The following is a 144,179-nucleotide window of genomic DNA, read 5'->3' on the forward strand; positions in this document are numbered from 1 at the left end:
TTACAGTAGGTGGCCCAGAAGGTGGGAAAATGCAGGAAGTCTGCTTGTCTGTGTCCACATGTATCAGACGCAGCATGTTTTTCCCTTTCAGAGGCGAGGTATCCTGTGTGTGTGTGTGTGTGTTTGTGTGTGTGTGTGTGTGTGTGTGTGTGTGTGTGTGTGTGTGTGTGTGTGTTTGTGTGCGTGTGCATGTGCGTGTGTGTGTGTCTGTGTGTGTTTGTCGCTGATCACACTGGGCGGCTGACTTCCAGGAACCCCTGCAGCAAAAACAGGCACTGTGTGTTTCCTGCTCTCACACACCGTTATCACAGGACATACACATACACACACACACACACACACACACACACACACACACACACACACACACACACACACACACACACACACACACACACACACACACACACACACACACACACACACACACACACACTCACACACACGGATCATTGCCCTATTCTCTTTTCCTTTGCAGGTTTCCTCAACGCCTATCCTTGTGCCTCCGGCCGTCAAGATGTTTCGCTGTGATTGTCATGAGAGAACTTGCTCTCCGGGAACAAACCAGAGGACGTAAATAGGCAAGGAGTGACGGCATCCTCACGGCCCTGCTGCTTTCTACGGGTGTGTGTGTGTGTGTGTGTGTGTGTGTGTGTGTGTGTGTGTGTGTGTGTGTGTGTGTGTGTGTGTGTGTGTGTGTGTGTGTGTGTGTGTGTGCTTTCACGTTAGCTCGCTCACTTTGAGTCTGCACCCACACACTGACCTCCCTCAAATCCAAGTCAGAGGCCATATCTTTTCTCAGAAATGTATTCAACACAAACTTCCATTATGCCTCTTTTTCTTTCCCTCCCTTTCCCTTATTTTCCTTATCTTGTCCTCCCCTTTCAACTTTCTCCCTGTATTTATTCCCAAATCCATTCGTATCCCATTGCTTTTGTCCGAGATTGACAAAAACAGCTAGACTGGGAAGAAGTGTGGATAGAGTCATTGCTATATACCTGTGAGAGTGCCAGACACTGAATCTATCCATATTCCCTTTGAGAACAGAATGAAACCCATCACCACTGAAATACTCCAGATAGTGAGAGACAAGGGAGAGGAGAGAGAAAGAAAGAAAGAAAGAAAGAAAGAAAGAAAGAAAGAAAGAAAGAAAGAAAGAAAGAAAGAAAGAAAGAAAGAAAGAAAGAAAGAAAGAAAGAAAGAAAGAAAGAAAGAAAGAAAGAAAGAGAGGTGAAGTGAGGCAGACAGAATTGCACAATGGCACTGTTGCAAACAATTGCCATTAATGGCATCATCTTTTCCACACAGAGATTGCATTGAGGGAACAATGAGCTCCACACTGATGGTGCGCTAAGAATTAGACACAGAACATCACAGAAAAAAGCCGAAGATGTTAGTTCAGTTTATCCACACACAAAAAAGCTTTAGTTTTACATGTGTGTCCTTTGTATTGCCTGGTATTTAGAGACCTTTAAGTGCACAGCTGTTCCCATGCAAATGCTATAAATGAAAACATTGAAGCAGAATCTGACATCAGACAACAATGAATTGAATTTTCATAAAGGTCATCTTGCCATTAAGTTAAGTCGTTGGTGCTTACACCATCATAATGTGAAGTAGTTCTATTCTAGACAAAAGGCCCGACAATATATGAACATGGCAGAATAGAGAAGAAAGGAATGTTTTAATTAATGAGATGTTATGAGCAGGCTATGGTGCATGACTTGTTCAACCATGCAGTTCAAGTGGACTGGTTGTTATCACCGAGTTGTAAACGTAGCTTCTGCTCAGTGCTTCCACGGGCTCTGTGGGCGAGATGACTTCCAGATGGTCTGGGGAAAGTGTTTGCCTTAGGTTACTGCAGGCCAGCCTGCCTGTGCCTTTTTCAGCTGAGCGAAAGATAGAGATACAGTGCAGTGTGTGTGTGTGTGTGTGTGTGTGGGTGTGTGTGTGTGTGTGTGTGTGTGTGTGTGTGTGTGTGTGTGTGTGTGTGTGTGTGTGTGTGTGTGTGTGTGTGTGAGAGAGAGAGAGAGAGAGAGAGAGAGAGAGAGAGAGAGAGAGAGAGAGAGAGAGAGAGAGAGAGAGAGAGAGAGTGCAGACATGCATCACACAGTCCTACTTTTTTTTTTACAGACACACAAACACATACAAAACCAGCTCCTCAAGCACACAGCTCAGCTGGCTGGTTCTTGTCCATGACACCCCACTGCTGTCTTTGCAAATGGGTCTGAATGCTGGATCCAAGACGCAATAGTGCTCGCTAAGGACACTCCAGTGGGTCCAAAGCAAAAAATAAATCAATAAACTGGTCCGGTACCTGAATGGATACACATTAGTCTGTAGTCAGGTTTCAATCCAAATGTTTAATTCTAGATTTTTTTTAATTTCCAGAATTTTTTTAATAAATACATAATTTTGAGCAAATATTAAGAGTTGAGCTCATCAACTTCAGCAGGTTATTCTCCAGTCAGGTGCCATAGCAGAAGAAGAGGACGCAAACGAGATGACGTAATTAAAAGAGCGCATGTAAAGGTACCAAAAATAAAAACATGGGAGCATGATGACATTGTGTCCCTTTATGTTGGTTTCATGTTCGTATTAATCTGATTAAGGTTACAGTATCCCCATCGCTCCTCACAAATCAACGTTCAGTCAAGTGAAACAGCTTCTAATATGCATTGTAGGCCTACAATTGTTTTAAGACAGATTTTATCCTCTAGCCTAATTCTGTTCATCTAAAAAAAAATCCCTTGACGTGGGGGGAAAAATGTCAATTGCTCTGTAGAAAACACTACGACTTGACCTGACCCTGCGTACTTTTCCCCAACCTGTTTAGGACGCACTACAGATGCTGCTGCTGCCCAGTCGCCGCCTCCTCCTCGCCCCGCCCACCGCCACCTGGCTCTGCTGCGCACCGCCGACTGGAGGCAGAGCGCCGCTACTCCTCTACTCTTCCCCACGCCAACGGAGAAGCTGAAAAAAAAAACAAGGAGCCCCGTAGGACGAACGATTGTTGAATACGTGTATGCATTTGTATCACCATTTTAGAAGACGATTTGTACCATTCTAGACCGACTCGACGTTGGAAGGATTTTGGAGGAAAAAGTGCAACAGACGGACAGAGGAACCAGACGGGTGCCCAGCGCACTTTATAGTGCATCCTTTCCTTTCCTCTCCATCTCTGTCTCTCATCTCTCCTCCTTCTCTTCTCTGCCTCTCTGCGCTTTTTTAACAAGACTCCGGCGGCTCTCCCATCCTCAACACTAGAGCTTATACCCGAAGTGACTGATCACTTATTGCAGCAGCTCGTGAGCTGTGTAAGCTTCTTATTTTTGTCGGAGTTTTGAACCGCCGTTTGGGAGCTGCTGGAAGTATATAGAGCCGCTAACGCCAGAGCCCCGAGAGCTGGCTGGACTCTGTAGCCTTCGTCTCCCCGACACAAGCGGACCATCGAGGGAGGGAGTCCTTGCGTGGAGTCAAAAGGACTGGAAATTATTTTGCCCTCTCACATCATCGTACCGCATGGTGGGAATTTCTGCCTCGTTTCAGTGTAAGTGGCCTCTCTCTCTTTCTATTGTTTATTTTTTCTTAAAATACGCCTTGTCTTGGAGTGGTAGTTGTGCCCTCATATAGACGTGTGTGCGCCAAATTAAGAAATTAAATAAGCTTGAAATATCTGCCTTAGAATCAGGATCTGTGCTTCGTGTGTTGCGTATAGGCTAGATTTTTTAAATGTGGATTAAGCAGTGTTGGTGCTCCAACACTAAAGGCCTGGAGTGATGTTTGTAAAAACACACTGCCAACAATTACATTAGTCTATCTCTTGAAATATTAATTGTTATAGTCTGAAATGACCTATGGCAAATCTATAGCAGGGGGCGAACAATGCGCTGCGCGTAATTTTATGGTTCCAAACGTGTTTCGTTGTAATGGGAAACATATAGGCTGAGCAATTAATTTTTTTTGTTTTGTTTTAATGTTATGTCATGCCACTAAAGCAATTGGAGTTAAATATCAGCTGTAACAACTGACAAACATTCTCAAAATGAAAAATATTAACACATCAAAAAACATTATGTTATTCTACCAAACCTAATATTGTGTCTTTAGAACTGCATTTTAGAGGAACAACAACGTCATTGATTCACTTTTGTGTTACAGAATAACAATTCGCTTTAATCAAATTACTGCAAATTACTGGTTTATTTAGTGACAAGAAGGTGCAACAGTACCTGCCCATTAAAACAAGCAGATATCAATTCATGAGCTCAGGCAACAGGCGACATAAGTTTGGTTACTCCCCTTCGATCTGTCAGAAGTGCGTGGCGTCGCCTTCACGTCAGCTGATTGTCTCCAGAAAACATGGACACTCGGACTTACTGGCTTATCAGTTTTGGAGCGACGCGAGAATCTCCACTCCTTTTATTAATCAAAAATCTAATAACAGTAGTAGGCTAAGTCACTAATAACAAGTCCATGCTCACTGAAAGTCCAGAGCCTTAATGTCTCCATCGCCATTTCCGAAATGTGCCTATTGTGTAGGCTATATATTTTAATTTCATACTGTAATTTTACAAGATTTTGCAGCGACTTTTTCCATCCCAGAATGTGAGCCCAGAATGTTGTACAGAGCCTCCTCTGCCTCTCCTCTCGTCTTATCCACTTTGGAGAGACTTTGCATTTCGGCGTTTGCTTTTGAAAACATTCTCCGGAGCTCAGTCACAACTGTCAAACGCATCTTCCCAAGTCCATGTGAAGTTCCCATCTCCACCCGCTGCGATTTTGTCATCATCGTATGACTGAAAGAGAGAGAAAAAAAATGCAGCGGCATGAGGTTGAAATTAAAGGGCTCGGGCTATATTTTACTCCAGTGGGAATATTTTTTCTCCCGCCTGGGAAAAGAGCAAAACATGCGGGTAGAGGAGGGAGACTGCTGGGGCACAACCTGCTGTCTGTGCCGGACTGTTCTCACGGCCCGGATTAGCGGACGGAGCAAAATATCTGGCAACCCACAGGGCTTCGGATATTTTTTACGCATGCCCAAAAGTCCCATGCAAAGCTTTGTAGGCAGCCTAAAGCGTGATCCTTTACATATGTATTATTTGCCGAGTTAAGGAGGATTTGTTTTTGAGGATTTTTGCATTGCCATCAACAAAACCAATTTAACTCTATCAGTATTTTAAAATGGGAAAACCAATAACCTTTAAAACATTTATTTGTAGGCCTTTTTTATTATATACTGCAGTGGTCAGGTCCTAGCCTACTATTTGAATTGGTTACCCTGGCCGTCATGTATTGTGGCATCTATTGTTTTTCTTTCTATTCTTTAACCATTGGGGCTTCCATTAAAGAAGTGACTTGACTGAAAAGACCATTACCTGGAGTGTGTGTGTGTGTGTGTGTGTGTGTGTGTGTGTGTGTGTGTGTTTACAGAGAGAGAGCGAGAGAGAAAGAGAGAGAGAGCAAGAGAGAGAGCAGGAGTAAATGAAAAGTAAACAAAGCTGGTGATGAGGGGAGAGTAAATGATAAGTGCTGTTTGCAGGTTATCGCTGTGTTTGTGTGTGCATGTGGTTACGTGTGTGTATGTGTGTGTGTGTGTGTGTGTGTGTGTGTGTTTGTGTTAAGGTAGTATTCACTATTCACATGTCGGCCAGGCACACATTAACGTTAGCTGCTAACTCTCTGTGGTCCAGGCTCTGCAGCATCAGCCAGCACTTCCAGGGGCCATCTGCCCAGCCACCAGCCTGCCTCACACCTGTTCACCCCCCCCTCCCCCCCCACAGCTCTCAGGCTATTGGGTCAAATGCATGAGACCGCTGCTCACAGACAAGGATGTGGCCTTGCAAAAAATGATGGAAAACCATTTTATTCTCGCCTTCACACACACACACACACACACACACACACACAAACAAGCAGAAGCGCACACCATTAGGCTGAATGAAACTGCACAGTGACACAATGTGGTGTACATATGACACACATACACACACACTATAACTTTGGTTTCATTATTTGCATTTCTTCTTTGGCACTTTTTGATCCTAAACCACAGATGATAGCTTTCAAGAGTTTTTTGTCGCAGCCTCAAACAATGAATTACTATTGTTTTGGATGGAAAAAACACTGATTATCCCTTTAGTTTGGAGCGACACAGAGGCTCCAATGCTGTGAAGTAATCACAAAACACTTCGTTTGCATGACACACACAGACATTTGTACACCATCCAGGTTTTGCTATAAGAGTTTTGCGAATAAGAGATGATGACTCATTATTCTTAGAGAACTAATATGCGCCATACATCATAAATAAATGCTGAAAATGCCTTGTCTTCTCAAGTGTGAGACAGTTTGGTTTGCTTGTTTGATGTTTTATTGGTTCCTTGGAATAAGTGGGCTTTCCTGCTACTCAAGTTGGCCAATGGCAATTTAACATTGAGCAGTCTCGCTCAAGGAAAAATATGAATAAACGTACAACATTCATCAATCTTCCTTTTGATTTTGTTGTAAAACGCACCAATCCCGCATGTCATCTTAACCCCTGACTGTTATTGCATAAATGGGCATACAGATAAGGCTTGCTTCTGGAGTGTTTTGAAATAGGCACAGGTTGCATCTGAAGCCATGCAGTCAGGGGGCAAATGTCAGCAGTAGAATTGGATACTAAAACCACTGTTCCGTGCACTCCTTCAAGACGTATAGATCTGTTCTGATTATTCAGAGCTGTCTCTTACCAACTCCCAGAGTGAATTATAGATTGAATCTAAGGGTGCGTGTGTCTGTGTATGTGTGTGTGTGTGTGTGTGTGTGTGTACATGCACTTCCAAACACACATATGCCCTTGTAGATCGATAGGCCCATTGATGGTTATCAGCGAGAGGGCAGTTCTCTTCACTGCTTATTGAATTTCATCACCCATGAAGGAGCAGCAGTGGTACAAAAGGAGTTGCATGTATGAGTGTGTTTCTGCATCTGTTTGCAATGGTTTGTGTGTGTGTGTGTGTGTGTGTGTGTGTGTGTGTGTGTGTGTGTGTGTGTGTGTGTGTGTGTGTGTGTGTGTGTGTGTGTGTGTGTGTGTGTGTATGTGTGTGCGGGCGTGTGTGTGTGTGTGCTCCCAAAAGCAAGAGGTCTTTGTTTTATTGTATTTGTGAGTTGGCCTTTACAGGGGCTTTTTTAATGTCAAAGTCAACTGTGAGCACTACAAACTGATTTTATTGGCCTTGTTCGTGTTTTTACTCCAGATAAAATGAGACTTATAGGGCAAGTGAAGAAGAGGCCAATAGGGCAGGGTCTGACAATTCATCATGTTTCATGGACGCAGTTAATTCTTCAAAGTGTTTTCACAGCAGCTTTCAAGCCATTTAGAAAACAAATGGGAATTCATATTTAAAATAGCTTGGTTCGTCAATACGACCAAATCCAACTTTTTCTTCTTCTCCTCCCTTTTTGTAACTGTTTCAAAAGCAATAGCATAAAGACAGCTGTACTAGCTGGGTCGTTAAAGACAGACAGTTGGTAAATGAAGTTTTTCAGCTACACGGCTAACTGTATCTGCACCACAGTTCAGAGTTCTTGTACTAAAACACACTGATAGACGTGTGCGGGACAACAGAGACACACACACACACACACACACACACAGGCAGCCCTCTGTCCTCGGTTTATAGACTGGGATTGAGTTGCTAATTAACTGCACTTTCTCAAACTGTATCGCACACAGGCAGACTGCCACACACACACACACACACACACACACACACACACACACACACACACACACACACACACACACACACACACACACACACACACACAGAATATCTCTCTTAGGCTCCTTCTCATGATGTCTTTCCCCTCGCTCTGTCTGTCTCTCTCTCTTTCTCTCCCACTGTTTATTTTCCTGCCTCCATCTGGTGTCGGCTGATATTGTAATCGCCCTAATGCACATTGCCTTCCCCTCACACACACACACACACACACACACACACACACACACACACACACACACACACACACACACACACACACACACACACACACACACACACACACACACACACACACACACACACACACACACACACACACACACACACACACACACACACACACACACACACACACACACACACACACACACACACACACAATGTGCCATCCTGACAAACCCCTTTTCTTATTCCAAAAGATAAGCCACTGGATGTGATTCTGTGAGTCTGTGTGTGTTCATTCTGTGAGTATACGTGCACACGCAGGTGTGTACCCAGTGTGTCTAATGAATACAAAAGGACACACACATAATAGCGTATCTCCCTGCACTGTGCGAAAGGGAACGATATTGAAAAGGCACTTCTTAGTGATGTGGAGGGATGATAATGTGGCAGAGTGAAGATGTTACCTGTAAATCGCTCACCTCCACGATACTCACCTCACCTGCCATTTACATTTGAAAATTGGACAGTGGAAGGGGAAAGGAATTGAGGACTGGTAAAGGAAGTCTGTGTTTTGTGTTGGTTATATAGGTTTAAATGTGTGTTTGTTTTTTTACATGTCTCCTTGTAAAGGTTTTTTTTTTGGGGAAAGGAAAAGTGTTAAGTGGGCACACGTGGAGAAAGATTAGCGCACTATCGTCTCTAATAGGCTTTTGTTCCATGAGTCAGGAGCGGGTTTGGGATGCTTGAAGATGGGAGCAGTGTGCACATGCAGGCTCACACGAATGCAGAGAGGACACACAGACAGGTTTGATGGATGGCGAGTATGAGCGGTGAAACTGTGCGATTAGGAGTCCCCCCCCCCCCCCCCCCGTTCAATTGTTGAAGAATGGACCCGCTCGCCTCGCCACCAGTCCATAAAAGCCGACCATAAAAGTTGTTTTTTGTCTTTGTGTGTGTGTGCACGCGTGTGTCTGTGTGTGAGACAGAGAGAGAGAGAGAAAGAGGTGGAGGGGTGGGCACAGACAGACAGCTCTTAAAGCAAACAAACAGACAGGCAGAAAATCGGACAAATCGACAAAGAAAGAGACAAAGGAAGAGGAAATAGATGAGAGAGAGAGAGAGAGAGAGAGAGAGAGAGAGAGAGAGAGAGAGAGAGGGAGGGAGAGTGAGGGAGGGTGGGGAGAAACCTCACCTCGGCCCTGTCATGCTTTGGCAGTTTTTATCACCTAAAACCGAGGTTCCTTCCTCCATAAAAATGTGAGGTTGTTAACATTGACCTGCACCAGCATATGAAACTAATTCTCTTCTATCCTTCCGCAGCATTTTGTTGTTGTTGTTGTTGTTGTTGTTGTTTGTAATTTACGATTGCCGTCCCTGCTTATCAGCGTGGATACCCCCACATGTTTGATTTACAGCTCGGTTCTCTCTCATTAATTTTGATATATGGATTTGGACGGTACACTTTATGGAAAGGGCAGCCGCTGGAGTTGAGCCCCGGCTACAGCCTGGTAAAAAGAAGTGTAATTAAGATCAGCAGACAGGGAGAGAGAGAGAGAGAGAGAGAGAGAGAGAGAGAGTAAGAGAGAAGCGGCAATCAATAGATGCAGACAGTGGGCCCTCTGTTTTTTTCCCTCCCGAGTATTGACGTGTTCAGTCAATTACAGCGAGAGAGAGAAGAGACAGAAGAGAGATGGGGATGTAGGATGCAGCTTTTCAAATGTGTGTTAGGATATTCACATATTGTGAATGTGTGCCCCCATTTGTGTGTACGGTACGTGTGAGTGGGGGCAAACAGACAAATACACATCTGCTTTTAAGATGTGCATGCTTTAAAAATAAAAAAAAATCGTAATAAAGCAAAGTAGACAACTGCAGCAGAGCAGACACATCCACTGTTGTTTTAGGGGCTTCCAGTTTGCTCCGGGCCCTTTTTATCTTCCATCAGCAGCAGACACAACTAAATCATTGTTTCCTTCTCTTCGCCGGGTTTTAAAATCACACCACTGCAGCCAAATAATGAGGCCCCTTTTTTTCCCCTTTTGTGGTAGCATTTGACTTGCATGATGATGGGTATCGTAGGAAGAGAGAGGGGCTTCCAGCTGTTGTCAGTTAGTGTCACAGACCAGCACAGAGAAGGGACAATGGGACGACGGTCGGTGGCTCCGTTCTGATTGTCTTGTTGTCAAACGGACAGCAGGTGCCTCGCATGATGAACGCAGAAGTGTCAATTATTTCCAGGAGGAAGGGCCATTTTGGAAAATTGCTTCAAAGAGAGAGGGAGAGTGGCAGAGGAGACAGTGGGGGGGTTACATAAAGAAATGGAAGGAGCTGTGGTCCATTTTCCTCCCAAAATTGGGCCAAGTAAAAGGCCCATTTTGTTTAACTTCCAGTGTATCCTGCATGTCCACACAATTGGAAGAGACGGATTGCAGTATCAACAATAAAAAGAGAGAAGATTGTATCCATCAAAACATATCTATGTGTGTCTGTAGCGTCATCTGATATACATTCATGACCCCAGCTGCTCTTATGGATTTGCGATTGACAGGCCTTTTTTCGTCAAAGCATCTGTTCTTCCCCTCTGTCATCCTCTCGCCATATGGACATGTCATCCTCAGCTGCGCGTTTCATAGTGGCGTGGATGATGTGTCACCATGGTAACCCAACTCCACTTTAGGAAATATGATACGAATCATGTTTTTTTGGCCCCCACATTGTGCAGGTTGTCTGCACACACACTGGCTGTGTCTGCATTGCAATGTACCTTGACATTTATAGTGTTTCATATCGAGTGAGTGTGTCCCTGATAGTGGACTGGGTTGCCGACTGGATACTGCTGCGCTCTGTGAAGTTTTTATAGCTCCTACAGTGTACGGACGTGTTTGTTCTTCTCTACACGATAAAGCCATTTGTGGAAGAATCTGAGCCACGTCCAGGTTTTTTAAGCAGCTCCAGATTGCGGCGGCGAAACTCTTTTACTCCTGGTAACACTGAGAGAGGAGGCACGGAGCGGAGGAGGGAGTAGTAGGGGTCTCACGGAGCAATAAAAATCCAGGAGAGAGCATAAATCCATCTCCCCTTGTAAGGTCCGAAAGTTTTTTGCAGATGTTTCAAGATGTTTTGGCCCAAGTGACGGTAATTTCTTGCCCATCTGTCTTCTCTCCTCCCCCCTATGTCTCTTTATCAACATCTGGTTTTCGGCGCGGCGGGGAAACAAGTATCCTTTATAAGCCAAGGGTTCCCAGTTCCCCCTCTGCTTGTGCTATTAACTTAGCCTCAACTACTGCTCTCTCTCTCTCTCTCTCTCTCTCTCTCTCTCTCTCTCTGCGTACACATAGTCACATATGCTAACCATTAGAAAGTCATACCATTCAGAAAATGTAATAACTTTCAGTAAGAGGGGGAGATAAAGTATTTTTGGCTTATTTTTTGGGTCTCTCTTCACTTTTTCCACAACTGCAAAGAATTTGGGGTTCTGGTTTTTATGCTTCCCCTGCGAGAGGACAAATTACTGCCCAGTTGTTACTTTGAGGATGCTTTAGTGAGAGGAAAGCCCCTTCCCCTTAAGCGTTTGAGTAGGACCCTTGGGCCCATGTCTGCACCTCTTACTACCCATTTAGGAGTGAAGAGCATAAAGCTGCTACTCGGGGTGATAGAATCAGAGACGCGTTGCATCAATTCACTTGTAGGGAGAACACATGTTTATTTGGGAATGAATGTGCTCAAACATTTTGCTGCGCACTTTAGCAGGGCAGCAAAACTAAGATCTTAATTTGCTATTTCCTCTTTGGCAATATTAAATTGTCCACATAATAATTCACAGCTGCGCAGGGATCCCGTATTGTGGCGCAGCTGCAACTTTATGGTTGCAAATTTAACCATCACACACACACACACACACACACACACACACACACACACACACACACGCACACACACACACACACACACACACACAAGCACGCACGCACACACACACACACACACATACACACACACACACACACTACAACACAACTACAAACAGATTTACAGGTGTGCACTCCCTAAATGGTCACATGCACCAAGACAGTAAGAAGTTGAATATGCAGACGATGCACCATATGGTAGAGTTGTCAATCACACATCGATAATGTGTTTTGAGGATTTTATGCATGTCATATTAACAGAAAGATATATATATATATATACACACACAGACACACACACACACACACACACACACACACACACACACACACACACACACACACACACACACACACACACACACTGACAAATACTCATTCTGTTTCCTGTATGCATGAACACAGCATACACATACACTCATTCCTCCAAATACTCGTGTACTTTATGTCAGTTTGACAGAAGCGTGCTGTGCTTATTGTTACTGCCAATTATGTTCAGTTAAATCAGTGTTGTTACAGTAACACACAACACATTCAGTGAAATGAACATGAATACTAAAATGCAGCAGTAAATTACATCTTGAGAGCACAGCATGTACCATTTTTAGTAGTTTGGATGAAAGGTTTCCCTCAAATTTAAAGTCAATTGAAGCTTTGGTTAAGGCCAGCTATGTGCAACAGAATTTCAGTAAAACGATTAAGCAATCAAAAACAATGTGCTTACTGTTCAATTTAGCTTTTCGTTGTGGTTAAGTAGAAGAAAAAAAAACTGTGCACAAAATGTTTCGAGGCAATCCTACATCAGCTCTTAAGTTATACCAAACGCACAGGCTTTGCATTCGGATGTAGTAGCACGTCTTTGGTTTTGCCACTTAGCCTAAGGCAAGATACAATCAAACAAAACATGTGCCCACACAGGACAGATGCTCCTTACTGCCAAGCACACTAATGCATTAGTCCTGCACTGCCCCAGGCCTTTGCCTGATAGGACAATAACAAGACCAAGTCACCAGCCGATCAAAACTGAAGGAAACACACACACACGCACACGCACACGCACACACACACACACACACACACACACACACACACACACACACACACACACACACACACACACTGGCTCAACCACGTGTGTGTTTATCCCGAGCCCATGTTTATTTACCATTACCATTTAAAAGGGATTACGCTTGTAGCCAAATAAACTCAGTTGGTTTTAATAATTCAGTGCCACTCCGTACCTCACATTTACATGTTGTCTCTTTTCATTGAAGTCCATAATTTAAACCTGGATTGTTTGAATATGTCATTATTCCAAGTGGTTAACTGCAAGTGAAATAGCGTGCTCAATCTGTGTGAGTAGGGATGCAACCACTTTACCAGAAATCATCTCTCTGAAGGTAATGAGATGAGGATTGTGCTGGTGTATTGGTGTTGGCTGCATGCTTTTGTGCCTTGAAGACCTCTGTTTGCTCACTGGGTTGTGTGTGTGTGTGTGTGTGTGTGTGTGTGTGTGTGTGTGTGTGTGTGTGTGTGTGTGTGTGTGTGTGTGTGTGTGTGTGTGTGTGTGTGTGTGTGTGTGTGTGTGTGTGTGTGTGTGTGTGTGTGTGTGTGTGTGTGTGTGTGTATCTGAGCATATGTGTGTATGAAAGGGGGGTGGGTGGCATCTTGATGGGGAATCGATTGCAAAGGATTAGATTTTGATTACAAAAGGGGAGGGGGTGTGGGGGAGACAGTTATTGGAGATTATCAGGTTGGGACAAAGGTGCAGCAAGGTGGCATGGGAAGACGAGTTGGGAAAGAGATGAAGATTTTGTTCAAAATAAGATACTATCACGTAAATGTTGCCAAAGTCCTATTTCCTCTAATGATAAAATGAATGTTTGAAATATTGAATCAGGATATTCAAGTAGTAATCAGGTAATCGGTTCAGTTCATTTGATGTAATTCTTGATGACTGAACAACCCCATCCCTCTAGACTTTAGGTACCATTGCATTTGTCAGACCTGTGGGAAAATCCGAAATGTGGATTCTTGTGTTTTGAAAAAATAAAAGCCAGGTTATTAGGCAGCGTGAGTGAGGTCTGTGTGTGTTTGTGGCTCTGATGTAAGCCTGTTTGCCTGCACCAGTTGGGGAACAAGACCCCTGCGAAATAGCGAAAAGTGGTAAACAGAGAGAAACAGCGCCTGGGACGCACTTTGTGAGTGACTGTAAACCACTGGGAGACTGATGCCAGAAGCCACACTGAGCTGGAGATAGCGACAGACAACAGAAAGAGGAAGAGAGAGAGAGAGAGAGAGAGAGAGATTCCCCGAACAAGATGTTAAACAACATTTATGAGTTTCCAAATTGCTGATCTCAGATGCAAGCTTCAGCTTTCAGACCTCTAATGTGTTTTCTTTTAGAGATTCTCTGTCTCCATTTTAGACAGCCACTCATTTTAAACTGCCGCCACTGCGCTGGAAGAATTTGGGCATTTGGGGAAAATAACACATGAAATCAGTCAACCTATATTTAACTAGTCCATGTCAAGGGGTTCACGCAAGTCTCAACCGCAGCTACATGCTAGCCCACAGTATGTACGCTATATATAGCTGCTCTTCTGTAATAGAAAATTATAGTGCAACCAGGGAATTAAGAGGTTGCGGGAAAACACTGTATTCATGATATGTGGAAGAAAGCTTGTATAAAATGTGACACAGCCTGCAGCTAAAATATCTCCTTGCTTGTCAGATGATTGCCATGAGGCTGCATTATTTCATGAGGCAGATAGAGTGGCTTAAAGACGCGTTTTATATGTTAACATAATGTAAGTGAGCAAAGACAAAACTGCTACGACAAATGTATGCCTTCTTCTCTTATGCAAGTGAAATCAGAATCAGGACAATCACTGTGACATAAGAAGAAAGCATAAAAAAATTATATTCATCCGATTACATACAGTATTATTAAAGCTGGGGTATGTGATTTGTGATTGGTCAAAGTTAACATGAGCTGACACTTTGACCAATCAGCGCGAGGCTCCGATTCTCTGTTCTTATTGGCTGTTGGGAATGTCCATTCACTTTGGCACGACTTTGTTGGTGTAGAGCGTGTCAGGGAGGGATAGGGGAGGGACCAAAGAGAACAAGTGGAGCGGTTGAGGTATTTGGATTCGAATCTCTATCCCAACTGCCATTTTCTCCCCAAATCCTCCACCCCAGCTTTAATACAGAAGTTATCTTTAGTTCTGATCTTAATACAATTGTAATGTACTGTATGTATGTTGAACAGTTTTAGTCCTTGCCCTGTGGAAACATATGTTTCTAAGTTTCTGAAATCTTAGTTAGCCCATCAAATTCCTGCTTCCTTTACTTTCTCTCTCTCTCTCCCTCTCCTTTCTTGTCTGCCATGGTGTCCTTTTCTCTCTGTGTCATTTTAGCAATGACAGCCACCTAAAAATTGCAAAGAAATACAGCACTTTAGCAGCACTCACCTATCTTTGCATGTGTGCATACGAATGTGCACATACACATGTGTGCATGTGTCCTTTGACAGTTGGCTCTGCTCGAAATGTTGCCATAGAAACAGTGGGTGCCATGCGTGTGTGTTTGTGTGTTTCACTGGAGACCCCCAAAAGACAGAGGGTAAATCTCGTTGGGAGGACCAGAGCCACATTCAGCTCTCACTTCCTCGCTTTAATGTTTGTCTCAGTTGTTTGTAGTTTAGAGACCACAGTCATTCTGCTTTTACTCAACGTGTATGGGGCCCCTGGGAGTGTGTGAAGCCAGATAGGACAGTCAACTCTCCTCAGTCCGACTTCCATTCAAAAACTGCTGTTCTAACTGTAATAACCTGAAAATGAGCAAACACATCCTGACTGAATATTGTGTGTGTGTGTGTGTGTGTGTGTGTGTGTGTGTGTGTGTGTGTGTGTGTGTGTGTGTGTGTGTGTGTGTGTGTGTGTGTGTGTGTGTGTGTGTGTGTGTGTGTGTGTGTGTGTGTGTGTGTGCGTGTGCTATGCTGCGTGTGCGTGTGTGCAAGTTTGTGCATGTTATTGTTTTGTTTTTTGCATGAGAACAAGCGATTTGTCTGAACAGTGCAAAATACTGTCTGTCTCACACACACACACACACACACTCACTCACGCACTGTCCTCCTCACACACAAACACACACACACACACACACACACACACACACACACACACACACACACACACACACACACACACACATCCTGACCCTGACCAGCCAACCATCCCCACCCTTCTCCTCTGCCTTGCTCCCTGGGTTCCCATCCCCCCCCCCCCCCCCCTCAGATTCCTTCTGGTTCCTGAGCAGTGGGGCTATCTCTGGATGGCCGGCGGTTCCTCTCATTCTGCCGGCCCCATTGTGTGGCGCGTTGGGCTGGGCCGTGGGCCTCCGGGGGCCGGGAGGGGAGCCAGGAATGGCCTGGTTCCTGTTGCTGTGCTGGCTAAAGGAACTGTGGCACCATTTCCATTAGTCCATCACACAACTGCTGTGAAACTGATGTTACGGGCTATTTCTGTGTGAACAGCCACATCCATGTTAAAAAATGTCCTGCCTCATTTTTTTAAGGTTGTTGACTTAACAATGCCACTGTCAAAATACCTTCTATCAAGCATTTTATGAAAAAGAAGGCACTGCTGTAATCATGCTTTGTACCTCTCTTTTTGTACACTTAGACATTTGTACAACAGCATTTTTAGGATCATTTGGTACCTCATAACCCCACTGTATCCCTCACTTTATCAGCAGCCAAGCCGCAATACTCATCCTCAAAGAGTCTTTTTCTTTCCCCCAGCCTTAATAATAACTTCAAGTAAAGACCACTGACCCGTTGTTATCTTTGTCAATGAGCTGATGAGCTGATGAAAACACAAATAAGTACAAACACGGCTGCTATACACAGAGTGTCTTGCTGTGGATTAAAGGAACGCACACGCATAATTCATCACTATGGGCTCAGTCCACTCCGTGCCTTGTGACTTTCTCTCAATTTGAGACCAGCCTCGCTCACTGCTGCGTGTGTCATGAGGCGCTACACTAGCCAGCGCACTCGGTTAATTATGACTGCCAAGCCGGGACTGTCACAGTGATTCACTATGGAGAGAGAGAGAGAGGGAGTGAGAGAGAGAGAAGGGAAGAGGGGAGGAGGGGAAGGAGAGAGAGTTGGCAGGTGTACAGACGTGTCGTTAGCGCCACCCAGTGATGCAGGGAGAAGAGAATAGCCGCCGCACCCACTCTCAAAAAAGACTTGAAGGGGATTTCTTATTTTGACAAACTGTATGTCATCCTGTCTGTATTGCTAGGCATTTTTTCTCTCCGCCTCCTCCCTTATTTTTTTCAGTCCTCAACAACTACCTCAATCTATTCTTCTCAACTGTCTCATTTCTGCTTCCCTCTCTCCTCTCTCCATCTCCTATCTCACACCTCAATTTTTCAGCCGACTGGCACTGTATTTCCCCCCCCCCCCCCCCCCCCCCCGTCACCACTTCACTCGGCCCGTGTCAGTCGCGCCGTCTCGTGTATACTGTTGCGACAAATCAAGCGCTCCATTCATCTGGTGTCATCTGTGTTACAGAGGACTGGGAATGTGCGCTCCTCTCCTTCTCCTCTGTCTCTCCTCTGACAGCCACCGAGAGGTCACTTTATCACTGCCGAGCAGATCAGATTGGAACTGGGCCAAGTAACTCAGTGCTGCTGGATAAATGGAAGGTGGTCGTGATGGGAGGATTTATGTTGGAGGAATACTTCTTTAAGGGTGCCCAGGAGCTGAAATAAGGTGGGCTGGACACAGTGCCCTATTGTGGTCATATGGTTTATTTTGCCATAGACCCTTTGAGCCACAACCGAGAAGTGCTTTCAAATGACAGTGCCTTAGACTGTGTATCAAGGGTCATTGGATTTATTGGAGGGTTTACAGTCTTCAGTTCTCTAGAAAATCCAGCATATGTAGGCCTGCACCGTCAGACATCAGATCATTGTGTTAGTAATCTGTGGCTTTTTTGTGCACTCATTTGTGAGAAAACAAATATGGCCTCTGCATAACCACTTTAGCGACACTTCCGGGCAGTTAAATGAATAGGTTTGGCGGTGAGGCGAGCAGCTGCGATTGTAAGAATCCAGCAAACCCCATCCACCCACCCACACGCACACACACACACACACACACACACACACACACACACACACACACACACAAGCAGGGCCCGCACACATGCATACACCAGCAGCAACAAAAAAATACATTTGTTCTACCTCATTAGCATGTATTGTGGCGAGCGGGCGTAACACGCTGAAAGGTGAAATGGGTCCGCCATGAATAGCACACCAGTCGGCAGAGGAGTGGAGAGGAAAAGGAGGGGGTGAGGAGGGAGGGGGAGAGAGAGAGAGGGGGGAGAGAGAGAGTGTGTCCAGATGGCTGGGGACCTGCCGAACACACAGGGAGTCTCTCGCTCGCTTTTTTACTCTTCTGATTGCACCGTTTCGACTACACTGGCTCTCACTTGCTCGCCTTATGCAGCTCCCCCCTTTTTTTCCTCACTTTCATCAACACACAGACACAAAGGCCAAGCCCACATGTAACCTTCCTTCCTCCAGAGTCGGTGTTCACATGCAGCCCCACACACACACACACACACACACACACACACACACACACACACACACACACACACACACACACACACACACACACACACACACACAGCTAGACTTTATATTCATTCATTTCCACACAGACTGGATTCCATCTTCCCTCCTCTCCTCCTCCGTGTCTCTTTCATCCACCTCACCCTCTCTCTTAATCCATCCTTTAACCTTGTTGTTTTCTGGATGCACCAACTCTCCACCTTTAAAATTTTGGACAGATATATCACTTTCACTTTGCGTCCTTTAATTTGCCGACTTGGGGTATGATGACTGTGTTTGATATGCAGTATTGAGGCTCTGTTTCTGGCGACTTACATCAGATTGCACAAAAGATGAGGCCATGGATGGTCGATCCTTTGACTGCAAAGGAGGGGAGAGAGAGAGGAAGAGTACTGAGGTTTTGCCCTGATGTTCCCTTTTCCCTTTTTTTCCTCTGTATTGTTTGGCACTGCCATGGATATCTGTTCATTTATCTTCCCATCTGTTTTCTGTTCATCAGTCTGCCAGTCTGTCAGACTCTCTCTCTTTCTCTCATCCTCCTTTCTTGATTCTGCCTCCCTCCATCCTCTCCCTCTCTCTCCACTACACTTTTGCCTATGTTCTTCTCCTGTGTCTCTCTCAGACTAAGTCTTCCCTGTGAATGTGTGTGGTAGAGAATCACTAATGGTCTCCGCTGGGGTGTAAACTGTGTGTGGTTTTGTCCATTATGTAGGCTCTGCAAACACACACACACACACACACACACACACACACACACACACACACACACACACACACACACACACACACACACACACAGGGGTCAGTGGGCAAAGGAGACAGGAAATGGAATAGAGGGAAGGAGGCAGACTTGTTCTGGGTGTGTGGTGTTGTGGTGTATACTGCTGTGTCAGTCCAAAGACTCTGTATTTGCATCTCTGCGTTTTGCATACAGGTAGCTTTGGCGCTTCCCCTTCCTATTTTTCATATCGCTGTGTTCCAATAAACCTACACATGCCGAGCGGGCCAGAAGCTGTCTCATGGGACTTCAGTGTGTGTGTGTGTGTGTGTGTGTGTGTGTGTGTGTGTGTGTGTGTGTGTGTGTGTGTGTGTGTGTGTGTGTGTGTGTGTGTGTGTGTGTGTGTGTGTGTGTGTGTGTGTGTGTGTGTGTGTGTGTGTGTGAAAGAGGGTAGAAAAAGAGTGCATTTGGTTTGTGTCTGTGTTTGTCTCACTCCATCACCCCCCCCCAACCACACACTATTCAAGTCCACCTCATTGACTCATCATTGAGTGGGCCCTCCAAAGCTCCATTGAGTTTATCAAGTCTTCCACACAAAAAAGTCACTCCCCCACCCCTACACACACACACACACACACACACACACACACACACACACACACACACACACACACACACACACACACACACACACACACACACATTGGCTGACACACACAGGATGGCTCCGTCCCACACAAAACAGCCTTGACGCTCCATTGAAATCCCCTTAGCAGAACGTTTTCTCCTCATCAGCATTGTGTGACTATTCAGTTTGTTAATGCGCCTGTATGAAGAAAGCCTTTTATTTGCCTGTTTTGAATGTAAGCACATATATTAACCCACATATTGAGATTGACTCTTTAATAGCCTGAAAAGGAGGTGAAGGAAGGAGGAGGGGGGGTTGGCGGGGGGGGGGGGGGGGGGCTTAGGAGGCAGCAGAGGAAACAAGAAAGAGGGGGAAATCTATGTTTTTGGATGCGGCAGCCAAGCCTCCATAAAAGCCATAGTGTTTGCTGCAGCAGCTCGACAAGTTGACTTGTTTAAGACTTGAATAAAGTAAGCCCTTGATGCTCATACGGAGGCACACTCACACACACACACACACAGAGAGAGCAATTTAACAAAGCACAACTCTTATCCCGTATGATTGTTAATGTGGTATATTTGCAAATGCGTGTGCCTGGAATGTATTTGTCCCTTTTTCTTTTAACAAAAGTGGCGCGGCGTATGCCATTATGACAAACAGGTGAAATTATAGGCATTACAAAAACCGAGGCCGACGTAAACAATCATCACTATTTGAGTGATCTGAGAGTTTTTGCTTAAGCTTCTGTTGCTGTCAGTCGGATTACAGAAAGTGTTTTTTTCTTTGTCAAGTCTCTCCAGTCTTCGCAAGTATTTGTTTGGCTGTCAACGTCTGTCGTTGTTATTACATGTTTTTGTTGCCGGTGAGATGGCAAGAGTGCGATGGATTTCCAGGCAATTCTGGGACAGAGGAGTGAGGATAAATGACTTGATAGGAGGCCTCAGTGTCCGGCAACACAGCGCTTTCACACACACACAAAATTACTTCAGCGTTGCCGTGTTGAAAATGATCTATAGTAGATCTCTGATTACAAAAAAACTGGAAGGTGGGATGTGTGAAGTTGAGCCTCCAATGGGTGATTATTGAATAAACTTAAATCCATTGTATCAGTGTCTGCTTGTGAAGGGAAATATGAGCTTTAAAGAGAGAGGCTACGAATGTGAGTCATTTTCATGGGTCACAAGTCTCAAGGGGAGCTGCTGGAGATATTGCTGCTGTTTATCACACACACAAACACACACACACACACACACACACACACATACAGAGTCATTTTCACTCATCTCTCTCTGTGTCTTATTATATTTCGTATTATTCTCTCTCTCTCCTCCATTACTGGCATTTTAAGCAACTCACCAGGGAACATGAGGCTTGTTGGATTGCAATAACATTACGATGCTTTGTCTCTCATCCTCGCTGTTGTTGGCACACGCGCTGACACACACAAACACAAACACACACAAACACACACACAAAGGAAGGTAAATGCGGTTAAAAGGAGGATCAGGCAGAATTTTTGTGTTTTTCTTTTGTCTCTTTCTACCTTCTTGAACATGAGACATGGTGCATGAGAATGTGTGAATGCATGCGTTTGTGCGGTGGGCGTGCATGTGTGTGTGATGCCTGCGAGCTGACAGGGAGCGAAAGCCCCGACATATGTTAATCAGATGTTGTGATGATGGCGGAGCAGAAGGAAAGAGAGAGAGGGAGCACTGGAGGAAGAAAACGGAGAGCTTTTAAAAGACAGAGTGGGAGAGGAAAGGGGGGGAAAGGAGCCGAGTGCGAGGGTTATGTGGAGGGGAAGAGAGAATAAAAGAAAATGACAGGAAGTGGTGCAGTGATTCATTTTCTAACTGCAAGAACCACTGCTGCTGAGAATCGATCCAATCCATTAGTTTAACTGAATGGACCCACACTGTAAGTTTGAGGTCACTAAACAAAAATGATAAATGTTTCCTCTTGGCCTTGGATACATTATCCAGACACACAGTGGTCTTTTTATTTTCTCTTCAGATTTGAGTACGACATTGGTCCCCCGCTTTTACCCTGGTAGCAACATCTCATACCTGTATATGAAACTAGTGTGAGACTGGATGATTATCCCTAATTAAAACTGCTATAATATTTTTTTTGTTTACAGTTTATAAACGTACAATTTGAACCGAATGGCTTGCAATGATGAACTCAGAGAAAATGATCACCAACTCTCCCTTTGGTCTTTATTAGCATCTTCAGCTACATTGTTGTGGTTAGTGGCTCATAGCTTTAGCTTGTTTGTAGTTAAAACGCTCTGATAAATTGTACGCTATCAGCACAGCCCCACACATCATACAAGCAGCTTGCGAACATAAACATATAACCATAACACCTTTTTATAAGGTCACAATATGTCACTGTTGTGTTTAAAGCTTGTTTCCGCTGCCCCATAGTGGCAAAAAAATATTTATTCACTTTCAGTTTTAATGGTTTTGTGATGACATGATCATGTTGTGTTAAATGATGTTGTCAAAATGAATGATCTCAAGCAACGCGATTAAAACTACAAACTTAAGATATTTTGTTTTGGTTAAATATGTGTGAGGAGTTGCTGTCTAATTTCATAAAAAATCAACAGTATTACCTTGTAAGAATCATTTTACACAATGACACGGGACTATTTTGTATATATTTACTGTTTCGTAGGAAAAATGTGTGATTCTGAATGGAAAGCAGAGTGCAGGCAGGGAGGAAGGTGGCTCAACAAACAGAAAAGACAGGGAAATAATTAGAAAGAAGGGGAATGTAAGCAGGAGAGAGAGGAGGAGGAGGAGGAGGAGGAGGAGGAGGAGGAGGAGGAGGAGGAGAGGGCTGGGGAAGAGGAGAGAGAGAGAGATGTGGGGCAATTCTTTCTCAGGAGAGTTTGAAAGGAGCGGCAGACGGCTGCTCCAAATGGATTTTCCTTGTTTGTAATGAGGCTACTTCTCTTCTGCTAGCTGCCAGAGCATGTGCTGTTTTTCCTGGGCAATCTGAACAAGAAAGGTGGAGTATTTGCGGAGCGGTTGTAGGGTGGGGTATGCAGTAGCCAGAGGGAGAGGGGGGATGAGCCAGGGACAGGATAGATGGTGGGAGAAATAATGGGTTATTGCAGGTAGTGGTGGTCAGGAAAGAGGATAAGGAAAATTAAATAAATGGAGCGAGGGATAGGAAGAGAGGAGAGATGTGTGATTGAAAATGTTACAGCTGTTGTGTTGTGTAGAAGGGGAGAAGTAATAGCTTGGTGGTATTCCAAAAGTCAAGCTGTTCAACGGTGGCGTATAGCGATACACATATCAGTATAATTGGAAAGTCTGGAGAATTGACAATTTTTTTCTCCATATATGTTGCTGTATGTTCTGCAAATGAACTAAACCACATGTGAACAAGAGAAACAGACTAGGTATGTGTAGTCTCTCCTTGGCTTTCATTTTCAAACGGTTTTTCAGAGGGTTTTTTTTTTTTAAATGAGAAACATATGAGAGAGAGCTTCACCCAAGGCAAAACTCTGGTAAAGACAGTGACCTGTTTTAGCTTTTCTTTGATGTGAATTCCACAGTTCTGAACTCATATTACCTTCTCCCACTTCTCTCCTCCTCCTCCTTGTTACATCTCCCTCCTCCTCTCCTCTTTTTACTGTTATTCATTTGTCCCTTACTCCACCAGTCTCTGAAGAGGAACACTGAGCAACTTCTCTTCTCACTATCCTACATTCCCACCCTTTGTTCCATGTTTTCATCTCTCTCTCTCTCTCTCTCTCTCTCTCTCTCTCTCTCTCTCTCTCTCTGTCTCTCTCTCTCTCTCTCTCTCTCTCTCTCTCTCTCTTTCTCTGGTTTTCACAGGCCTTGTGTGTTGTATTCGGGGTGTAATCTAGCAAGCCCCAGCTCATATTAACCGCATGCACACATGTATTTCATTTGAAGCAAACCACATATGGACACCTGTTATGGTTGTATCAACTCCTCCGTGCTATATGATAGTGAGAAACAGAGCAAAGGAGATTTAGAGGAGAGCCTCTGTGGACTCTTGTCTGTCTTGTTCAATTCCAGGTAACCCGTGAAAGACCTGTCAAGTAATGACACATCTTAATCTCATATGCCACGACATAAAAAAATACATGCTAAGTGTCAATACACAGGTGGTCATGATGACATAACACAGGGATCTGTGGCTTGGAAATCACACTGATAAGATGAGACGTGTTGAGAGAGAGAGAGAATGTGAGGAAGGGAGGAGAGGGACCGGGAGTTTATGAAAGCAAAAAAAACAAGGGCAAGGAATGAAGCAGAGGGAGAAGTCAGAGGCAGCGCACAGATGGTGAGCTGTCAGCGGCCGGCTGTGCGTGTGCGCGCCTTTCTGTGTGTGTGTGTGTGTGTGTGTGTGTGTGTGTGTGTGTGTGTGTGTGTGTGTGTGTGCACCGTTTATACCGTGCAGGCCGCTTGGATGTGGAGTGCATCTCTCTGCCCTTGCTTCCTTGTGTGCATCGATGCATGCGTGTGTGTGTGTATGTGTGTGTGTGTGTGTGTGTGTGTGTGTGTGTGTGTGTGTGTGTGCCTGTGCCCTCCGAGCTGAGGAGAGGTACTGTAGAGCAGAGCTGTTCTTCCCAGATGGCACTGGCAAGCAGACACACTGCAAGGCTGGCGGAGTTGGCACGACTACCCAGTGCACAGTTGGCACTGAGAGTCACCATGCTCTCCCCTATGTACCGGGGCGAAGGTACCTGCTGCCAGCCGCCTGAGCTCATTGACTGACTGACTGACTGACTGGCAGGCTGTCTACCACCTGACTCATTCTGCTGGTAAAGTTGTTTCTGTCTTCCGTTTGATCGTAGAGAGCAACCCTTTCTCCCTGTATGAACAAGAAACCTCCTGTCTTCAAGGATGCATTGTTCAGCAGAGGCACTTTGTGAATCTGTTAGCGTACAGCTGCATCTAAAGAAAAAAAAGCACGTAGTCAAAGGATGAAGCAACATCAGATCGCCCGTCACCAGGATTCACATCACACCTTCAGCATTAAAACGGTTCCAACTGTACACAGCTGCATTGTAATTACATTCTGTTGATTTCTATTGTTCCAGCCAGAGCTTTCATGTCCCAGTTTCACTGTCAAATCATTAAGCAGTGATGTGTCTTAACACACTCCTATGATCATGCTGATCTATAGGCCTCTGCTGGCAGGCTGCCAGCACTGGAGGCTTTCCAATTGAATGCCTTGATGGTTTTCCTCTCTGTGTGTTGAGAAAACAAGCAGATACAAGCCAGGCTGAATAGCTATACTGAGGATAAAGCACTGTATTAGTGTGTGTCTGTGTTGGGATGTGCGTGTGCAAGATGTACAGGAATCTACGCTATATGACTCTGTGTGGGCTTTGGTGTTTGTGTGTGTGTGTGTGTGTGTGTGTGTGTGTGTGTGTGTGTGTGTGTGTGTGTGTGTGTGTGTGTGTGTGTGTGTGTGTGTGTGTGTGTGTGTGTGTGTGTGTGTGTGTGTGTGTGTGTGTGTGTGTGTGTGTGTGTGTGTGTGTGTGTGTGTGTGGATGTGTGTGTGAAGGTGGGACGTGTGGACTTTATACTTCCTATGCCTTAAACAGGAAGTGTAAACTGCAATCCTCTGCTGTGTCTACACTGTTTGTGTGTGTGTGTGTGTGTGTGTGTGTGTGTGTGTGTGTGTGTGTGTGTGTGCTTCTGAGGAAGCAGCTGTGCAAGCGGCAGCGTGTGCCAGGTCGGGAACGCTTAAGGAGAACCGAGTGTGTGTAGTCTCGTCTGCATGTGTGTGTTTCCATCCTGTAGCATATGTGTGTGCATGTGTGTGTGTCTGTGTTCTTGTGTGCAGGAGTATGGGTGGGGGGGTATTTTGGCCACCCATCTGCGCTAGGCTATTTTGCTACTGTTTCTGCGGACACACACACATACATACACACACACACACATAGACACATACACACTCGCAGAGCACTGTGCCAGGCAAGCTGTTCACTAGCTGGCGCTGGCAACGCTCCAGAGAGAGTGGTGGCATCCATCTGTAGCACTGGAGAGCAGTTAGGCTGTGTGTGTGTGTGTGTGTGTGTGTGTGTGTGTGTGTCTGTGTGTGTGTGTGTGTGTGTGTGTGTGTGTGTGTGTGTGTGTGTGTGTGTGTGTGTGTGTGCGTGTGTGCATGTATGCATGTGTGTGTGTGTGTGTGTGTGTGTGTGTGTGTGTGTGTGTGTGTGTGTGTGTGTGTGTGTTTGTTTATGCTTCACAAAAACAAAACAATGGGACTGTCAGGATGGTGCTATTAGCAGTATTGGTGGTGGGTGGGGAGACAGAGTTCAGAGTTGTGCTGGTTAAAAAGCTGCTGTTGTTTGATGCACAGTGGGAGGTGGACGTGGGGAGGACAGCGATCTAAAGCGCCTCCTGCAGAACAAAGCCTGTAACATGTGTCCCACAGTCAGGAGTTAACTTTCATGAAGTCTGAGCAAAGTTTTACTTGGTAAGTAGTACTGAGAATTGTTGTCTACTTAGGGCTAACAGCAGACAAGAAAAAGGACTGATGCTACCCACCCATTTCAGATAAATAATTACATGCTCACTGATATTGAGTTTTTATTGATTATTAAATTATAGGTCAAAACTATTTTTAGAGTTCGGACGTTTATTTTATGCTTAAAGGTAATCAAAATTGCACTTCACAGTCGTGGCATTGATCAATGGTGGCTCAAAAAGGCTGGTTAGATTGTTAGATGAAGAGAGATAAATGTGTGTGTGTGTGTGTGTGTGTGTGTGTGTGTGTGTGTGTGTGTGTGTGTGTGTGTGTGTGTGTGTGTGTGTGTTTAAGAGGTCATCTCACTGCCGCCTTCGCCTCAAGCCATACTCCGCTCTCAGAGCCATTAGTGAACTACGGTCACCAATTCACAAACACACACACACACGCACGCATACATGTAAGCCTGGAAATGCCCTTGTGCGAGGTCATGCCAGCCTCCGCTCTCTGGCTCTTTGCTCACCAGATGTGACTAAGGCCTGGTTTTTTAAACATCTTCTCCTGCAGTGGGAGAAAGGAAGGAGCGCTGGAGGAGAGAGGGAGCATAAAAAAAGAAAAGAGAGTAGCGGTTTTCAGGGAAGGGGCGGTTAGAGGTAAAGGTTTTTTTTTTTTAGGTTTTGCACAAATCTGGTTCTACTTAGCGAAGCCCTGGAACACATTTCAGAAATTGCAGACATATTTTTTCAGAGCGGTTTTGGGGAAGATAGTTAACCGGCAGTAATTTCCAACACATGGCGGCCGTCATCCGATATTCTGAAAACACCAGGCAGGCAGACAGGCTGGATCCCTGGAACTCTCCCTCCCTTACTGTTATCCTATATGCACTTTTTTCTCGTTCTCGTCCTCTGCCACAGCGTTTGACTATCTCTTGTTTCCTTAGCATCCTAACCTCCCTTTTTATACGTCTCCCTTCTTTCTCGACCTTTTCTCGAAATGGCCACTTGGGCATTTGTGTGTATCAGTGTGTATCAATGTGTTTTGCGTTTAGAGATGGAGTGGATGCATCAGTGATTTTAAATTGTGCTTGTGCAACAAGGGGACCAGCAGTACATAGAGGTGTGTGTGTGTGTGTGTGTGTGTGTGTGTGTGTGTGTGTGTGTGTGTGTGTGTGTGTGTGTGTGTGTGTGTGTGTGTGTGTGTGTGTGTGTGTGTGTGTGTGTGTGTGTGTGTGTGTGTGTGTGGCTTGTGCACGTGTGTTCTTGTGCAAGCATCAAAGTGCTTGTGTTTATGGACCCATAAATGCAAACAAGTACACAGTTTCACAATGAGATTCCCACAGTGAGGAGGTTGATGTTGTGTATTAAATACCAACAGCGTTATTTTATATGCTGCCACAATAGTAATCCTCGGCTGCCCAACAGATGTATTTACTCTATCACAATGCATGGCAACAAAAATAAGGCAACCCACTGGCTGTGTGTAAAAAGCTTATGAAAATAAAGCCATGTGTTGTCGGCATTAAGATGTGTGTTGAGTGTTTTGTGTGTGAGTCCTTTTCTTGCTGGCGGAGAGTCTTGCCTGGGAAAACACCCAGATCCATTCACTGGGTTCACTTGGCTCTGAGTCAGCATGGCATCCAAAATGGGAGACCAAACTGTATACAGAAAGCAATTTTCAATAAGGCTGGCTTCCATCAAATGGCCGAAAACAGAGCTCACAGAGGCTTACATCTGATTTATATCGCCCTGTTTTTCCCCCAAAAAAATTTGGTATCATTATTTTGACATCATGTTGTTAATGGCAATGACAGGCCATGCTTTATATAAATAAACAATGCGTTTGATAGGGTTTTCTAAATATGTTGGGCGCCGCTTCTCCCTGCCTTGGGAAAATATGTGACGATGGCAATTTGTTTCTAGTTGAGCTATTCCTAAAATAATGGTAAGCTCTCTCCCTCTCCCTCACTCTGTATGTGTTTTCTTTACCTTTACCTCTCCCTGACCCGCCACTCTCCCTCCTCCACCCTCTTTCTCTATTTCTTTTTTTCCGCCCACCCATTCCCATTCTATACTTTACAAGACCCTGCGGTTCAATTTTGCCTGGCAACAAGATGTGACAGAAATCGGTTGGATTTGAGAGGACGCATAACGGGCACTGGGAATCATTTTTATTGTTCCTTAACACTTGCTTCCCCTCACTCTCTCTCTTTCTCTCTGCAAGAGTGACTTTATTTCAACAGATGGGCAAAGCAGATATTACTGTGAATCTAGTTTTTTGAAAAAGAGTGAAGGACTTCTAATGTGATACACCACATACGTTTTAGTGTGTGTGTGTGTGTGTGTGTGTGTGTGTGTGTGTGTGTGTGTGTGTGTGTGTGTGTGTGTGGAGTCGGAGGTGTTTTGCAGGATTTGTTTGTTTAGTTGGTGTATTTTTTGCATTTGTGTGCATATACGTGCACGCGTGTGCATGGTAATGTTTGTGTGATGGAACAGATGGTGTTCAGACCTTTGTGTGCGACTGAGAAATCTCCTTATGTCTTTGCTGGCTTGACAAAGTGTAAACACACGATGTTACTCCGAGAAAAGAATAATACAGATATGGTGGTGGGAGATGCAACATGCTGTCATGCAGCATTGTACCGTTACTCTTTAACTCAGTCTCCTGCTGATGATATCAGGGCAAGATAGTGTCAGGCTTATTTGAAATGAAGACAAAGTGCATTTGAAACTGAACACATAAACCGAATGATTATGAAAAAATGTGTGGAGGAGCAGAAATGAGAGGGTGAGAAGGAGAATGAGGGAAAAAAGGAATACAGTGAGATATCCAAAGGGACTCACTGATGGGGGTGCTGCTCTCCTCTGCATCCTGCATCTGCTGCAGAGGGAAATAAATAAGATGGTGGAAATCAGATCCATTTGTATGTTTGTCTGTGTGTGTGTGTGTGTGTGTGTGTGTGTGTGTGTGTGTGTGCGTGTGCGTGTGCGTGTGTGTGTAGAGAGAGAAAGTTGTGTTGTTTTGTTTGCAATTTGTGCATGCATCCTTGCAGCTGTGTGTCTGTGTAGGTGTGTGTGTGTATGTGTGTGTGTGTGTGTGTGTGTGTGTGTGTGTGTGTGTGTGTGTGTGTGTGTGTGTGTGTGTGTGTGTGTGTGTGTGTGTGTGTGTGTGTGTGTGTGTGTAGGTTGGGTGTTGCATCCATACATCTTCTTGACAAGCGGGTGGAGTTTGATGGGACATGCTCTGCATACTGCTCCATCTGGCTGCCGATGACTCTGTACGTGTGTACGTTTGTGTGTGTGCGTGTGCACATGGGTGTGTGTGTATGTGTGTGTGGGGGGGGGGGGTGCATGTGTGTGCATGTTTGTGTGTGTGCATGGTCTAGAGAAGAGGGATGATGGGAAGGTAAGAGGGGCTACTGCACTTGCATACCGATAGGTTTCTCTTGTTTCTCCGTGTACTCCGCCTGAATCTCAATCGTCCCACCTGTCTCTCAGCCGTGCGCTTTAACACATCCGTCCTCCTCCCATTCTCTCCATTTTTATCTCTCTCTTGTGTCTGTCCCCTGCTCCTCATCTCCACATCTGTACCGAGCGCACAGAGCAATCACCACAAGCCACTATCACACTATCACTGTATCGCTTCATCTATTCCATTACCTATCTGTCCCGCTCCTGCTCTCTTCACGCACTATTTTGTACCGTGTGTGTGTGTATGGGGGGATATAATACACCCAGAGGCACCATTTTGCACAGACATTGGCATGTCGTGGACATTAGTGCTCCATTCACAGGCTTCCCGCTGCTTCAGTGCCACACGTTTTTTTTCTTCACTTCAACACCTACATATCAATGTGCGCCGCTGAGGGTATCTCTAGATTATACGTGTGTTTGTTTGTCTCTCTCTCTCTGTGTGTGTGTGTGTGTGTGTGTGTGTGTGTGTGTGTGTGTGTGTGTGTGTGTGTGTGTGTGTGTGTGTGTGTGCGCGCGCGCGCGCGTGCAGGCCATAAGTGGGCCAGTCTATATGCATTTTTCCATTTAACTCCATTATGATGCTATCTTATGTCTGACTAATACAATCTGGCGCTCACACAGGCGCCGGCGAAACCGTCAAATTGTTTATGTCACGGCCACCAACTCTCGAAAATTCACCCAGCGTGATTGAAATCCATTGTCGTTTTGAAGAATGGGATTTGCCTGTGTGAAGTACTCTCGAGTGGCATATTACTGCTGCCGTTATCGCATCATTTTCTGGGTCTCCAACTGTACGACCGCGGCGCACACACACATGCACACACTGAGGCAATTCTAGCTTATGAAGTGTGTAATTGAGATTGTTTGACTCTATCATCTACTGATGGACTTTGAAGTCATTCTCGAACATGAATAATCTAAAATATCAAGCTTTGGCGATGTTGTGCCTGTTTCGCAAGGTGATTTGAATACAAAATGACCTCATAGCTTTTGTGTGAGATGATGAAATGCATAAGATTTTGATATAAACTAGTTTTTTTGCCTTGAGTTATGGGTTAGCAAAGTCCTCTCTAACATATTGAACTGTTTCTCTGGGATTTGCGTTCCTTCTAGATATCGCTCATTGCAACAACCTAGTTTTAGGCGAGTGATGTAACTTGCATGAAACCTTAGAAAAAGGCGTGTATCACAAGTCAGCGGGGGGATAAAAATCTCCTTTCTTTGAGCTTGGCTGAGAGAGGGTGCGAGCGAGCGAGAGGGAGAGAATGACGAAGAAAGAAAGGGTGATATTTTGCAAAAACATGGAGGATCACGTAATCACAGAGACGATGCAAACGGGTGATGTAAGTGTGAAGAAATCCTTTTGAGTGGCAGGTAGTTGTCCAGGGTCCTGCCTCATTTCTAGGAGCCGTCTGTGAGTCTGAGGGAGAGATCGCAAAGGGATTAAAGAAGTAACAAACAAGAGCAGATCAACTTTTGCTTGTTATTTTAACATGAAGCCTAGGCCTTTGAGAGCGTGTGTGAAGATGTGAGTGCGGTCAGTGTATTCAAATTGTAATATTTTACTCTCAAATGATAACAAAGAGAAAAAGCACTGTGGTTTATCCTAGTGGTTTCCCAACGTGGGGCTCGGGGAACTTTCAGTGGTGCGAAAGATAAATCGGTGTGGTCATGTTATAATATAAAGATATTAAGAAAAATGTCAGTTGCTAAATAAAAGATTATTTTTTGACTCTCAAATCTTTGCTTTTTCCTCATGAAATATGGAGAAGGATCACCCATTTGTAAATAATTTGCTATAGCCTACTGAAACAAGTGCACATTTCTCTTCAGTTGAAAGACGTGCAATGTGTGACAAACAGCAGGCATTAAAAGATCACAAAAGTGCTAGTAATCAGTGGTCAATACCATCGCTACACAGCGTTGTAACAGCCACTGCTGCTAATGGAGTAATTCCGACTTTATGTGTATACCAAGCAAATGCAACCTCATCCCCTCCTGGGAGCTCATAATTCAGTCAGATATCAGTGTAATTACCTTTGACGCGTCTGATAGCTGGGTAACAATATACCAAATACATTTAATGAGGCATCAGTACATCCACGGTATTCTCATGGGTTTGAGTCTCATTCAGGCCACACTCACTGCAAATATTTGCGCTAAGAGCTCCTTTTATGATGCGCTAGATAAAACCACACACCAAGTGGCTACTGTAGGACATTAATCACAGTCTTCCATAGGCGTGATCGTCAATAGGTTTGGCACCCCGGCGTGCAGAGAGAGAGAGAGTGCCTGAGTGAATCAACGCACATCTGAGAGGCTCTCTCATGTTCCTTTATGGCTAATTGCTGCCTCTTCAACAAGCGTCCTCATCCGCTCCCACCCATTAATTCCTGGACAACAGCACTTCTGAGAAGTCGTAAAGTGAGTTAGGCAAAGTCAAAGCACTCATCACCCCTTTCCATTAAAAATCTCCGCACATCAATACCTGTCCAGTCCTGGAGTATACCAGCCATCCGCCCAGCCACAGATCTGCTGCCTTCACTGCCATATGCAACTGGCGGGGCAGTAACGGGGCCAATAAATGGACAATAGATGTGCATTAAGTTCAGCCATTAACTTTTTAACAGATGTATTAGACTGGGGGAAGATCCCGGACTTTGTTTTCAAGGTTGTTTAAGGTTTGCTTGTTCAGGTGGTGCTTTTTGAACTCAATTATGCATGAGGTAGCGAGCACTTGCTATTGTTCAGGCTTGCCCCTATTTGCTGTTATAAAATGAGGCCTTGTTGGGCTGTCTTCTGCACATTATATGTATTTTATCTTAATTTTACATGCAATATTGCTCATGAAAATGGATGGCACACCTGTACGCCGTGAGCTGTTTTCAACAACGTGCTTCAGGTGAAAGATGTATTTTTTATTTTCCCCTGAGACTGGGTAAATCATCTTGTGGAGGGAGTATTGCTATTGATTCAAGTGGCGTAGTGACAGCTTAGTGAATGGTTGGGTGCAGCCCTTGTTGGTTAGTATGAAGCCATTGATTGTTATTCTGCTTATATGCGTTGCAGGGCTCTCAATCAATTCATAAAACAAAGAAGCTATATATCACAAAAGTGTGTGTGTGTGTGTGTGTGTGTGTGTGTGTGTGTGTGTGTGTGTGTGTGTGTGTGTGTGTGTGTGTGTGTGTGTGTGTGTGTGTGTGTGTTTGTGTGTGTGTGTGTGTGTGTGTGTGTGTGTGTGAGAGAGAGAGAGAGAGAGAGAGAGAGAGAGAGAGAGAGAGAGAGGACATGTTATGGCCTGCATTTACAGTATGTGCTGTGAACTTGGATTTCACACTAATTCATTCTTGATCTTTCGTCTTCTTCCCCTGAGTGTCTGCTGAGAGTTTTCAGGGTCTGTGTCTCTCTCATCTCCGACCGATGACTGCCTTCCAATCATAACACTGACCCAGGTGTTAATCCCCAATTACAAGCCTGTAACCAAACTCATCTAGTCATACTGCTGCAGGCCCCACAGTGCAGTGCAGGACTGGAGGCGGATCTTGATTCCATAGTTTTGGGATTTCTTTTTGCCCCCTCACTTTATTGTGAGCAATTGAACAATGTGTAGAAAAGGCTATTGCTGTTACTTTAACATGCATACTAGCCCAAGGAATAACGCGCCAGTCCTCCTTTTTAGAACACCCCACTTTTCTATAAACTGATCTAAATAAAACAATTATGCACTCTACTGCATGGAGGTCAGTGTCTGATTGTATGTTGCATTGTGGTGGAGTGAGTCATATCCATTACCCTATCTAGTCACAAACCATTAAGTTAATTAAAAGATGATTTGGAACCCTAATTTGATGTCCTGCAATCCAACGATAGATTGGGTGAACTGGGCCAAAAAACAAAAAAAGACCACACAATTAGAAAAGCCAATATACAGAACTATTGAAAAGCATGAGCTGAAAGACCCCGGTGAAACGGGCCTATGTAAGTGGAACCATGTGCGATACGGTAACTTCTCTCTATTTAACTTGGGCTCGTTAAGTATATACGTTTAGGGCTCTTTGTGTTTGACTGGAAAATGATGAATTACCTTGGGTCCTGTCACCCGGCCGTCTTTTTTAATGACCTCGTATTTTCATAGATCATATTTTAGGCAGGCGTACAGGATATGATAGCTGGCAGCCAGAGGTAAGACTATATGTTTCCACTGGCTATTCTGCTATATCCTGAGTTTATAAAATAAATAGTCAGGTCCAGACTTTTTTTACTTTTTTTTTTTTTTTTTTTTTTACTGCGGCTTGGAAATTAGAGTAGTAAACCTTTTCTCAGTCTGGCCAGGTCGGGAGGATAGAGGGAAAGGTTGTGTGTGTGTGTGTGTGTGTGTGTGTGTGTGTGTGTGTGTGTGTGTGTGTGTGTGTGTGTGTGTGTGTGTGTGTGTGTGTGTGTGTGTGTGTGTGTGTGTGTGTGTGTGTGTGTGTGTGTGTGATGAAGAGAGGCGGGGAGTCATTTAGCAGAAACTCAGCACAGTGAATGGCAGTTAAAGGTTTTGGACGGTCGCTCTGTTCTCTCCGACGTCTCTTGACATTGACTCTTCTCTCGCCCTCCATTCCTCTATTGTCTGCTTTCCTAATCACTCGGCTTTTTGCCACAAATCTCTCCTGTGTATCCATTCATGCTGCTCTCTGCAATTGAGCCTCGTTTTTTCCCCTTGCACATGCTGAGCTAAAGCACTCGTATTATAGCATACGTTGATGATTAGTTGTCACTTTGTTTTTACCAGTATAATTCAATAACATTTTGAGGCAAACCTTCAAATTGTGGGTTGAGATCTCATTGCCTTGATAATCTGTGGACATCGTAGGATACTTTGACAAGGAGTTCACTTTGAACTTGAACTTCCTAGTATACTTCTCAGTAAACCTTTTTTTTTAAGCTTCAACAAGCTAATCATCACAATTCCTGAACATAATGCTTTTTTGGGTGTAACAACTATATGTTATAAATCTTGTTTATTTCTCTGTGATCTTTTCATTCATGTCTTTTATCACATTATGTCTATCAATTTGTCAAAGGGTCAACAATATGTAGAATAAACAAAACTGACATAAACGTCTTGAATCCATAAATTGAGCTGGAATTTCGGTGACATCTCCATATCTCACTTCCCTCTCCCAGCTGAAGCCGAGCTATGGCTGTGACTAAATTACTTAGTCACAGTGCAGCCAAAGTGCCACTGAGGCTCAGGGCCTATAGCTAACAGGCTTATAAGCTATATACCCTGTCCCTCTCACATCACTGCTTTCCATGGTTCCAAACAGTCGGCGCGGAGAAACACTAACATTTATACAGTTTGACGTGTGTACACTTGAACAAACCAACACTAAGGGGAAAATATACAAACATAGCAACATGTAAAATATGAGATTGCATTACAGTGTGCATTCTCATCAGCCAAAAAAACACGCACACACATACACACTGGGTGTTGAGGAAAATGTGTGGCAGGAACCACCCTTTTTTCTGGAGCCTGAACCCCTCACCACTCTGATTACAGAGTATATGTGTGTGTTGGTGTGTGTTTGTGCTTTTACCGTGCATGCGTTTTTGAGTCAAAGCACATGCCCAAACCATGATTAAGGCTACAATGTCACAGATAGCACTTTTGTTTCTCTTGCAGCTCCTCCCTTCCTTTCCCTCCTCTGTCTCTCTCCCTCTCCTTTCTCTTTTCTCCCTCCACCTTCCTTCCTCTCTTCTCCTTTTTTCATTTGACCTCCCTTTCACAGTGTGCCACGGAGACAGTTGATAACAGTCCTGTTAACCCTGGGATAGGCTTGTCTTTGCTGCTATTGCTGAGGGAAGTTGTGTGTATCTCATCCTGCTCAATATGGGCACGGCCCTTTACGCCGGTGTAGACTCTGATAACGTCATTGCTGTTGTTCTCATGCATCCGACACAACGGTCAGTTTATCAGCTGAGCAAAGAGCAGATGCAATAGATGAAAAAAGGCATGATGTAATCAAAATAAATGTTTAATCTTTAAATGTTCTTAAAGGTATTAGAATGTACAAGTATAAAAAGTGAGAGAAAAGTTGAGACCAGTTACTTTGTGTGTTTTTTCCCCATCTTAAATGAGTACATTGTGGGTTTTTCTGCCGTGTTCCACTCCTGAACAGCTGTGAATATAGTATCCAGAGATAAAAGGCATTAGGATAGTGTGTGTGTGTGTGTGTTTGTGTGTTTGTGTGTGTGTGTGTGTGTTTGTGTAATGAGCACTGCGGTGGTTATATCGAGGGGAGGAGGAGGGGGTGGGTGTGTGTTGTGTCGCCGCACTTTACAGCGGGCATGCAAGGATGGCACAGATGGTGGCGGAATGAGACCCGTGCTCGCAGCAGATTTACGCTCCTCTCTCGGGTGTGTGTTGGTGTGTGTGTGTGTGTGTGTGTTGTGCACGTTGTGTGAGTCTCTCTCCTCACCCTTCCCTCTCATTTCTCATTTGACAGCCCGAGCATATGCATCAGTGTCGTTGTGGCAAGACATGCAGATATATGATGTGGTGGTGAGCGAGCCCTCTCCGCTTCTACAGACTATAGTCTGTCTATTGGTGCAGCACCTCACAGGCGCTTGCTTTGTTTATCAAATGAAATCCTGCTGCTGCTGCTGTTTTCGGCTGCAAATTATGATACAGTTTCTCTCTAGACACACAGATGTGGAATGTGCTGCTGCCCTGAGCTGTTGTTTTATTTCCCCCACCGTTAAGCTACCGTATTGTTTTCTTGGTGTGCCGTTACAATCTTTTTCTTTATGCTTCTTTTCTCCTTCCCTTTAGACCGCACTGGGAAGCCCTCCAACATGCCCGACTCACCTGCGGACGTCAAGACACAGTCCAGGTTGACCCCCCCTACCATGCCCCCCCCACCCAGCACACAAGGAGCGCCCCGCAACACCTCCTACACCCCCACCACATGTGAGTAAAAGCCTTATAGTTCTGAGTGTGGTATACACATTTTTGTATATACAGTATGTGAAAATTAGGCACATACTGGAGTGTTTTTGAGCATCCGCAGACACACAGCCACAAAATGTGTATTGGTATCAGCAGAAGTATAATTCCATGGAAAATAAAATGGGTATACATGCGCTTGTACTGTATATGCATAGGTAAAACTCATAACAAATAAAAAATAAAAAATAAAACCCCATCAACATCACAAGACCATCTTAACAAGTTGTATTGAGCCTCTTCCAAATTGCAGTCATTCCAAACAACTCACCAAACAAGTTCATTAACGCCCCCCGCTTACAAACCGCTGGAGCTAGGCCATGACGTGCACATAGGCCCTGTGACAAGCAAATTACACCCTAGTATTCACTTAGAAGTGCATACTTAACCACTTGCATGAAGAGCACTAGAATCAAAGAATTGAGGGCCCCGTGGTTCAGAAATGCTCACAGCACTCAAGTCTGCATTAGTGCTGCTGGTTCTCTGCAACACAGGCATTTTTCATTTTTCCCCCCTCTTTCAATCACTTGCTCTGCCTTTTTTCTCCATCTCTCTGGTATTTACTTTCTCCGTCTCTCTTTGTATCTTTCTGTCCGTCTCTCTTTTCCTGCTGCAAACGCTCACACTCCACAATTAACATGGTGGCTTCCGTGCGATGAGGGAGGAGAGAGGCCCCAGCTCTCTCATTACGCAAGCCGAAAGGTTTTAACAAAGCAGTCTCCTTTGATTTCCAGCCGACGTAATTGTAAGCAGATGCAGTTTGAGTATCTCGTCTCTCTCTCTCCTCGCTTTAACAGCGGCGGCTTTGGACGGCGGCCAGAGGGGGAGTGAGTGGATCACTAGTCAAAACCTAATCTCATTAGAGGGGAAAGCTTTATGCCACGTTGTATCTCTTTGTTCACCAACTCCCCCAACACAAACACACACACACACAGACTCAGACACACGCGTTGCTGCCGTGCTCTGGCGCGACGGGGGGTCACACTGTCCCCTGCTTGTTTAGACTGAACGGGAGGAGGGAAACGGAGAAGTACTATGTACTAGGGAAGGAAACATGTCTCAGGAATATGCTTTTTTATGAGAGGATGCCGCAGAGGATCAAAAGGCAGCCTCTGTGATTGGAAACAAATGTTAAAGATCGTGAATGTTTTTTGAGGAGGAATGTGAATCCTTTTCAAATCAGTGCTTTGGTCAAAATGAAGCCGAGGAATGTTGTTAACTTTGTCAGGGTTTGTTTGAAAGCACAGTCATGGATTTTTTGTGACTCAATCACAAAAAAATCACATAATGTGTTGCTCATTTTGTCTCTCCTTTTCCCTTAACACTGTTCTTTATGTCCTTGTCTCACGCAGTAACCAATGGCAGTAGCCACTCTCCCACGGCACTCAACGGCGCCCCGTCTCCTCCCAACGGCTACAGCAATGGCCCTAGCTCCTCCTCCTCATCCTCGCTGGCCAATCAGCAGCTGCCGCCGGCCTGCGGCGCCCGACAGCTCAGCAAGCTCAAGCGCTTCCTCACAACGCTGCAGCAGTTTGGCAACGACATCTCACCTGAAATCGGCGAGAGGGTCCGCTCATTAGTGCTGGGGCTGGTGGTGAGTGGCTACTGTGTGTGTGTGTGTGTGTGTGTGTGTGTGTGTGTGTGTGTGTGTGTGTGTGTGTGTGTGTGTGTGTGTGTGTGTGTGTGTGTGTGTGTGTGTGTGTGTGTGTGTGTGTGTGTGTGTGTGTGTGTGTGTGTGAAGCTTATGTTCAAAGGCCCCATTGAGTGAAAGTCGACACGGGCCCTTGAGTTAGCAGGCCTAAGTGAATCCATTAGAAGGCTATTTGACAGTAACTCTGTCTACACACTTGTTCAGCATACCTGAAGAACCAGATGGAAGGGCTTTATGGAATCAAGTTAAAAGAGTCAGGTTAGTTTTCAGAAATACTTTGAAATACTTATCGCTGATTATGAAAAGCTCAGGGGTGTTTGTCTAAGGCTTTTTTATCGTCTTGTGTCAGAAACCTCCACCCATCTGGCCCTTCAGGCATAAGTGGTAAAATAAACACTTTTGCAGATCTCTGCCTCCAGGACTGACACCCTTCACTACTTTGCAGCCCATTATTCAGTGTAAGAAGATGCCTGACAAAACAATGGCCCTATGATACCCTCTGGAACCAAGAATAACATCAAACCAGGATACTACCGTCTTTATGCACCTGATACACTTTGGATTTAATTGCATTGGATTTACTAAAATTTGAAATACCACAGCCGACAACATGGAACACCATAGGCACAGCACGATAAAGATTAGACTTGTTATTTTAACATCAAACTGGCAGAATCACAACAATTCAACTATGTGTTTTGATCACAAGAGATTTTTCTGAATTTCTAACAAAACAAAATACAAATCAAGCCTGCCAACATCAAGAATACATTCATCCAACAGAGATTTGAATCAGACAGATGTGTTTCTCCAGCTTAGCCTGACACGGTAATATGTAGGCTATATAAAATACATGTGCAAATCCAAAGATTTACCACACATCTATGTGATCTGAGTAAATTTGAGCATAACGAGCGGGGGGAATACAGAAATAGTGACTGAATGTTGTGCAGAAAGGAGGGAGGGGGGGGGGGGGGGGCGGAGGAGATGGCGGGAGGAATTTTTTTAATTAGCCACACAGAGCATAGCCTCCTTTTGGCTTCACTATGTTTATTTTCCTTCACTGTGTGCATATACATCAGCCTCTCCTGTGTCATTTTGGCTTGCATACCCCCCTCCCTTCCCCCCAACCCACCCCACTACCCCCATTTCTCTATTTCTCTCTCTCTCTCTCTCTCTCTCTCTCTCTCTCTCTCTCTCTCTCTCTCTCTCTCTCTATTTCTCTTTCTCTCTCTCTCTCTCTCTCTATTTCTCTTCCTCTCTCTGTCCCTCCCCCTGCCTTATTGAAAAGAGTGACACCGTTAATTAGCTAGTTGTGTGCTGGAGAGAGGGAGACTCGGGAGGTTTCACTAGCTGTCAAGAACAGCCCCTACGCAATCTGGGCGAACAGATGTAAGGCTGAATGTAACAAAATTCAGGTCTGGGACATAACGCCGAGTGTGTGGGGAGGGGGAAAAAATATCTGCTGTTTTCTGTTTTATTTTTGTGTTATGTTCTCCGTCTCGCTTGATTTTTTTCCACTTGTTTATATTTTTGCTTGTTATAGAGCAGATTTTTCTCCCATGTGTGTGCTCACCACTCTTTCTCTCTGCTCTGCATCTTGGGAACAGTTCATGTTAAAAAAAAAATCTAAAATAGTGTCACTGCTGTCTTGTCAGCCATTACAGCGAGCAAAGTAGGGGACGACAGAAACTAGACTTGCTTGGGTGTGGAAGGTTTACATGTATAATGTATAATGTAGTGTATAACTTACTTTGGACCCCCCACACACACTCATGTCCTGTGCAAAACTGTAACTGCAAGAAATGTATTGTTTTATTTGACATAGATTCATTCAGATTCATTAATGTCACAGTTGTCTTTAAAATATACAATATGTACATGTTTTTCTGCTTTCACTTTAACGACATAGAAAAGCAAGCCGATCTCAACTCATTTATAAATAGACTGAACAGTAAGAAACAGTGAGCCTTCTAATAATTAAACCGCACCAAGATGTTTAAACAAATATGTACGTGAGTGATGGGTTTTTAAATGAGCCAACGGTCAAAAGCGTATCATAAAGTCCGTCAGCGCTCATATTCCATAGCCCGTGTTCAAAAGGAGCCTATATTGGATGATTGCTTGACTCCTGCATGCGTATTTGTTTTGTTAATTGAAGGAGATGTGTGTCTTTGTTTTCCGTGGCTCTATCCTCGCTGCGGCTTGCCCATGTGCTCCCAATTACAAAAAACCCGAAACATTCACATGCGGGCCAGGATACAGCTTAGCCCTCCAATAAGTAATATCATCTCTCAATGCTTTCCATATGGACTTATGTGTTCTCTCTCACTCTCTTTCTCTCTCTTTCTCTCTCTCTCCCCCCTCAGAATTCCACGCTAACCATCGAAGAATTTCACTCCAAGCTCCAAGAAGCCACCAACTTCCCTCTGCGACCTTTTGTCATACCCTTTCTGAAGGTAAACATTTAAATATACAATTACTGCAGAGGGTTCTGCCTGCCTGCCTGCCTTGTCTGCCTGATCGAGCAAATCTGGAAAGCATTTAAGCCAGCCCCAGATCCAGATGTGCGTACTTATGTTTGGTGAAATTTCCCCCCCATTTTCTCCCTATTTTGGGAGCCGCTCTCTCTCTCCGCTTTTGAATCTTTATCGCTCTCACATAACTAGCCCGTCTCTTTCCTCGTTCTCACTCTCCGCAATTTCACAACAAGGCTGTCGTTCTCGCTCTCTCTCTGATGTCATCAACAGTGTGTGAGTCCTTACAATACCGAGGCTGATGATGTTCTCCGTCTGTTTTAACCCAAAGCTAGCAACTTTGTTTAGACTATAGTTTTTTTTCTGTACAATATTCAAACGGGAAAGAAATTGGTTTGCCTTTTTAATTTCTACTTTTGTAAAGAAACTTGCTTAACGTGTGCTGAGACAGAGCACACAGTGACTGTGGTTTTGACCTGAGGACAACCTTCCCCTTTTAATGTCCTCCGCCTCGTTCGCTACAGGCTTGTTATCGATTCTTCATACCACTAAGCTACATTCCTAGTGAGAATTCCCTATTTTCAGCCATTAGCAATGGAATGCTACCACAAAAAGCAGCACTCTTCTAAGCATCCAGGCTGACCCAGTGCTTCAGTCCATTTCGCCAGCATCTTACATCTTTTTATTCTGGTCTGTGAGATGAAAATGAGTAGGGATGGTGTTTTTTGTTTTGTTTTTGTGTTGTTTGTTGTTCATCAACATGTTAAAAATGGTGGCCATTTCTTTGCATTAAGGCTGTTTTTCAGATATGTGCATAATATTCTAAATGTCTTCTGTATTTGATAAACTCACAAACAATCTGGAGGTGAGACTTGTGGCGGCGGCTGTGTTATTTGTTTTGCCAGTCAAAGATGACAAATGGGCCTGGGGTGTGTATTGAGGGATGCACTGTGCAGCAGCAGTTCAAAATGGTGTTATCGGGTTGGAGGTGAGGCTGAGATCAATATCAGTGTGGTACTGAGAGATGGAGAGCAGAAACATTTAACACAGAGCTCATTTATTTCTATTACACAAAAAGGTTCTGTTTAGTTTTCTCACTTTCTTTTTCACTCGTTTTTCTTTTTCTCTTCGCTTTTTGCCTCCCTCTTGAGTTAACTGAACCTCTTCCTCCTTTTCTCCATTCTTCATCCATCCATCCCTCCCTCACTCCCTCCCTCCCTCCCCTAACTCTATCAAGCAGGCATGAGGTAAATGTTATTTATGAAAACAAGACAAGTCTGTTCTCCCCAAGCACGACATCATCTCACTTTACTCTTTTTTACAGTGCGTGTGTGTCGTGTGCATTTGCAGAATTGTCCGTGTGTGTGTGTGTGTGTGAACTAACATTTACTATTGCTGATATTATCCACTGAGGTCCTGCGCAGAGATTGTTCCCATCTGCATCGCCCTATAGCAGGCTGTTAATGACACAAACGGGGACTCTGCGTCCTCCTTCTCTCCTTTCTTGCATCACTCTCTTCTTCTTGAGTTTCTTCTTCATCTCTTCCTTCTTTTGACTCACCTTCCAGTTGGTTCTCCCTCCTCATCTTTCTGTATTCATCCCTCTTTTTCCCTTTCTCTGTTTACTGTTCCCCCATCTCTCCATCCTACGGTCCCTCCTTCCCCTTCTCCCCATCCTCGCCAGATGGTGAGTGTATCACGGGGAATGGCTGCGGAATCAAAGATGCAACTCTTTTTTTCTTCCCTCCCCCCACCCTCAATCGCTCCTTCTCTACCTCTCTCTCTCTCTCTCTCTCCCCAGTCTAATTTTAGTGTCTTCCCACTGCGGGGCCTTTAATGCCATGCTACCATATGGTATCGGAGTGCAGTCGGAGGTGTTGGGGAGCTTTTATAGGTGCGCAGAAGCACAGCTGCAACAATGCACGTCAGGGTAACTCTGAGTTTTTCATTACGCTAATGTTAGACCGAGCCAACCCCGCCCCCACCCACCCACCCAAACCCACTCAACTCCTCTCTCTTTCTCTTAATACTAAACCGCAAATTGGTTGGGACTCTTTACTGGAAGGAGGCAATCATAAACCACACAGCGCCAGTGACGTGATGTGTTGGCAGAGCGCCTGCCACACGAGACAACAAGCTCACAAAGTAACAATGTTTCTCTGTTCTCGAGTTCTAACGTTTGGGCTTCTTTTTGACTTTGCTCTCGTCTTAGCTGTCAAGAGCTTGTTTTGGAATAAACAGCGATAGGAAATAACTGAAATACATAGAACATTATATAGCCATGTGCCAAAACAAAGTCACCTAGATTTCTCCTCCAAACGGTAAATTACACAGAAACAGAAAGTTGATGAAGTGCAGCGTGTCCTGGACGTGGCATATTCTGAATTGTTTCTTGGCACCGTTTGACAAAATGGCAGATCCAGTGTTTTCACAATAAATCATCCTGGGCAGATTTTTTAGCTGTGGCTTGCTGAGTGCTACTTGAAAATGTCCCTCCCTTATGCAAGTGCAGATGTTGGTTACCGTAACAGCACAGAAGCAAATCGCTGTGCTTCATCATATGAAAAATGATCCCCGTCTATTGAGTGGTCCGCATTTCTTGACTCACTCTTTTTTGTTAATGCATCCCACATCTCTGGCAATTAGGATGACCTCTAATTAATGAACGATGAGTTCGCCGGGGTCAAAGCAATCTATTTGATGCTCTTTTTTTCAGAGGGTAATTACGATCATAAACTATTAACGGACCATTAACTCGGGCAGGTAAAGCGAAGGCCAGCGCTTGGCATTTCTTTTTCTTTTTTTTTACTACAGTCAATTACTGCAGACGGATTTCCGTGTGTTATTAGAATTATAAAACATAAATACCACTAAACAAATCTGGCTTGTGTTTTGCAAGTATAATTTCTGTATGCGGTTGGCGAGGACAAGATGGCATAGTTACAGAAATGTAAGCTCATTTGCCAGCTATTGTATGACAGGAGAAAATAAGTAAGTAAGTAAGTAAAATTAAACCCCAAAGAATTTAAAAATATAAAAAATATAAGGAAAGGAAAAAACTAAAATGAGAGACTAAGAGAGAGATTACGTTTTAGAGGACAAAACAAAGATTAACAGACTCAAACTTTTCAAAGATGGCCCCTCCAATGGCTCTTGTGATGTGCACCTTCGCCAAAATGTCCCCCACTCTTCCTTCATAACCCATCTGACGCAAGACTTTCATCTTCTTACTTCAAAATGCAGCCCATCACATGTCTTTGAAGTCAACGCGCCCATACCTGTGTGACCCTGTAACTCCACACAAGAAAGCAGACCCCCCCCCCCTTGTTATGTGGAAGAGATTGAAAATAGCTGCTGTTTCTTCAGAAGAAGAAAAAATATCTATATGCCATAGAGAAACTCCTTGGGTGTTAATGCACTCTGGGTCACAGGACGTGGTGGTGGTTCTGTGGTAATGAGCAAACAGGGGTTAGACGGCAGGGGGGGAAATGGATCTCTTGTTACCTCAAATGGGTGTTTTTGGAATGAAAAACATAACATGGTATTTTTATGTTTAAGTTCGGGGCTTTTTGTAAGATAATGCATTTATATGTGGGATTTTCCTTCAAAGAAAGCTTTTATGTTGCGTAGAGGCTTTACATGTTGTTTTTCGATCCGAGTGATGCATCAATCTCGTCTGTTTTAAGATAAATCCTCTGAAACATAAAATGTTTTTGCAAGACCATGACGTCAGCTTTTCCAAGAGAACAACTTTTCAACAGTTTTCTCTTTTATGAGATCCTTTAAGCAACGCAGACACAATTATATCTGCATTTTACAGTTTTGTGCCGTTTGACATTTACATTATTCTATTTCACTTAGAATAAACAGCACAACTCTGAATCTGACAGATTACTTTGTTTCCAAATGGAACACAAAGCAAACAGTAACTTTTTTTTTTTACATGAAGAGGCAAGATGGCAGATGTGATATTTATATTCTTGCTTTTCTGCAACATATATATGTTTGTGAGAGTTGTGTAGAACTTTCCTCTGTGTTCTTGTGTATAGGCCAACCTGCCGCTCCTTCAGAGAGAGCTGCTGCACTGTGCCAGACTGGCCAAACAGAATCCTGCTCAGTACCTGGCCCAGCACGAACAGCTGCTCCTGGACACAAGCACCACCTCTCCAGTAGACTCCTCTGAACTCCTGCTGGACGTCAACGAGAACGGCAAGAGGAGGACGCCGGACAGGTGGGTCAGAGTTAAAGAAAGACATAGATTGACAAGATTTGGAGTTCATAACTTTAGCAGCTCCAGGCATTAAAGCAGCTGCTGCCTTCTACTCCCTCTATTATTTGATCTCATGCATAAATCCCTTTGAGTCTGCCTGCATTTCCCAAACGTTAGCGCGCAGACACAAGCTGAGCCAACGTGAGGCAATCGTGTGATGTGTTAATGTATGTATGGGGAAGTGTCTGTCAGTGTGCCACCGCCGGGCCTCATGACGTGCTCCGTTGGACATCTCAGCTCCCGGGCTCCTGCTATTAATGGGCCAGAACTGAGGAGAGGAAGAGAGAGTGGAGAAGTAGTCCTGGCTACACCCAAACACACACACACACACAAGCACACACACACACACACACACACACATACAGACGAACACACACGTGTACACACAAGCGCACACACACAAATCGAAACACATGGAGAGAAGGAAGACTTGATGAAAAGTGTGAATGTGTCAATGAATGTGTATGTAATATGTGTGGTGTGTAAATTATTTACTTCCATGTTTGATTGGGTGTGTAAGTACGCTTTTGCCTGTGTGTGTGTGTGTGTGTGTGTGTGTGTGTGTGTGTGTGTGTGTGTGTGTGTGTGTGTGTGTGTGTGCGTGCTTGTGTGTATGTGTGTGTGTGTGTGTGTGTGCGTGCGTGTGTGTGTGTGCGTGTGTGCATCTTTCTCTGCATCAGTCCCAGCCAAATCATTACATCCATTTGTTGTCACGGACTTGGGTAATGACTCAATGTTCTCTGCTCTAATGGACTAGCACTGAGACGTGACGTCCAGGAACACACAGCACTGTAAAAAGCTTGATTCCTCTCTCCAACAGTCGACTTCTCCCAAAGCAGCAGGAGCAGGAAAACAAACACAAAAATCTGTCCAGACCCAAATCCAGCCAGCATGTGTGCATGTTAAAGGCTATGGGGCATTCCCAGCACAATAAAGTGCATTTATTGAGGTAAAGCTGCAATACAACCAAAATATATCACACTCTTTGTATACATTTAGCAAGAGGGCTTTACAAAGGTATTGTTCCCAATTACCCATATCAATTGAGGCTAACAAGGCTTTAATAAATGCAGTGATATATGCGCTGACCCATCCAAACATTATTGAGCATTTTTCACTTCTTGGACAAAAGTTTGTGAATATTTGTGTTTTTTTTGTGTGTGACTTTGCGCTATGAGAACAATGTGTGCACAGAGTTTTGACATAAAGAGTCATTCCCAGGGCTGTACAACATCTTAATACAGGCAGGGGAGATGAAAATGTACTTTTTGTATTTGCTGAGGGACAAAAAATGCCAAACGCGATATTAATAATTCTCACCTCTGGTGTTCCCCCAACAGTCAGATAGACCGACTTTTTCTGTAATACCTGCATATTTGCAGGCCGTCTGGTGCATAGGGGAGTGAGCTTAGGGGAAAAGGTGTGCGTGTGAATGTGTGCGAGGCAGAGACAATATAAGGAGAGAGAGAACAAGTAAGTAGGCATCTGTATTCAGTAAAAAAAGCAGGAAAAAAGCGGTCTGTCTGTGTGAATGCACATGATTCTCTATCGCGCACGCATGTGTGTGTGTGTGTGTGTTTGTGTGTGTGTGTGTGTGTTTGTATGTGTGTGTGTGTGTGTGTTTGTATGTGTGTGTGTGTGTGTGTGTGTGTGTGTGTGTGTGTGTGTGTGTGTGTGTGTGTGTGTGTGTGTGTGTGTGTGTGTTTTTGCCTGCCTATAGGGAGATGGGCTGATAACACATACAGATGAGGCTCCAGCACCAATATGGCTGGCTAAGCACCTCTGGTTTCTGCTTACCTCTGCTCTGCATCCCCACTTATTGGAACCCTGTGTCGTCATATTGGACTTTAAATGGGAATCCTTAATTACAGACAACAATGCACTATGAGAACAGGAATAGTGCCCTACAATTTTTCATATACCGTAAGATAAAAAAAAAAAACAATAGCACGACATACACAGGGTGTATGCTGTAAATTCTTAAACAAAAGCCTATATTTGAATAACAGCTGGCAGGGCAAAATTACCGGTAGCTGTGCTTGCATGGTAAATTCAGTATAATTCAGCATATTTTCACATAATTAATTCCATCAGTGGTGTAATTAAACCATACTCATACTTTTATTGCTCCTAGTTTCTCTCTTAAGAAGAAATATTGTTTCCACTCACCGATTTATTATTTATGATCCATCCTGCTTTTGTTTATGGAAGTCAACACTTATTGCAGATGTTTCACAATAGGCCTTTGACTCAAATATAATCAGATGTACTTATTGAACAAGGACAAAACAAATGTTATCTATAAATACACATTTTATATGTACAAAATGAATAGACAAAAGTATACAAATGTGGCATATGCATGTAAATTGGTCATGCATGTATCCATCCATAATAGGTCAATTATGTGTGCACACCTCAGTGCAAGGTGACTGTGAAAGTGTGTGCATGTGTCTTGCTGTGCCTGTAGATATAAACATTGTTGCAGCAGGAAGGCTGGGGAGATAAGAGTGTTGTTGGGGGGGGGAGTGAGTCGAGGGAGGCAGCGAGAGACGGACGGATGGAGGGAAAGAGCATATGGAGAGCTGTGGATGAGCATTAGGAGCCCATAAAAACAGCTCATTAAGAAGTTCAATCTGTTCATCCAAGAGAGAGATGGGAGGAAGAGGAGAGAAAAGAGAGAGAGAGAGAGAGAGAGAGAGAGAGAGAGAGGTAGTAAATAGGAAAGTGGGGGGAGGTTGGCAAGAATTAACTGTGAACTGACAAAGCTGAGAACACACACACAGACACACATGTGCAAGCATGCGCACACACAAGCACACCTGGCCACATTAATCTTTCGAAGCAGGCAGACAGATATCCACCTGATCCCCTAGAAGCTACTTGAGTGACTGCGTGTGTGTGTGTGTGTGTGTGTGTGTGTGTGTGTGTGTGTGTGTGTGTGTGTGTGTGTGTGTGTGTGTGTGTGTGTGTGTGTGTGTGTGTGTGTGTGTGTGTGTGTGTGTGTGTAATCTGTCTGAGCAAACAAGTTACATTGTGTGCGTTGTGTATGTGTATGAATGTTTTCATTCAAAGAATTCCAGCATGACAGGACCTTGAATGACCTTTACTCGACAAGAAGGTGGATCCGTTGTTGCAATGATACATTTCATGTTTGGCTTTTGTATGTAATACTGTAACAAACTAATTTTGGAGCCGACATTTTTGAAAGGGTTTGTGTGTCTCTTATTTTATTAAATTTTTCCTTTTTTTCTGATCCATTGTGCCCCGAGAGGTGTATTGTTATTTCAGTGGTTTTCACTGAGAAAAGAGTAAGAAAAAGAGTTACAAGAATCTGTTCAAGTCTGGTAACAACAGCAACAATTTCAGCCATATTCTGTCTCATTTTGCTAGTAAGTTGAAATAATTATCCATGTTCCTGATGCAGTTTCACTTCAAAATATAATAAAATTGTCTCACCCACAAGAAAACCCTGCAGAGTTCTATAGGCTAGCCATTAATAATGAAATACAAAATCAAGATTTCCTCCTCTCTTTCTTCCTGCACCCAGAACCAAAGAGAATGGCTTCGAGCGAGATGGTGCCCTGCACCCCGATGTTCACCCTAGCAAGCGGCCCTGCAACATTAGCCCCGCCCAGCGCTTTAGCCCGTCCAATGGGCTCTCATACCAACCCAACGGCCTGCCCCACCCGGGCCCACTGCCTCCTCAGCACTACAGGCTGGATGACATGGCCATCGCCCACCACTACCGGGACAGCTACAGACACCCCCCCTCTAATCACCGGGAGATCCGAGAGAGACCAAGGCCTATTGGTGAGGACAGAAGGGAGGATGGTGTTTGTGTGTGTGTGTGTGTGTGTGTGTGTGTGTGTGTGTGTGTGTGTGTGTGTGTGTGTGTGTGTGTGTGTGTGTGTGTGTGTGTGTGTGTGTGTGTGTGTGTGTGTGTGTGTGTGTGTGTGTGTGTGTGTGTGTGTGTGTGTGTGTGTGTGTGTGTGTGTGTGTGTGTGTGTGTGTGTGTGTGTGTGTGTGTGTGTGTGTGTGTGTGTGTGTTTGTGTGTCCATACATTTGGATTGTGGATTGGATTGGATTTGGATTTCTGCATAGTTTCTCAGGCTTTTCAAATCCTTATATGCCACATTGTTACCTTATGTAACAATACTGATCATCAACCAGTGTCCACTTTAGCCAGGTGGATGCTTGTTGCTTGACAGCAGACTGACAAACTGTCTCTCTGATCACACAAACCAAAGCTTAGGCCACCCTAATGTTATGGCTGACTAAAGAAATGTACTGATATAATGATGTGAGAGTGCACAACATGGCACATAAAGACCCAGCGCTTTCTTACTGGAGATATTTTTCTGCGTGTAGGCCAAGCCTTGATAAAGCTGTAATGATGATTTTGGCTCTATTCTAAAAATAGGAGAGACATTTACCATGTCTCGCCTGGTGATGGATGTTTATTGGACTAGAAGCTCAGTCATTTGAGTTCTGCCCTCGGGGTGGGAGAGAGAGATGAAGCCAGCAAAAAAAGGGGGGGAGGGAGGAGAAAGAAATGGATGGAGAGAACTCTTCAACCAGGGACTAAAGGAAAGATAGATCTTAAGGGAGAGTATGGGAGTGATGGATTAATGGTACATTGATCCTCTGTGTCATCCTGACTTGCTCCTTGTTTATCTTTCTCTCCATCTGTCTCGTATATCATTCTTTCTTTCTTTCTAACAGGTATGCATGCAGGGACCAGACAGGAGGAAGTGATTGACCACAGGCTGACAGACAGGGAGTGGGCAGAGGAGTGGAAGCACCTTGACCATGTAAGAAAAGTAATAACATTTTTTTATTACTATATAAGAAACAAAGATTATCTGAGATTAGAAAACAAATGTGTGAGATTAATCTAAAAATGTGGACATTACATGCATATCAAAACTAAGTCAGAGATTGTATAATATGGAATGTAGATGTGTATGTGTATGAGTAAACTTGCAAATTTGACACTAGATGTTGCATTGCAACAAACATTATAAATATTTTGAGTTTTGTTGTCGAATTGTTCAACTTCAGCGTTGTTAATGTAGTCCATTGTAAATTGCAGTCCATAACTTTTTTGCACTTTCAAACCAGGTGAAATATGACACAACATCTAGTGGCACATTCGCAATGCTGTTTAACATCACTGTTGTTGCTATGCAGACAGTAACATATGAAATGTGAACACAGATATATCATTGATTGAGTTGATTTAGATGTTAAATGTCAACCGGCGCGGTGTGAACCGACAAACATTTCAGAATGTACACCTAGCGTTTCCTTAGCAAACTCCATGATGCTGATGAACATAATAATGATGAGCTGCCGTCACGACAACACGACAGACTTTAATGTAGAACCCCACCCTTTGCTACTGCACATTTGCTGAACTTAAATCAATCCATTTCTATCTATGTGTAAACTCAGCGCCTTGCCCACTCCCTGTCCCCCCCTCCCCCAGCTGCTCAACTGTATCATGGACATGGTGGAGAAGACCAGGCGTTCACTGACAGTACTGCGGCGGTGCCAGGAGGCCGACCGTGAGGAGCTCAACTACTGGATCAGACGATACAGCGACACAGAGGAGCTGAAGAAGGGCGCCGCCAGCGGGCAGTCAAGGCAACAGAGCCCCGCAGCACAGGAAAACGCAACACCTGGTAGGAGATCACACATATTTGACCTTTATTAGAGCTATTAAAGGACATAGTGGCAAAGCAATAAGTATTACTGTTCCAATAAGTTACATCAATGCTTGCATTCAAAGTCCTCTTAAGGATGTTCTTGTTGTATGACAATAGGTCTCCACTTCCAGCTCCACTAACATTAGTCTATCTTTGTGTCGACATGTCATAATTCACATAGAAATGATTAATTCCACCAGATTTCTCATTCCTCTTCCCACCATATTTTTAGAGTTTATCTAATTACCCTTCTTTTAGCTTCCTCAAATCAGCTGTACTGAAACCACTATTAAAGAAGCCCCAATTTGAAAACCCTATCATTTATTATGTTTATCTAATCTAAAATATTGCATTGTTAATTTACTAGTTTGCATCCTACATGTAAGTGATGGGACTTCTTATTTTTATCTTCTCCTGCAGTTTAGCAGAAAAGCTGATAGTGAATGTGGAGTTCCCCAAGGTTCACTTCTAGGTTCTCTACCATAGTATCCATGTTATGCTACATATTCTATTAGCATTCATATTATCATGATTAAACAGATTAAATTTAGTTGCAAATTTTTCCCCATGGAAACCTTAGAGATTCATTAAACCTTTTGGCAGGAACATCAGGGTAACAACGCGGTTCTGCGATATAATGATTTGTTCTACAATTTTTTGCATGCAAAAAATGGGTTGATCTACAGTATGATAACTGTTTTTTGTTCTTTGCCAGAAATTCACAGGGAGCTGCTGCATCGGCCTGTGTCTGGCTACGTCCCTGAAGAGATCTGGAAGAAAGCTGGTGAGCCTGCCGTCATCACATACTCACACACGTTCTCTGTCTTTCTCTTTATCACAGTTTTTAAGGACATTTCGCTTTGTAGAAATCAAGGCCATATTTCTACCCAGATGAACACATCCAACCTTCTCATCATCCCAGTGTTGTCTGCAACATCCTCCCCCAGTAGTCTCAAATGAATGTGTCAGGTCGCTCATAGAGAAATCATTTATATTTCATACACTAGGAAGTTCAAAAGTAAGAGTTTCACCACCAGGCTCTGCACACTCCAAATATGATGTCAGATCGTAAAACCATTTTATTGCACCAGTCAAATAAGGGACATAAGTAGCTTTCACAGCTGTTCCAGTGGTTTTCCTGTTAAAAGAACAGTAGCAATACTCGGTATCTGTTTGCTTTTGGCACTTTTTAATCCCCTTAGCAACAGACATTGCAGCTTTTCTATTGAACAAAAGTCTTGTAAAATTGTAAAGCGACATTTTTGGAGCCTTTTACAGACATGTATTGAAACAAAGTTGTCGCTTTAACAGCTTTCAGTAGTTAACCATTCAAAATGTTATGTAACAAACAAGCATTCAGCATTATGTCTGTCCTGAAAATCAAAATTAATTTTATGCTGAGGGTTTAAAGCATGCAGAATTCCACTTTGTATTCACTGTCAGTGATACAGTAAATCTGCTTTTTAAAGCCCTTGGAGAAAAGAAATTGTCCCTTTGCTTGACCAAGCATGATGGGTGAGATACTCCGAACAAGTAATATGCATTTAAATTGAATTGAGTATCACCACCGGGACTCTGCCTGCTCTCCAGCACTCTCCTCCCCTACACCAGTTTTGATCGATCTTCCATCTAAGGCGTTCGGTGTGTAATCACAATTCCATGCACAAGGCATATATCACACGGCAGCAGGGCAATTTCCATGACTTCAGGCAGCACAGTAGGCTAAAGACAAAACTACCCTGGTTTCTCAATCATGATGGAGAGAACACATCTCTGTCTTTATAAAAGCACATTTTCTGTCTGATATTGAAAACAGATTGCTTTAGTTGTAATACAAGTGTATCGTGTACAAAGCAAATCAAGTAAAGCAATGCATATTTATCAGACACAAAGCTGTATCTGTCTTTTGTCTGAATAGGATAAATGCTGCCCACAATTTTTTTATTCTCTCTGCATTCTTCTTCTCAGTATTCCTGGCATCCATTTCACTTCAATCGCATATATTCCGGCTGAGGGGAAACTAATCTCAATGTGACCCAGGGAGGATTGCAAAATAGGATTTTTAACACAATAGTGAATACATCTGTTTGAAATGGGCAAAATGTTTACAGTTGGTGATAAATATTCAAGCACCTTGCACAGTGTCCTACCGGTTTCCCACTTCCCCTCACCACATGGGCCTCTGGGATCACAATGGAAATGCATAATTTAAATATAAATTGCCTGATTTGCATACACAATTAGTCAAGTTACAGGCTTGATGGGAGCAAACAAAAAGCCCTCCTTTTGCTTTGACGTTCGGTTGGAATTCCACCGCTTAACACCCGCGCGGCGAGGTTATTCATTCCACAAAACAGGTATAAAATAACACATTGCTCCTGCTCCAAAGCACGTTTTACAGAGGGATTACCTTAGATTTCTTGGCTCATGCCATTGTCTCAAGGATATTTTTTTCCACATTAAAATAATTTAATTGCTCATTTTCAAATAAGATAATTTCAAACCTTTTAAATTAAATTATTAAACATGCTATTCTAACTGATTGAACATGCAAAACTCAAGGTCATAAGAAAAAAAGTGATTGGTTGTTTTATATTACTTCCTGAATGCCTTAACACCACTGCTGTCGACTAAAACTTTTCAGAAAGGTCAGTCAGAAAATGTACTGGTTTTAAAAAATGACACTGTAGTTTTGAATGATCTGATTTAGACACACTCGTTCTCATGAAAGTACAAAAAACGAGGCACCAGGAGACAAAAGTAAAAAACATCAGTACCTGCTTTTAAATGTAGGAGTGTACTAATTGAAAATCATTTTCCAAACGACAAGATGACATAATGCACACTTTATTGCAGGTACGGGAGGCTTGACTTCCTCTGTGTCCACACTCTTTCCAGAGGAGGCGGTGAATGAGGTGAAGCGGCAGGCTGTGTCGGAGCTGCAGAAGGCTGTGACGGAGGCAGAGAGGAAGGCTCACGAGATGATCAGCAGCGAGCGCGCCAAGATGGAGCGCACGGTGGCCGAGGCCAAGCGGCAGGCGGCAGAGGACGCCATCACCATAATCAATCAGCAGGAGGACTCCAGCGAGGTATAGGAACATACACACAGACATTTGAAAAATAAATTCAAAAGGTGTACCCTCAATCTTGCATCACGAAAAACTGTCATTGCCATCTTGTTTGGTATTTAAAGGTGGAGTCAGCGATTCTGGAGAGTGATTGTTGTCAAAATCCTGTTTCGTCAGAATCAGTGAATATCTCCTCACCATCCCCTACAAAAACTATTCAGTGTTACTAATTAACTTAATCTCTGTAAACTAGCATGATGCTATTTACAACTGGCTCATTGTTTTCATATCCTTTTGCTACATACCAGTTTCCAGAGCCTATGCTGTGTATTAACGCTAGATTTTTTTCTCAGCATACCCTATTGTGAGTACGGAAAGGTAGAGGATAGTAAGGACCAAAAAGTGATTTTGACAAAAAGCGTTCTCCAGAATTGCTGACTCCACCTTTAATGTTGTATTTGTCTTTCTTTGTTGTCACTTAGAGTCCATAGTTTTTCTTGCCAGCTGTTCTTTTGTTTCCCCAAATGATGGCAGATGAGAGGATCTTCTTTTGCAAAGAGGTTTTTTTTCTGTAGTTTATGTCAACACATTAGTAAGAAGAACAAATCATTGTACATTATCTTTCAAATATCACGGAGATAGAGGGTTGCTGATTATTCTCAGCTTTCAAAGTGTTTCTACAAATAGAAGTGATTTTACAGCCCGGAGATTGACGGGTGCGAGGGAGAACGAATATGAAGCAAAAACAAGGTCAACCATGCATCTATTATCCTTCGCTTTCCTCCTTCCGCTTTAGTTTTCCGGCAGAGTAACTAGCATGTTTAGAAAGGTGCTACCAATTCAGGTCAGAGGAAATAAAGGAAGGGGCTTTCATTTGCTAATCACCATTGGAGACCTTGATGTTTAATCAGTTAAGTGAGAGGGAAATATGGCGCACATCTGTCATTAATTGCAGGAGTGATGTTTATGAGAGGGAAGCGCCCCAGAGGAGAACTTTCAGAAGCTGTTTGTAACCTTGTTCTCCTGTTTCCTGTGGATATGCAGCGCCCTTGCATGCTTTCCCTGTGGTTTCCAATATATATAAGAGGTCCTGAGTGAAATCAGAGATGGGTTTTTGATCTGTCTGTGGTTTGTTTTAAACTTAAGTGTTGCAGAAGCAGAGACTATATAGTTATGGTAATGTGCAAATGGTGCACTGGTTTCTGCTGCTAATCTTTATATCATGTTCACTTGTGCTTGGTTTGATGAGGCGTTTTTGCTGCTTGTTTGCTTCACACACATATGATCATGTTTTTGTATGAACAGTGAATAGTGTAATATTTAGATATCATCTTGAAACTTTGCCAGTTGAATACACAGTTGTATTAAAACATTTTCAGAAATCTTTGAAAATGTGGCAATATCTTACTAATTATGTGAAAATGTGTATCTATTTAAAAAAACAAAAATTCAGATGTTCAATAAAGCCAGAGTAAAAAAAATATTTATTCGATTTGTACATTCTAAGAGTCCAAAGTTTTTACCGAACATATTTTGGATACAGCCTTTTTTAATTGAAATTAATAATGATTTAAGAAAATATATCATATATCCGACAATTAGCAACATATGAAACTCTCTGTAATAACCTTCAGAATAGTGTTAAGAATGATTATGGAAAGTTTAGTTGGTGTAAGTGCTTGAGATATATGTATAGGGAAAAAACCTTTTTTTTAGATGATGGCTGTTAAAGATGGTTGTATAGGAAACATACACAGATGCAAACAGACAAGGTTAAGTAAAAAAAACACATTAATGTACAGTTTGGGCCTTTTATTTATACTAGTAGAAAAGCAAATGTTATGGAAGCAAAATAGACAAAAATCTCAAAATGTACCAGAGCTTGAAAAAATTATGTGTTTGCCTTGCCGTGCCTGTCTTTCAACAAACGAGGTGTCAAAATCACAGTTTTAGCATTAACCAGGAGGTCACCAGCTGAACTGTCTTAATTGTCTTCCAAATTGTTATCCCTCTTGCCCTAATTTTCTAGTTAGATAACTTTGTGTCTCTGTCTGTCCCCGTCAGAGCTGCTGGAACTGCGGGCGCAAAGCCAGTGAGACGTGCAGCGGCTGCAACACGGCGCGCTACTGCGGCTCCTTCTGTCAGCATAAGGACTGGGAGAAGCACCACCATGTCTGTGGCCAGACCCTTGCGGCCCAGCAGCAGCAGCAGCAGCAGCAGGCCAGCCAACAACAGCAGGCCAGTGTCCCTGGTTCAGAGACCCTCGCTCCGGTCAGCTCCTCTGCCTGCACCCCCAGCAGCGGCACTGGGAGTCCAGCCGCCACCCCGCCTGCTGCTACCCCTCGCTCCTCCACCCCCAGCACCCCCTCCTCCACTGCCATGGACGGAACACCACGCTAAAAAAACAAAACGTCTCTGAGGTTGAAACAGCCCAGCCTTCAACCCCCACAAACAGCATGACTGTCTACATTGCCTTTGGATACTAAGCTAACGTGGCTAACATGAAAGAGATGGCAATGCTTGTGTCTATCTTGCAGCGTATAGTCATAGAAGGAGGAGGAAGAGGAGAAGAAGGAGGAGAAGGTCCATTAATCAGGTCATATTGACTTGCAGTGACTTTTAAAGAAACACAAAGATATTCTTTGTTTTTGAATTAATGATGAATTTAAATATTGACATCCTTTTATCTCGTTACACTTGCTATTCTCGTTGTCCTTTTGTCGTTGTGCCCGTTGTTGTTGACGTTGTTGGTCATTGTAGCTAATCTTATTTTTTTTCCTGTAAATATTAAAGAGACTGAACAGAGATAAGCCGTGAACTTGAGACAAGTATATATCTGACCTCCCCCCTTTTTTATGTTTTTTTTTCCCATCCTGGAATCAATGCCTATTTCCTTCCAGCACCTGGGACATGAGACTATAGTCAACCTCACTTTACCAAACACTAACAACAGCATACCAAGGGAACATATTTAGCTAGCAGAACGAAATCTTCAAAACTCTTTGCGTAGAGATATTTTACTAGATTTGAATACCCTGAAAGACACACCAGTAGATGGATGGATGAACAAGTTTGCCGCCTGGTGAGAGGGAGAGGGGTGGACTGAAATCTCTGGCCCACAGACCGCCGTGAAATGGGGCAGATGTGCAGCAGATTGCGAGCGGAGCCAGCTGTTCAACCAATGTTATTTCCCTCTCACTTGTAATAATATCCAGGTCAGTGGGCTGGGAAATACAAACCGTCTCCATGAAGGATGTTAAAAGAAAGAATTCTTGGACAAGATGCAAAACTTTTGCCCACACTGCACATGTTAGGAGGAGGATGTACTGACTGCAATTGCGCACGTGCTGCATAATGCCTGGTGGGGTCACGAAAAGCTCAGAAACAGGAAGTGATGTCATCGTCCCAACCGGTTGAGACTGTCAAGTTACCGCGTGACAGCAGACTCAAGAGCTGAAAGATCATGCTGGACTAGAAAGCTGTTTTATGCCCCCACCCCAGACGCTCTCCTATACTCTCTCTCAACTCTGAAGAACATTTTCATCTTTCTTCATTTTCTTATTCTTTTCCTGTAGATGTCATGGTGTTAAATACTTCTGTCCTGTGGTGTCACCAATGGTTATTTATTGTATATGTGTTGGACAATTGTGACAATGCATAGTACACACCAGTCACAACTCTAGTCTCTCTCTCTCTCTCTCTCTCTCTCTCTCTCTCTCTCTCTCTCTCTCTCTCTCTCTCTCTCGCAAAAAGAGACAAAAAAAGTGTTGTCTTTTTTTTCCCAAGCTGCTTTTTTATTCTGTGTAAGTGGTAGATCCCTCGTAGTTCTATAAGTTTTATTTCCCCTTCGTCCTCAAGAAAAGAGACAAGCTACATCTCAGAGCTGCTACTTGAGTCCGACCCAGATCTTTTCTGAGAAACTAGCATGTTGCGCGGAATGCTAACCTAAATGTTTTGTACAAGGGACATACATAAATGTATTTGCACTGTCACAGAGGTTATTTCGGCATGCTTCTTTTCAGCATATTTGTGTTGTCGGTTTGGAGCCATAATTCATCAACCATTTTGTATGTAGTGATAGCATTATCGGGTTGACATTATTTTCGATGGGGTGGGGGGAGTTGAAAAAATGTAAAATCACCAAACCCACTTTTAATTTTTTTTCCCTTGTCAACGTGCTAACAAAAGCGGCCATACCCTCTCTTTTTTTTTAAATAGTTACAGACAGTGCATGCACATTACTGAACGTTTGTTAAATATTTGTTATTTTGTAGAAAAAACTTAAAAAACAAACCAAAAAAAGTTTTAAAAAATACAAAAAATATTCTAACAAACTAACTTTCCAAATGCAGAGATGTAGACTCCGATTGACAGCTTTAACACTGCAAAGCACCAGGTAACACACAGTATTAACACAAGTGATAGACAAAAAAAACATAAAAACAACAACAACAACAAAAAATCAACACTAAAAACAGCCAAAGACTGACACCAAGGACCAAAATCCTGATAACACAAAAAGAGGTTTATTCACACCGATATTGGGCCATTTATTTCTGCAGGTTTTGTTCGCACTCACCGAATAAAATGTAGTTTATTTTAAACCTGTCTGGAAGCCCACAGCACTAATCTTACATGGTGAAATGAGAAGTTGTGAATGGACCATACTGAACATTTCATGGCAGTGTCACATTTTAACTGGAGCAATAATAACTAATGTGACACAAACACTGATAGCTTCTGTAACTTTTTTTTTTTTAAATATGTTTTAATCTTGTCTGTACATTTCCTCATTGCACAAATGTCAGATAAAGTGCCCATTTGAGCTTTAAGCAGTTACAAATGATTCACTCTTAAAAAAGAGGTGAATGTGAGACTGGGCTTTCACAGCAATGCTATTTGCAGTTGTTTTCTATTTATTTTTATCAAAGTTATTTAAAAAAAAATTCGTTTGTTTTTGCTGTCGGGATAGATAATCAGTCGCAGCTTTGTTGTAAACCTTCAATGTAAATCAAACAAAACCTCTCATTCGCAGTAAGAGAGCACTTACCCTGACGCACACAAAAGCTCTTCTCCCCCAAAAACACCTTGGTGCTACACAGAAGCGCGTTACAAATTCTGACCTCAAGGAACAAGTGGAGGCCCACAAAGGTTTTGGGCTGTTTTGCTCCCCCATGTACTTCCTCATCTCTCCCTTTCTTCTTGTCTAAATCAAAACACACACACACACAAACAACTTCATTCTTGACTCTAAAGGGTTAAACAATCCAAAAAGGTGTCTGACACCCTACTAGCGACTCCTCAGAAGCTGTGAAGAAACAGCCAAGCTTGTTTCAACACTTTGAAAGTATACAACAAACATGTGTGTTCTTCATTATCAGGGCAAAACACCTGGGTTTAAAAAGAACGGAGAAAAAGAAAACCAAGACAAACATTATCACTCGATTCTTTGAGAAGCTCTATTTTTTTCTTTCTTCCCTCCTCTATGTGTGTTTTGCCACAAATTCCTCGGTGGCAAACAAGTCTCACTCTACCTCTTACAGCACGCTAAGAGCATCAGTGGCGGCGCTGATACTGGTCTAGTCTAAACCAAATGGGCACAAGAGAACAGGAAAAATAAGAAACCCAAAGTCGAAGCTCATACAGCTGCAAAACCATATCACTACTTGGTAACAATGCAGACCTCATAAATAGATGAAACATGAAAAGAAAAGAAACGAGAAAAATAAAACTGAAAAAAAAACTGTTGTTATGTTCCTTTCTGCCTGTGGCGTTTTCGATTTGTTTGAAAAGATTTTCAAAAATTGTGCTAATTTGAAAGAAAAAGGGATTCCTATGTCGATGACACGAGCTACAGTCACAGATAAGACACTTTTCTCTCTCGCTCTATTTCTTCTGCCCTGTTTCCCCTCCACCTTTTCCTCCTCTTTTCTGTTGTGAAGACACGCTAAAGTGCTTGTAGACTTGTCGGCGGGGTCATTTAGAAAGCGGGGGGGGGGGGGGGGGGCGTACAGAAGGCAAAGCTTGTCAAATGTAAAACCTTAAAAAGTGAAGGCTATGGATTATAGCATGCCAGTTTTTCACAATGGGGGGGGGAGGGGGGTATGTGGGGCCAACAAGTGAACAGCAAAGGCCGTAGCATTAATCTATGAGTTGGACTTTAGTGGTGGGGAGGGCTTCTTTTTTTCTTTTTCTTTTCTATGCGTTCTCTTGAGAAAATGTATTGTGGGAAAAAATATGAGCTCAAATGATTTGAAGTTGTTGTGCAATACTTAATTGAGACATGAAAACCACAGGTTAGTGGTAGGCTGACACTGGGCGGTCTTTCCAATCGCCTGGGGTCAGTGTCCTTCTAGAGAGCTTTCCAGTCTACTATGTCAGAACTGTGGTTTCTTGTTGATTTTTATTCTGTTTTTTTTTAACTCTTTTATTTGGGCTGTAAACTATGGTCTGTCAGTCTGTGAAACTTTGCAGTATAATTCTGGTATTGTTGTTCTCTTAACGGTGTAATAAATATGTTAATACCTGCCTCAGCGACTTGGGCTTGTGTTCTTTTTATTATAGGAATTATCCGAAGATAACACAAGTATATATCCAACATAACAGGGACTATCCAATGATTTTTACGGTTGAAGTTCAGTTTACATGTATGAGGGGAACTATACTCAGCATGTGAAAACAGTTGTATGTCTTCTGTGGCCTTGGAAGGAGCTTTTTTTAAGTTCAAACCCTGGTGATTTCATGACCCCAATTATCTCAGCTCGAAAATCTTTTAAGCCTGCGCTACAAACTGAAGGATTGGGATTTGAAAGAAGTGGGGATGGATGGTCTAATTAGAGACAATGTTGCATTATAGGAAATTTAGGATCAAACAGCTAACATTTTTGTAACTTGATCCATAATAGAAACTAAAAGTCCAGGTACCTCTGCTGCCTTGTTATAGACTATAGATAGGCATCCCTTTAACATTAACATCTTAATGTCCAAATGGCTCAAACTAGATACAAAACTCAAAAAGGCTCCAGTTCAGATGAAAATCAACCTGCAAGCTATATAATTTTAAGCAAAATAGTGGAAGTGATCACTGCACACACACACACACACACACACACACACACAAACATGTAATGTTTCTAGTGTTTGTGTCTGTTTTATGGAGTGTAATTGCAGATGAGGTAAATATGAACAGATCCAAGTATGATTACATAACAGTCGATAACCTGTCAGACTCGTGCCCACATGCAGTAAGTCAGTGTCATGAGAATGCATGATCAATTTCAATGTAGCTATCTTTTACTACTTGGAATGTATTCCTCTGTTAGGGAATCCAGACAATAAAAAGCAGAACATTTGTGTATGGCCATGAAGGCTGTATAGCTGTATGACCCAAAGTATGACTGCTAAGTACAAACGCAGCTACTTCATTTCTTTTCCACATTGCTGGCTATTTTTCCCTGTTTCCAGACCTTGGACCTGGCTGTCTTTATTAAGGGGCACTTCTTTTTTTACTATTACTGTTTCTGGAGTTTGGAATCTGCACACGTGATCTTTTATTTTGATTGGGCAGGAATAAGGATTTAAAGTGACACTCAAATATTTGGAATATATGGATGGAAAATACTTTATATAAGACGTGATACATCACCATTCCATTCCAAGCTCAAAATTGACGGGGATTTAGCCGCCATCGCACATGCAGTTCATTCTGAAGATATCCAAACCTTAATGGAAAACTTTTACAGTAATCACTAATACAGTGACAGTACAATTGTAGAGTGGAAATTGCACATCTTCTTTTCTCTCTTTTTCCTATGACTATGCAATTTCACGTGTCTGTTTCTCCCATCCTCTCACATTGACCACAGTTTGTGTCCTAACAATAGTTTGAAACGAAAACACACAAACAGACAACACCATTTTCTATCTATAGAATAAGGTTTGGCTGTTAGATTTAAGTTATCTTGAAAAACAGATGTAAAAATACTAAAAGAAATTAGGGAAACATTTGCAAATTTTATTATATTTTTCCATATTTCCTTTTTTTATAAATACATCAGCCAAATGCAATTCATGTGGGATGGAAGGTAGTAATGGAAAAAGATTTCTATGTTTCCAAACAGAGTGAGTCCAGGCCATCAGAAAACTCAATTTGATAGCCGAATGATTTCAGCTTTGGTCGAGTGAGGATAAAAATATCTTGCACTGACGACACAGCACTATATCTATGAAATTTGGGTTTATTTGCCTTCCAAAGGACTTCATTAACTGACACAAGGGACCATATTTGTTTGCATTTCAGCAAACACAGAATATCAATATGCTTTTCAGCATATCCGTGTGGTTGAGCTACAAAGAGCTGTCAGAAAAAAATCCGATTTCCCCTGTTTACTTGAACTGGTCAAAATTGAATGCGCAATACGACCAAACAATGATGTGCGGATCTTTTTAGAATTCCATTGCCCTGTCTCTCAATGGCAATAAACTATTTTACAAACCATTTTAAGTCATATTAGTATCAAACATATCACCACTATCTGCAGGTGGGCTTTTGAGAGAACTAAGATCGAAGAAGGGAAAACATAACGACTGATCATTATGGTGCACGCATGGAAAAGGCCAAGTGTTAGGTCTTGCCATGCTCAGGTTATTTGTCAGAAGAAAGGCACCATAACAATGAGCTATAGAGCCTATGTGTGGCCTTTTAAGTAGCCATTATCTGTTATTGATATGTTTTCTAATTGCTTACTAATATTATAACCAATTTATCCTACTGACTGTCTGACTTCATTAGATATATCAAATGGCATCTCAGACACTTGAGAGTCGGATAAGACAACCAGCGCAGCCACCTCACCCTATGTGCCTTAAAATGTTAACAAGCATAGTAACAGGGCTAAAGGAACTGTTAAAATTAAGGAGGGGGATATACATTACAACAAAGCTGTTAAGATAGGAGCCTTTGATGGAGCTATTTATTCCTGGCTCTGTCACCAGTACAATTAACCCCTTAACTAACCTCAGGTTTTTTTTGCGCCTGACAAGATTGTGTTGGAGCTCACAGAGCCGGGATCAGCCGCTCCCTTTCAACCAAAAAAAAACGAAGGACATTGAATCCATAAAGCCATGCTGCATTTTTATCACCCCGCCCCCACCATCTTCATCTGTGTGTTGAACCACTTTTGGAGCTGATAAGGCTTGGGGATGAGTTGGATGCTGTGATATTATTCCTGCCACATTCTTCCACATAAAGTTCATTGTGGGCCTGGGCTCTTCTTACTTCTCCCCCCTCCTCCAACCCTCCTGTCTTCTCTCACTCTCTCTTTCTTTCTTATCAAGCCAGGCAGAAGCAGACAGCGACTTGAATTAAGCGCTGGTCGGGGGTGGTGGGGGGCTGCTTGGAGCCGATAACAATACAAAATGGATTTTCTCAAACAGAGAAAAACAGCTGTCTCCATTATTTGAATGCTTCACCTTTCCCCGCTCCATTAATTGGCTCTTTGATCACAGGCAGAGGTGCACGGCGACTGATAAGGAATAGGTTATTAGTAAAGTAGCCTGGAGGACCAAGAGGCGGCCGGCTGTGCCTGGGCTGCAGCAGATGAGATAGTGCCGTGGTGCGAGAGAGAGAGAAAGAGAGAGAGAGAGAGAGAGAGTGAGAAAGAGAGAGAGAGAGAGTGCCAGTGAGTGATAGGGCCGCGCCGTCTGGCCCTCTCGATCCGGCTTTTTGGCTCACGGGCCATGAGGAAAAAGAGCAGCGGCAAGACCAAGTGTGATATAGCAGCTAATGCAGGATTGTGATTCAATGTGTGGGGGGATTGAGCGTGGGATTTAATTCCTTTAAAGGAATACTTCAAAATTTTGAATTTTGAGCCTTTTTGCCTCACTCTCCGGCTGAAGAAATGGTGACAGATACCGTTCCAGCAACTGTACGTGCATTTTTCTTATATATAAATGGGCAAATGTCGCTCGTCGAAAGTTAGCTTAGCACAAACACTGGTGGTCAAGGGGAGCAGGTCAAAAGATAAACTTTACAACATCACTAAACGGTCCTGGGTGCATGTTGGGACTAGTTTATTATATCAAATAAATACTTGACCGTCAGGGGCACAGTACTTCATGGTTTCCTTCCAGTATGTATTTAGTTTTTAATTGACATAATGCTAAACATTTTAAATGTTGAACTATTCCTTTAAGTGGTCATTCTCTCTCTCTCTCTCTCTCTCTCTCTCTCTCTCTCTCTCAGCCACTCTTACAGAATCAAACTGTGTGACAGGAAATTTCCTCTGCGCCTTTCATATTGGGCTGAGATGTGGTAAATGTTAGACCCTACATGATAGCCCGCGAGGAGAAAACCCAGAAGCAAGGGGGGGAGAATAACATTATCCCATCTTTATTAAAAGATGGGCGTCTCCTTTGATGTTGCGCTGCAGCTAAATTCACTGCATTAAATCTGATGGAATTTTCACTATAAGCCTGTTTATGTATTTTCTCACAGCCACGGACAAGGGGCGATTTGCCACACTTCTCAGCGGAGGAAAGGAATCTTCAAGAAGTCACTATCTTGTAATCCTCTCTCTCTCTCTCTCTCTCTATCTCTCCCTCTCCCTCTCTCTCCAAGAAATAAGACCGGAGGGGACAAGCAGGGTATTTGTGTGTTGTAAAGCGTAGTAAGAAAAGAGGGGAAGTGTTGATATTAAATTACCGAACACAAGGTTATCTAGTTCCTGCACATGGCTAGGCTGCCCTGGGCCAAGGGTAATCTGCTAATAGCGTTCACACCGAATGACATTATTAAGGAACTGGGCCTATGTGTCAGGCCTCTCTCTCTCTCTCTCTCTCTCTCTATCTCTCTGTCTCTCTCTCTCTCTCTCTCTCTCTCTCTCTCTCTCTCTCTCTCTCTCTCTCTCTCTCTCTTTCAGACCTACACTGGGAACAGAAGAGAGGAAAAGAAAAATAGCAAAAGAGACAGGGGGGTGCTGAGACGGATGGGGAGAGCTGGAGGAAGAGATAGGAACGGAGGAACCGGACTGAGAGAGAGGCCCAGAGAATGAGGGGAAGAGCGAGGAAGTCAGTGGTAAAGGATATATGGCTGAAATGTTTTTCTTTTTTATCAGTGGCATTTGTTAAAAATGCCCCCGCAAATATCAAAGTTCAAAATGATTTATGAGTCGGTGAAAGCATATGACAAAACACTTGTATACGCCGTAATGGGAGGGTATTAGGAGTAGAACAGTGGACACTTGGGAAAACAGCCTATGAACACCTTATGTGTTATTAAAGGCTAATAAGGGGAGAACAGGTCCCACATATCAAATATTACAATGTCATTAGAGGATGAAAAGGAAAGGACAGTCAACACTTAGTAATAAAGCCTACACTCAATATATGTTATTACGAGGTACTAAGAGGAAAACAGTAGACACTTGGTAATACAGCCCTGATACCTTTTATAGTGTGTAGGGTAGTTAGGGGAGATGAGGTAATTTCATAATTTAGTTTTCATATAATGTGTGAAATTATAGGGTTAGATTGGGAGAAAAGGGGACACTGCAGCAAAGCTTGTTCACCCACTATCAGGTCATTGACACCCACTGAACCACTTTGACTCCCTCCTGATCTGAGGAAAAGCTTGCATCACAGTTGCTGTTTTTTATTTAGTTATTCCAACAGAATGGGATGATCCAACACCACACAGTAACAAAAAAAAAATGTTCAACTGCACCACAGACACACCGCAGCTTGCTGTGTGAGGAACGCCCTATAGCCTTACATCTTCTCAGCAGTACAGTGCAATGTAGTCAGCTGTGGCATATACAGGCCAAGGACAAAAACCCTGTGCAGCTATCAATGTCACGTAATGGCCTCCATACACTGCCCAGCAGGCGAGTGGAGAGAAAAATACAGTACACTATGCTTCCTCACTCCCCTGGGGGAAGCTGTAATGTCACCGCAAGGTTTCAACCACTAAAAAAAATGATATACAGAAGAAAATACTGTATTATATATTTACACATATAAAGGTATATATATATATATATTTCTCCTTTTCTTTACACTTTCTCCCTCCCACCTCATCCAATATCACCTTTAGTCATGAGAGCATCCTGTAATCCACCTGTAATCCTGTAATGCAAGTTGTTCTCGTTGAAACAGCCACAGTTGTTTCAAACGAATGGAAATGCGCATTCAAAAACAGAGTCTCAGACACACACATACTGTGCACAGTGCATGTGACGTAGAGAGAAAAAGTCCACATTCAAAGCAGTGTGCACATGTTGGTGTGGCAGTTAAACATGATGGTAAATTTTGTTTTATAAAAGTCTGTTTTTCTTCTAATATTTTAACAAGAAAACTTGCAGTAAAACTAGATCTGAAATTATTTTAAAGCTGAAAACGCTGCCCTTTTGCAGTGGTGATGGCAGTGACTAAGGGATCCCTGACCATTTCAAATTCTCATCAAACTGTAAAAAAAAAAAAATCTCCTAACCTCCATATTTGACATTGACTCAATGGGGGGGAGAATTCGTACAAGTATGTGTTTTCACGTGTGTGTGTGTGTGTGTGTGTGTGTGTGTGTGTGTGTGTGTGTGTGTGTGTGTGTGTGTGTGTGTGTGTGTGTGTGTGTGTGTGTGCGTGCGTGTGTGCGTGCGTGCGTGCGTGAGTATACATGTGTAGTGGAGTGTTTAAGTGCCAAAGTGAACATCTTGGTGGGATATGTAGTCAGGAGGTCTCTTCCCATGCAGGCAGCCAGTAGAGAGGTGATTGATAGCTAATGAGGGCTGAATGAGGAGCCGAGGCCAAACACACTGTTTGCTGCCTACTGTGGATTTACCACATGATGGATGGCACGCTGAGATACAGTATAGCCACACATTCACACAATGCTGATCAAAGTGGATGTGGATGTGTGAATGTTAGACTTGAAGAAGAAGAAAAAAAAGTTATTTACTGTTTTGGTTATTTTTTTGTAATTGTTTCTTATGTGTTTCAGTGAGAGTCCTTCATTTACCAGGAAGCACACTTTATTCTCAGCAAAACGACTGACATTATCTGATCTCAATTTATCCCCCACCCTCCCCTATAGAAGCTTTGGAGCAGTTGTCTCACGCTGCATCTTCTCTGGCAAGCAATTCTGTTCCGCTCTCAACCAACCTAACAGTATATACTGAGCCAAATCACAATCACAAGAAACAGTTTACCATGACACACAGTGGGACATCACACTCCATCAGTCATCTGGAAGCCCTACTGTTTCCTGCTCAGTGGATGCTTCCCATACCATTCAACTATCATCCTATAGACGCTGCATGGAGCCTCATATAAACCCTGCAACATATGGCTACTTGGGAAAAATCCTATTATATCTTCGAGGTTAGTTTGATCAATGATAAATCGCTCCGTATACGTCGAAGACTAACCTTGACTGTGATGTTTGTGTGCGCAAGTAAAACATACATGGCTTAAAGCATACAGGTGATTAGGGCTGCAACTGATGATCACTTTCATTATCGCCTTCAATGTTTTTGGGGTTGCTTAGGGCGATACAATGATATAGCTGACGAGGACAATGAATAGAAACCTCTACATTATCCAAGTCAAATACACTTTTTCTTAAGGGATAGCAAAAACATGCTCAAAAAGGTAATGTCTTAAATATAAAAGACCTGTCCATTAACGTGATACACAAACAATAAAAGTGAATTCCCCTACAAGGTCCCCACCACTGCACATGGGTTGATGGTGCTAATAACTCATTCCGGATGCACATCGAGTTCACTATTAAACATTGGTTGCATACTTTTGGCCAAAAACATGCACTTGAACAATGTATCAACAAAGATACCAGTGACAGACGGTTGGCCACAGTGAACATTTAGAGAATGTGGGGCATATCAGATGCCTGTGATGTATGTTTCACAATCCTAAATGAAGCACCGAAGCACTGTCGTAGATCTGCAGCAGCAACCTCTTTTCTTTACTCAACGCTCTTCGCTCAATCGAAGAGGCCCCTCAATTCTTTCACCTGTTTAAAACTTAAACTAATAGGATAGAACTACTCCTGTCTAGGGGACTGTGGAGAGCACATGCTTATGCTGATAAAAAAGGGAAAAAAGAGAAAATCTGTGACCAAGTTTTGCCTGATGAAACTTGGCTCACCACCACAGCAACACCATAGATTAGCACTGCTGTCCGGGCAGACAAGGAGACGCCAGGAGCACCCCAAGCGTTCCTGAGGAAATTTATAGCTTATTCCTGAGCATCCTTTACAACCCCCGAGCACCACTTCCATCCAGCCATCCAACCAGGTTCTCTGTCTCCCCCCATCCCTTCTTATCCCAGCACCTATACCCTCCCCCCGGCTTCCCCAGCTGTTCTGCACCTGGATGCTGGCCTAAGAGAGGAATGGGAATACATGCCATCCATCTCTCTGAGGGGGCATGCGAAGTGTGTGCACGGTGTGTGCGTGTGTGTGTGTGTGTGTGTGTGTGTGTGTGTGTGCGTGTGTGCGTGTGTGCGTGCGTACGTGCGTGCGTGTGTGCAGTTGGGGGTTGCTGGAGCTTTCTAGGAAGCCAAGGGATGTAGTGGGGGAGTTGGGTTGTGGTTGAAACTAAATTATATTGCGTGGGGTTGGTGCTGCTACATTAATAGCATGTTGTAACATAGGGACATCACAGCTATCAAGGTTGATGGGGTAAAATACAATATGCTAATGCATCTAAAGATGTTGGTATTCATATATACACACACACAAGCACACACACATACTCATAAAAACACACACACACACACACACACACACACACACACACACACACACACACAGGCCCTTTAGAACCCCCAGAACCTTCATTTAAATCATATGCAAAGGTAAACATGTCAGGAAATGTGTCCTGTGAAATTCAAATAAATCTATCAAAACACTGTCATCAGGCCAGTTGGGTAATTGACCTACAACACATCATACATCATCAACTTACACTAGTTCCACACCTCTCCTTTGCAATGCACATTACCAATTTATTTCAGCATGAAGGGAAATGAAACAGAAATTCAGGTTGCGTTCCTATATTTTGGTCAGATCAGTGATAAAACTGTTATAGCCTTTAGATTTGAAATGTTTAAGCTTAATTAAAGGTTCTTAAAGCCGATCTCTGTTGTTTTCTTAATTTGTGGGAGATTTTTTCACCTTTGAAAGGTTGATTTGTCTACACTGGTAACAAGTAGTTACATATCAAGCAGATGACACTTTAGAGGTAAAGATTTCTTGTTTGACAATAAAATATTGGATGTATTGCATGCAAATTACATAATTACATAATCGCTAAACTAAACTGATACACATTCACCATAAAGAGTACCTGCATATTTCTAACGTTTGCAATATAAGTGTCCTACCTGCTAAGATAATTACCAGCAACTACATTTCTGAGTTCTAAATATGTATCCAGTGTGCTACTTGTTTTGTTGGTTGTGAGTGTCAGAAAAATTGTTTTCATAGTAACAAGTTCACTAAAGTTGAAAAAAGCTTGACAGAGCCAAAAGAATATTCATAGTGGAGGTAGTCTCTGTGGATATTATACAATTAATTTATTCCAGAGCTATCTATTAATAATAAAATGCTAAATGTATTAGAAGCATTGCAGGCAAGGCCCACCAAGCCATCAATTTGATTAAAAGCTATTTATTGGAGAATGGTTTGTTTGTGAAATCAATTTTTCATTCTAAATGTCACATTCACAGTTTTGCAATGCAGATTGGCTGAGATTTTTCGTTGAAATATACATGGGACTCCTTTGCTTTCCCATGGCACATGCATTTGATTGGTGTGAGAGGGAAGGAAGATGGATGAAGACTGTCTGGGGTCTGTTGTCAAGGGAGCAGGGGAGGTTGCAACGTTGTTCTATATCTGCGTGAAATGTCTCAGATCCGAAATGGCAGCTCCCATATGGATTTAAATCCTGACACTATCTGCATACTAATAAAGGAACTGAAAACACCCCCACACAGAGACATACACAGAAAAAATGTGCATGTAATAAAAGCTAATATTTACACTTTCGGAACCTAAATCTAAAGCTGGCCTGAACCTGTGGATACTCTGTGAACTACAGCTGTACACAGAGAGAGTTTTGTGGAGATGATAGGCTTAATCAACTTTGTTTCAACCCATTCGGCAATGGCTTGAATGTAACCGACATTCATTAATAAAAAAAAAAGTTATGCACCATAGCTTTAACACACCTCTCTGCATGTGCCAGCAGCAGAAGGGAGATCATGTTGGGGAGTGGATTCCTTCTACAATCCCTTTTATAACATTGCCAGGGGAGAATTGTATCTTTCCATAATGTAAGACCAACAAAGACATGCCTCAGTAAAAAAGAAAGCACTAAGGCTTACTTCTCATACCAGGACATACCTGAGCCTGAACTGAACAAATGGAAATAGTACATTTATGCTCAACCATCTGTGGATAATAAGGATGATTATTCAAAAGAAAAAACAATTCCTTATATTCTAATTAAAATATTGGCTATTTAGAGAAAAAAATTATACAGGTTGCTCCCCAACCTCTAGCTGGTGAACTGGCAGCAGCTTTACCACATGTCCAACAACTGCAAAAGTATTTGAAAAATAAAACTAGGCCTTGAATCAACTACAGCCAAATGTGAAATTAATGTTATTTCCCACTCATGTAATTGCTGCTGCAACACCGGCTGTGAGAGAGTTCTACCCGGTCTGCCCTCCAGCGCCGTCCGACTGTAGTTCTGTTTAGACTTGCTGCTCCTCTACAGGGTTTTTTTTAATACTGCCCTCTTCCTGCAGCACACAATACACAACCACACATTTTGATTTTGCAGTAAGCAAATAGAAGAAATAGCAGAAGGAGCCCAATACATATACCGTTCTGTGACATACTGTATTTGTATGTTTCATATTGACTTGCTTCCATGTACTGTTTGGGCTCATTGCCTCTAGAAGCAAAATATTTATTTGTTCTTTTAAATGCCAAAGTGATGCCACAATAGACTGCAGATTGCAGATTACTTGGACATTTAATTCATCAGAAATTATCTGCAGAATTCCCTTTCATAATGAAGCTTTGGAACTCCTCCAATTGAGCTCATTTTTGCATTACTGTAAGATGGACAATCAAGGTTTCCTTTCTTTACTTATATACAGTACCCTTATGGTCAATACAGTACAGCAAGTATCAATCAATCTAAATTAGTCAGAATAATCCTTCGCCTTTGTTCCAAGACATGGTGGATGCAAATGGTCAGGATGAACAAAGATGAAACACGTCAAATGAACCTTGTTGGTTAAGTGGCACAAGGTGTTGATCTCTATTCACTAGCCAGACCTAGTAAATGCGAAAGTGTGTGTCTTACTTACTGACCGATAAAGTTGTATCATGAGGTCAAGCCATACATTAGATTTCAACCTAGTCTTGTGATAAATGATAAGTGAAATAGTTAACTTGTTGATGTGTGCTGTTGTTGTGTTGTGCACCTTAGCCTCAGTTACTCTTTGTACCACTTTACAAAAGCTGTATAAACCTATCCAACCAATCCAAGTCAAAGTTTTTAATCTTTTTTACTCATCTGTCTTCGACACACACCCAGACAATAAACTGCTCTCATGATTTTATCATCATGTACTGGTCATATCCAGAGAAAAGGGTAGTATAGATCCAGTGAATCCTGACCTTCATCTGTGGCGGGCTATTTTAGGTCAACTACCTACTGACAGACCATCGTGAAAATATTTCCGCAGTCAGTCCTTTCCTCTCTCTCTCACTCTCTCTCTCCTTCTCCCTTTGTTCCGTCTGACATCTTGGATTCATCCGTCCTCGCTGCTCATCTTTCTCTCCCGCAACATCTTGTGTTCATCACCACATCTGTTGATTTTCTTTTCTTCTGCTATCACTCTTTGTCAAATGGCATCTTGCATTTAGAAGTCCATCCCTTTACTATTGGAACATGTTGGACTCATCTATCCCCCTCACTTCATTGCTCTCTCTCCCTCTCTCTCTATCTATCTCACTCTCTCTCTCTCTCTCTCTCTATCTGTCCGTCTGTCTCTCTCTCTCTCTCTCTCTCTCTCAGATGTACAACAAATGTTTGACCAAGCTGTTCCACACTGTATTATTCAGCGCTGTGTGTGAGCCGGCGTCATCATCAGACATGTATGCCTGACATGATGCATTGGCTCGGTTTAATTATAGAGATGCTGAATAAATATTTTGGCCGATCCGTCTTCTCCCATCCAGGCCCACAAGTGTGATTTATGAACTGTCAGTTAATGTGAAAGAAACAGCTGTCATTGTTTCAATATGGAGGCTGGATATTATACACTAAGGTTTATGGTATATATGGAATTTCAGGGTTTTAGACATGAAATTCTGCATGAATACGTGGAAGTGGATTTAATATGAACCCATATGGAATTTATTCTGAATTGAAAGATATTCTCGAGACCGCATTAACCTGTAAAGGTATTGCCGTGGGGTATTAGTTTAAAAAAGCTGTCAGGTCTTGTCAGATATGGTGGATGCAGGCAAAGGGTAGAAGAGTAAATGGAATATATTAAAGTTTTATAACTCTGCCCTGAAATAACCCTATTGGACCTGGTGTGGATTCTGCTTTCAACTAACACGAGTTGAACTTTACTAGTATAATATCCAAAGTATGGCTTTAACCCTTAACTTCCTATTTAAATTATTCTAAAATTGACCTTGGCAGTGAAGTAAGAGCCATATGTTAACTGATTGTCAATAGGCTGACAACAGCCAAGGGCAGGGTATTAACAACATAAGATAAAGAATGTAAATGAAATGAAAATGCACTTTAAACTTGATACAAAAAATAAATAGTGCTCAAATTTAGAGGAAATTAGGAATACAATTAAACCTGACCTAATTTGAGCCAGAGGGAATTAGATCCTGTATCAAGCCAAGCCCAGAGAGAAAGGGCTAATCGCGTTTGGGCTGAGATTCAAAGCTCTAGATTAGCAAACCCCTCTATTATACCGGCGTGGGCGGCTGTGTGGAAACAGAGAAGCTGCGAGGCTAGTTATGATGAACTACTGGTATGCAAAATACCATGCCGTTACACAGAGGAGAACTTTTCATATGATGAAATAATGTGACTTAAGTTATGTGGCTATTGTTCATTCTTGGATAGCAGCTTGGAAAGACTCAACTTGCAAAGAAATGTTACCGTACAGCAATAAATAATCGTTTCATATATAGTATAACTGCTGGCACACAGTATAACTGGTTACAGGCAACAGCTCAATTGTTAACAGACCAATATTTAAGAAAAGCTATTTTTCGGGGTTTAGTTTTAGTATCTCAAATGCAAATGTTTCTATTAGAAGTTGAACTCACATGCCAAAGTATATATTCAAGCAACAAAACGGAGTCCCATAAACTCTCAAAAATGCATACTGATGTAGTCCAGCTCTGGACTTTATGAGTGACATTTATGCGAGTTTCGGAGATGGAGCGAGTTGTATATCACTGTGTTGTGCATGATGTTCCACCTCCGCCTCCAAGAGAGAGAAGTACAGTAAAAACACATTAAGCATTTCACTTTCAGTCTCACCGGAGTGCTGCAATGTTTCCTAATGTTCCTTTTATGGCACACAACAGAGTGCCTGTGTGTGTGTGTGTGTGTGTGTGTGTGTGTGTGTGTGTGTGTGTGTGTGTGTGTGTGTGTGTGTGTGTGTGTGTGTGTGTGTGTGTGTGTGTGTGTTTGTGCACGGCGTATATAAAGCATGAGTGAGAAAGTCCGCTGACATGAAAAACTGTGTGTGTGTGTCGTTGTGTGTCAGTGTACTTGCCTGCCTGCTGGTGCTCCACAGCCATCTGGTATCGTGGTCAGTCTAGCGGGCCTCTGGAGGGCACCTGGCCAGCAGCCTGCTCACCTGGCTCTGCTAGCCCCTGCCAACCAGCACACCTGGCCTAGCCGAAAAGGGAACAGATTGCAGAGTACAGCCAAAGGTAGCCCTACATTGCAGCATGAAATAATGCAGTGATACGGGGATATAAATATTTCCTGTTTGATTTGTAGTGTTAAGAACGCTTCAAAGTACACGATCCGCCATTTAACATGTGCATGTGATGTATTTTTTGAGGCACTAGGCTACATCACAGATGGCTTTACTACACAAGTTGTTGTTTTCCCAAAATCCTAGTCACCACCAGACAGATCTCAGCGATTTTTGGAAGCAATGCTCGTTATGTGGTAGGAGACGAGACTCCTCAACACACTCGTATATAAGATTCCATAATGAGTAATGTTGTCTTCCACTGCATCTGTCCCAACAGTTTGTGACCAGTCTGTGCCAAGCCATCCATTTAGCATACGATGGCACTTCCTTCCTGCAGCTTGTCCTCTGCTATCAATTACACTTTCCTCTCCCTGCAAGAAAGATGCTCTTTGTCCCCTGTCTCGCACACACACACACACACACAAACTCAGACACGGCGGACGCAGAAGGACAGACACCTGCAGAGTGTTTGTCACCTCTTCTGTTGGCATCTGCGACTGCACGGCATTGTGGGAGAGACGGCCATCTGCTGTCGGCCAGACTGGTTTTGGAAGGGGGCAAGCGGGCACGGTGCATCATGCTGCTCTGTTCTGTTGGTCTGAGCTGTGTGAAGTGTTGTGCTGTTAAGGCGTCTTTGTTGTTGGTCTCACTCCTACTGGCATTACTCAGCTAAAATAACTTAACGACAGGCAAAAAACTAAACGTGTTAACTTAGTTTTACATTAAATAAGCTTCAAATGCAACTGCGTAGTCGTTGCTGCAATGTTAAAAGAAACTGCAGCTTTTCTTAAGGGCACTAACACATTTTCTTTTCTTATTTCAAAATAAATTCAACATGTGCTAATTGCACAAAAGCACTGTGCCCCGCATAATGTTTTGGATTCATTAAAGCCGCATGCACACGGTTGCCTTTTTGTCAATCTGAACTCTCTCCTAATTATCTTGGAAATATTTACCCCTCTTCACAGGGAGACAGCACATGAATACTTGATTGACATGACAGTGGCTGCAAAGTTTCTTCAATTATCCTGCCGAGGTTACGATTGCTGCCTCTTGATTCCCAGCGGGTCCTTGTCATTCTGAACAGAGGAATACTAAACTCTTTTCTCTAACTACGCTGCTGCAACCCATGCATTTTAAAGTCTGTTTAGATTGTCTATAAAATATGGATAGGGAGTAAAAACCATTAAAAAACAAGTATGGTATTCCAAACATGTAGTCTGAGCCGAGGGTATTTTTTAACATCGACTTGAAAGTTGATTGGTCAACCACATTGGTCCAACCTGAAATATCTATCAATGTAACTACCATGAAATGCTGTACAGCTGTTCATGGTCCCAAGGGGAGGACTTCTTCTGGCATTAGTGATCCCATGACCTCTCCTTCTTTGCCAACATTATATTTATTATTAATGTTTTTTTGTCCAGGCAAGTACAGTCTCATAAAAGCTGCTAGCCTAGCTGTGGGCTTGGTTCAATTGTACACACAAAGAGTTAAAGTTAAAGAAGTTATAGTATTGCATTCTCAAATGTGGTGTGCATGCAACGCTCTGAGAAAATTCAATCTGTGTCATGTCTCTGTTTACAAAGCCAAGTGTGCTTGAAATGGCAAACATATTGACTAGAGGGTTAAGAAAAGACAGCTGGGAAACAAAAGTACCTCTTCTTGTGTTCAGCATTGTGTCAAATGATTGAACGTAACGACTTAAGAATAGACAAGGCATCTTTCTGTCACAACAAAGGCAAATATTTGGTTGAAATATGCGGGACGTATTATGTTTCTGTCAGTTTTGTCACTGGGGGCAACGGTTACTACTTTCTAAAACGTGTGATGACATCTTAAGAAATGTTAAACATTTACATCATAAAAAAGTGGCCATTAATAAACATGGAACCTTTCTCGAATGTGGTCTTTATCGTGAGGAATTGCTACAGAACGGAGAACTATAACAGCAGCTTTGGGGAGGTGAAATGATATCATAGACAGGAATGAATGAGTAGAAGGGGGGGGGACTGAGAGATAACAGAGACATTAACCCACATATATTCCTGAAGGACGCTCGCTCCGCTTGTGCAGGCCGTTGATGTGGCTGTGTTTGGTTGGTTGGTTGAGCTGTGGGTCTGCTCATCCAGCCGGCCTGCACATCATTGCAGACAGATGTTGGGGCCAGCCAAGCCTGCAGCGCCACAGGCAGTGTGTGTTCTAGAAAAACCCGGAGACCAGATGCTACTACCTGGTGTCCAACCCGCCTGCCTGCCGCTCCACTATACCGGGCATGCTCCAGTGACCATCACATGACCTCTAACTGAGTTTTTTTTTTTGCAATTGCAATTGCATGCCGTCAATCACATTGATGATAGAGTAGAGCTGAAAGACTGCGCAGGGTTGACTCTGTGGGTTTGCCACTGTGTATCTGACAGGCTGAATTCATATGCCAGGTTGTTTTGAATAATGAATCAAATAAGGTATAGGAAATTCTTACACGTATGCGAGTCAGAAGGATATGAATTATCTAAAATGAGACATCAACTACAGTGTTAGGAGGAGTATAACAAAAACAATCTAAACTAGAACTGCGAGCAGTTGTGAACGGGGGCCAAGCCTCCCACGCGACTCGGGATCGGGCGTCGTCGTCCGCGGCACCGGCCCCTCGCTTCACGGAATCCGGGGATGTAAAGTTTTTGAATGTGGGATGTTTGGTTTGGGAGTTATAGACCAAAAGGCAAAAAAATCGCAGAGAAAGATGCTCAAGTGTGTTTTTGGCGACCCCTTTTGGAGCAATTTAATGAAAAAGTAGAACCAACCTGAGAACCATAGGACAAACACATGTGTGAAGTTTGGTGTTAATAGGATGAATCGTTTTGGATTTAGGAGCAGTTTGGTACAAGGTAGCTAATGTGCAAATCTTTAAAGCGCTACCACTTGGTCTTCTTATGGTCGTAGAAAAATTCTTTACACAGCTTTTGCTCGTGGGAGTCGGTAGAGCATAATGCTTTTGGTTTCGTCCAAATCGGGCGAAAACTGTAGGAGGAGTGTGTTTTGGTGACTGACACAGTTTTTGCGATGTAGCGAAAAAAAATCCCATATGCAAATGGGCGTGGCCTATGTAAAATGATGCAGCTGACTTGTGTGAATCTATGGATAAAGAGTTCTTGACTGTGGGATGTTCGGTGTGGAAGTTATAGCCCCAAACGCGTTTTCTTTGCTTTTTGTGGTTTTGACGCCCCCTATGGATGAAATTCGCAAAACTACGTTAGATAGAAAGATGCAGCTCAATGTACCAAACAAGTGGATGTCAAGTTTTTGAATGTGCGATGTTCGGTTGGGGAGTTATAGCAAAATTAAATTGTCAACCTCTCCATTGTAAAGACACTTTTTTGAATTTCCCGCCTAAACACTTAGGAAATGGCGAAAACAGGCCAAAAAATTGAAAAACTCTTTTTTTTAATAAGTCCCGCCCAGAAAGGAATTTCTTGCCCATATTTTTGCCATAGGCTCAGGTATGCCCCATGATAGTCTCCCTTGAGTTTCAAGAAAATCCCTCTTTTTTTATTTTTTTACGGATTTTCGCAAATATTTAAAGCGCTAGCGTTTGGTCTTCCGATGGTCGTAGAAAAATTATTTGACCAACTTTTGCTCGTGGGAGTCGGTAGAGTATAATGCTTTTGGTTTCGTCCAAATCGGGCGAAAACTCTAGGAGGAGTCTGTTTTGGTGACTGACACAGTTTTTGCGATGTAGCAAAAAATGTATACATACGCAAATGGACGTGGCCTATCTCAAAAGATGCAGCTGACTTGTGGGCATATGTGGATATAAAGTTTTTGACTGTCGGACTTTCGGTGCGGAAGTTATAGCCCAAAACGCCTTTTCCTTTGTTGTAGCGCCACCTAGTGGCCGGGATGTCTGAATTTTTTTGTCTGCATACGGGGTACGGACCTGGATATGCCCTGGAAGTGTCATGTCCCAACCCTTTACGGTTTGGGCTGCAGCACCACTTTTACGCGGAGAAGAATAATAGGAACTAGAACTGCAAGCAGTTGTGAACGGGGGCCAAGCCTCCCACGCGACTCGGGATCGGGCGTGGTCGTCCGCGTCGCTGGCCCCTCGCTTCACGGAATCCGGGGATGTAAAGTTTTTGAACGTGGGATGTTTGGTTTGGGAGTTATAGACCAAAAGGCAAAACAATCGCAGAAAAAGATGCTCAAGTGGATAAGGAGATGTATACTTTTTGTGTTTTTGGCGCCCCATTTTGGAGCAATTTAACGGAAATGCAGAACCAACCTGAGAACAATAGGACAAACGCATGTGTGAAGTTTGGTGTTAGTAGGCAAAGGTCACAAACCAAATATACCTTTCAAGTCTGGTCAAAAGATGAAGCCTCAGCCAGCGTCAATGCGTAAACCAAACTGGTTTCACCTTCATCGTAGCGCCACCTGTAAGAAATAAATGACTGACTTTGCTTTACCAGAGCCCCGTTGGCCAGCATGTTTCCAGGTCCATCCAGACAGCGGCCTGGATGGACCTGGAAACAACACTGTGGACACCTCTCACGACGTGGACGTGGGGTTGGATTTTGAGAGGCAAAACTGGGGAAAAAAACATGTTAGTAAGTAATAAGATATGATCAAAAGAAATGTATGAATTAGTAGTTTAAGTAATAAATATAATCTTACCTTTGGTCTTGTGCCGATTCATCACTGGCTGGAGAAGTTCATGTGATTGTTGCCATACAACCCATTTTCTTAATTTTAAAATTATGTTTTGTTTTTATTTACAGATTCCCACAATTGTCTCCATTGGGGTTTTTACTCTCGGCAGTAAAAAAAATGCACAGTATTGACCAGTGCTTTGAGGACGGAAAAAGGAGGAGTGGATTGCCACTGGATCAAAGATAGCTAAAATGTACATGTACTACGATTTGAATATGTTCCATAAATTTGATTTAAGTAGAAAACAAAATGTCATGATTAATGGGAAAACCTTTATACATGATTTAAATATTGGAATAGTATACCACTAGCTACCTAGTTGGAATGCCAGGGAAATACATTCATGATAGCTGTAGTAATTAGACAGTATATTTAGTTTAACATGATCGAGATTAATATATTTTACTACGATTTGACTATGTTCCATACATTTGATTAAAGTAGAAAAAAAAGTCATGATTGATGGGAAAACCTTTATACATGATTTAAATATCGGAATAGTACACCACTAGCTGCCTAGTTGGAATGTCAGGGAAATACATTCATGATAGCTGTAGTAGGTCGACAGTATATTTAGTTTAACATGATCGGGATTAATGTCTTTTATGTAAACGTGGTCGATTAGTGTTGCATTATCCGTCGTCGGTGAAGTAACTATTTGGATGTAACCGTGCTGCTGCATAAAGTTTTCCACAGATTTGGAAACTAGAGCATTGTCATTGAAATCCCCCATTATTATTTTACCCCCTGAAAGTTTATCCAATTGGTTGACCACAGACGCGAGGTTATTTTTGAACAAGCCTATGTTGTAAGATGGCGGTCTGTACAGGACGATAACATTGTAATTTGTAGGCCGAACATTAAAAATAATGGCTTCTAAATCAAGACACGGCACATCTAGAACGTCACAACTGATGTGGTCTTTGTGATAGAATCCGACTCCACCATGCTGTCCTGTTGCTAAATTGTGGAACATCTCCGTGCTACTGTATGAATTGGATCTTACTTTATGATGAAATGTCCACCCAGGCATCGCAATGTTCTTAACTGGTGTGTCATGTTGCAGCCATGTTTCTGTAAGGCCAATGATGTCTGCATCCAAAACTCTATTATCATGTTTAAAGTCTTCTATGTGTTCATTTAACCCTTGAATGTTGTGCAAGCAAACTTTGAGAGTCAGACCTGTTTGAGCTAATGGAGCCTGAATAAATGTTTCCATTTTATCTATGGAGTCTTTAATGTCATCTCTCGAATATATTGCAGTGGCTTTAAAATCTGAAATAATGAGATTTTCTAAGGAGGTTACTCTACTTAGGGCCACATACGCTTGGCCAGCTGAGAAGATTTTTTTAAAGGACACTACCGCTTTATCTAAAGTTAAACCCTGTACTTTATGTATTGTGCAAGCCCAGGCTAGGCGTAATGGAAATTGACGTCTAACTCCACCGTTTTGTACTTTATCTTCCTCAGCAAATATTGGAGTCGCATATTTAAGTTCTGGCACTGAACATGGACATTTTACCCTAGCTTGTCTGCCTATTTTGTCATCGTCAAATTTGACATAAATGTTTTTAGGAAAGGAGCCGTTTCCATCAAGTGTGATTTTACAAACTGTGCCAAACACTCCGTTAACAAGACCGTCGGAAACATCTATGTTTTTGATGAGCATAACACGAGCCTTAGGACCCACACATAGCAGTCTACTTAAGTAAGATGCTTTATCCAAACTACGTGCACTTGTTTTGGTAAGTTGTCCTGTATGAGGATTTTTCTGGTAATCTTGAGCCTGTATTTCAACAATATCTGAGCCTATTTTGTGCAACATATTTACATTATGAATGTCTACTGCAGTGTTTGTTGCAAAAATGTGAAGGTCCTCTGTGAATTCGCCCGTGCCTGTCTCACGTTGTTTAATTAAGGCCTCATCTCGCACATCAAGTTTTTCCCCTTTTTTATGAGTTCTAATTCGATTTAGTGTCTCGGCGAAGGCTCTGTCTTTTTGACGCATTATTTCTGTTAACTCAGTATATTTGAAATTATTTTCCCAAAGGTCAGTCACCGCCTGCTCTTTATAAAGAGGTTTTCCTTTAACTGGAGGTAGCTGGTAAAAGTCCCCCACGGCAATAATGGAGACGTTACCAAACGCGGAAAAATCTGCGCATTGCTTGATTTGCCGAAGTCTGCCATGGACATAAGTTAAAATTTTATGGTCAACCATCGAAATTTCATCAATTATTAAGATTTGTAAGTCTTTGAGTTTGGCGCGCAATGTGTTGATTTTTTCCTCCCGCAGAGGTTGGTACGGTAAGGAAACGTTAACGCCGATAGCGAAGCTGTTGTGTATTGTGCTCGCGTTAATATTATATGCCGCTACACCAGTAGGTGCCGTTAGTAAAACATGTGCATCATCCGGATTGCTTGACATTCCTGCCAACAGTCTGCATGACTCGTAATACACAGCTTTGATTAAATGCGATTTGCCTGTGCCTGCTCCTCCTGAAATAAATACGCGAAATGGGTCAGGATTATTCCCATTGACTTTATCGAGGCACCACTCTCGTATTTTGTAAAATATTTGGACCTGTTGGTCATTTAATGTGCGCATGATATTTAAAGCCTGAGATCGGGGAATTTTTAGCGCTGCAAATTCAATTGAAACATTACTAGCTGGGTCTGATTGTAAGTCAGGAATGTCTTCCCTCTCATTATTAGACGGTTGATTGGCGGCAGCTTTTTCGTCTAAACTTTCATCGCGCTCCAATTCTGTTTCGGGACAAAGATCTGCCCATGCGTCTTCTTGAGTACCAATTTGCTCTACAACTTCTCGACATCTGTCCAACTCCTCTGCTTGAACCTCAAATTGGGATCTGTTCAGGTCAACAACTTCTTTTACAGAAAGGGTGTCATTGTTACTATTGGTGATACGACCGGCTCTATAAAACTCTTCAAAACTGTTGTACGGTTTTGGCTTCAACTGATCGGAAGAGTAATAAGGCAAAAACAGCTGCAACAAGCTTTGGTAGTGCTTTTCAGAATTTTTGACTTCTGAAAAACGAGCGTACCTAACAACTGCCACATCTGTCCTTGTCCTCGCTTTAACAAATCCGTTACCGTTGTCTAATTTGATGGCACCACTGCTGGACTTCTCAATTCCGTATACGTCCCTGTACTTTGACGCAAATGTAGCTATACAGATGTCTTGAAATTCAGCGCACTTGGGCCTATTTTGGTATTTATCGATTATACTACTCATCCAGATTTGATCTTTAGAAGTGTCTCCTTGTTGTGATTTTTTTTGGATCAGATTGAGAGGTTGACAAATGCGGATGATATTATCGCCGGTAGGAACGAAAGTTACTTTTCTTGAGCCTTCTTTCAGTCTCATGTTTGTTACCCTGTATACACTTTCTTGCGCGGATATGTCTCTATTATGGAGGAAGACACTTCCCAATTTGTTGAGGGCCTGTTTCGCTTCTACATTTCCGTGGGTATTTATTTCGTTTTGGGTATGCCTCAACAATAATCCCATTTCCCGTTCAGCTTTAGAAATATACGATATTATGTACACTACGCACGCAAACGCATCACAAACAAATTGGATATCAAGGTTAGCGTTCCAACAGCGCAAAAGATCTTTGTTATATTGGTTTATGTACACGTCTGAGGCATTTCTTTTGAGCACAACACTATTTTTATTTGTGGTTAATCTGTAGGCTGTCTCAAACGTTTGTTGATCGATTCCGACATGATCAAACAGTTGATCTACAGTGGCAAATGTCAGTTCCTTATTTGAAAGCGCTTCTTTTACTCGTTCCAATACAGCTTTTGCTTTACGTTTATCCGCTTCCGCTTTTGTTTTTTCCGCATTAGTTTGTTCGCGCTTTTGCTCGGTTTTACAAATGAATGTTTTGTTGCTAGGAGGACGTGGGAAATTAAACCTGCACAGTGTGCCTCTCTTCTTACAAGACTTTGTATGTTTGGAACTATGTTTTTGCACACTGGAAACTACCTCAAACATGGGATCAGTTTCAGGGGGAAGGCTACAAGTGACGTATTTATCAACAAAGTCTATGACCTCTTGGTCGGTATCTTTGCCTATTTTGGGGGCATTCTCAACCCAGAACAGACAATGTGTATGGGGAGAGCCTCTTTGCTGGAACTCGACGCGATAAAAGTAATCGACGATCTTACCAATCGGGTTGGCCGGGGACATGAGAACCTCTTTTAAAAAACAGTGGAACCTTCGATCAAACATCCTCGCGGCGGTAACGGGATTTGATTTCAGTAAACCGCATTTTTGTGACCAATCCAGGTCTTTTACATTGGTTTTTACGTTTTGCGTTTTTGCGAAAACCTCCATTAGCTCTGTCCAGCGTAAATCTGCCGATGAAAAAGAACAGAACCATGTCGGGACCCCTAATTGACGAACCTGAGCCATCAAATCTTTTTGACAAGCAGCCCAAAAAACCGGGGTCCCCCTGATTGGTTTTAAAAATTTGTAACCCATGTCGCATTTTAAAAGATTTTTAACAAAGTCCTTGTTTGAAAGATCGGCATATGTAATTTTAATGTTTTCCCCTCCATGATGGCCTTTACGCAATGCTATAGACACACTTGATACAACTTGATTGACCTCAGACAAGTACTGGGCATAAAATATATAATCTAAATTGCTGCTAAATCTACCATCCGCATTAAGTATCCTCGTATTTAGATATCTAGCGAGCGTCAGTTTGTGTGGCCTATCTTCATGGAAAGTTCCAGTCCCCTTTGGGAAAAGAACAGGGAAACACTTAGCTTCATTGCTAGTATCTGTCAGCAACCTAACGGGACTGTTACCTTGTGCAGGTGCCACTGACAAAACACTGTCGAAATGCTGATCTAAAACTTCCTGTGCTATATCGATGGGCTGAAGACAGGTGTCCAAGTGAACTCCATATTGCTGGCCAACATAAATGTGATCATCTACATCACCGTCCGTTACCTCGTCAGAATTATCTTTAGTAGTAGCTATGTCTTTGATATGGTCTGATTTGTTTTTATCTGTGGCTATGTTAACATCCTCAGGAATGCATTTATCCTTCTCTAGGGGGTTTGTCCAAACAGTATTAATGTGCACATCTTGATACCATTTATTGTTGGATATTAAATTTTGTAATGCTTGATGTATATTCTGCGTGTGCACATATTGGTACTCGTAGTGGCCCTTGTACGTTAATTTTCTTTTTAATTTGATGCGGATCATTAGATCTTGACTCTCTAAACGAGGAAGAACCGAAGTAACCGATTCGCAGTTTGAAGGGACGCAAGTTATGGGTCCACTCACGCTGTGTTGAGCGCCTTTCGGGAGGGGTAATAGTCGCATAAAAGGAATATTACGGGCACACAAATGTTGTTCCAATGAGTTCAGTCTGCGAAGCTCCTCGGGAATAGGATCTAACCCCATATTATTTGCTACACTCTCTTGAGGAACTCTTCCTTTCCGGATTTTACCGTCGCAATTATGGCAAATCCACAGTTTGCCTGCAATTGAGTGCTTTGATGTGCAGTGTTTATCGCATGCATCATCGCATTCATGGAGGTATTTAAAAGTTATGCATTTCTCTGCTAATGCACCAACACCTGGACTCTTATCTGAATATTTAGTTTTTTGACAGTGAATTACTTGATTTTCAAACAATAATCTATGGCAGACACAACAAACGTATTCTGGCCCATGTTTTACCTTTTCTTGGAACTGCTCGATTACAAAGTCTATATTTTGTTTTTGTAATGTTTTATCAGATCGTTTGCTAACATTGTAGTCTAAGACTCTAGCACGATGATCAGGATTGTCTGCATACTTTTGAACACTACTTGCTCTAACTTTATCTTGAAACAGTGGATCTGAGGCGTACTTTTGAACACTACTTGCTTTAACTTTATCTTGAAACAGTGGATCTGAGGCGTACTTTTGAACACTACTTGCTTTAACTTTATCTTGAAACAGTGGATCTGAGGCGTACTTTTGTACACTACTTGCTTTAACTTTATCTTGAAACAGTGGATCTGAGGCGTACTTTTGAACACTACTTGTTTTAACTTTATCTTTAAACAGTGGATCTGAGGCGTACTTTTGAACACTGCTTGCTTTCGTTTTGGCTTTATATTCACTGTCAGTAGCATATTTTTGTATTGTTTTTAAGACTTTCTCTTGCCTAAATTCAGTATCCTCTGCATATCTTTTTTTTTTATGTCTTTTGTCCTTCTCAGTACCTTTGCGTGGTGAAATTACAACACTTTCCGACATTGCGTGATGCATTTGACTAAAGGTAGTCAAGCTAACACATGATATTGAGTTTATTTCTTTGACACATGCAATTGGTTCATAATGACATTCATTGCAGTGTTTCAGATATATTGCTTTTCTTATATTTTGCTCAATGTTCGCCGTAAACTTTATCCATTTATTTTGACTGTACGTGTAAATATCGACAGAGAGAAAATCTGCCGAAGCTTGTATTTCTAACTCTGTTGCCCATGATCCAACATATTTCATTTTTGAGTCCCTGAGATATTGTTCCACGGATAAAAATTCCTGTCTCAGAAAAGTACTGAAAATACGCGGATTATTTTCTATTTGCTTGACTACAGCCTTTCTAAAGGCCTTGTGATTATTCTCTATACCACTAAATATCGACGAAAGAGAGCGAAAGAAGCAATTGCCATCGCCTTCAATGGGTGTGGTTTTGCATGGTTGGGGCTGTTCCATTTCAAAGGATTGTACAACAATATTTTTATCTAAACTAGGTACGATATTAAGTTTAGTGCATATTCTGTTTTTTTCGCCTAATGTCAATCCTTTGAATGTGATATTAGGGCTATCTGTTACAGAAAGTAAACAGACATCTGAATCGTCGGTGTTTACATTAGTGTCACATGTGGAAGTGGCGGCTACAGGCTCCACAGTGACAGGGGAGATAGACGCGTTTACTGCGAGATTAGTTTTATCCGTAACGGAAATTAGACAGACATCTGAGTCACTGTCAGTGTCAACAGTAGCGTCACGTGTAGAAGTGATGGCTATAGGCTCCTCAGTGACACGGGGAACATTTGTGTTTACTGCGAGATTAGTATCATCTGTTACGGAAGGTAGAGAGACATCCGAGTCACTGTCGGTATCAGAAGCGGATAACGACGCGTTTACTTGAACAGCTTTCACAGCTGTGACTTCGAAAAATTTGTTTGGGGCATTTGGATCGTCTGCGTATAAGGAGTTGACGAGGTTCTTGATATGGTTGTATAACTCGATCAAAGTATCATAGCGCGCTACTATGCTGGTTCCATCCGGTGCAACCGAACCCCAGGTACTACGGGAATGTGGGTCAAAGACTGCAAAAGCAGAGTCCTCTTTGAAAACTGCGCATACGTTTCGTTTTACGTTTAGCAGGAATGTGTCTGCTTCCAGCAGTGCCATCTGAACAGCTACGTCCAAAGGCATGGCTATGTCTTTTAAAGTAGCGTCATAATCCTCAACATCGATGTCTCCGGTGAAACTATCGGAATATGCCAAACTAAACTGTTTTCGGTTTAATACGCACTGTCTGGGTAGCTCGTCAATGAAAATATAGCCAGTGGTGTTGGCTGCACTGATAGTATTTTCTCCTATCATAGTTGTGTACAACCCATCCCCTTGTTTTAATACTTGATGAACTTGTTTTTTTTTCCATTTGAAGACGCTTTTTGTGACATTGGTCATAATCCCGGCAATACTATTTGTCGCACACTGCTTGCCTGCATTTTCTCCGAATCTATCGTCGCTCTGATCAAATGATCCTTTAGTACACCCGGGGTTGTCAAAACTCACGTGACCTGTTGTAAGTGGTATGGCAGGGGCAACATCACATGGCTCCTGGAAACATAACAGACAATGAGGAATATGTTCTTCTGTGGTTTCCTTAATAGTCAAGTTCAATAAAAGAAGGCCTTAACCAATAGTTTACATTGGGATCATGCAAGCCATTCATAAAAAGGGCACTTAGAATTGAAACATATCCATATTAATTTTGGTGGCAGTTGTCATCGCAGGTCCAGGCAAAAAATAAATCCATGGATTTTTCTCTCTTGAAAGAGTGAAGAAAACACTGTGCAACAGACTGAAATAGACATTTGATGCGTGTTGTAGTAACCAACCATGGACCAGAGCAAAACCCTTTTCGCTACAAGGAAAGCATGAGAAGGTTTTATACGTTTAAAGCAATGTATGGAAGGATACATTTTTTTCACATTCTTTTACAATTAATACCTCCATTTGAAGAACCGGCCACACGTCATCACTCAGAGACTGGTCGTGCCCCTGAGGTCGGTTCAACTGTAACGACAGAGTAAAAACATCTAATGATCAAACATTGTAATCAGTACACAACACATAGAACATAACATAAACACAGATCATTAACCTGCTCCATCTTTCACCCAAATTTACATACCACAAAAATATGTGCAGACAAACATGATTTTATTAACGTAAATAGTATTTGTTAGCCAAACTTTTAAAGCTATTTTTATTGTATTCTTGTGTGATTTGTTCTTGCTGCTCACTCCATTGCTCTATTCCTAACCGTTCCTTTAATATAGTTTGTCTTTGCCTGTGGCAAAGTGAAATTTCCTCCAATGGCATATCAAGTTGCAACTTCTTTCAAATCTAAACTAAAACATAAGCTATAGTAAAACATGGATGGTAGTATTGTTCAATGCTGCACTCTATAAACTGAATGTGTGCAAGCATATCACGAGTGTGTATGCAAATTACCTTGCTTGTATGCATGAAAACACTGCTCTCCAGGAAGGTGGGTTCGGCAGCTTGCACATGACGGGGGGGAGGCACCAGCTTTGAAGGTTTCTCAGTTGCTGGGATTTTCAATGCCTGGACAATAATTGTAATTAAATCATTGGCAAAACAATACCTAGTATGCACAGAATGTTGAACTCTGTCTTGTGAAATGTTCCTGTGTTTCTACCAAAAAACAACTACATAAATAACTGATCAATTACAAACCTCAGGGGTCACCCGCCATTTTTCAGAGACAACAGGTGTCTCATGTGCTACCTTCCGTTTCTATAAAAAGGAAGAGAAAATACATTGTAAAACTTACATTTTGAGAAATGCCATTTATAATCAATCAATGTTATTATCTTTACCATCTAATTGCATGCCATACAAGATTACAGGCACTTAGAATATATCTAGGCATCACCAACAGTTAATATTAAAATCACACAAATTACCTTTGCACTGCCGCTCCCAACGTCAGAGATCACAGGGCTTGCAAGGTCGGAAGGAACAACGTCACCCATTGCAGCCAACTAAATGAAATATGAACATTAAAAAAAATGAATGGTAGCATAGATGCATACTGCACCATTTAAATTTAATCTGTGCAATCATATTATGGATGTGTGTGTTGTGCATCCAAATTACCTTGTTGTTACGAGTCAATGGCACACGACGCGGAGGCACAACCTAGATAGTAGATAGAAATTAAAGCATTGAAAAAAGAATTCATAATATGAACAGTATGTAAGAGTATTGTGTTTAATTGGTGTTAAATGTTGCTGCCGTTACTACCAAAAACAAATAGCTTAAGTACTGAAATGACCAACCTCAGACTTCATGAATTGTGAAGAAAATCAAATCTACTTGTCAAAAAACATCTACCACCACAGCCGTATTTTGTACCAGGAAATAACCTGTCACTCAATATAGCCATGTATGGAAGGATACATTTTTTTCACATTCTTTACCTCTCGATGAAGCGTCGGCCACTCTTCATCACTCAGAGACAGCTCGTCCGCTGAGGTCGGTTCAACTGTAATGACAGAGTGGATGGCACACGACGGGGGAGGAACAACCCTTGGAGTAGCAGAGGTTTTCTAGATAGTAATAGAAATGAAAGCATTGAAAAAAGAATTCATAATATGAACAGTATGTAGGAGTATTCTTTTTAAATTGGTGTTAAATTTTGCTGCCGTTTCTACCAAAAACAAATAGCTTAAGCACTGAAAAGTGACCAACCTCAGACTTTGCCCGCCGTACTTTGGAGAGCGCTGGTGTTCTCCGAGGTGCCACCTTCCGTTTCTATTATAAGGAAGAGTAAAGAAATCATAACACTTAATGAGATATAACAAATGAGCATGTCATATGAGATTACAGGCACTTTTAAAACATGTATACATTCAACAACAGATGATATTAAAATCACACAAATAACCTTTCCACTGCTGTCCCCAACGGCAGAATACACAAGGCTGTCGAGGTCGGAAGGAAATTTGAGATCGACGGCCGCCAACTTCTCGGTACTGAACAGTACAGGGTTCAGTACGACAGAGCATTCCTTAAGGACCACAGGTGGTGACCAAACCTAATAAAATGAAAGGCAAAAAAGTGGCATTGACAATTGATCTCATCTTATAGGCAAAGCATTTACACGAAACAACGAATGTACTCCTCGTTATAGTTTAACTTTCTTCCAGCTATAAAACAAGTGTACAAACCTCCTGTGGAAGGAATCTCCTGTCAGGTGTGTCCCAGTCCTGAGGCAGTTCCCAATCCTCAGGCTGGCTTCGCTATAAAAAACATAGGGACAAATATGTGTTTTAATAAGTGTAGCCTTTCCCCATGGTACAATGAGTAAAGATTAAAACTCTTCAAAGTGTATAATTCTCACCTTGCCGCGTCGTCCAACTACTGTCTCTTTGAACGGGTCAAGAGGAGGACGAGCCACTTCTCCCTTCACAACCACCCGGGTCGTGAATGATCTCACCGGCAGGGGAGACCTGGGAGGAACTGCAAGCGGGGGTGTAACGGGTGGAGGTGTGTCTGCCTCCAGCTGCTGATTGGAGAAGTTCCAGAGCAACTGCACAAGGATGGGCATCCCCAGATTATCACTCAGGTGGATCTTTGATGAGAAAAACAAAAGGGATATTTCATTTTTTAGATAAACCGTTTTGTTATATAAAAATGACTGGATGAATTTGTAACATTTGCCATTTGTTATAACAAATTTACTAACCCCATCTCGACTCCACAAGCCATGGGAGTCCAGCGGGAAATGTTCCGCAATGTGGCAGTACTTGACACCTGCATAAAACAAATTATTATTATTATATTAAAACCTTATACATATTACACGTGATAGTGAAGGTGACTTTAGAATTTTAACATACCATGTTTGGCTGCCACTTGGTTAAATCTCTGCCTCAGGAATTCCTGGGGAGCCTGCTCGGTGTTGATTCGCGGGACGAAGTCCAACACGAACACCTGAAAAGCACAATGGTTTTTTGATTACACACTATAAGTTTTTCTTAAATAGTATGTCATGAAATAAACATTATTTTGTATTACCTAAAAACATACACCAAAATAATATACATGCAACAGAAAAACTACCTTAGGGAAACGGTCGCAGACTGTTCTCAGGAGCCGGTTGAAGTGGTCTCCTGCAACATCAACGCTTGGAGTCGCCGTGATATTGTTCGAAGGTGCCATCAGGCAGACAATATCAGGGGTGATCGGGATGTCGGCATTCAGGAGCTCAGTACGCAGCTCTGATGCAGCTGCTCCCGGGGTGGACATGATTCCGAAGGACAGCCGTCCCTCAGGGATCGTCACAAAGCCATCTGCAATGGCCCGCAGATGGCTAGCCCCAATAACAAGGACAACCTGCAACAAAATAGAAATTTAAACATCAACATTAAATAAAACAAAATATCAAATATTTTCTTTTAAAAAAAATGTACAACAATATTACCTTTTTGTCCGGCGACTCAGCTGGTAAAATCAACTTATGGCTTTTCCCAGTGAAGGGGGAAATCGGCCATTGCTTCACAGCATGCCGTCGCCCAGTTCCACGAGCTATTAAAACAAATTTCACACAAAAGGAACAATTAAAAAATATTTACAAACTGTTGGACCTGCAGAGATCAATTAAACATGCATACCAGAAAAGCTGGGAATAAAAAAAAAAGTTAAAAAATTGAACAGTGCATACATTTCACATTTACTTACGTGGAACAAAGGCCCTCGACTCTACACGTAAAAAGTCCTCAACCTTGCGATCAACCCAAATCTTCTTCGAGGCCTCAGAGCGCCGTGCGTTCTTCAGACGAGGCATCTATGATGTAAAGCAAAAAAAATGTATTACTTGACTATAATAATACAACCATTCGTTTAATATGTGTCCTCAACCAAGGTCAATTGCTGCGCACGCACACACCATGCATATGTAATCCTATGACAACCAACACACGTGTGAACACACACACAGCTCTAGCATTGGCCTTCTTGAGGTGAATGCTGTCCTGCATCTATCACCGTCTCAGTGTACACAATACTAAACCACACACACCATGACAGGGCTCTGGTAAAATTAGAAATTATATACAGTATATATATATATATATATATATATATATATATATATATATATATATATATATATATATATATATATATATATATATATATATACACACACACATATATATATATAGGCAACATAAAATAAACAGGCAACATAAAATAAATAAAACCCACAGTAACAACTCCTCCGAGCTGTTGGAAGCATAACCAATGGGAAATATTGTTGTCTTAAAATCAGGCTCACACAAACCACTTGCTCTAGTGTACATGCTCTAAAAACAGAATACTAATCAACTTGTTCCAGCTACAAGTTCAATTTGCATTAAAAAAGCCAGTGTCTCACACACACACACACACCAACAGGCTTTACACAATACTAACACACACACACACACACACACACACACACGAGCTAAGAGAAATCGCGATGCATGCTGTTTTCCTTAATGTATAGCCTCACTGTGATACTCTAGTCCAGTATATTTAAAGAATGTTTAGACTCTCTTAGATAATCTAGACAAATGAATGGGCATTTACCGTGGCGATTTAAGAGTTTAAACAACGGAGAATCAGTTGCCCCATGCCATTAGTTAAAAATCCCTTAAACTGTTCCTTAACTGAATGCCTTAACTGCAGAATCGGCTGCAGCTAGCATTAAAACTACAGACTTTAGCCGAAGCAACTTACACAAAACCACACACACACACACACTCTCTGTGGCCCCATGACGCTCGTTAAAAATCACTTAACCATAGCAATTCACCGTTGAGAAGAAACACACACGCTGCCCTAGAGCTAGACAGACTGACAAACGGAGAGGCACACACACCACTATAACTAGGAGAACAAGTGTGTTGAAATGGCACACACAGCTAACATGCTCATAACAAAATAGCAAACAACAAATAAGATGCATGAAATTAAAAAGGACATTTAAAACAATAATAAATATGAGCATACGAGTCTTGAAATGTCAAGCTGAACTTTAAAAAGACAGCGGCACAGCCACGGCTCTTTTTAGTAAAGTACAGCGTGTGCAAACAGATCATTTCCTGTGCACCTTCACATTAAAAGCACGATACTAGCCAATCGTGGGTTTAATTTTATTTTGAAGCAGATACGAACAGGAAGTAAGCACTCACACTCTCGCATTGCTGATAGCTTGAGGGACATTTCTTAAACAGTTAAAATTTAATATACTAACATGCTTTCAGATGATTAATTATATGCCGAATGTATAAAACCGACCATACTATAAAGAAGTAATTCAGTAATGTTCATTTCTGGACGGGGTTTGGCAAATGCACTGTAAACCAAATTGAATAGACAGATTTCTGAATGGAGTTTGGCGAGTTTCCCGTTTGTGGCGAATTTGATTGAATTACCTTTTAAAAGTGGATTTGAAAAGTACAAATGTGACACGTCAGCTGTATAGCCAAGACAACAATGCTGTTGAACATGCTAACCGCTAACTCTAATCATAACAGACTGCCTGCAGTGCACGTAGCCTACATGCAACACGCATGCAACTGCTAGCATAGCAAACACGTTAGCATTAGCAACTTTTCTTACCGTTCAAAGATGAGATCGGTGATTCTCTAGAAAACAACCTGTGATATACAGGCTGCTTTAGGATATCTTCTCGTCCTTTTGGTCTCGAAAATATTCCTCTCCGTGTGTTTGTGTGTGTCTGTGTGTCTCTCTCTCTCTCTCAGTTAGACTCTGCTTTGCCAGGCAAAAACCAGAATCAATTCGAAAAATGCTTCCCGGGAGTTTATATAGTGCCGGTACGTCACTTCCGGTTGGAGAGGAAGTGACGTTTTTCAAACCTTTGCCTTCTGAATTAAATATTCTTAAATTATTTTGTAAATTATATTTTATTTTATATTGTCTATCTTCAGCACAATTAGACTACTTGAGCTTTAATGTCTTTTTAATTAATACACTGTTAAAATTTTAAATACATATATAACTACAATTCAATTCAAATTAACTTTATTGAAACAGAAGGAGGAGCACTGTGTGTTTTTTTTTTTTTATTAAACCCACAACAGACAAAAATAATGAAACAAATACATCAAAACTCTGTATGAAAAGAATTTATATATATAGTGGTCTCTAGAAAACCGTAGAAGAAATTGGATGTGACCATATATTTAAGAAGAGCCACCCGTTTAACTCATACTGTTTTTTTTGCCTTTCAAAGTCAAATTGACATGATCCAGGTTTTTTGATTATTGTGTCTGAACAATTATAGACATGTTTGAAAACATTTGACACATGTTTTAGTTCTTTGGTATGCTACACTTTGTGTCTATATGGTTAGCACGATGTCAGCCCTAAACTGCTGCATCATGCTTATTATCAAAAATTCTGGGGATGGGGTGATTTGTGCCAGAGGGCCTGGGGTGAGTTATAAATAAGAAAGTAAGTAAAATGTTTCTTTAAAAGCACATTTATAACAGTTTGCACTGTCCAAAGTGCTGTACATAGTGCATTCAGTAGGTAAATAATGAAGGTAAAATAACAATATCCAAAATAAAAGACAAAGCCTAGACATCCACATATAAACAAAGATAGTAGTGCAGAGGTAAGATAGTTAATGGGGAGGAAAAGCCAGGGTGTACATATGGGTTTTGAGCCTTGATTTAAAAGCATAAATGGAAGGGGAATCACATTTGTCAGGTGGCAGTTGGTTCTACAAGGGCGGAGCTGCTAGTGCAAAGTACATTTCTGAGAGTTGTGCCATTGGCATGGCTGTATACACTGGTCACCAAAAGGTCAGAAGACAGTGACATCTCCATTCCACTTAACGACACCACTGATGAGAGTTCAGATGGCCAGAAAGATGATGTTGGTGACTTTGTCATTGTGAGCTCTGCAGGTAAAACCATTAGATCTGCCAGGCCTTGCTTAAGAAAATTGTTTGCTTTAAATAAACCTTAAATAGAACTTAAATAAGTGGTTGTGTAATGGATCTGTCTTGCTTTACAGTTTATGAGATATATATCTATGGCTCAATTTACCCCATGGTTTTCTCTCTTGTGGCACAACTTACAAGAGGTGTTGGCAGGGTGGTATGGGAGGACGGTAGAGGGAATCCATATGTACATTTCTTTAAATGAGGCTGATATGCTGCATCACCTTTGCATTTTGACATGTCACAAAAAAAATGAAACAAAGTGGCAAATTGAATAATCTATTGTGGTAGATAAAAATACAGTAGTTTAGGCTGGGACTTCAGGCAGACCCTCTGCTCTCATTAATGTCTTATTTTCCCTTTTTCTCCTTCACTTGTCTTTCTGTGGCTTTATTCTGCTCCGACTTTCCTTCTCTGAAGTATTGTCTTCTCCTTTTTCATTTTTCTCCTCTCTCACTCCAGCTATTCTTGCCTGGAAGAATGAAGATGTAAAATGCTTTGGTTAAAATCATTCTATTACATTACACTGTAGGGTTATGTTGTAAATATGTTCAGTAGTAACCTGGTGTAATTTGTGCAGCCTGAGCTTTAGTAGGCTAGCCTACTGCTTGGCTATTAAAATAAAGATTATCAACCTCCTAGCTAGCACTGTGCAGTAAATGAAGGCCTTGCTAGTTGTTAAACAGCACTGAGAACAATTAAATGGAGATATAATGTAGAGCAACACAGTTGGCTTCATGACATAGACCTTCTCTACTCTATACCAACAATACCTACAACTAATCAACAAGATCTTGTTAAAATACACACTCTATATACTTTCAGCTGACTTGTGGGCATCTGTGGATATACATTTTTTGACTGTGGGATGTTCGGTGTGGAAGTTATAGCCCCAAACGCGTTTCCTTTGCTTTTTGTGGTTTTGGCGCCCCCTATGGATGACATTCGCAAAACTACGTTAGATAGAAAGATACAGCTCAATGTACCAAACAAGTGGATGTCAAGTTTTTGAATGTGCGATGTTCGGTTGGGGAGTTATAGCAAAATCAAATTGTCATCCTCTCCATTGTAAAGACAATTTTTTGAATTTTCCCATTTTCCCGCCGAAAGACTTAGGAAATGGCGAAAACAGGCAACAAAATTGAAAAACTCTTTTTTTTAATAAGTCCGGCCCACAAAGGAATTTCTTGCCCATATTTTGGCCATAGGCTCAGGTATGCCCCATGATAGTCTCCCTTCAGTTTCAAGAAAATCCCCCCCCCCTTTTTTTTAAAGGAATTTTTGCGAATCTTTAAAGCGCTACCGTTTGGTCTTCCGATGGTCGTAGAAAAATCATTTGACCTTCCTTTGCTCGTGGGAGTCGGGAGAGCATAATGCTTTTGGTTTCGTCCAAATCGTGAGAAAACTGTAGGAGGAGTATGTTTTGGTGACTGACACAGTTTTTGCGATGTAGCAATAAATGTATATATACGCAAATGGGCGTGGCCTATCTCAAAAGATGCAGCTGACTTGTGGGCATCTGTGGATATAAAGTTTTTGACTGTCAGACTTTCGGTGCGGAAGTTATAGCCCAAAACGCCTTTTCCTTTGTTGTAGCGCCACCTAGTGGCTGGGATGTCTGAATTTTTTTGTCTGCGTACGGGGTACGGACGTGGATATGTCCTGGAAGTGGCATGTCCCAAACCTTTACGGTTTGGGCTGCAGCACCACTTTTACGCGGAGAAAAATAATAATAACTAGAACTGCAAGCAGTTGTGAACGGGGGCCAAGCCTCCCACGCGACTCGGGATCGGGCGTTGTCGTCCGCGGCGCCGGCCCCTCGCTTCACGGAATCCGGAGATGTAAAGTTTTTGAATGTGCGATGTTGGGTGTGGGAGTTATAGCCCCAAACGTGTTTTCTTTGCTTTTTGTGGTTTTGGCGCCCCCTATGGATGACATTCGCAAAACTACGTTAGATAGAAAGATGCAGCTCAATGTACCAAACAAGTGGATGTCAAGTTTTTGAATGTGCGATGTTCGGTTGGGGAGTTATAGCAAAATCAAATTGTCAACCTCTCCATTGTAAAGACACTTTTTTGAATTTTCCCATTTTCCCGCCTAAAGACTTAGAAAATGGCGAAAACAGGCAAAATAATTTAAAAACTCTCTTTTTTAATAAGTCCGGCCCACATAGGAATTTCTTGCCCATATTTTTGCCATAGGCTCAGGTATGCCCCATGATAGTCTCCCTTCAGTTTCAAGAAAATGCCCTTTTTTTTTTTTTTTAAGGAATTTTCGCAAATATTTAAAGCGCTACCGTTTGGTCTTCCGATGGTCGTAGAAAAATTATTTGACCTTCCTTTGCTCGTGGGAGTCGGTAGAGCATAATGCTTTTGGTTTCGTCCAAATCGGGCGAAAACTGTAGGAGGAGTATGTTTTGGTGACTGACACAGTTTTTGCGATGTAGCGAAAAATGTATATATACGCAAATGGGCGTGGCCTATCTCAAAAGATGCAGCTGACTTGTGGGCATCTGTGGATGTAAAGTTTTTGACTGTCGGACTTTCGGTGTGGAAGTTATAGCCCAAAACGCGTTTTCCTTTGTTGTGGCGCCACCTAGTGGCTGGGATGTCTGAATTTTTTTGTATGCTGAGAGACCGGGGGTCTGAACTAGTGCTGCAAGTGGCATGTCCCAACCCTTTACGGTTTGGGCTGCAGCACCACTTCTAAACATGGAATAATAATAATAATAATAATAACTAGAACTGCGAGCAGTTGTGAACGGGGGCCAAGCCTCCCACGCGACTCGGGATCGGGCGTAGTCATCCGCGGCGCCGGCCCCTCGCTTCACGGAATCCGGGGATGTAAAGTTTTTGAATGTGGGATGTTCGGTGTGGAAGTTATAGCCCCAAACGCGTTTTCTTTGCTTTTTGTGGTTTTGGCGCCCCCTAGGGATGACATTTGCAAAACTCCGTTAGATCGACGGATGCAGCTCAATGTACCAAACAGGTGGATGTCAAGTTTTTGAATGTGCGATGTTTGGTTGGGGAGTTATGAGCAAAATGAAATTGTCAAACTCTCCATTGTAAAGACACTTTTTTGAATTTTCCCATTTTCCCGCCTAAACACTTAGAAAATGGCGAAAACAGGCAAAAAAATTTAAAAACTATTTTTTTTAATAAGTCCGGCCCACATAAAAATTTATTTCCCATATTTTTGCCATAGGCTCAGGTATGCCCCATGATAGTCTCCCTTCAGTTTCAAGAAAATCCCCTTTTTTTTTTTTTTTAAGGAATTTTCGTGAATCTTTAAAGCGCTACCGTTTGGTCTTCCAATGGTCGTAGAAAAACTATTTGACCCACTTTTGCTCGTGGGAGTCGGGAGAGCATAATGCTTTTGGTTTCGTCCAAATCGTGCGAAAACTGTAGGAGGAGTATGTTTTGGTGACTGACACAGTTTTTGCGATGTAGCGAAAAATGTATATGTACGCAAATGGGCGTGGCCTATCTCAAAAGATGCATCTGACTTGTGTGCATCTGTGGATATAAAGTTTTTGACTGTCGGACTTTCGGTGTGGGAGTTATAGCATTTTCCTTTGTTGTAGCGCCACCTAGTGGCCGGCATGTCTGATTTTTTTTGTCTGCGTTCCTTGGACGGACCTGGATCAGCCATGCAAGTGGCATGTCCCAACCCTTTACGGTTTGGGCTGCAGCACCACTTTCTCGCGGAGAATAGGAATAATAATAATAATCCCTACAAGAACAATAGGGTTCCCTGCCCCGCAGGGCTTGGGAACCGCGTTGCTCTGCAAAACGCGGTCCCAGCCCTACTCGGGCTTGGCCCCCTAATAATCCCTACAAGAACAATAGGGTTCCCTGCCCCGCAGGGCTTGGGAACCGCGTTGCTCTGCAAAACGCGGTCCCAGCCCTACTCGGGCTTGGCCCCCTAATAACTAGAACTGCAAGCAGTTGTGAACGGGGGCCAAGCCTCCCACGCGACTCGGGATCGGGCGCCGTTGTCCGCGGCGCCGGCCCCTCGCTTCACGGAATCCGGAGATGTAAAGTTTTTGAATGTGCGATGTTCGGTGTGGGAGTTATAGCCCCAAACGCGTTTTCTTTGCTTTTTGTGGTTTTGGCGCCCCCTATGGATGACATTTGCAAAACTACGTTAGATAGAAAGATGCAGCTCAATGTACCAAACAAGTGGATGTCAAGTTTTTGAATGTGCGATGTTCGGTTGGGGAGTTATAGCAAAATCAAATTGTCATCCTCTCCATTGTAAAGACACTTTTTTGAATTTTCCCATTTTCCCGCCGAAAGACTTAGAAAATGGCGAAAACAGGCAAAAAAATTGAAAAACTATTTTTTTTAATAAGTCCGGCCCACAAAGGAATTTCTTGCCCATATTTTTGCCATAGACTCAGGTATGCCCCATGATAGTCTCCCTTGAGTTTCAAGAAAATCCCTTTTTTTTTTTTTTTTAAGGGATTTTCGCAAATCTTTAAAGCGCTACCGTTTGGTCTTCCGATGGTCGTAGAAAGATTATTTGACCAACTTTTGCTTGTGGCAGTCAGTAGAGCATAATGCTTTTGGTTTCGTCCAAATCGGGCGAGAACTGTAGGAGGAGTATGTTTTGGTAACTGACACAGTTTTTGCGATATAGCGAAAAATATATATATACGCAAATGGGCGTGGCCTATCTCAAAAGATGCAACTGACTTGTGGGCATCTGAGGATATAAAGTTTTTGACTGTCGGACTTTCGGTGCGGAAGTTATAGCCCAAAACGCCTTTTCCTTTGTTGTAGCGCCACCTAGTGGCCGGCATGTCTGAATTTTTTTGTCTGCGTACCAGGCATGGACCTGGATAAGCCATGCAAGTGGCATGTCCCAACCCTTTACGGTTTGGGCTGCAGCACCAGTTTTACGTAAGTCCAAAGAATAATAATAAAAGGCCCAACAAAAACAATAGGGTTCCCTGCCCCGCAGGGCTTGGGAACCGCGTTGCTCTGCAAAACGCGGTCCCAGCCCTACTCGGGCTTGGCCCCCTAATAAAAGGCCCAACAAAAACAATAGGGTTCCCTGCCCCGCAGGGCTTGGGAACCGCGTTGCTCTGCAAAACGCGGTCCCAGCCCTACTCGGGCTTGGCCCCCTAATAATAATAATCCCTACAAGAACAATAGGGTTCCCTGCCCCGCAGGGCTTGGGAACCGCGTTGCTCTGCAAAACGCGGTCCCAGCCCTACTCGGGCTTGGCCCCCTAACTAGAACTGCGAGCAGTTGTGAACGGGGGCCAAGCCTCCCACGCGACACGGGATCGGGCGTCGTCGTCCGCGTCGCCGGCCCCTCGCTTCACGGAATCCGGGGAAGTAAAGATTTTGAATGTGGGATGTTCGGTGTGGAAGTTATAGCCCCAAACGCGTTTCCTTTGCTTTTTGTGGTTTTGGCGCCCCCTATGGATGACATTCGCAAAACTACGTTAGATAGAAAGATCCAGCTCAATGTACCAAACAAGTGGATGTCAAGTTTTTGAATGTGCGATGTTCGGTTGGGGAGTTATAGCAAAATCAAATTGTCATCCTCTCCATTGTAGAGACACTTTTTTGAATTTTCCCATTTTCCCGCCGAAAGACTTAGGAAATGGCGAAAACAGGCAAAAAAATTGAAAAACTCTTTTTTTTAATAAGTCCGGCCCACAAAGGAATTTCTTGCCCATATTTTTTCGATAGACTCAAGTATGCCCCATGATAGTCTCCCTTGAGTTTCAAGAAAATCCCTTTTTTTTTTTTTTTTTACAGATTTTCGCAAATTTTTAAAGCGCTACCGTTTGGTCTTCCGATGGTCGTAGAAAAACTAATTGACCCACTTTTGCTCGTGGGAGTCGGTAGAGCATAATGCTTTTGGTTTCGTCCAAATCGGCCGAAAACTGTAGGAGGAGTATGTTTTGGTGACTGACACAGTTTTTGCGATGTAGCGAAAAATGTATATATACGCAAATGGGCGTGGCCTATCTCAAAAGATGCAACTGACTTGTGGGCATCTGTGGATATAAAGTTTTTGACTGTCGGACTTTCGGTGTGGGAGTTATAGCCCAAAACGCATTTTCCTTTGTTGTAGCGCCACCTAGTGGCCGGGATATCTGAATTTTTTTGTCTGCGTACGGGGTACGGACCTGGATAAGCCATGCAAGTGGCATGTCCCAACCCTTTACGGTTTGGGCTGCAGCACCACTTTTATGTGGAGAAGAATAAGAATAATAAAAGGCCCAACAAAAACAATAGGGTTCCCTGCCCCGCAGGGCTTGGGAACCGCGTTGCTCTGCAAAACGCGGTCCCAGCCCTACTCGGGCTTGGCCCCCTAATAATAATCCCTACAAGAACAATAGGGTTCCCTGCCCCGCAGGGCTTGGGAACCGCGTTGCTCTGCAAAACGCGGTCCCAGCCCTACTCGGGCTTGGCCCCCTAATTAATCTTCTCGCGCAATAAAGGATTATTTGGGGAAAATGAAACCATCAAAACACACATCATAAAATACCACATGGCATCCTACTGTGAGTGAACTGAAGTGACTTCAAGGGATGTAATGCAGCTCCTAAGAGTACATCTCTTTCAGCTGGATTCTCAATCCAGTTTTGTTCCCCAAATAACTAAAGAGTCATTCCCTCTCATAGCAAACACAAACACAGATTCTGTGTCCCTCTCCAGAGTCCCTGTTATTACCAAAGCCGAGGAAACTTTAACAGAGATTCAAAGACACTCAAGATTAAAGTTGTTATGTTCTTTTGAAGTTCACGCAGTGTGTTGCTCTTTTTTTCTTCCACGAATGCTGCATGGTAATACTGTTTTTTCGCAGTGTGGATGGGGATGACCCAGAACTGCCAGCGAGAGGTTGCTGGCCTGACGTCCGGGCTCTTGTCTCAAGACTCCCCTAATAGGGAATGGCTCAGTACGGTTTACTTGCTTGTACTGCAACCATTATTTATATATTATATTGTGATGTGAAAAATAAGAAAGGGGACTAGCAGGAAGCTGGGTTATTAGACTAGTACATCTAGGTGGCTTTGTTTTGTTGCATCCTTTTATGGTCCTGTCCACGTAAAATCCATCTTTATCTCCCTTCTAGATTATTTTATTTGTCCCACTTTATCAATGGCAGCCTTTTGTTGAATTGTGTTGGTTTTGATGAAGAGATAGCACAGTTATTGGGTTGTACATCTGGTGTCTTTGCCATCTCTTTTTCTATTGATATGCATCAATACGTTTCTCATATTAGGTAGGTGGCACTTTTTGAGATTTGATAGTCACACGTGCTGGTACAATGCTCTGATCTGATGCTTTCGATTCAAATCAAGCTTTGAATTCCAATAACAACTCATTGTTCTTGCTTTTATTAGCTGCTCTCTATCTCTTAGATTCATCAGGCATGGCTTGGTGTGCTGTGTGCATCAGTGAATCTCTTTAGTCCTCGTGTCCTCGAGAGCCAGACAGAGAGAACCATAGTGCCCCCTAGTGCCCACAGTCATGAGCAACACAGAAGAATTGATTGTGCAGCCATCAAGCAGACAATACCCTGGTACTCTGCCAGTGGCTCGATACCAAGATCTGTCATGGGCAGCGATGCACGACAATAGATTCCACTGATTGGAGTGGTGCGCACACTCCCGACTATGACACTGGCCTACCGCTCGCTATCGAATGGCTGTTTTTCTCTCTCTCTCTTTCTCTCTCTCTATCTCACCAGTCACAAGGCCTTCTAATTCAGCAATCAATGCTCATTTTAAGTAGCGCCTCTGCCGTTGCCCTGAGGAGAGAAGAGGAGAAATCAGGGTGAGAGCCGGTGTCAAATCATTCCTCCGAGGTGAAGACCGCAATCATGGCTATGATGGATTTCACAAAATGACTAAAACATGCTGCATTCGGTGTTGCGGTGGTGGGGGTATCATGCTGAACAGTGTTTGTTAAGTGCAATACTGTAAAACCTTAAAGTGTGCATTCATATACAACCACAGATAACCATTCAAGTGATATATTAAGCCTTAACACTGAGACTCAATGATAAAGAAAGTATCAAAATCGGGGAAAAAAACACATTCAGACATAGACACAGATAAGGCTGCTTTTGTCCTTCAGCAGCAAGTGCACAAATGTCCATAGTATCCATTGCATGGCTTGCATTCATCATCCTTTATTCTTTTTTTAGCTTACATGTCCTGTGCCTTTCCAGCCGCAAGATGCGATGTGAGCTCGAGCAGCCATAGGCTCCTGTACAGATACAAAGTAAGTATGAAGTAAGTGCTCCAAATGACAAGACAGACTAAATACCCCCCTAACAAACGATACAAGGCTGCAGAAAGCGCTTTAACAAAAGGAGGTATGTAATGAACCCCAGGTGCCTTCTGCCCAATATATCATCTTGAGCGAATTTGCCAGCATCACTCGCTTTACCTCCAAGCATGGTAAATGAGAATTTCTGCAGCCACCACTTTATCATTCTTTACTTTATTTCACCCCCATGAAGTAGCAGTGCCATGCGAGACAGATATTTCCACCAAAGGCAATATCCCCTCGTAGTAATTATATCAGAGCCAGAGAATGGCTCATTAACATACGCTAGGCATGTCAGGAATTTACAAGCGCCTTTTCTGTAGATGCCTCTCATCAGTGCGCTGCTCCCATCCGTATGGTGTCTCCTTTGAGGATGCAACCTCCTCATTTCCATAGACGTCAATCAAAGCTGTGTGTGTGTGTGTGTGTGTGTGTGTGTGTGTGTGTGTGTGTGTGTGTGTGTGTGTGTGTGTGTGTGTGTGTGTGTGTGTGTGTGTGTTTTTAAAGTATTATTCTGTACAAAAGCACAGGGGCTCTCTGAATATGCCGATCATAAGGGACAGCTCTGTGATAAGGGAAACGGTGTGTCCGTGCACAGCTGGGGGTGCGACTATGTGTTTTGTGAAGCGACATGATTGCAACAAAGCGATGGGGACAACCTTATCTTGATGATGTGTCATTAATGCAGAGTGGGTTGGAGTGATTGTATTTGCTTTTCGGCAGTGTGTTAAATAAGCTTGTGTATGTGTAAATACATGCATAAAGCTTGACACCAGACACTCAGACCGACTAACAGACCAAAGTCCCGAGGCCAATGAGCAAGTGGCGCTGCTGCTGCTGCTCCACTGCTTCAGGACCCAACATCTGCTGCCTTGAAGAAGGCACGTACTGTTGGCCTTTCACCTATTAGTGTGGTGCCAGTGGAATGGAATGACCTATTTATTAGCCATCTTCACGTACGTACGCTCATTAAAAACTATTTGGGAATTTCCATTGTGAGGTCTTTATGTAAATCTAGTGAATATTTTGTGAAGTTTTAATATCATTTATGGTAAAATATACCCCAGGAACAAAATAGTGTCTGTGTGATCTTAGTCATGGTCATTAAGTATTTAATAAGTTTGAATGCAGATGTGTGAAGATAGAGTGCCAGAGGCAAGAGAGCAAAGTCTGGACTGATATAACAAAGCTTTATTTCCCTGTGAAGTGCTGTGTATTTATAATAAACCAGATTTGGACTTAATGGGCCATATGATGGTATCCATTGTGATTATTCTGGATTGACATCACATCCTTAGGTTGACGGATGTTGGAAGTAAAAATAAATTCTGCTTAATTCAAGTTTCATTGAAGGAATAGTTTAACATTCTGGGAGATGTTCTTTTTCGCGTTTTTGCAAAGAGTTTGGTTATGTGATCGATTCCACTGATTAGCTTAACAGTTAGCATGACTCTGTGGGTGGTAACGAAATCCACCTACCTTATTAACATGATGTTTCTTGTTTCTTTAATCTCTTCATACTTAACCTACATACCTAAAAGTGGTATCAATCCTCTCTTCCAATCGTGGGCAAGAAAAAGTGAATAAGTATATTTTCCAAGATGTCAAGCATTTACTTTAAGTATCTTCAGATACTGAAGTTTTCAGGAGTTGGAATGTCAATGCAAGTGGTGTGACACTTGCATTTATTGTTTTTGATTATATTCCTACTGCATATTGCAAATATAATTGCAGTATAATAGACTGATCATTTATTGAATCGTTATTGAAAAGAAAAGAAAATTCCATACTATTTAGGCAATGCATAAAATCAGGTGGTGATGTGACTAGACCCACAGCCTGCATACCCTAACTCACAGTAAACTAACTAAGCTGACTGGTAAAGGAATTCAGTCATTGCTGAAAATCACAAACTGGTCTTACACAGGCAGCCTCACTTGAGTTCGTATGCGCTCTAAACGGACAGTAGCTTTGAAATAGACTTTCTTTTTTTAAATAAAATAATTAACTATTTTCAAAAGGATATGGCTCCATTGGCTGGGAATGAAAAAGTGACCTAACAGTGCCAGCAGACAGAAAACCTACAGAGTGGGATGGAGATAGAGAGAAGTCATTTTGTCCATGAATGAGCATGGTCGTTTGCCCCGGAAAATGTCATTGCAATGACTGAAGACCCAATGTCCATTCCCATCACCAGCCACTCTCTCTCTCTCTAACACTCTCTTTCTCTCTCACTCTTTGTCATTGCCTTTTCCCTTTAAGTGCACTTTCGCCCACACCACTTGGAAATTGATTGAAACAAAATGTCACAATTATGCCCTGTAGCTCGCCGCTTCAATTATTCATCAATTAGGGGCTAGGTTCCTTTTTTTCTCCCCTCTGAGCTGATTTTTCATTCAGTTTGCTCGAGATGTATAGCTCCCCTGCTGTTAACCAGTCCAAAGTCATTAGTTTCTGGGTTTGCAATTAAACCTGATGCCTTATGCATGAGACTCCGACTCAGTAGACACACGCATCAGCAGCAGCGGCCGCAGTGGCTAGTGAACGAGCTAGCAAGCTCTGGAGGCATGGACGGGAAATTAATTTGCAAGAAATGAAGTTCTCTCTCTCTCTCTCCCTCTCTCTCTTGTCTGGCAGGTTGGAACAGATGCCACTGGCTGGAGATGGTGATGGAGATAGAGAAGGTGCAGCTATGGATTTTCAGTACAGCTGAGAAAGGCATTGGATCTCACCATACAGTACACAGCCAGACTTTGTGTAGGAGATATATTCTGGTAGACAGTTCATTTCTTGTATTACCAGAATTGTGTCAGCAAATTGTGACTTCACTGGGTGTATACACTCAGATGCCAGTTTATAGGGCACACCTAGCTGGCACTAATGGAGTCTAATACAACAGTCCTTCAATAAATCCAACCCAAATTCCACTTGATGATTTCATCATATATCAATTAGGAGGATGTGGTTTGTGGTGCTGCTTAACTGTTTATTATTATACAAAGAGAGAGGTTTTCTTTTATTTAGCCTGTCCTCAATTGTCTAAACGAGGCAGACAAAATAATAGAAACACCTGTCAGTATAAGGCAATACAAAATAAAGTTTTTTAAATTGAAATTCAATTGTAACAGTTGAGGCTCTATGTACGATTCACGCTAAACAAACAAGCTGGAATATACTGAATCTAGTGTGGCCAGTTCTATATCACATACCAACAATGACAAAACAATGTGGTAAAAAAAAGTATTGTTGTTGCAGATGTTCACATGCCAATGTTTTGTGATAACTAGTAACCAAATTTACAACGTAAGCACAATCAGTTTATTCCATCCTTAGGAATCAAAGCTATGGTTGGCACACAGGCAGAAATATACTCATACACAGACAATTTTCAACGTTCATTCAATGCCACCTAGTGCCCACTGAGTCGAATGGCAACTGTGAGATGCTTGAAGGATGAAAACCATATACGTATACTAGAGATCCCTATAATAACATATAAAACTGCTACCAGAAATGCATTGTCTTGGTGAGGGTATATAGTAACATTGGTATATTAACGGATCTATCTCCACAGTTTTTTTTTTTTGTTTTATTAGTGATTGAGATAATGGATAGTACCTCTTTAAAGGACTTGGATTTATCTTGTGGCAACGCCATAGAAGGAGTGTCCATCCGTCATAAAGCACTCGTATGAACATAGAAGGGCCCGCACTGGAATAGTCTGTGAACTCCTCATTTTCATTTCCTATAAGAAGCATAAATATGAAGATGCAAATCTAATTACATGAGCCGCTATATTTGTCATATTTCAATATATGCTTTACCAGGTGCAATGACATCATATTATTTGAATCAAAAAAGTCTTGAGGAAAATATTTTCACACCTTCTTCACATTGATAAATCTCACACACTCTAGCCAGGTGGTGAGAAAGGGGGCCAGGCAGAGCGCACAGCGGCTGCCTTTGGCCAAGAGGTCAATCAGCTGTGGATAGTGGGGAAGCGTCTCGTGGACCAGAGAGAACTGGTTCCTGTCCTCCTGAAGGACAAATCTGGCAACCAGTTCCTGGGGGAAACAAAGAATAATGAGATGCAATACCACCAAAACAATGTCACGGAATAAACACAAAGCCAATACTGTGAGATATCTTACAGCCTGGAGTGTTGTTTGTCTGTTGACTGACTTTGTGAGCTACTGGATACCTGAATTTCCCAAAGGGGACAAATAAAGTATCTATCTATTTTTCTACTGTATCTTTTAGGGGTGTAACGGTACACAAAAGTCACTGTTCGGTTCAGTACGGTAAGGTTCTCAGTTAAGAGGAAAAATCTTAATATGAAAAATATTTTTTCCATATAGGCTATAAATAAATATATAGGGGAGAGTGGCCTAAGTTGTGCATTTTGGAAGTTGTGCCACCCCTTGTTTCTAGAAAACTGTGATTTGTGCCAAAGGGCCTAGGTGAGTTATAAGTAAGTAAGTAAAATGTATTTATAAAAGCACATTTATGACAGTTTGCACTGTCCAAAGTGCTGTACATAGTGCATTCAGTAGGTAAACAATGAAGGTAAAATAACAATAACCAAAATAAAAGACGTAAAGCCCATACATCCACATAAACACAGATAGTAGTGCAGAGGTAAGATAGTTAATGGGGAGGAAACACCAGGGAGTACATATGGGTTTTGAGTCTTGATTTAAAGGCAGAAATGTAGAGGGAATCACATTTGTCAGGTGGCAGTTGGTTCCACAAGCACGGAGCAACTAGTGCAAAGTACATTTCTGAGAGTTGTGCCATTGGCATGGCTGTATACGCTGGTCACCAAAAGAAAGTGATTGTCTACAGTAGCTCAGAAGAGAGTGACATCTCAATTCCACTTAACGACACCACTGATGAGAGTTCAGATGGCCAGAAAGATGATGATGGTGACTTTGTCATTGTGAGCTTTGCAGGTAAAACCATTAGATCTGCTAGGCCTTGTTTAAGAAAATTGTCCTTCAATCTTTGTCAACTATGTACTTTATTTACTTTAAATACACCTTAAATAAGTGATTGTCTAATGGATTTGTCTTGCATTACAGTTTATGAGATATTTAGCAATGGCACAATTCACCCCATGGTATTCTCTCCAACCGCCCAACTTACACCACACAGGGGGCAAGTTGTGCAACAAGACAACTTTTTTTCCGAAAGCTATATTTCTTCAACAGTTTATTCCAGATCCAAAGTTTTTATTGCCAGGGATGCACAACACCCTGAAATATATGTACATATTTGAGTTGGAGACTTTACTGTCAAGGCCTTACTTTAAAGTCACTTTGAGTGAAAAGTTGCACAACTTAGGCCACTCTCCCCTATATATATATATTTATATATATATGGAAAAAATTAAGAGACCACTCCAACTGTTCAGTGTATATTTTTTTAATCTTTAGAGGCGTATGTTTGAGTAAAATGAACACTTTGATTTTATAATATAAACTAGTGACAACATTTCTACCAAATTCACAATAAAAATATTGTCATTTAGAGCATTTCCATTAAGTAATGTAGAGATGAAGATTTAAGAAAAATCCACACTAGTCTCTTATTTTTTTCCAGGGCTATATATACATGTGTGTAGTTCAGTCTGCTCTCCTTTAGTGACACTTTACCTTTAACGAATACACCTCAACATTCTGAAATGATGGCATCGGCTCACAGCGCAGGAACCGGTTGCCTTCAAAGTAGAGCTCCTTCAGGGGCAGCAGGTGAAACTGCACAAAGCAAAACCCAGCGTCAGACCGGGATGTTTTGATACTGTATTATTCTTAAGATGTCTCTACAGCACAGCATTGTGTTTTACTGTATACCTCGACAGGGAACATGGACAACTTGTTCCCGGCCACATCTACAACTTGGAGTTTCGCCAGTTCCCCAATTCCCTGTGTATAAATGTGTGACAAGCTTTTGGGTTATGTAGCTGCCACACTGAACAGTAAGAAAAAGGTAAAGCAGAAGTTAGAAAGTGTCTCCCTTAATATCCTAAAACTACCTCAATAAATCATGACAGAAGCTTAACTTCAAGTGAACAACCACATTTTTAAATACACAAAAATCCCATCAGTAAACAACACCCACCTCTGGTAGGCTGGTCAACTGGTTCCTGGCTATATACAACCTGGTTAATTCTTTACACTGGGTCAGCTGCCGAGGAAGCCAAGACAGATTATTGGATGTCAAGTTTAGCTCAATCAAACTGGTCAGATGACCCAACTCAGCAGGGACCTCCTCCAGCTTATTGTCCAGCACACTGAGATGTTGAAGCTGACTCAGACTGATGGGAAAGACATGGTTTGTATTGGTGTTATTATTTACATAGAAATACATAATGCTTAACCCGCTTTGTGACCTTAATTTCACCAAGTTTATAATTCGATATAGGGTTTATTTGGCCTTACTGTAGCCTACATGAAGGCCTACAAATATCACATTGGTCATTGTCTCCAATTGGTATTATAGGTCAAAAAATCTTGGGTGACATGGTTTTGTGAATGTAGCCGATACCTTTTAATTTCTGGTGGAAGTCTTTTAATCTGGTTGTGGTTCAGATTGAGTACCACAAGGTTTGGTAGGACGCCTGTAAACACATAAACATGACAGTAAAGAGGTAATTTTCACATCTTCTTTTCTTTAAACAAATACTAATCCTATCGTGCAAATTGAGAACCTAGGCCTACCTATCACCTCAGGTGGCACTACTGTAATTTGGTTGCTGAACAGATACAGTTTCTTCAAGGACTCCAGATGGCGCAGAACAGCGGGAACCTCCTTCAAGGCGTTTTTTCCCAAATTCAGCTCAGCCAGCTTGCATTCATTTGCATAAAGGGGAGAAGAAAAATATTGAATCACAAATCTACGTGGTGTATAAACATTTAAAGAGTTATTCTCTTGGAAATGTTCCAGACAGGGAGGGAGCAGAGGAGCTCGGAGCAAAACAAACTCACGTGTTGCAGAGAGCGCATCTCTGCGGGCAGGCGGCTGATGGAGTTGTTATTCAACAGGAGAACTGAGAGCTTCGTTATTCTGGAAACACACTTGGGAACCACTTTGATTTTCCTCGAACTCCAATTCAAAGAGGTTCCTCTTCCACATAACACTCTAATCACTGAATCAGCCATTTGTTAAACCGACGTCAAGCGCTCACTTTCAGGTTCCTATCATAGACCTGCCACCTATCATAAGAGGTTTCTATGGCGACGAGACGCTTAATGACGACTCCACCACGATGAGGCGGTGGCGACATCTAGTGGTAGTTTGTTGATAAACGTTAATGTTGAAAAAGTAGCATTGGCTCAATATACAATTCCATCGCAAATTGAGAGCCAAATGTGTATCAGCAAAATGGAGAACTATTAAGGTAAGCTATCATTATGCAGAATGGCTGCTCTAGGAGTGATAGCATGTTAGGCCTATTATATTATTATAGGCTATATCATTTCTGCCCAATATCTAAAATAAAATGTTTTAGTTGTTGTTGTTAGGTCTGTTTCTCTTTGAAAGGGTGGGAAATTCATCAGATACCTGCTGAAGTTTATTAGGCCTATTATTATTATTAACCTACCTGAAATTAGTATACGTAGGCCAGTAGGCCTATAGGATCGGCAGGTTTTTATTTATTTTTATTCACCAGAAGAAAATATGCAGAAGGAGCAATGATAACTCTACTTGTGGTCAAAATGTCATGTCAGGGTTGAATTAATTGGGAAACACAGAGACTGTCTCTTCGTCTTTTTGTACAGACAACCGTTGGTAAACACCTGCAAAGAATTAATGGACGGGTGTGTGCCTCCTGCTGATCAGTGTAAAATCACTGTCTCTTTCTTAAAACAGTATTCATTTAAAATCAATTAACACTGGCTTCCCTCAGAAATATATTAAAAAAAATTAAAAAAGCAGTGATTTTCCTTGATGGTATTGCATGTGTTTTATGTAACCTTGATATGATTTACAATGACAATCCAGTTCAGTTCATTTCAAGCCCTCGCAAAAGTTCAACCAGTCCCTTAGAGGCTCTGTTGACATTTGGTTTGAGTGACATTCTCTCCTGTCCATGTGGAGTTGGATAAAAACCCATCTTTTACACCATTGTTTCCCCAAAATGGACTAAAGGGAACCCTGGGGTTCGCTGGGATAGACATGGGGGATGTCCAGTGTACAATCATTGACACGTTACAGTTGATGAATTCACTCTACCCATTGATAGAGTGTCAGATTTCTTAACAGGAAAGTGCCATTTTGTGTTTAGTTCAGTTCTGAAAACATCAGCAATATCTGCTCAGCCTAACAGCGTCCTCAATGACGGGAAGGTAGGGAGGATGGTATCTTTGTACTCTGGGGCCCTTGGTGTGAGTGGTTTGAACACTCTCTGCATTACACACACATTGCTTTATGTCACACCAAGACTGAGCATGTATCTCAGCTGTCCTCTGCATTGGCTGGCTCCTTTAGTCGCTCCACAGAATTATAATGCTCTCCCAGTCCAAAGGCATGACGCATATAGCTGTAGGCAACAAGAAAAATATATCAAGAGCTTCATAAAACGTGTCATTTAAAATAGTTTCTACATTACTTATGACTTATACATGTGTGTCTGTCTACAGCTGCTTTTGTGTGCAGTTTGATAGTCATGATGTTATCAGTTTCTTCACATTTGCATGTGGTTACCTAAGCTTCCAATGTCCCTCATGAACAAGTACGGCGCATGTTTGGATTATCAAATACCTAAGTTTATCTTTACTGGTGAGAGCAACAACATGCTCTGTGAGAGAAGCCTATTGACGAGCCCTTCATAAATGATTAAGTTACATAATTAGATATTATTACCCCCTTACACAGACACGGACAACTACAAATACTCAACTTACACAAGGGTGATGGATTCGCTATCAAATTCCTCCCCAATTTTTATAGTTGAAGCGTTGGCCTGGATGACTTCTATTGGCAGGTGAAGAACTTGGGTCAAAGCTCGCAACTGTTTGGAGGAAAAGACGTGTCAGAGAAAGAAAAAAATATTCAAAATCAGCATGAACAACAATAACTGTGGCATCGTTGACGTAAAACAACTTTAACAACTCACTTCTAGTTGTCCCCCCCAGGCTGCCGTGTGCTCCACTTCACTGCAGTATTTCTCAAACTCATCTGGAATCAAATACACACAAACACCTGAAGTAATCCTGTGTGGTGTTAAGTAGGGGAGAACGGGGTAATTTGTCACATGGGTTGGATGTCACATTCGTTATATCTCGCCACCAGAGCGCGCTAGCTCTGAAATGTTGATATAAAAAAGGTCCAGAATTGGGATCAGAGGTCACATACATAGACTTCCTTGGAGGAAGACAGCTGCATTTCAGGTGAGAGGATGTTTTGTGTTTTTCATGTCAAATTCAAAATATTTTGCTTCTCAGTATTTTTCTTCTAGGCTTTTACACAATGGGTTTATAACAAAACACTTGTTACCCTCAGAAAGTGTGAAGGGTAAACTATAGTTTAGATTGTGGTTAGCAAGCTAATTAGTTGTCAGATGGTTGTTGGCCTTGATGCTAGCAAGAAATTCAAGTTGGGGTTGGTCGTCAAATTTTTTGGGGGGTTGGTTGTCACATGTTATCTCAAGGCTGCACCCAGAAAAGGAACCCAATAACGAAATAAATTGTCAAGCTGTATCCTCACTGACACCCCAGAGAAGGAAAGAATAGAGCAGGAAAAGGCAGCAAGCAAGCAAAAGAAAAAAGGGCAACAAAATCAAAACAACCCAGTGCATCCCAAACTAGACCAGCTGCCAAGGCTACAAAACGTTATGTAGGCCTATTTGTCAACTTGACAATGCAATTAAACATTCAAATTTGGTTCTGCCTCCTTGCCTTCTTTTTAAGATTTTTCCCATTAAGATAACATTGTGACAAACAACCCCATAGTGTGTGACAACCGACCCCTTGATGGGGTTGGTTGTCACAATGTGTCAGAGTGTCTTTGATGGTAAATTACTTCTTCATTACAATAAGTTGGAAAAAAAGAGAGACACACATTTCTAGCCAACACCTTAAGCTTCAATTTAATGTAGGAATGGCTATTGACAGATGTTTTGGTGATGAGCAATTCTCACTAGAGTAAAAAGTGTGCCTACTTACCCCGTTCTCCCCTACCCATAACGTTCTCTACACACACAACATTTCATTTGAAAAAGCAATGGCTGCCATTGTTGGTCTTCAGTATACTCATCATAGCTATGACCAGATATATAAGATAAAAGAGTCACCTGTTGTGTACATGTCACCAGTGTTGGAGTTCGTGAGAAAAGGCAGGAAGTCATCAGCGTGGCCTCTCATGTGCTCAGCAGTGCTGGACCGCAGCTCTTTCACGCTCATGATCAACCCAGCCTAAAATAAAAACAAGATAGAATATATATATATATATACATGTACTCTCCTTGTGTGAACTTCAGTAATAACATATGTATATGAACTTTGCTGAACATGTCAGAGTTGCACAGTGCAATTCTCATTCGTACCAACTCCAGACAGTGCAAAGGTAAATAGTGTGTAGAAGGTGCTACGTTTAGGCCGATCACATTTCCAATTATATATTCAAATTCAAAGCTAAAGCCATGATAGTACCTTTGATCGCCGCGCCAGCTGATCCTCGACTGCGCGGTACATGCAGTGGCCGTCGCTAGAGATCTCCTTGATCTGAAGCTGTTGCTGGGCCAGTTTCTGAGCCAGCATCAAGCCCTCCTGGTGCCTCACACCCTGCAGGTTCTCAACCTCCGCCTCTGCGATCCGACTCTCCCTCTCCTTCTCCTGGGCAGCCTTCTTGTCCTGGAGAGGATCAATTAAAAAATAAAATAATAGGTTCAATAAAGTAGATTTAATTAGTACCTGAAACTATGAGTGAAAAACAGCCAAAAAGGGAAAGCAGCCATAGATGTTTGGATTAAACTATATTTCCTAAATGAAATGTTAATAGATGTCTATGGTACTGACATTTGTAAATTATACAGAATGTTGTGTTTGTGAATGGGAATTGGGAGTAAATGAGGATAGTGGATTATAACTGTGAGCTGTGCTTCACCCATTGTACACTGACTATGTGAGAGTTATATTGCTTTGAGCTACAACAAACAGCCCTTAAAACTTGTATCTCACTCACCCTTCTCTTCTGGGCCTTGGTTAATCGGGGCTGGTTGACGTCATCTTGTTCTTCGGCTTCCATCTTCATGGTCTCCACTCCATTTAACACCTCTTCAACCTTGTAAGATTTAGAAAGGAGAGTTTTGGTTGTGTTGGCACAAAATGATCAATCTAGGCTTCATGTACAGTATGGATGAAAAATTAGAATGGTGTGCAATAAAACACAAAAGGATCCGGTTGAAAAGGGTACTACTATCTTTTTAATTGTCTCATAATATCAAATCCGTATGAACAACCATGAGATGTAACCGTCCTCCAGATGCAGACATTTACCTGTGTATCATTTGTATTGAGTTGCCGGATTTCCTCCTCGTGTTTTTGGCTGAGATCGGCTTCCAGTTTGGAAATGTCCTCCGTCAGCTGTTTCCTCTTCTTCTTGTCGTTTTTGGGCACAGCATTTTTCATGCTCTGGATTTTAGCTGAAAATGAAGCATAAGGAGCAGACTTTGTGAGTGTGACATAACAATAATTAAATAAAGCTAACACACACGCACACACTATATACAGTCTCAAGCTCTCAAATCATATAGTATGTGGCAGAAAGCTGCTGAACCTCTCACATGGTTGTGTACGAATACAACTTTTAAACACATTCCTCATGTTCTCAACACATGTTGACAGCAGTGATCAGTACAGCAGACACAATAATAGGAAGTATGAGACATCAGAGATCTCTGTTAATGTTACATCTGAAACTATAATATTTGGGAGCAACTGGTGACGAACACACCAAACAAATATGGACTGGCACATCCCTAAATAAGTTATACAGTAGGTATGGGTCCTAGGCATAGATAGTATGGTCCTAGGCTATATTTTGTTAAGAAATGAGTTACTAGTTGGCTACCTAGATGGCTATGGATTGTGCAACATCCCGAGAAATAAACAAACACAGGCTTGAAGTTAAACTACAAACAACGAGCAAAAAGCAGCTGATGTGATGTGAGCTACCTTGCATATCTTTCTTTTCCTTGCGCTGCTGCTTGGCAAGCTGCTCCTCTGGTGTCTCTACTGTGTCTTCCTCCATGACTGGACGTCGTTCAAGTTTGTTCAATGGAAGTCTTTGTTCACTATATGAAACTGTGTGAGGATGTCTTTGTTATATGATATGGCACATCACTGACGAAATATACAAATTAATATTCCACAATAAATAAAATGTGCTGATATCATGGACCATTCGGATGATATGGCCTTAGCCGGAAGTAGCAGGGCGGGGCTTTGTTCTTCTTCGCCTGGATAAGCTAAACTGAAGATTTATTTTGCTACACCGCCACCTCTTGGCTTGATATCATAATACAGTAAAGTGCATAAATATTGATTCAACCAATGTCAAACATGTTTAGATACAGATTATTATCACATATTTAGAGTTACAAAAATAACTGTTTTGGAAACCTTTGAGGAGCAATAACATAGCCTACGTAAAGGTGTTGTGTATGATAACCTTTAGATAGCTTCCCGGCAATGTTTGCTGTAAGTTATTTAAAGGTTTAAAAATATTACTTTCTAAGAACCTCCGGGGATTTAAGTTATTTAAAGGTTATAATAAATATAGACAGAAAGGCAACCTTCAGGGAACATTGATTCCATGGGGCTGCTATCTGTTTGCTGGGATATTTCTGAAACGCAATATTGTTGCCTGACATCAATAAATGTTGCCTTTTTCATGTGATATAGCCTACTAGACTATAGCTACATTGGGCCTCTCGAAATTGATCCAGTAAAAGACTACAAAGGAAACATATTTTTTTTTATTGATCTTTTTGCAAATATCCACACTAAAGCTATATGGTCTTAATGTGGACATAGGTGACAGAGGTGGAAAAATAGCCTAGTATTTGGTCGAGTTTAAAAGGTGTCAGAGAGCAATGGCTACATCAAAACCTGCCTTATCCAAAAACAAATATCGATCTCTGTAGGCTATAGAAAAATCAGAAACGTTATCTTGTCTCCAATCTGTTTCATATTTGATCCTTTTAATTATTTAAATAGCCTTAATATGGCTATTTAACTATAGCAAAATATAGGCCTGCCATATAGGCTATAGTCTAGCTATGCATAGGCCTACTATTCAAAAACCTACATAAATGCAAATATCAAACCAAGTATAATGTCTTCACAAAGCAAGCCAATAATCTGCTGAAATGTAATGGAAAAGTAGTTTTACATCAATTATTATTACCATTAAACTTGTTTTGATAGCTTATCGATCTCATTTGTGGAGGCAGACGTGCTGTATGACGTGGCACGGGGGGCGGAAGAGCTTGTTTGTGTTTTGGTTCTAAAGGGAAGTTGCGAGAAGAAAGAAATAAAGGAGGAGACGTGACGGGATTGTTGAAATTTATTTTCTTGGCTCCCCAACACCGCCTCACCACAGTGTCCCGGGCTCCGCGTGTAAATACTACAGTGGTGGTATTCAAAGTTCAGAAACCTCGCCTGGCACTCAGGTAGCGTACTTGACAGTGAATCGACAAGTTGTGGTTTCCAGCTGGCTGCCTGGCTAACGCTAACGTTAGCTAGCGCTGTCGCTAGCTGACTCCAGCTAATTTCGGTGATGTTTGATAGCTGAGGGTATAACGCAGGCCTTTGTCACGTTTAACCGAGTACAGCTGTTCCTCTTCTGTGTCGATACGGTGCCATTAATAGGCGTCTGATATAACAAGCTGCATGACAGGCTCGCAGTTGACTTTGTGACAGCTAACAGCTAACTGGGTGGATGCCATAGATAGTAGGTGGATGCTAACAGGGGGTGCTACCGTTAGTGTTTGTTAATTGAGGATTTGGCAACTTCCAATTAATAACAGCCAAGCCAACACAACATTTCAGCTTGATATCGTTATTTATAAATAGTTCTTCGTCTAGCTTGTCCATCCATCATATTCTCTTTTGTTATATGTAGCTGAGCCTGTCGTTTTTTTGTCCTTTACCTGAAGTGATTGGGAGGCTAACGTTACTGGCCACTTAAAAGATAAAACACTTGGGCTGGCTAACAGAAATTGAGCTAATTAGCCAGACAAGAAAAACAACTGTGGAAATGGCGTCCCCCTCTTAAGAACAAAACGGATAAACATGAGCCAGTGTGTTTACTGTCAACTAAAGACAGTCCTATCAAAGTATGTAGCAAGCTTTGCAGTGCGTTGCGTTTGTTGACAGTCCCGGTCATGAGTCTGAGTGAACGCAGTTACTGTTGAATCCAGCAACTTCTTATGCTTATTTATTTACTTTTGGCTTGCGTGCGTTTTAAATATGTATTGTTGTTTTTTGGTAAATGTGAAAATTAATGTCTGACCCAGATAAAGCACATCGGCAACAAGTCAGTCATGTCACTTTTTTTTGTCCCGTGGATGTTGTGAAAATAATGTCAGGTGTATGAATGTTTTTTGCCCCTCCTTAAATTGTCCTTTGGCTTGACTTGTAAATCTACTGCAGATTGTTTTCTTAATGTGTCAGAGATAATATGACACTGGTGGTGTATGACTGACATAAAGTTAGCACTCATGAAGCCAGCCAGCAGTTGACAGACTGACACACCTCATTGGATTAGCCCTGTTATTGCTTCTACGTAATGAATAAAACTATATAGTCTACTCATTAGGATACCAGTTAAACATAACGCAATAAGTGTCCTTACAATCTAATACAATTTCCTACGACACAGCCTTACAAGAAAAAGTGTGCAGAATGTGGTGTCTTTCTTGTATGGCATTATGTACACCTGACAATATGTTATGATGCAGTTTGTCATCCTTAACTGTGGCCTCAAGCTTTACCATAGGCCATCAACACCTCCCGGTGAACAATTTGAGCAAAAATGTGAGTGGGGTCCTTTTGCAAAGCCACTGCTCTTTATTGCGTTAGAGAGCATATGCGATTATGATATGGTATCTATATATATCAGTTGGCATAATATCTGTCTCTTGGATAAGGGAGTTGTTGGGGGGGTGCACGGTAAAAGCCGTAATAGTCGTTTTTGTGGTCAAGGATAAGATCCTACATCATGCTCAAATTCTCTCTGCAAAATTTGACTTTGACTGTGATTATCTCCCGACAACAGCCATCTGTTGTATACAAATTAGTCAGCAGTTCAATCCTAAATAAGTTACCAAAGAAATGCATGAATGCATGGCATGTAGCCATACAGAGGTTATTGTAGTTGCAATACACTGTGGGTGGGTGAAACTGAAAACATTCTTCACAAGGCTTCTTGTTGCTGTTACTGTGGGTGGATGTGGTGGGCCTTCTAAGCCCCTTTCATGGCGTCATTCACAAACGCAGTTTTCCACAGCTGTGGAAAAATTGTATCAATGTTTACACAATTAAATACTTTAATTTTGCACATTTTCAGTTGCCGTCATCATGTCTAATTGGCTGTATTGAAATGGCTTTAAAGTACTTATTCAAATAAACACACTAATTCATTTGCTTTTCCTAACTTAAATAAAAAGGTCAAATCAATGTATACATACACTGTAAAGTAGTGCCCCTCCTCATATCATAACAGAATAGAAAACATCTTATTAGAGTAACTGTTGATAGCTTTAAAACAAAATGTTGGTGGTAGACACTGTTTCTGTTATTATTTTGTCATCACACTTACACTTGAGAACATTGCACTGTCAATCAAAGATATTGGAGGATATCTCAGTCAATGTAAGACGATAAGTTTTGTAAAATAGTCAGTTAATCTATTTCTTCTTTTTGCTTCTTGCAGCTGAAGTCCTGATAGTGAGGTTTGGCACACAGGACACCGAGGGATCGGACTAGGTCATGGCCAATCGGGGAGGAGCTACAAGACCCAATGGACCCAACGCAGGGAACAAGATCTGTCAGTTTAAGCTGGTGCTGTTGGGGGAGTCGGCCGTGGGGAAGTCGAGCTTAGTGCTCCGCTTCGTCAAGGGTCAGTTCCATGAATTCCAGGAGAGCACAATAGGAGGTAAGCTTCATATCAACAGAACACTTCTCATGAGCTGCCAGTTGAAAGTAGATCAAACAGGCATTTTTATGTCGGCATTTGTCGGATTGTTCCTTTATTGTAGTTACATCATCAATTGAGATTCGGGAAAGTTGCACCTCCTTATAGCCAATTGTGTGCTTCACTGTTGTCACTACAGCACCTTTTTAAAGTAACATCTTAGAAACTTGAAAGTAAAAATACTTTGCAAAAGTCAATTTGTAAAATTGGAAGTTGAATTGAGTTACAAAATCACAAACCATACAAAAGTCTGTTTCTTTTCCTCTTCAGCTGAATGTTATTCAGCAATGTGGGCTACAGTTCATCTCACATAATGGAGAAATTGATAGTGCTTTGTTGTGATATATTTACAGCTGTTTTGTTTACATTGGCCACGCAACAAGTATTGCTTTGGTGTAGAATATTGATCAGCTAATAAGGACTCACCCGTCACCTTATCTTTTTTTTTTAGCGGCCTTTCTCACCCAGACAGTGTGTCTAGATGACACAACGGTTAAGTTTGAAATCTGGGACACTGCAGGTCAGGAGCGTTACCACAGTTTGGCGCCCATGTACTACAGAGGAGCACAGGCCGCCATTGTGGTCTACGACATCACAAACGAGGCAAGTCCCTTCTGACTAAGTTGTTCATGTGAACTTCCCAACATTCACTCTCACATTCAGTTGTAAAGCTGATACTTGCCATAATCATGCCTTCAAGATGCAGTCAGACTAAGTCGGCAGGGAATAACAAATTGGATATAAAATACAGCTGGTGGCTGTATCTGAAAATATCTGCTTTTGAAAGTAATTATCTTCCGAAGCTACTAATCATGTGAAGGTATTGACAGAATGCACTTTTTTTTCTCTCTGTAGGAGTCCTTTGCTCGGGCAAAAAACTGGGTGAAGGAGCTGCAAAGACAAGCTAGCCCTAATATAGTAATCGCTCTGTCAGGCAACAAGGCTGACTTAGCCAACAAGAGAACTGTTGACTTCCAGGTCAGCAAACACAAAACAACTGTTTTGACAGTCACTGTTATTTGTTGCATTTTTTTTGGAACACTCATCTCCTACTTCAAAAAGATTTCTCCTGTGGGTTTTCTTTTTTCTTATGAAATTACATCCAGAACACACACATGTTACAAGTGATCAGTTCCCTTTGTCTTTAAGACTAAGAATTGCAGTCTGCTCTCCATGACACATTTACTATGTATTTTCTTGCCTCTGAATGCATGCATGTGTGAGGACATACGGAGAACTCATGATGTTCATGTTGTGTTGACAGGACGCCCAGTCCTACGCAGATGACAACAGCTTACTTTTCATGGAGACGTCAGCCAAGACGTCTATGAATGTGAATGAGATATTTATGGCAATTGGTGGGTTATTCTTGACACTTTATTCAAAGATTTTGCTGTTGCTTTTGTAGTGTGGTAAACAGATCTGCATTTATAAATCCTAATCCTAGTCTTAATTGGATTTAAAAAGTTATTTTCATATTTATACGTAACTTTTTCTACATTACATGTAGGCCTACATCAGAAGTTGCAGATTGTTTTCTTGTTGTTTAGTTTGGTTTGTTCTTTCCCATCAGCAAAGAGATTGCCGAAGAGTGAGCCTCAGGCTGCAGGCGCCAATAGTGGGCGGACCCGGGGAGTGGACCTGACAGAAGCTGCCCAGCCAGCCAAGGCTCCATGCTGCAGTAACTAACGTGAAAAGCGCCTTCCCCCCCCTTGACCCAACCTGTCTAGCAGTAACTAATGCGGCCAATGCCACTGCGGTTACTAATGCAATGTGTTGTACTCTTATCTCCAATTCTCTTGATTTGTAAAACAAGAAAATATACCATGTGCCGCCCCCTTTATTCTTTTAGTAACAAAGCCATTGCCATTGTTACACTGATCTCTCTTCTCCTCCATCATGGTTCTGCTGCTACCCGGTTAAGCCTCCTAACCATTCTTTGCTTCTTTCTGCCATTCACCTTGTTAAATCTATCAACTATTATTGATAGATTAATGAAGGCAGATATTAGAGATGTTATTGTTCTGTCATCTTCCTTCCAAACTGTAGATATGACTTTCATTTAGAGGAAGTGGTCACTTCCCCTTTTCCGGGATAGCTTAAGACTTTACTACTGCGTTTCTTATACCAGTCTTGTTTTTTTGTTGTTGTTTTTTTAAATAATTTTGTTCATTATCGTTTGCTATAATTTGTCAAAATCATGGATGCACATACTTGTATACTTAAATGGCCTAAAATAGAAAAACAAGAAAAACGTTGACCATTTTGTCTGCAGTAGCACAGGGGGAGAAGAGGAGTGTTTTTGTGCGATTCTGAGAAAGAGGAAAGGCGGAGGGTGGAGAGAGAGCAAGAGAGGAACCCTCACACCCTTCTCTTGTCACTGGGACCCATATTAACTTAAACGTTTCTAACATTTGTGAACTGCATCCCTTTTGAGATTCCTTCTCGGTCTCCCTCTGCCTGTCACATGTTAATCCATTTCCTTTCCTCCACTAAATCTTAAGTAGCACCAGTAAACATTTTCTTCCTCCACCCTAAGGCTCCATTCTGGGGCCCATACCTGCTTCTAGCTGTCCCTAGTGGCATTGTGCAATGTTTCACAGTATTTACTCTGTGACTTTAGTGTCTGCAAGGACCAATGCAGCACAGAAAAAATAACTTTCCCACCCAGCTTACTCGGCAACAAGGCGCAGGGTGTCGCCGCCTCCCCATCTCCTGATGCAGTGTCCTCACATAAATGTAGTGCGGATTGAACCTTTTTGGGGGTCTCTTGGTTCCTGTCTTTGGGTGATTTTGTTTATGCAGATTACCCTTTTCCATTGTGTTAATGTTGCTGGACAGCTGCTGGGTTTGCACCTGGTTAAAAAAAGCGATGGTGATGGTAGCGAGTTGGGAGTTGCAATATGTAAGGCTGCTTTATTATCACCTTTTTAAATCACAAATACTTGTCATCTTCTAATTAGGAAGTGCTTTAAACACAGTGCTGTGTCAGTGTGTACAAACTGGGCAAGGGCTGGCTGACAGATTTCATCCATAGACTCACTCACTCACACGTGCCCATTTATGTGTGTGTTTGTGTTTTCGAGCACACATTTTGCACATTAACACACACATTACATTGACTTCTTTCCTCTGAAACTCTGTCGGACCTGAACATCTTTGTACATAAGCACACACACAAATACACACACACACAGTCTGTTACACCTCCTGCACCCACATAGAGCACACGCTTTAGTGTTTTTTTTCCCTCCCCCCTCACTACTATACATTGTTACATACACACACTTAAACATGCAGTACATGTGTTCGATAACTCTTTTTACAGTTCAGTCTTACTCATGCCTTGCACTAATGATGCTCATGAATATATCTTGTCATAATTACAGCCAGTGTGATATAAATATATATATAAATATAAATATATAAATAATATACTGTAAATAGGGTGTTGCAGTGTAGTCTATATATTTTTTTTTTGATTTACCAGTGACAGGACTAATGCTTGCTAGAGGGTTTTGTCTAGATAATCATAAAAAGAACTGTACAGAGAAAAACAGCTTCAATTTGGGTTTGGAGTTTTGTTGCTGTTCCTTTTTTCACACAAATGGTTAAATTATAATCAGTTGTGGTCTTTATAAATGTATGTAGTGTTATTAACAAACAAAAAAAAAACAGGAAGAAACTGCATTTATTTAGTCGTCTGACTTGTACCTTTTTCTCTAAAGAAAGAAAAAATATATTATCCAAACATTTTGGTTTCTGTTTTTTAACATCTCTTGTTGCATTTCACTAATTCCTTTTGATTCTAAGTGATGTCAGGTTACGATGCCTTGTCCAGTACTCCTCCCTGTAGGTGGACAGGAACTTGCGGAGACACTGGCTGTAAAAAGCTCCTGAGGAGACAGACGCAATACAGAACAGTTTGATTTAACCAACAGTCTGCCTGCCCCTCCATAACATGGCCGTAACCTTGTGAAGATTATTGTAGGAACAGTGTAACAACTATCCACTGGCATGATGGTGACTCATGAAAAGACGAATTAACACATAATAAGGATGTAAATTGTATGTTTTTTTGCCGTGAACATTTAATTGCAGCCGAAAACATTTAAATGCAAGCATTTTACAGTACTGTTATGTAATGACCAAATAAATACTGAAATAAATTTGATCATTTTATTATTTTATTCATGTGTATGTGTGTGTGTGCATGGATGTGGTGACATTTTCGAAATGTCTCCTGGATTCCTAACTCTCTCACATGACATTGAATCAATTAAAGCATTTTTTCTTGTTTACCTTTAACCTGACATTTTTTGCTGTTATTACATTTGATGAGCTGTCAGTGGTTCAAACAATCTGCTTTCCTATAAAAATAAATGTAATATTTGTATATTTATATTGTTTTAATTATATAATATTATTTATTTATTTTCACATATTGGTATTTAACAAAAAGTTATTAATTCATAACGGTTGCTTAGAACTACCATGACCCAGAGTCCTCAGACATGGCTCCGCTTAGAAAGACACATTTTTTTCCTCTTACATTTGACCTTGACATTTTTGCTACAAACGGTTGCATTTTGTGACCTCTCCTCTTTGAATTGTGGTGGAATTGGCCTATCCCATATGAGTCCCCTAGCGGAGGAAAATGGGCCTACAGTGTGAAATTGAAAATAAGGATGAGCGCCATGTCTGATCCTCCGCTTGTGGAATAGAGCGGACGGCAGAGCAAATATTACCCGGGCCGGCGGTCCCGTCGGGGGTTCGGTGTGAGTCATGGCGGACAGCGCTGGGATTCAGCAGGGTTCGCCGGCCATCGGGGCAGCGGGCCTTGTTCCGGCCGCTCCCGGAGCCGGGGGGACGGAGGGCTCTGGCGCCGCTGGAGGATCCGCACGTATCGCCGTGAAGAAGGCGCAACTCCGCTCCTCACCTCGGCCGAAGAAACTGGAAAAACTCGGGGTGTATTCATCCTGCAAAGTATGCTGTATTTGCACATAGCCTTCTTTGTAAACATGGCGGTTTCGATGGCCTTATTCTTTATAAATGGTGTTTCCTGGTGCTTGCTTGCAATAGTTTATAAAATGCAAGCGCAGCAAAGGAAGCCATTGCCGCACTTCATTTTTTTTTTTCATTTTGCATGCACGAGCCAATTATTGAAAACGCGATTAATAACGATCTCGTTAATGAACGCGTTATTATAACTGCACTCCAACATATTTTCCAGCTGCAAGCCTTCCGCTGTTTGTACAATGTTACTATGTTTCTGTCTAGGTGGGGGGTTGGTGAACGTAAACATTGGCTTGGCGCTGGTACTTGGGAGTAGCTGGCTGTGTGCACAAGGGTTGCATCCCAGTCTGTGTGTGTGAGGGGGTGTGTTTGTGCGCGGTCTAACGCTTCCACGGGAATTGTTACAGTGTCCCCGTGCTGTCTGTCAACGCACCGAGTTACCCAGAGAGCGTTTTATATGGTTTCTGCAGTATATGATCCGCAGAGAGGGACGGGGTCTTTGTTTTGACAGTGTGACAGCTGCTGGGGGGGCGGAGTTTGTTGTTGTTTCAAGGCGCATGCTCAGTTGGGCAGCCCCAGCTGACGGTGACAGGCCTCCTCCTCACCCCAACTGACACCGTATAAATTCAGTTATAACCAGGCAGGCCCCATTAACATGAGCGGCAAAGTCAAGTTTTGAAGAGCCTTCACTGCCAATTTACTGCACCATAAAATAATACATTACTTTTAAGAGAGCAGATAAACTATAGGCTACAAATGAAGAATCATAACATCTTTACAACTTATATAATTTTAAGAAAACAAGTCACCAGTGCTTGTTTTTCCTCAGAAGATCAATAATTATCAGTATATTGCAACCCGCTATGTCAGTTTTACAACAGTCTTTAAAAAAATATATATGTTTTTAAAGTGGTTCATTTGATATAAAGTGGATTTCTCCTCATTTCTCTTCCTGCTTGTACTCATGTAAACTGTGTGTTGTCTTAGGCGGAGGGACCCTGTAAGTGTAATGGCTGGAAAAGTCAGAACCCCCCTCCCACTCCCCCACGAACGGACCAGCAGTCCAGCGCAGTCAGCCTGCAGGAGCCCTGCCGGAGCTGCTCTCACACTCTGGGTATGTCAGCGCTTCATAGCAAAGGAGCAACAGCTAAAATAAGGATACTAAACTGCAAAAAAAAGTATGGTGTGTATGTGTTGCCACTTGCCATGCAGGAGAATGACCTTCATTCTTCTCTTCCCAGGTGATCATGTGACCCATCTAGAAAACGTATCGGAGGAGGAGATGAACAGACTCCTCGGTATTGTCCTGGATGTGGAGTATCTCTACACGTGCGTTCACAAAGAGGAAGACGCTGACACCAAACAGGTCTACTTCTCCCTCTTCAAAGTAAGCTGTCACGCTTTTGCCATCAAGAAAGACAAAAATAGGAATTTACAATCCGCACTGTGAACAATTGAACACACCCCTTATCTGCTTATTCCATCAGCTGTTGAGGAAATCCATCCTACAGATGGGCAAACCCATGTTAGAAGCACAGGAGAGCCCTCCATTTGAAAAACCCAGCATTGAGCAGGTAAAACGGCCTACAAAAGAGACACTATTCAACACAAACGGGTGTTTTAAGTGTGACCGTGTACTCATTCCTTTTTTTTCTTATCTCTCTTTTCCAAATAGGGGGTAAACAATTTTGTCCAGTACAAGTTCAGCCACCTGCCGTCTAAAGAACGTCAGACCATCATGGAGCTGGCCAAAATGTTTCTCAACCAGATCAACTACTGGCAGCTGGAGACGCCATCCCAGAGACGCCAGAGGGTTCCCAACGAAGACGCGGCCGGATACAAGGCCAATTACACCAGGTAGCAGCCACTGCCACGTGTCCATGTACACATGCATCACGCCTTCACGGTCACAATGTTTAATTTTGAGATTTTTGGCTATTTTGCTTCCATAACATGTCTTCTTTCATACTAGGTATAATAAATAAATAATAAATAATACATTGAGGTGTTTATTTTAACGTACCTTGTCTTGTTTGCGGCTGTATATTTCTCCTATATCTCAAAATGAGTTTGTTTCAATACTCTGAAGTGAACAAACAATCTTAATTTCTAAAAAAACTACATCAACTAAACTTTCCATAATCATTCTTATCACTCTGAAAGATATTACAGATGGATTTGTTCATATGTTGTTAATTGTCTGATAAAAGTTTAAAAAAATCTTTAAAAAAAAACATGCCATATTGCTTATTTATTCAAAACTTTCTAAAAAAAAATGATGTACAAAAAATAAGTTTCTCTAATAAGTTATCAACCGGCAAAGTTTCATGTTCATAACCATAAGTTAAAATGTTTACCTAGTGTGTGTCGCCTTAAACTTGAATTTATTTTCCAGGTGGCTCTGCTACTGCAATGTGCCTCAGTTCTGCGACAGCTTACCCCGGTACGAGACCACTCAGATCTTCGGCCGGACACTCCTGCGCTCGGTGTTCACTGTGATGAGGAAACAGCTGCTGGAGCAGGCCAGACAGGAAAAGGACAAGCTGCCACCTGAGAAACGCACACTCATTCTCACACACTTTCCCAAGTAAGGAAAACACATTCACTCAGACAATAGTATATAATTCACTTTCACTCATACACTACAACATGCATGCACACCATTGTTAGTAACAAACCACACAGAAGCCACATATGCATTCTTAACAAGCTTTTTTTTAAATGGCTTCAAGTTGTGGTTGTTTTGTGTGATTTGGCATCAGGTTCTTGTCTATGCTGGAGGAGGAAGTGTACAGCCATAGTTCTCCCATCTGGAGCCAAGACTTCTTGGCAGGAGCTTCAGGAGGGCAGCTTCCCATCCACACAGGTAACACACACACACACACACATCCTCTTGGGCTTAATAAAAATACACACCCTCAGAGGCACACCCTTCAAGCTCACTTGTGATTTTTGAACCAATTGTAGATATAATTGTATGATAGATAATAGCATAAGAACACATACTGTATTAATGGCCTCTCTCTCACTCTGTAGTCATCAGTGCACCCCCAGTGGCCAGGCCATTGTACTACAGCACCAGTCCTGTGTCGGTGGTGGACCCGGCCACCTGCGGCAGTGTCAGTCCTGCAAGGAAAACCGCCCCTCTGCTGGAGCCAAACCCAGGTATTACAGCTAAACCTGTAATTACTCATAAGGCTGGCAATGACACCACAGTATTTCATCACATCTGGCAATAAAGACAAGCCTTGTGTTTTTTACACTTAAACAATACTTAAGAGTTATGGTGTCATTTTGCAGTAGCTACCAAACATTCACCGTCTCCATCTGATATATAGGATTCAATCCATTGCATTAAAGAAATCTTGTTGAGAAATGGAATGTGCAAATAGTGCAAAATAAAGCTGCACTTCCTCAAATATTTCTTTGACATTAAGGCCTTAAAGCTGTATAAAAGAAAACAGAAAGTAGGTCACACTTGCCATCGCACATGTGAGCCCACAGTTAGCTGATCTTAAAGATATATTGATATGCTTTATTAATTCCTGAATGGAAATGCTGGGTTACATCTTTTAATATTGAGATACAGTGTTTAACTGGTGAGAAAAGAGACATGTAATGAGTATGATTAACTTGTCTGTGTCCATGCATCATACTGTAGTTGGAGAAAAGCGTAAACCATCGGAGCCTCTCCCCCACGAGGAGAACAAGAGACCCAGGGTGGTGGGCGACATCCCTGTCGACCTCATCAATGAAGTCATGGCAACTATCGCCGACCCCGCAGCCATTCCAGAGGTAAGCAGTTAGTCTTTATTGCTTGTTCATAATATCCCCCATTAGGAATAACATAAGCTGTGTCTCATTGATTTACAGTAAGAGCCGGGGATAGTAAACTTGATAATGATTTCATTTGTAGGGCCAATGATGGCCATGAAAGTAATTTGAGATTCAAGATTGTTTATTGTCATGTGCACAACAATTACAATTTAGCAGAGACCTAAATAAGCACAAATAGTGCAAATAAATGTAAAGATGTAAAGATAAATAATACATTTAAATATATACATACAAATAAATGTTAAATACAATAAAATGTAAATAAATATAATTGAATACTGTATAATATTACAGAATAGGTATACACAATATGCACAGATGTAATGTTTAAGTCTTATGAACACATGAAATATGAATAGGTGTAAAAAAAAATTCAACAGATGTTACCTGTAAACCCTGTGAACCATCAAGGTTCTAGAGAAAATATAAACAGAAAAATATCAATACTGCTGTGATGTTTTTTTTTCTGATAGCAACAGAGGTGATTTCAATTATCTTATACTATCCTTTCTGTGTGCACTCAGACCAGTCTGCTGTCAGCTCACTCTGCCCGCGACGAAGCCGCCCGGCTAGAGGAGCGCAGGGGGGTGATCGAGTTCCACGTCATCGGTAACTCCCTGAACCAGAAGCCCAATAAGAGGATCCTGATGTGGCTGGTGGGCCTCCAGAATGTCTTCTCTCACCAGCTGCCCCGCATGCCCAAGGAGTACATCACACGGCTGGTCTTTGATCCGTGAGTGTGGAATCACTTCAGTACAGTACAGTAAAAGGAGGGGGCATTCTGACTACTAATTCAATCTCCTTTTTTTTTTACTTTTTTTTTTTTTCTTCAATGAACTTTTTAGAAAAAATTATTTCGCAATACATAAATCAGAAGTACTCCATATATCCTAGCGGAAATAATATAATATACATACATATGCATATATAAAACAATAGTTCACATAAACAGAGAGGTTAATAAATATGCAGAGCAATACAATGAATAAAATCAATTAGTGTCAATGTTTTAATATAATTGATCTCCTTTTTTTGACAGGAAGCACAAGACGCTGTCGCTAATCAAAGATGGCCGTGTGATAGGAGGGATCTGCTTTCGTATGTTTCCGTCGCAGGGTTTCACGGAGATCGTCTTTTGCGCCGTCACCTCCAACGAACAGGTCAAGGTGAGGGGCGCCTCTTTCTCTCAGAGGTCTGTGAGTTTGAGCTCAGTCTGATTGCCCGGTCTTGACCTTTTTGTTATGCTGTGTGGTTGTAGGGTTATGGGACCCATCTAATGAACCACCTGAAGGAGTATCACATAAAGCACGAAATCCTCAACTTCCTCACTTATGCCGATGAGTACGCCATCGGCTACTTCAAGAAACAGGTCATTATGATATGTCTATTAAAGCGCATGATGCAATGTCTTTCCTGAACTTATTTACCATTTATAAAAAATTCAAAAATTGTCACATGACCTGCAAAAACAAAAAACTTAAAGTGGGCAACATTTACCATTTAAATGAAGCAATTTAATCTTTTAAGAATTGTATCAATCTTTGCTTTAATAATGACAACTCAACAAATGTATTCATCTTTCGTCTAATTAATGACACTTGTCAGCATTTTTGTAAATTATTTTTACTTACTTTGACCTGGTTGTGGTTTGCATGGCTCTGTGAATATGGAGGAAGAACTGAAAAGAAAAAATCTCCTCCCTCTCCTTTCAGGGTTTCTCCAAGGACATCAAGGTTCCCAAGGCCAGGTACTTGGGCTACATCAAGGACTACGAGGGAGCCACGCTCATGGGCTGTGAACTCAACCCCAGTATTCCCTACACTGAGTTTTCTGTTATTATCAAGAAGCAAAAGGAGGTGTGTGTATGTGGGGGTGTATGCTATTTTTTCTTCTTCTTTTTTCTTACATTCGAATGTCAACTTTTAAAAGTGCACTATGAGGTATCAGGGGAGGGGGATTTTATTTTACATTTGCAGAGCCTGCAGTTACTCTACTTGTAATTTTTAGTATTGAATAATTCTATCACATCGCTGTGTTTTTGTTTTGTTTTTATGTTTGGACCTAACCTTTGTCCTTTGTAATACTGCTGCTCTGGGGACAAATACATTATTTATATTTATTTTTTTCATTTATCAAAATTAGTTTGGGGCACCTGGAACCAAACATACGGCTAGAATATTTTTGTTGAGAAAACTGTGGGCCCTGCTGCTGTAGACATCAAAAGTTAACAGTAAATGCAAAGGTAGCTTTCTAACTTCGAACCGTTTTCCGGGGAGCCAATTTCCCTGTGAAGAAATTCTGTTTATTCAGTCAGGAGAATATACAAAATGTTCACTTCTCTCACACACCCAAAGTTACATAGTGCGCCTTTAATCCTTTCTTGTATGTCTCTGGCTCAGATCATCAAGAAGCTGATAGAGAGGAAGCAGGCTCACATCAGAAAAGTCTACCCAGGACTTTCCTGTTTTAAGGAAGGGGTTCGGCAGATTCCTATTGAGAACATTCCTGGTATCCGTACGTTTCTCTTTCGTACAATATCTCACGTTTATATTTAATGTTTATGGATGCCCTTAGTACGATAGTTGAGATTGATTGAATATTTTTTTTATATCAACAGGTGAAACTGGCTGGAAGCCTGTGGGCAAAGTGTAAGCATGACCCTACTGTTATAGACTACCTTAGAGATTTTAACTTAACAGATTTCAATGTTTTCCGTGTGATGATAAACTTCTATTAACAGGAGAGGAAAATCATTTTATAGTAACGTCTCTCGATGTAACATATCCTGGACTTCAACATGTCAGACTAGTTAACGGCATCTTTTAGTTTCTGCCATCTTAACTGTGAAAGACTTGTAACCCACTGACACCTCTGTCTCCTTCACAAACTTCATGTTCTGTTCTCTGTTGCTTTAGGAAGGAACTGAAGGACCCAGATCAACTATACAGCGCTCTGAAGACCATCCTCCAACATGTGAAGGTGAGCGATATACACACACACACACACCTTAGAACTGCAAAGCAGCCTTTAACACACACACACACACACACACACTTTGATTCTTACCAGAATGCTCTTTGTGTCTCAGAGTCACCAGAACGCGTGGCCTTTCATGGAGCCAGTGAAGAAAACAGAGGCACCTGGGTACTACCAAGTCATCCGCTTCCCTATGGGTATGTAGCACACACACAGGAGGCAGGATCCCAGTAATCTGACAAGAGAGCAGAGGATTTGAAAGTGGAACACACTTACCAAGGAGTACACCAACTATATTACAATGATGAGTGATACAAATGTCTCTGGGGTAAGACAAGGACACATCAGCAGTGTAGATGAATTCTGTCAGATAAGAGTGACACTTTGCCTTATTGGCTGTAGGATGATGCTTTCCATAAGTGAATGCGCTAAGCCTCTCTACTGTATGTGCTTACTGTGCTCCAAATGTTTTTCTTTTTGCACTATTTTAGAATTACAGTGCAGATCTTTTGGAATAAAATACTTGTCTCCCAACATCACATTTAGCCCATTCCAGTGGTTCATAGATTGCAAAACCGAATCAGTTTTTATTTTTATAGCCCAATATCACAGCCATTTGCCTCAGTGGCCTTCATTCTCCGTACACAATATGAAACCCTCTCTGCCCTTGGACCCTAAGCTCGACTGAGGGAAAAACCCAAGCAAAACATGAAAAAACAGAGTACATTTCTATCCCAAGTGTTGTCAAATTAAGAATGAATAAGAAGAAGAACTGTACATAAAAGAGAAGGTTACATTTGTTTGGGAGGTTACATTTTAAACCTTTGTTTAAAATTTCAAACAGTATGAATAAACAGTATTAGAAAACAAATGATGAATTTGGTTATTTTTCTCCCCTTCAAAGACCTCAAGACAATGAGCGAACGTCTGAAGAGCAGGTACTACACCACCCGCAAACTCTTCATGGCAGACATGCAGCGCATCTTCACCAACTGTCGGGAATACAACCCGCCGGAGAGCGAGTACTACAAATGTGCCAACCTACTGGAGAAGTTCTTCTACACCAAGATCAAAGAAGCCGGCCTCATCGAGAAGTAGCCCCAGAGAGGCTTAACTTAAATGATGCCACAGTCCTCGTGACTGTTTTGAGGTCATGGTTTTGGTTATGGCTAATGCACAAAGACAAGCTGTGTGTGTGCGTGGAGAAGTGAAGAAAATTGGACTACTGATTCTGGAGCAGATAGCTTTTCGGAAAAACACATATCGTGATGTGAAAGGTGTGAACGAACGGGTCTCTGATCAGCACTCTTTTTTTTATAATGTTTGACGCATGCCGACCCAGATCTTGAATCAGTAGCTTTGACTGATATTTACACTGAAAGGTAGGCCAACAGGGGAAGGCCTCTCCGAAAGCCCCCACAAGACTGTTGCTGGCACTCTGTAAAAGAATAGTTGTGTCTTTTATATTTCATATCACATATCCCAGAGTCTCATGGAAAAACAGGGCAGTTGGAAGGTGTGATTGGAATACCTATGAAACAGAGCCCCGAAAGCTTCTGTGGTTGTTGTTGTTTTTGTGTCGGACGTTTGAAGGGCAACACAGAATGACAGCTGACTGGAGATTCACCGTACACCTTACTTTGTCTCTCTCCATCTCTTCTCTCCTTTCTTTTCATACTTTCATTCCCCCTAGCCCTTCTTATTGAGTGTCTGCCTGCCTTGTCCTCTCAGTTCACTTGACTCAGGTAGAGTTACAAGAAACCACATCTACAGTGGATTAAGTCACGACACACGTGTTACCTGTGAGGAAACGTGACTGAGAGTCTGTTGAACTGGTCCTGTGAGCGTGTATGTCGTTAATGAGGTCAAAGTTTGTCTGCGATGAGTTCATCCTGCCAAAAAAAAAAGGAATACGTACTTTAAATGTGTACAGATTTTAATTACTTTAAAGCACTTATTACCCACTGTATATTTGAAATGTGTATATAACATATATTTTCAGTTTCAGACCTAAAAAAAAAAAAAATCATAACTTTTTTCTCTTCCCAATAAGCCGCATAGGGCAGCTTGACTATCGAAATGCACTTTTATTTTTCCAAGTATTAGTGAACATGATTAGGAGCATCTTCGTTTTGTTTTACATATGAATTACCGCTGTTGACTAAGGACTAATTCAATTATCTAGAGTTTATTCTTATTTATGTGCTGTAATTTAAAAAGAATTATGCTACAGACAAGGTCTTAATTTATTCTTTCTTATTTTTGTCCTGCAGATGGAGATTGATAACTTTATACTTTGGAGATAAATGAAAAGATTGTGCAATACCATGTAGTTTTGCTGTTTTGTAAAAAAGGTGTTTGTACTTTTCAAACTTTAGGAAAGAAAAATACATTTTGTAATACGTCTGGAAAAAAATGATTTCATGCTCTTTGTACAATTGGTTTTAATGACAGCATTAGCCTATTTTCTAGACCGAATAAAACAAAAGTGAGGCTAATGCAGTGTCCGTAATTTTTCCAACTCAAAGCACTTCAAAGACTTTTCCAGCCTTCACCAAAGACATTGTTACCAGCTGCAATTGTGCCAGGACATGCATTTTTATAAGCCTTTCTGGTCTGACAGGGAAACACTTCAATAATTCTTAATATGTTTAATTATTTAAAATTTGTTTTACATTGGCCGAGCTTTCATTTTCAAAAATATATTTAATTAACCTTCTAGACTGAGATGAATACCCCTCGACAAGCGGAATTTATTTCCATCTAAACTTTGATGTGTTCAGCCTGTCAGGATAAAGTCTGCTCCATTGAAGCTCTTCATAGTATTTCACTGTCATCCTACTTCAGTCAATGTGTATAAAGCAACAGAGCAAATGAAGAATTAAAAGTTTATTGTCACATCAAACAGGTCAGGTGAAGAAAGGTTCAGGTAAAAAGATACAGGCAACAACCAAGTATTAGATGAAAATAATATGTACTTATTTTCAGGATGTCATCATAAAATCCTACAAAATTTAAAGAGAAAGACTATGTATAGAATTGGTAAATCTGACCATCTTCAGGGAATAAACATACGTTAATTTACCTTTTGATAATAATAATAATAATGCAAAATAACATCTAAAACTAATTACAGTTGATCATCGCAAAGGAATATAACCTGGAGCGTGTAAAACAAAATGATCACTTGTGAAATCACATTTAAAAACTGACAGTGCCAGCCAACAGTCAGGAGTTCATAGAGGACAAAACAAGGTAGCTGCTTTTCAGAGGCATCCAACAAACGACTCATTGTATTTCTCAAACTGCTGCTGCTGCTGGCTGATCAAGGAGGTCCTGGACTTCCTGCCGGGCTTGAAAATAGGGGAGCGGAGGAACTGCAGGTCTGTGAACTTGTCTCCACGTCGAAGTTTCCTGTTGAAGATCAAGGCATTTGATTGTTGAACAACAGTATAAAAAAAATTAAAAATTGTGCACATCCATTAAGAGCAGTATCAATCAATATGTGGGACGTACGCATTTAACGTGGGCTCCTTGTAGTCCACAACCATGGTGGAGCGCCGCTTGCGAGCAGGAACTGGGGTGGAGCATCGGGCATCAGAGGTGCGTGGGCCGGCACAGGAGAACTTGCGATAGGCTACAGCAGGGGACATATTGGTCACATCACACAGACTCAAGCCCCGCCCCGCTGTCCTTACACCAAGCCCACCTGTTGAAACGTGGAGCAAGATGTGAACCAAAAGCATAGAAGAAGAAAACAGAGGAGTTGTGTGCTGTGCATGCATTGCACCAGTGAGCAGCTGAAGAACAAAGTGCCAACATACAAACGGGTAACAACACCAAAGAGCTCACTGACGCTGTGATGAAAGCTCTTGTCTTTGAGGCTTTCAAAGTGTGAGAAAGCAGGTTTGGGGAGGTGACAAATATAAACGTACGTTTCTTGCCCGTCCTGACTCTGTGGGGCGTTTGGTGAGGTAGAAGAGCAGGCACTTCACCGGAGGAATCTCCAAAATGGGACAGGACGTTGTCTATTCTCATCATCTCAGCTTCAACGAGAGGGCTGACAGCAGGCAAACCATCCTTCTCAATGTGCCCTCTGTGAGGCTCTGAAGAAAAAAAAAACAGGAGAAAGGAATAAACTATTTCTTCACAAATTAAGTTCAGCTTAAACTGAATACTTCAATCAAAACAAGTGCATTTGAACCACATTACTTTCTAGACAATAGAATAAAAAAGCAATGGACCAGAATGTGAATAAAGGGAAATGTGTTTCCTGTTATGAAGCTGCAGTAGTAGTAGCAGTAACACTTGAAATGCATGTAAGTAATCTAAGTAATGTGATATTAACCTGTCTCCTTTCAGGCATTATAACAACAGTACTCTCACACCGTTAAAAGAGACACAGAGTCGCTGTGTTGTTGAACATTCACTCACCTTGGTGACCCATTTCCATCATCGGCGGGTCTGGGCTGTTGGAGGCAGGCTCTACGGCCATAGGACTGGACTCCTCGTCTCTAAAGACTACAAAACACAAAAAAAAATTAAGGGAAATTGCACAATTATAACCATTTGAATAAATCAAGAGAATAACCACTCTTTTAAATTAGAGGTGGAGTCAGCCATTCAGGAGAAAGCTTGTTTGTCAAAATCAGTGAATATCTCCTCATGATCCGCTATTTGTCCGTAATGAGTATACTGAAAATGGGCATGTTAGCTACAGCACCCCCCCCCCTTTTTTTTACATACCCGTTTACAGAGCCTAGGCTGTGTATGAACACCATTTTTTTTTGCCCACACACAGTACGGAAAGGTAGCGATTGCGATTCGTGAGGAGTTACTCACTGAATTCACCAGAGATCTCTTGTTTTGGAGGGATGTTTTCCTTCTGTTTGAGGACTTTAGAGGGCCGGCCTCTACGGGTGGTGACCACTTTGGTCTTTTCGGGGGACAACCGTCTCCGTCTGGTCTTCTGAGGGACATAAGGGCTGTCTTCTGATTCAGAGGACGGGGATGAGGAGCTGGATTCATGCTGACTGGAGACTTGAGGTGAAGCTTCAGTTTGGACTGGTCCTCTCTGTGGAGTCCCTTTGCTGATGATGGGCGCGGCCGGCTGATTGTCCTCTGCCTTGGCCCTGAACGGTGCGACGTAAACCGACTCCTCACAGTCAAAGTCAAAGGAGTCGTTAAATCCCAGTGAGGTGTTGAGCTTATTCCCCTTTGTGGATGGAGGTGCCACTTTGGCCCGTGTGGCAGACCGGTCCCGACTCTTCGATCGGGCCCTGGGTTTGGAATTCTCCCAAGGTTTTTTCAACGGGGCTCGGTCTGGTTTGCGGCCCCTCTCTGCTTTCCGTGCGGCCGGTTCTGCTTTGGTGCGGGGCTGCTGCTGGGCTTGTTTCTTGCTTGGTCGCTGCTGGGTTTCTTTTTTGGCTGGAATAGATTCAGGAGTAGAATGCTGCTGAAACGCCTCAGTGTGAACGTGGTCTGCTATATCTGGTGCTGCTTCGTGCTGTGCCTGGTCAGAATTTCTATCGTCACAGCGAATGGGACTCGCTACTAAAGCCCCTAACCCTGCCATGGGGTCTCCCTCACTACACAGCATCTTTTCCTGCACACGCTCAGATCTCCTGCTTCTCCTGTCTCCGGGGCGACGCCTCACAGCGACTGTAGATGGAAGCCGGTTCTGCAGCTTGTCACCTTCAGATTGTGTGAGGAAAAAAAAAAATCTAAAATATTACAACAGTTTTGTTTATGGGATACCAATGCAAAAGTTTACTTAAAACCGTGAGATTAGTACACGACAGATGATATGTATAATATGTAGAAAAGTAATTTTTCCCTAATTTCTTCAAATCATTGAAGGTATTCTGTGGGTTATTCTAAGAATAAGTCTCTTGGAAGATTCACAATCTAATGCTTAAGTTAATTAACAAAATAGTATAAAAATACTCAGATGACAGTAATTTAACCATAATGGCTAATCCTAATCTCAAATTTAAGAGAGACTGCGTGTGTGTGTGTGTGTGTGTGTGTGTGTGCGTTGAATTGACCTGCAGATATTGGTGAGGCTGTGCACACAGTGGGCTCATCAGTATTGTTGGTGCTCCGCTTTCTCCTGTAAATAAATGTATCCTGATGGTCACAAAACTCAAGATAAAGGGATGTCATGAAATGTTATGATTTATTTCATTTAAAAACTTTACCTTGCAGAATCCACATGGTGTTGGGGTTCAACAAGCGTATCCGGAGGCTTGGTCTGAATCAACATGCAAACAAATAAAAATGTTCCTTTAAAAATCATCAACACGGTATCCAGAATAAATTAAAAGCTATAGTGCGTAACTTCCGTCGCCCCATAGGAAATTCTTAGGAATTACAACATGACTGTCGGTGCATCTACTTGGCATAAGCCTTTGGTGAACACGCATGGATTTTAAACCTTTTGGTTTTTTCTTTTCAGTAGAATCAACTGGAATTTTTGTGGGAGATTTTTGAACTCCTGAGCCAGTGCCGGGGTGACACCAGTTTGTAAACACTGAGAAATACAGTTTTACTGAGTGCTGTGGAGCTAAAACGTTGGGTTTAATCAGCTTGATTGAAACCAACGTTAATTTATATGAAAAAGTTACAAACTATAGCTTTAATCAGCTAACACAGGACAGAGCACGGATCTCCTAGTTGTACCTCTGAAACAGTGGCTGCCAGAGCGTCGCGCTCTTTCAGCCTCTTCTTGAGCAGAAGCAGGGTGAGGAACAGGGCCTGTTGTTCCCTTTTCAGCTGCAGAATCACCACATTGGCATGTCTCACTTTATCCTTTTCAACTTCCAGGGCTACAGCCAGCTCTTTGTTGTTTAGCTGGACCCCCATCAGGATGGTCTGGGTGGAGTTAGACCCTGGGAGAAAAACACATGAAGGGTCGGTGATGTTATCTATTGCAGTGAACAGCTTCTGCACATCTGCATCTGAACATGACATGGGTGGACAATACCTGCATACACAATGTCTACACGATCAATTTGGTGTGATTAAAGTAACGATTATTGCCGATCAAGATGAGACCAGTGTCCTTACCACTGCTCTTGTGTGTCACACCGGCTCGTCCTCTTCTGGGAGCCGAGGCACTGGCCAGCCGTTTGTTCCTCTTCTCCTTCATCCTCTCCTTGATGTCCTCCAGACTCTGCTGGAAGGACTTCTTCTGGGCCCGTTCCCTCGCCATGCCTCAGGATCTTCAAAGTGTGTCTTACGTTAGCCAATGTTTCAACAGCGTGGCACAATGATAAACCTAACCAAAACAAATAAACTATGCTAACACGCTAGCTAGGTTAGCCAGCTACTTAACGTTAGTCAGACGAACAGGCTATCTCGAATAGCGGAAGTCTTACGAACGATTTAAAAGCAACGTAAATTAAACTTACCAGCATGTATGTCCCCTTGGTATTTGGTTAGGTGTGTTAACGCACCAACAATGTGCGTTAGTGGCTTAAATTAGGCAGCAAACTAATTAAATGTATCGCAGGATATCCGACTCAAGTCTCCTCGAGTTGACGTTCGAATTTTTGAGCCGAGGTTGCTGATTGGTTGGCGTTTGAGGCGACGTCACTTCCTTCAAGTGAAACGACCGTTCGCTAGATGGCGCCAGTGCACAGCAGAAACACGATGTAGCCCTATACTACATTTCCTTGCAGAGCGGAGATAGATGCAACTGATTTGGTTTTCATTGTTGGTTCGTCTGCATATTCTCTTGGCCTTCAACTGCCACACAGCAAACCAAATATCAAATTGTAAATGTTGGCGTTTAAATTAGCACCCCTTCACCTAATTCAATTTCCTGCCCATCTCTCTGTCTGTTAGTCTGCTGACTACCAACAAAGCAAGTTCATCACCACTGACAAAATTAAGCTATTGTTGGCTACATTTCTTTAAAAAAAGGAAATTTAATTATTACTTAATTAGGGTCAGGCATATTCAGCCCATTCAAGTTGACTAACTGAGTATTTCTAATTGACTGCTGTAGATAAGAGCTCAAACTGTGCTGTGCTCTGCTGCATGTGGATAGAGCTGATAATTGGGTTAATCCAAAAGCTTGGCACTAGGCCAATTTAAAATATTCCTTGAGGTTTAAAAAATAAAATAAAGCATGCAGCCCTTTCAAAATAAGATCACAAAGTAGCTCAGCAAGTAAATGATTAGATGAATGCAGATTTGAGCTGGTAAGTCTTATGCCAACAAGCCTCTTATGTTGCTTCTTTAAAAAGAAAAATTATATGGAATCCATGCACATGTGCCTTCATGCAACCTGCTGCTATGCTGTAGTACCCAATAACCTTTTAAGGTTTTGTTCAATAAATGTTTTGTAAGTATTGAATTTCACAAAATACCTCGCCATGATCTCATTGGCTCCCCCACCAGACATGTCTTACTTGGCAGGGTGTTGGAAGAAACTTGGAACTTTTTTTGTTATAGCACGGCACTATACGGATAATATAACATCCATGTGGCCCCTTTGCTAGTGGGGATCCATGAAAGGGTCCGTGACAGCCAACTGAATGGCATATTGAGGCTACAGAAGTGGTTTGGTAAGGCTGTGGGGTTGTCAGTGTCATCCACTGAAAACAAATGACTTCAGCGAGGTTGCCTCAGCTGTAAAACAGGCTTGTACTTTCGAGTGACACACTTCAGTCAGGCATAGCCTAGACGATTCTTGATTTGGGTGACTTTACACACACATATTTGCTGCTTGGTATTTTCTTGTGAGATTATTTCCATATTCTATTTATGCAGCCTTTGAACCTTATTAAAAACAAAAAAAATGCTATTGTATTACAGTTAGGACTCCCACCTAAATTGCAACATAATTGTCTGTCCTTTTTTTAAACAGGTGTGAACCTTGAGTATGGGCTGGGGGTCTGAGTTAGGATATTTCGGAGAATGTGTTTCCCTATTGGGTGTATTATTCTTGCTAAAGAGTGTATTTTTAGTCAGTCTATATTAAAGAGCAAAAAGAGAGACAGAAAAGGAGGGAATGAAACACATATAGTCAACTACATAGACAACAGAGGGACTCCCCAGGTTTTTTTCTCAGCTCAAATCCATCAAACATTTCAACATCATTTTATCTTTGTTTACAATAGTGATGCAATGATACAATAATTAGGATATCTCAAACTCATCTGTGACCAGTCAGATCTCCAGCTCACCCGTCGATGTCCTGACATTCTCAATGGCCAATGAAAAGATCATCTGCCTTTCAACCAGATGAAAAGTATTAGCTCTAATCTGCACACTGGCCTCAGCTGGGGCCAAGAATACACAGGCCTACTTTTTAATATGGAAAATGTGTGTATGGTGCCATACTCTCTATTTATGGTAATGAAATCATAACACAGGTTGTGTAATCAAGCCCAAAAGCAACCTTAAAGGCATGGACAGCTCAGGAAATCAGATTAAGACTTGCTTTTATAGATGGAAACTGATGGACATCTTTATCACGTTTTTATTTAACCCAGTAAAGTCCAAGATTTATTTCCATATGATGCCTGATGTAAAAACTAACAGGCTACTGGGTGTGATCAGTATATCAAAACTGTCTCTTAAAATCAAACATATTCAACCATTGGTGAGTTTATTCTTCCAAATATCATTGCCTTAATTGAAACTACTTTTTAAAACTGCACTGTTATGCTATTAATGTGCAAGCACAACACTAAAGCTGTAGTCCCAAAAATACAGAAGAAGCCTTATGAAATTGATTATATTTAGAGGGAGTAACTGGTCCAATGATAGTGAATACTACTTGAACACCCTGTTGTATCTCAGTAATTCAGAGGAACTCTAACATGACAGTTTCCCCTCTGTTAGTGACGTAGACTAATACCCGCTAGCATTGCTAACCAAACTGAAGGAGCAGCACTCCTTTACCATCACATCCATTTGAAACCAGACAACAGCAGTACTGAGCCCCAGACACAATCACCTCTCTGTCGGGCGATGCCTGGCCATTATGCCTTACAGCCCTGCTCTCGAACGCCCCACTGAGCCTTTTAGCATAGCCCAACATCCCCACGGTTTCTGTTGGTCCATGCCATACCGCTGCACTGCCTCACCCCATGGCCAGAAAAGCCTCACAGGGACTACACCAAGCATGCCTGGTTCCACAAGAGAAACTATTTCTACTTTGTCTCAACTATCAACTTTTGCTCCCTGGACAACAATGTCTGGGTGTTAACAGGTGGTCCTTGTACCACATTTACCCTCTGCCCACTCACCTTGTGTCTACCCACTCGAGCAAGTGCAACACAGGTCCAAAGGGCAAGTTTTACAGCCTTTAAATCGACAATACTCTGACAAGGTCAAACACGTTGAAGTATCTGGATGGGTCAGTCATAATGGGGCTAATACGAACTAACTAATACAATTTGTTTTAATCAGTTTTTTCTTTCCCCAATCAGATCCCTGTAAATAAATGCCACACTCATGAAGACTTTTCAGCTGGCTTGCCACACAAATAATCTTTTGTATAAATAGCACTGCTTGAGCTCCTACGCCAAAGTCGGGGGCGACACCAGTTTTTTTAACGCTCCCATACTAAGAAATACAGAGAAAGAGTTTTTCATAGCTGATTGGCTTAATCAACTTTGTGTCAACTCATTTGGCAGTGGCTTGAATGTAACTGACATTCGTTATAGAAAAAGTTACGCACTTAAGCTTTAAGATTTGAAAAAATACATGTTTTTCCTTCACTCATCACTATTGGTCATGTTCTCATGCAACAACCTTTGTTCCGCCTTTGTTTTATGATTTGAATTAAAGTGCAATGTGCAGAGTCAAAAATGCTAAATCCTCTTGCCAAGATCACATATATCCATGCGAACGGCAAGCTAAGCTGCCCTCACATGGCACGCAGCGCTCTGCTTTGTACCTTTGTACTCTCTCCAGGTAGCAGAGAATCAAAAAAAATCCCTAGATGCCAAGTAAGGCTTTTGTGTCTCTGACATATGTTTATGTGTGCATGTGCATGTGTCTCCTGTGAATTCACTGTAGGATTGAGAGACAAACAGGCGGGGGAGAGAGTAGCATAGCCCAAGTATCTTGAGATAACGAGAGAAAGATGACAAAAAGTGAAGGAGATGAGGCAGTGAAGGCTGGCGAGGGAGTGAACTGGGGAGTTGAGGGGCCAGAGGAGGTTCGGATTCTGACAGCCTGTGGAGAATCGAGCGTCCCACTCACACATGTTCACAATCATCACCCCAGACAATTAATAATAATAACAATAATGATGACGGCTGGGAGAATCAGGAGGCCGTGATTGATCGGATGATAATTCTCTGAATTGGCCTGTGGAATTATTTACTTTGGAGGCGACTGCGGGAGGCAGAGGCAAAGAAGTTAAGAACATCTAACTAATTAATCCAGTTCGGTGTCAGTTGGCTGATTAAAAATACCAAAATAGGAAGAAAGTCGGAGAGGTCATAGAAAGTTGGGGGGGAAAACAGCAAAACAGTCAGGTCTATGCCCTGACCTGATGGAGTGAGTCAAGACTTCGGCCTCTGCGAAAGGTTTAAATAACCATTCTTCAGATAACGCTTGGAATGTCATCAGAGACCACACAAATTTAGTTAGAATTAAAGTGGTTGACAGTCGTTTCATTTTCACGTAAAAACAAGAGAGAAAAAACAACAACCCCCGAGACAAAATGTGCGAGTCTGCTTGCGCTGTGTTTTTGCAATAAACGACAAACTTGTATAAGGTCGTCAGATCAGACCTGAGTGCCCGTACTGAAGCATCTATAGGCTACCTATAGGATCATATGAACTTCCTTTAAACAAAACTTTGACAAAATTAGTCACACAGGACATTCCTGCTTTGATTTATGTCAGAGAACGAAGCAGTGGTGGATGGGGAGGGGAGGATAAGGGTGTATCTGTACTCTTAAGTGATAAATAGTTAGGAAAATTTCCTCAAAATCTCCCAAAGATAAATTAAGGCTAGGGATGTGTCCCAAAATACCTGAGCAGAGACCAAACAGGGGTTGTTTTTTTGTGCTTTCTCAGCAGCAAAAAGGGAATGGAACGGGCTTAGTGTCTGAATGCAAGAGAGTTATGGGTTTGGGAGGAGGTGATGCCTGACTGCATCTCGACAGTTCTACATTTCTGGCAGTGTCTGGGTGAACACGTACGCAAGGAGCTAAACAGACTGACATAGAGTTGTGTTACAGTTTATCAAACGTATGAAATAAATCTGTTTGAGCAAAGGCATATTATCTGAAAAGAAATCACACTTATTTATTGAATAGAATTCATGTTTTTGAAGGAGTCATGACTAAAGTAAAAGCAAGTGAAGAATTGTCTGTACTCAAATATCCACAGCTATTGTTTGTTAGAAAATAATAAACATTTTCAGCCAGGCATGCTCTGATCAGCATTCATTCTTCTTTGAATATCAGCACACACACAAACACACACAGTTATTAGTCATCGCGGAAGCTCACCACAAAGCATCTCTGTTTTATCTGCACTGAATGGAACCGTCCATTCTAATAGGGACTTTCTTCATCGTCATAAAGATGATCAGCCATGTATAAAAACTGTTCATTTAAAAAAAAGTTGTACTTCTGTGATAGCCATAGCACATGCATTCACACAAATGCACACACACACAAACTGTTTTTTTGGCTCATTCGCTGCTTTGTGATTTCCTCCATCCCAGTCTAATTGATCCATGGCTTGGACCCCCAGCATATATATCTTCAATCAATATTTCACCATACACCCATAGTTTCTGTTGTTGTGTGGAGTACAGTAAGTTGCTGTCTTTAGATCGCATCTTGTTCAGTTTTCTTTGCGGCCTGCTCTCTTTTGCTGTAATAGTTCAGGGCTGATTGAGACGTCGGCGGCGGAGGGGTCAATAGGGGGAAAACAGGAGCGGAGTGTGTGTTGAGCAGATGGCTGCGGAGGCTGGATGCAGCAGTGCATGATGGGAAAGGGGCTGGCTCTGAAACAGGGTGGGGCAGGAGCTCGACACAGGGCGGAGAGGGAAGGAGGGCAGAGTTGCCATGGCAGCAGTGGCGGCGGCGGAAAGTTGCCGTTGCAGGAGACAAGAGGTCAGGGGTTTGGTCAGGTCTTGGTTCTTCTGTAGAGCCAGGTGAATCTTAAGGAAGTAGGAAAAAACAAAGACACAAACAAACTGCAATCAATAATTTATTCTATCTATCTCTCTCTCTCTCTCTCTCTCTCTCTCTCTCTCTCTCTCTCAAGGAAAATAAGCAGTTTGAGTAAGAAACCAGAGAAGGCCAATGAGATAAAGTCTTAAGGCTACTTGGCCAACATCTGTCCCATTTATCTGCTTCACTTTGTAACCTAATCTGCCCTTTTCTACTCCTCATAACGTTTTAGGATTAAAGCATCTGAGACAGACCTCTCTCCAAGCCATACCGCTGATGATTTGTCTAATATAGGAAGTACATGGATTGGACCTTTCTGGAAGAGGCTCTGGAGAATCAACTTGCGTACACAACAAACTCACAATGGTGAGAGTAAATCAAGCAAACAGCAGCAGAGTGTACTCACTGCCTGGAAAGTGTGTTGCCGCTGGATGGGAGTGTAGGGGCTGAACTTAGGTTTGGCTGGTTTACCTGCTGCTCTGTCCTTGTGTCTCCTACTGCTGATGTGCTGCGGTGGACAAGAGAAACAGACAGATAAACAGACGGCAAAACCAAGCCAGACAGATACAGGCATTTTGACCAGAGGAAATGTATTTTTTTGATATCAAAAGTTAATTCTGACTAGTTATAAAGGGTCGTCTTCATTTTAAAGGCG

At 42.1% G+C, this 144,179-nt stretch overlaps 7 protein-coding genes across 9 annotated transcripts in view; 3 read left to right on the forward strand and 4 right to left on the reverse strand.

Moving 5' to 3' along the window:
• Nucleotides 1–3,464: 3,464 nt before the first annotated feature.
• runx1t1 (RUNX1 partner transcriptional co-repressor 1) lies at nt 3,465–56,355 on the forward strand (the record flags this gene model as incomplete). Its single annotated transcript, XM_080045499.1, has 11 exons — nt 3,465–3,550; nt 36,604–36,741; nt 38,130–38,371; nt 40,798–40,887; nt 44,955–45,136; nt 48,726–48,988; nt 49,902–49,999; nt 50,668–50,863; nt 51,603–51,671; nt 53,744–53,976; nt 56,020–56,355. The coding sequence occupies exons 1-11, from the start codon at nt 3,523–3,525 to the stop codon at nt 56,353–56,355; spliced, it is 1,875 nt and encodes a 624-aa protein (XP_079901625.1). The 5' UTR covers nt 3,465–3,522.
• Nucleotides 56,356–105,976: 49,621 nt separating this feature from the next.
• On the reverse strand, nt 105,977–109,499 carry lrrc69 (leucine rich repeat containing 69; the record flags this gene model as incomplete). Its single annotated transcript, XM_080045856.1, has 8 exons — nt 105,977–106,084; nt 106,224–106,403; nt 107,994–108,095; nt 108,192–108,263; nt 108,460–108,655; nt 108,886–108,958; nt 109,059–109,185; nt 109,326–109,499. 8 exons carry the CDS (start codon nt 109,497–109,499, stop codon nt 105,977–105,979), a joined length of 1,032 nt encoding a protein of 343 aa, XP_079901982.1.
• Nucleotides 109,500–110,290: 791 nt separating this feature from the next.
• otud6b (OTU deubiquitinase 6B) lies at nt 110,291–114,752 on the reverse strand. The gene is made up of 8 exons (XM_080045501.1): nt 114,516–114,752; nt 113,838–113,983; nt 113,524–113,622; nt 112,992–113,192; nt 112,634–112,754; nt 111,458–111,519; nt 111,246–111,352; nt 110,291–110,881 (listed from the first exon to the last, which is right to left on the reverse strand). The coding sequence occupies exons 1-8, from the start codon at nt 114,589–114,591 to the stop codon at nt 110,797–110,799; spliced, it is 897 nt and encodes a 298-aa protein (XP_079901627.1). The 5' UTR covers nt 114,592–114,752; the 3' UTR covers nt 110,291–110,796.
• A 1,106-nt stretch (nt 114,753–115,858) lies between these two features.
• Nucleotides 115,859–122,713, forward strand: rab5aa (RAB5A, member RAS oncogene family, a). The gene is made up of 6 exons (XM_080045502.1): nt 115,859–116,014; nt 118,279–118,500; nt 118,991–119,142; nt 119,395–119,517; nt 119,804–119,897; nt 120,113–122,713. The coding sequence occupies exons 2-6, from the start codon at nt 118,335–118,337 to the stop codon at nt 120,226–120,228; spliced, it is 651 nt and encodes a 216-aa protein (XP_079901628.1). The 5' UTR covers nt 115,859–116,014; nt 118,279–118,334; the 3' UTR covers nt 120,229–122,713.
• A 518-nt stretch (nt 122,714–123,231) lies between these two features.
• kat2b (K(lysine) acetyltransferase 2B) lies at nt 123,232–132,850 on the forward strand. Of its 2 annotated transcripts, none has more exons than XM_080045494.1 (18): nt 123,232–123,525; nt 124,543–124,669; nt 124,797–124,942; nt 125,043–125,129; nt 125,231–125,412; nt 125,951–126,142; nt 126,318–126,421; nt 126,592–126,720; nt 127,217–127,350; nt 127,917–128,125; nt 128,432–128,558; nt 128,651–128,761; nt 129,105–129,248; nt 129,792–129,906; nt 130,010–130,040; nt 130,308–130,371; nt 130,481–130,565; nt 131,273–132,850. In XM_080045494.1, the coding sequence occupies exons 1-18, from the start codon at nt 123,325–123,327 to the stop codon at nt 131,464–131,466; spliced, it is 2,382 nt and encodes a 793-aa protein (XP_079901620.1). In that variant the 5' UTR covers nt 123,232–123,324; the 3' UTR covers nt 131,467–132,850. The 2 variants fall into 2 exon arrangements, with proteins under 2 accessions (XP_079901620.1, XP_079901621.1); XM_080045495.1 differs by having other exon boundaries at nt 129,792–129,900.
• A 555-nt stretch (nt 132,851–133,405) lies between these two features.
• On the reverse strand, nt 133,406–137,906 carry sgo1 (shugoshin 1). 2 transcript variants are annotated; one of them, XM_080045498.1, is made up of 10 exons: nt 137,781–137,906; nt 137,437–137,591; nt 137,050–137,258; nt 136,569–136,621; nt 136,416–136,480; nt 135,220–136,062; nt 134,803–134,889; nt 134,304–134,474; nt 133,885–134,077; nt 133,406–133,782 (listed from the first exon to the last, which is right to left on the reverse strand). In XM_080045498.1, exons 2-10 carry the CDS (start codon nt 137,579–137,581, stop codon nt 133,635–133,637), a joined length of 1,914 nt encoding a protein of 637 aa, XP_079901624.1. In that variant the 5' UTR covers nt 137,582–137,591; nt 137,781–137,906; the 3' UTR covers nt 133,406–133,634. The 2 variants fall into 2 exon arrangements, with proteins under 2 accessions (XP_079901624.1, XP_079901623.1); XM_080045497.1 differs by having other exon boundaries at nt 135,211–136,062.
• A 4,824-nt stretch (nt 137,907–142,730) lies between these two features.
• Nucleotides 142,731–144,179, reverse strand: part of LOC307264198 (zinc finger protein 385D-like) — a 15,576-nt gene continuing 14,127 nt past the window's right edge. The window contains exons 7-8 of the mRNA XM_080045500.1: nt 143,931–144,032; nt 142,731–143,511 (exon numbers count right to left, since the gene is read on the reverse strand). Coding sequence (XP_079901626.1) covers nt 143,266–143,511; nt 143,931–144,032 — 348 coding nt within the window. The 3' untranslated portion in view covers nt 142,731–143,265. The remainder of the gene's footprint in view (nt 143,512–143,930; nt 144,033–144,179) is intronic.

The sequence above is a fragment of the Ammodytes marinus genome (genome assembly GCF_949987685.1).
Source record: "Ammodytes marinus genome assembly, chromosome: 17".
NCBI lineage: Eukaryota > Metazoa > Chordata > Actinopteri > Uranoscopiformes > Ammodytidae > Ammodytes > Ammodytes marinus.

Coding starts and splice junctions, on each gene's coding strand:
- rab5aa (XM_080045502.1), top strand. CDS start 118,335: ATGGCCAATCGGGGAGGAGCTACAAGACCCAATGGACCCAACGCAGGG. Junction 119,518..119,803: donor AGAGAACTGTTGACTTCCAG/GTCAGCAAACAC, acceptor TTGTGTTGACAG/GACGCCCAGTCCTACGCAGA. Junction 119,898..120,112: donor TGAGATATTTATGGCAATTG/GTGGGTTATTCT, acceptor CTTTCCCATCAG/CAAAGAGATTGCCGAAGAGT.
- kat2b (XM_080045494.1), top strand. CDS start 123,325: ATGGCGGACAGCGCTGGGATTCAGCAGGGTTCGCCGGCCATCGGGGCA. Junction 126,422..126,591: donor GCAGCTTCCCATCCACACAG/GTAACACACACA, acceptor CTCACTCTGTAG/TCATCAGTGCACCCCCAGTG. Junction 130,041..130,307: donor TGGAAGCCTGTGGGCAAAGT/GTAAGCATGACC, acceptor CTGTTGCTTTAG/GAAGGAACTGAAGGACCCAG.
- sgo1 (XM_080045497.1), bottom strand. CDS start 137,581: ATGGCGAGGGAACGGGCCCAGAAGAAGTCCTTCCAGCAGAGTCTGGAG. Junction 137,259..137,436: donor TGTGACACACAAGAGCAGTG/GTAAGGACACTG, acceptor TTTTTCTCCCAG/GGTCTAACTCCACCCAGACC. Junction 134,078..134,303: donor AGTCAGGACGGGCAAGAAAC/GTACGTTTATAT, acceptor ACGTTTCAACAG/GTGGGCTTGGTGTAAGGACA.
- otud6b (XM_080045501.1), bottom strand. CDS start 114,591: ATGGAGGAAGACACAGTAGAGACACCAGAGGAGCAGCTTGCCAAGCAG. Junction 113,984..114,515: donor GGAAAAGAAAGATATGCAAG/GTAGCTCACATC, acceptor CTTCATTTTCAG/CTAAAATCCAGAGCATGAAA. Junction 113,623..113,837: donor TCAATACAAATGATACACAG/GTAAATGTCTGC, acceptor AAATCTTACAAG/GTTGAAGAGGTGTTAAATGG.